The sequence below is a fragment of the Malania oleifera genome, chromosome 10 (genome assembly GCF_029873635.1).
Source record: "Malania oleifera isolate guangnan ecotype guangnan chromosome 10, ASM2987363v1, whole genome shotgun sequence".
Lineage (NCBI taxonomy): Eukaryota > Viridiplantae > Streptophyta > Magnoliopsida > Santalales > Ximeniaceae > Malania > Malania oleifera.
Window position 1 is genome coordinate 46,084,037 of NC_080426.1, and position 144,179 is coordinate 46,228,215.

Below are 144,179 nucleotides of genomic sequence, written 5' to 3' on the forward strand. Positions count from 1 at the left end.
GGCTTTTGAGTTAGGAATGCTGAGGAGCGTCAAATTGGGTGTTGTTGTGAACATCTCAGTAAGTCAGGTAAGGGGAATAAATTATAACAGTATTTTTATGTAAATTATGGGTTGAGAAATATGTGAAATGATAAATTATATTTTACTTGAAATTTATTTATAATATAAATATCAAATGAAATTTGTGTGGCATATGAATTATGTTGAAAAATGTTTAAACTAGGATAAATGAATTATCCTGTGGAATATGTGATATTGAATGTATTATGATATGAGAATTGAATTGTGGAAAAATGATGAAAATGAAATATGCAGGAAATGTATTTTCTGAGAAAATGGGGAAATGTGAAAAATAATAAATGTGTTGAGAATATTGGTTTTGAAATATGTATATTGCAATGTAAAATTCTACAATCTGAATATGAGGAATGTAAATATGTTAAACATGATGATAAGAAATATGGAAAAGGGAAATGTGAATATTGCATGTTAATTTTGCAATATGTATTCTAAATTGTGGAAAATGAAATGTGAAATTCCGCACAAGGAATACAGACATGTAATGGATGAAATGTCAATACCACATAATGATTGTTGGTATGTGGTAGTGAAACCCTGATGGATAGATATGGAAACCCTAATATTGGGTTATGATATTGAGAACACGGAACCGTTGCTAGTGGATCAGTGCAACCACATGGGCTCATGGAGCGTGTCGTGTGGTAGTAGGCTTAGTCGTATAGTAGAGTTGTTGTGCCTCCTGAGTCCGAATCAGAACATGAGATATGTGATGAAATTTGACTTAACCGGGTCGACCAACCGCGGTTAGGTCCAGCCTTTGGGTCGCACAATCCTGACCATGGGGGGAAGCATGACGTGGAGAAAAATCCTTAGGGTAGCCATGAGCTACAGACACGATAGTGTGGGTTATTGAGGAAACCCATGTGTTAAAAATGGAAATGGAAAAGAATTGGAAATGGAAATGAACATGAAAAGGGGAATATGAATGAAATGGGAAATGAATTGCGTGAGTGAATAAATAATTAAAGCAAAGTAAACCACAACGCCTGAGGGCTTACTGAGTAAGGTGAGTGCTCTGATAAGTATCAGTTGTAGCTGAACCTGAGCAAATCAGGTTAGGCTGCAAACGATATCAGGGTAGAGGGAAGCTGCTTGTATGGGCAAGTAAGTTTCCCTATTCTCAGGAACTTCGCGGGTAAATTTCGGTTATATTGAATGGTTTTGGAAATGAAAGTAAAAGCTTTTGAAAGCTTCTTCTATATATTTATACGATAGTAAATGTGGAATGGTATATTTTTATCAAAAAATTCTAACACTAGTATGCTTTTATGTTATGATATAATGAATCTTGCATTGCCTCACACTGTAGATAATTTATTTCGTCTTACTGAGATGTGTCTCACCTAATCATTTAAATATTTCAGGAAACTGAGATCGAGCCGGTGATAGAGCTCCCAGATAGAGTGGAGCTGGTACCTTGACTTATAGGGTAAGTGTGTAACTAGGGATGGATGATTCCTCTAGAGTTTTGTTATTTTGGGGATGTATGTTGATGTATTGACTTTTGGTTAGTTGACACTCTAGTATGTGTATTCACTGTGATGTATATATATTGTGACTTCCGTTGATAGGAATACTGGTATAACCGTTTTATCCGGTACCCACCCCAGGCCGGGTCGTGTTTAAATGGTATCAAAGTGGTGACGTGAATGATAGGTTATGTTTGTGAATATGTGAAAAAAAAATTGGTACGAAAAATCGGGGCATCACAATTTGGTATCAGAGCCTAGGTTTACTAGGTTCTGCAGACTTTAGTAAACAGTGAAATACAATACCAGAGTATAGGAATGGATATTGATGAGATATAAGATAAACGTTGCTAAAGGATGATATTAGAATTTAGGATTCTGTATTGCGACCTAGAAGCAAGGGTTTCGTAATTGTTTCTATGTTTTTTCTGAGGTGACGATTTTAGGAAAACCATGGATACTATTGCTGGGTCTTGTTTTGGGTGGTAGGTCTGAATTCTAAATGGGGACTGAAGATAATAAGATAGATGATTTTAGAAGGATGTTTTATAAGTTATGGTTTGATGAATATATTGATTGTATGATAATGATGGAATTCTAAGATTGACTGTTTCCTTTTCCGTATGGACCTTGGGAACAGTGATACGAATACTGGAGATGATGGAGCAGAACCTTTCAGTATGGGGGGCAGAGATTGGGACACAATATTGCGTAGTGTCACTCAGCAGGTAATGACTGAGATGGCTTGAGGTTCAGGGAAGCGGAGCTGCACAATCGAGTAGTTCATGCGGATGAGACCCCCTTCATTTGTTGGAGGAGCTGACCCACTGGTAGCAGAGAACTAGCTCCAAGACATAGAGGATATGCTGGTAGTGTTGCCATGTACGGATGAGCAGAAATTCTTATTTGCGGCGTTTAAGCTGACAAAGGAGGCAAAGTGCTGGTGGAGATTAGCGAGGTTGTTGGAAAAGCAGAGACCAGACCTTGCGGCGGTGACGTGAAGTTGCTTCAAGGAGATGTTTTTCAAGAGGTATTTTACTGCTACAGTTAGGAGTGTAAAGGCGGCAGAGTTTTTGCATCTGATGCAGGGACCGATGATAGTACAGTAGTATGCAGCGAGGTTTGTCGAGTTGTCTTAGTTTGCTCCATATCCGGTACCTGATGAGGAGAAGAAGGCGAGGAAATTTGAGGAGAGTCTGAGGTAGAATCTATTAAAGTAGGTTATAGGTTTTCGAGCTCAGACATTTGCAGAGGTGGTAGACAGAGCTGCCGTTATTGAGGGTGGCCTTCAGAGAGGCACAACAGCGCAGAATCAGGGGAAGAGGCCTGCGTCTTCAGATGTTCAGGCAGGGTCCAGTCGAGGACCATGGAGGAGGTAGGACAACAGTGGTGGATGGAGACAGATAGTGAGAGATCAGGCTGTATAGGGTAGTCAACGCCCCCCTCCTTGTCTTACATGTTATAAGAGGCACCCGAGTGAATGACGGCTCAAGGAGACGGTTTGCTATTGGTGTTATCAGTTGGGACATATGGCGAGAGATTGTCGAGCACTACTGGCGACAATGCCTGCTTCGAGACCATACAGAGGAGGTCATCAGGCACCTCGTGGTGATTAGCAAAGGAATATCGCCCCAGCACGAGTTTATGTGTTGACACCTAGAGATGCAAAGGCAACTGGAGACATCGTGATTGGAGTGACCCGAAGAATAATAGAATTTTAATAATAATAAAAGGGAGAGAAATAGAAACAGAAACAGAAGGAGGCCATAGATTTCGTCGACGAGTGCATAAGGAAATTCGTCGACAAATACCTGGTTTTGTCGATGAGAAAATACTGAGCAGGGTTTTTGGTTGCTTTGAATTTCATCGAAGAATATAGGGTTTCGTCGATGAATTTAATAAAGGACTCGTTGACGAATCTAGCCCTATAAATAGCTTAAAACCAAATTTTTATTCATTTCTCGCGTCGCTCTCTCTCTCCTCTCTCTCTTCTACGAATCCTATCACTTCTCTCTTCGATTCTGGCCTCGCCAGTCATTGGATCGAAGATTTGAGGCTACCACGATGCTCCTGATGAAGTTCTCTACAAGTCTGCCAGAGCAGATCGTGGGCGAAATGAAGTTGAATTTCATCCCAAATTTAGGGTAAGGTCTTTTAGCCTATTTTTGGACTCATGATAGTTATAAGAAATGATGTAGGCGGAAAAATACTGATATTCTGTTCTGGCAAATATTATTTTCAGGGTGTTTTGTAGGAGGCCCTGCGGGTGTTAGGCTAGTATCCTATAGGGGCTTTCCAGTAGTCAGGTAAGGGAAATATGTTATGCTAGGTATTTTTAAAATACTATACACTTTATTAAATGATGAAAATTATGTATTATAGTATTGTGTGGCTTGTGAATATGAATATAGTACGAAGATATGTTTTACGATATTTCAGTATTCTGATTTTACGATATTTCAGTACCATGATTTCGTGAACCTCAATACCATGATAATACAAATATCAGTATTATGATCATGCAGTTTCAATACTATGATTATGCAAATGTCAGTGTTATGATTATATAGTTCTCAGTATTACGTATGAACTACAGTTACATTTTATGTAGCATCATGGTTATTTCAGTATTTCAGAATCATGGTAAATCAGATAGATATGTATATAGAAATATATTATATGATATCAGACCCTGTTGGACTATGCAGCTACAGAGCATGATTCTGTTGCTACAAATATTACGTTACTTTTGAGTGCAACCACCTATTTAGATAATACGTGGTAAGGTCGATCACCTAGGCCCTTGAAGAGGTTAGGCTCCCCATCTAGATATGGGTTGAGGTGGGCAAATTGACCGATGGAGTATATTGATTTATTCCTGGTTGGCCAGCCAGGGTAAATCCCGCCTACGGGCCGCACAACCCTGTCATGAGGGGGTAAGTCATGACACACTGATATCCATAGGGAACAATTTCAGTTATTATTACGTATATATAGATTTGCAAAAATAGGGAACATACTTACTTATATTAGAAGTATTTTGAATAATATTCTCCGATACTGACATGTTAAACATTAGGGACAGGGGTGGTGGATTTTATCACTTATACTTTATTTATATATTCAGTTATACATGTTCATTTGAAAACAGATTTTCATGATATAGTAGCTCATTTGCCACACACTAGTAATAGCATATTTCGTCTTACTGAGTGTTGACTCACCCTAGTGTTGAATCATTTTTCAGGTGATCTAGGTAGGCGAGCAGACTAGGCTCACAAATAGAAGGGCTTCAGTAGTGCCCTTTTAGAGAGTGAGTATATTTTGGGGGTGTTTTTGTATATCCCAGCATGGTTAAGGGTATTTTGGGGAAACAGTGATATGTGTATATTTTTGGGAAACATGTAGCACTCTGGTATTGTATGGTATGGTATTGTATATATTTACATATGGATATGTTTATTCAGTTTCTACTTCTTGTTGCTTAGGTTTATGGTTGGGTTTACCCTAGTATGGTATCAAAGCATGTAAATTGTGGTAAAAAAAAAAAAAAAAAACCAGTTTATCAAGCAGGTCGTTACAGTGATAGGTACCATTTCAATTCTATCATTTAAAGCTACCGCATTTTTTGATTCAGTGGCGACCCATTCCTTCATCGCTCGGAAATTTGTAAAATTGTGTGGGTTTGAAGCTCAACGGTTAGGGGTTAGTTTATCAGTAGCTATGCCTACAGGGGCTATGAGGACACGTAATAAAGTACTTAGCAATTATCCAGTGTGTATTTAGGGAGGATTTTAATGGCTGATCTAGTTGTCTTAGATATGTATGGATGTGATATTGGGTATGGATTGGTTAGCCGCACACTATGCCAGTATAGATTGTCATCAGAAAGAGGGTGTGTTTAGACCTCCAGGGAGACAGGAGTACAGGTTTGTGGGATCTTGTGTGCATACCCCACCACAGTTGTTATCTACCATTTAGGCGAGGCGATTGATGTTAGATGGTTGTTAGGGTTTTGTGGCCTGTGTAAAGGTGGTACCAGAGGGTGTGTTGAGGATGGAGGATATCCCAATAGTAAGGGATTTTCTTGATGTTTTTCCTTAGGATTTGCGGGGACTTCCAACTGATCGTAAGGTGGAGTTTTCTATTTATTTAGTGCCGAGGACAACGCCGATTTCAAAAGCACCGTACAAAATGACACAGGCAGAATTAAAAGAATTGAAGGATTAGTTGCAAGAACTATTGGATAAGGTATTTATTCAGCCTAGCGTGTCGCCCTAGGGAGCGCCGGTATTATTTGTGAAAAAGAAAGATAGGTCGATGAGAATGTGCATCGACTACCATGAAATTAATAAAGTGACGGTCAAGAATAAATACCCGCTTCCCCACATCGACGATTTGTTTGATCAACTACAAGGGACACAAGTTTTCTTGAAGATAGATTTACAGTCTAGGTATCATCAAGTAAAATTTAGAGCAGAGGATGTTTCTAAGACGGCATTCAGGATTCGATATGGCCATTACGAATTCTTGGTTATGCCGTTTGGGTTGACAAATGCTCCTGCGGTGTTTATGGATTTGATGAACAGGATATTTCACTAGTATCTAGATCAGTTCATTGTGGTATTTATCGATGATATACTGGTGTATTCAAAGAGCCTAGAGGAGCACGAGGAACATTTGAGGATAGTACTTCAGGTACTGAGGGAAAGGAAATTGTTTGCGAAATTTAAGAACAGTGAATTCTAGTTAGAGTAGGTTACCTTCTTTGGACATGCGATCTCCAGGGGTGGTATCTCAGTAGACCCGTGTAATAACCTAAGAAATTAATCAGGGTCTCATCGACGAACACAGGGGACTCATTGACAAGAATACCTGAGGGCCTTGTTGACGAGGACACGTCTCGTCGATGAGAAGATACCAAGAGGGGGGTTTTGGCCGTCTGAAGTTCATCGGTGAGGGTTCAGATTTGTCGACGAACTTCTTCAGGGACTCGTCGACGAGATGACATGTCTCGTTGATGAATTCGAATCTATAAATAGCTAAAACCCAAATTTTCATGAGAAATATGAGCAGAAAATTTTCCTTTCTCTCTCTAAATGCCCCTCTCCCCTTCTCTCCTCATTCCCGGTTCCATTTTTTGTCAGATTGACGACCTAAGGCCACCACGATGCTCCTGGGGAGGTTCTCTTCAAGTCTTTCAGAGCGAATCATTAGTGGGACAGGTTTAAAATTCATCTCAATCTCAAGGTAAGACATTATATTCAATATTAGCATTTTCTATAGTTATAAGAAATGTAGTATATGAAGAAATATTGATGTTTTCTTCTAGGGGATGTTGTTTCAGGGTGTTGAGCGGGGAACCCTATGGGTATAATACCAGAGTACAGAAGGGGCTTTTCAAAAATTAGGTAAGGAAAATATGCTATACTAGGGCATTTTTAGAATGTTTATCAGCAGATTATGTATGTATATTTACAAGCATGATGATCAATTTATTTTCCAGAATATCATGAGTATTATTATTTCAATAAAATTACAGATATGAAGCATGAGATTTTGATTTATCAAATGTGTGGCATGAGTTTATTACAGTATAGTATGTTGATTATTCAATTTTACAGATATCCAGATATACAACTTATTAGCAGAAAATGAGACTTATAGTATTTCTCAGAATTACATGATTTCTAAACCATAACACTCAGACAGAGATTACAGTTATTACAGATAGATATTATGGACAGAAATTACAGATATTATAGACAGACATTAAAGATATTTCAGATTTATAGTGTTATGGTTGTTTTGAAATCATGTTAAAAACAGCAAGATAAATATATATATATTTATATATGTATATAGTATTACACGATATCAGATCCTTGTGGAAATTATAGATGGATATATACAGCAGAGCACAGTACTGTTGCTATTATAGATGGAGTGCAACCACATTACTCAGCTAGTATGTGGATTCCGTCTAACAGTACCAGGAGAGATTGTAGTCTCCCCAGCGAGATGGGTTGAGGTGGCCAGTTAGACAATGATAGATATGGAGATTGCCTAAAGAGATTGCAGTGGGCTAGATTGGCGGATGTTAAAGACAGATTGACTTGCCTGGTAGGCCAACTAGTGTAAGTCTAGCCTACGGGCTGCATAACCCTATCATGAGAGGTTATATCATGATATGTAGAATCTCAAGGTACAACAGAAGTTCCTATGTGCAGATATATCACATAGAAGCAGTTTATATTGTCATATTAGCAGTATATACAGATAGCAAACTCAAATACATAGTTATATTTTAAACTACATTATATATGTTTTGTATAGTTTATCAGTTTACTCATATTACAGTATCAACATTATTTTAGCATATTAAATGTGTAACTTAACCGCCACACACTAGTAATAGCATATTTCCTCTTACTGAGCGTCGTCTCATCCTAGTAACTTACTATTTTTCAGGAGATCCAGTTAGGCGAGCAAGTAGCCCTAGCTTGCAAGTAGAGATTATTTTGCACTACCACACTGGAAGGGTAGGTGTTTATAAGATACCAGTGTTTTGGGATAGTTTTCAGATTATGGTGATGTCATTGGGAATTTTGTATTAAAAATATGTATTTCAAAATATTGTAATTTTCTGGTATTGTATATAGCAGTTCCTAGTTTTTGTATATCACTGCTTAGGTATGTATGACATACAGAGTTTCTTTAGTGCTCCTTTGAGCCTGGGATTATTAGTAGTACTTTAGAGTATTTATGATTTACAGATAAAAAAAATGTGTGTTATATTAATAGCAAGTCGTTACAATTTGGTATCAGAGCCTAAGTTGTTAGGTTCTGTAGACTCTAGAATGCAGCGGATACATTACCAGAATATAGGAAAAAGGATTTGAGGTTTTGTTCTGCAGTTTAGATACATGGTTTTCGTGATGGTTTTTGTGTTTTTCCTGGGGTGACGATTTCAGGAAAGTCATAGTAAACTATCAATGAGTCGTGTGTCTAGGTTGCACGATTGGATTTTAGATCAAGAACAAATGAGATTGTTAATAGAGAGTCTGATATCTTAGTTGAATGGAATAAATTAGATCTGTACGGGAAATAGGATTCTGAAATGGTGTTTTATGTATTTTCAGGATGGATCCAGGGGGTAGTGGTACAAATGTTGGGGGTGACAGACCAAGACCCTCTAGTATGGTTTGTGGAGATATAGATATCGTATTACGTAGTGTCACTCAGCAGGTGATGACTGAGTTGGCTAGGAGCGGAGGAGAGCGTGGTTGCACGATCGAGCAATTTACACGGATGAAGCCTCCTTCTTTTGCTGAAGGAGTTGACCTGATCATAGTTGAGAATTGGGTTTAGGATGTTAAGGATATTTTAGTAGTGCTAATGTGTACAGACGAGCAAAAAGTGGCATTTGCGTCTTTTAAACTAACAGGAAAGGAAAAATGCTGGTGGAGATTAGCACGTTTGATTAAGGAGTAGAGGTCGGACCCAGTGCTAGTATCACGGAGTCGATTTAAGGATATATTTTTCGAGTGATATTTCCCTACTATCGTTCAAAGCGCGAAGGCAGCAGAATTCCTGCATTTGGCTCAGGGGTAGATGACCATATCTCAGTATTCCACACGATTTATTGAGTTGTCTCGTTTCACCCCACATTTGGCACCAGATGAGGAAAAGAAAGCAAAAAATTTTAAAGAAGGCCTGAGGCATAATTTGTTTGAGCAGGTCATCAGTTTTTGAGCTCAGACATTTGTAGAGGTGGTAGATAGAACTGCTGTTATTGAGAATGGTTTGCAGAGAGGTGCCATAACTCAGAGTCAGAGGAAAAGGTCCACGTCTCAGGATTTTCAAGTGAGTTCCAGTCAAGGGCCATAGAGAGGAGATCGATATGGAGGTGGTCAGGGACAGATGATGGGTCGCGGTGGACCTCAGGGTGGACAGGCTGTTCCTACCTGTCCTAGGTGTGGCTGTAGACATCCAGGTGAATGTAGGATGGGTAAGGATGTCTGCTACCGCTGTGGAAGACCTAGGCACAGATATTGGTCATGTCAGGGATTGCCAGCTTAAGCACCAGCTCCTAGACCATTCCGAGGTGGTTATCAGGCACCCCGTGGAGGCCAGTAGAGGAATACTATATCTGCGAGAGTGTACGCATTGACGCTGGGTGACGCTGATGCAACTAGAGACGTAGTTACAGGTACTCTTACTGCTTTTTCATATACAACTGTTGTTTTATTTGATACAAGTGCCACCCACTTTTTCATTTCCTCGATGTATGCTGAATTAATGGGGTATGAAGCACAGTTGTTGGATATTGGGTTGGTTGTAGCTACGTCGACTGGATCAGTGGTGAGATGTAAGAGGGTACTCAAGAGTTTTCCAGTGATTATTCAGGGCAAGATATTGCTAGCTGATTTGGTGATATTAGATATGCAGGGGTTTGATATAATCCTAGGTATGGATTGGTTGGCAATTAATCATGCTATTATTGACTGTCATTTGAAGGAAGTGATTTTTAGACATCCAGGTGAGCAAGAATACATGTTTCTTGGTTCACGTGTTCGTTCTCTACTATAGCTTGCGTCAGCTATTCAGGTGAGGAAATTGATTCAAGAAGGTTGCCAGGGATTTGTTGCTTACATAAAAGAGTTGCCAAAAGAAGAATTAAAGCAAGCTTGATATTCCTGTGGTCAAAGAATTCTCAGATGTATTTCCAGAAGAATTACCTGGTTTGCCGCCAGACCGTGAAGTTGAATTTACTGTGGATCTCCTACTAGCGTCGGCACTAGTATCCAAAGCATCTTACCAAATGGCCCCAATTAAGTTAAAAGAATTAAAAGATCAATTGCAAGAATTTCTGGATAAGGGATTTATCAGACCCAGTGTGTCGCCCTGAGGTGCACCAGTTATACTTATGAAAAAGAAAGATGGGACCATGAGGATGTGTATAAATTATAGAGAGATAAATAAACTAACAGTTAAGAATAAATATCCTCTTCCCAAGATCGATGACTTATTTGATCAGCTCTAGCGGACCCAGGTCTATTCTAAAATCGACCTGCGGTCAGGTTATCATCAGGAGAAAAGTGAGGGCAAAAGACATGCCTAAGACAGCTTTTCGGACGAGATATGGGCATTACGAGTTCCTAGTGATGCCATTTAGGTTGACCAATGCACCAGCCGTATTTATGGATTTAATGAATTGAGTGTTCCATCAGTATTTAGACCAGTTTGTGATTGTATTCATAGATGATATATTGGTATACTCGAGGAGTTTCGAGGAGCACGAGCATCATTTGAGGCTGGTATTGCAAACATTGAGAGAAAGGAAGTTGTATGCGAAGTTCAAGAAATGTGAATTTTGGCTCAGGTAGGTTTCTTTTCTCGGCCATGTGATCTCTCAGGCAGGTGTATCTGTTGACCCAAGTAAGATAGAGGTGGTAGTGAATTGGGTAAGGCCTGGAAATGTTTAAGAGGTTAGAAGCTTTCTAGGTTTAGCAGGTTATTATCGGCGATTTGTTGAGGGTTTCTCTAGTTTATCAGGTCCGCTGACGCGACTCACGAGGAAAAATGTGAAATTCGATTGGATTAATGACTGTAAGCAGAGCTTTCAGGAGTTGAAACAGAGGTTGGTTACCGCTTTAGTATTGGTGATTCCATCAGGGGAGGACAAGTTGATGATATATAGTGATGCGTCCCTGAAGGGTCTTAGGTGCATATTGATGTAGCACGACAAGGTTATTACATATGCTTCTGGACAGCTTAAAAAATATGAGAAGAATTATCTTGTGCATGAATTGGAGTTATCTACAGTGGTGTACGCCCTTAAGATCTGGAGGCAAAATCTATATGGTGGGAAGTGCGAAATTTTCATAGATTATAAAAGTTTGTATTTCTTTACCCATAAAGAGTTGAATATGAGATAAAGAAGGTGGCTAGAACTTATTAAAGATTATGACTGCACAATTAGTTACCACCTAGGGAAAGCGAATGTGGTAGTAGATGCTCTAAGCAGGAAGTCAATGGGTCCAGCACTGGCAACAATAGAGATTTAACTCCCTATCCTGATGGATTTAGAGAGACTTAGTATAGAGTTAGTAGAAGATAGTCCCCGAGCATTTGTTTCCAGCCTAGTTGTACAGCCTACACTATATGAGAAGATTAAGGCCACTCAGGGTGATGACGCAAAGTTATTAGAGGTAATAGCTAGGGTACAGGATGGTTAGGGAGAGGAGTTCAGTATTTCTGATGATGGAGCTCTGAGGTTTTGCACCAGAATTTGTGTGCCGACAGATGATGATATTAGAAGAATGATTTTAGAGGAAGCTCATAGATCGCTATACCCAGTTCATCTTGGTAGTACTAAAATATATAGGGATCCGCGAGAGTATTTCTGATGGAGTGGAATGAAAAGGGAAATAGCTGAATTTGTACTATAGTGTTTGATGTGCTAGCAGGTTAAGGCTGAACACTAGAGACCAGCAGAGCAGTTGCAGCCACTGTTCATCCCATAGTGGAAATGGGATCACGTCTCTATGGATTTCGTTACTAGGTTACAACTAGTACGATAGGGATTGAATGCAATTTGGGTGATTATTGATCGTTTGACGAAGACTAGCCGTTTCATCATGATTAAATTTGGCTATTCCATGGATAGACTGGAAAAAATATATGTACAAGAGATAGTTCACGTCCATGGTGTACCAGTATATATAGTCTTAGACCGGGATCTTCGATTTACTTCACGATTTTGGAAAAGTTTTTAGGAGGCTATAGGTACGCAGTTAGTATTCAACACCGCTTTCCATCCCCAGACAGATGGTCAGACTAAGAGGACGATCTAGACATTAGAAGATACGCTTCGGGCGTGCATACTAGATTTTGGGGGTAGCTGGACTCAGTTTTTGCAGCTAGTTGAATTTGCTTATAATAACAGTTATCTGGCTAGCATCGGCATAGCGACTTATAAGGCATTGTATGGTAGGAGGTGTCGTTCTCCTCTCTTCTGGGATGAAGTAGGCAAGAGGCGAGTTTTGGGCGCAGAGATTGTACAACAGGTGTATGATAAGGTCCGACTAATTAAAGAAAGAATTAGTACCACGTAGAGTCGATAGAAAAGCTATGCAAACACTTGCCGCCGGGAGTTAGAGTTTGGCATGGGAGATAGAGTATTCCTGAAGGTAGCTCCTCTGAGAGGGGTTATGAGGTTTGGGAAGAAGGGCAAGTTGAGCCCTAGGTATATTGGCCCTTTTGACATATTAGAGAGAGTGGGGTCAGTTGCCTACAGGCTAGCTTTACCGTCAACTTTATTTAAAATACACGACATATTTCATGTAACTATGCTGAGGAAATACGTCCCAGATCCATCCCACATAATTAGTTATGCAAAAATAAAGCTTAAGGATTCATTAGCTTATGAAGAAGTACCAGTTCAGATCTTGGATAGAAAGACACAAGAATTATGCACCAAAGAAATTCAGCTAGTAAAAGTTTTGTGAAGAAATCATGCTATAGAGGAAGCTTCTTGGGAGCTTGAGGAGCAAATGAGACAGAAATACCTATAGTTGTTCCAAGAGGTTTAGTGGTAATCAGGTAAAGTATAAGTAGTTAGGTAAAGTTTCTTTCGCAGGTACATGTATGAATTTAGTTAGTAGGTAGTCTTTTAGTTGTATATGTGTAATCTCCCAGAACTTAGAATGTAACCACGGTATTCCTCCGCCATAAGTGAGGGTAAATAATAAAATAAGTAGACCATTTTTCTTCAAAGAACAATATATGGTATAGATAGTGAATTTCGAGAACGAAATTTTATAAGGAGGGGAGAAAATAATAACCCAAGAAATTATTCAGGGTCTCGTCGATGAACACAGGGGATTCATCGATGAGAATACATAAGGGCCTCGTCGACAATGACATGTCTCGTCGACGAGAAGATATCGAGATGGGGGTTTTGGCCATCTGAAGTTCATCAACGAGGGTTCAGATTCGTCGATGAACTTCTTCAGAGACTCGTTGACGAGATGACGTGTCTCATTGATGAATACAGATCTATAAATAGCTAAAACCCAGATTTTCATGAGAAATTTGTGCAGAAAATTTCCCTTTCTCTCTCTAAATGCCCCTCTCCCCTTCTTTCATCGATCTCGGCTCCATTTCTTACTGGATCGATGATCTGAGGCCACCACGACGCTCCTAGGGAGGTTCTCTTCAAGTATGCCAGAGCGGATCGTTGGTGGGACTGGTTTAAAATTCATTCCAATCTCAGGGTAAGACATTATATTGAATATTAGCCTTTTCTATAGTTATAAAAAATGTAGTATACGAAGAAATATTGATGTTTTGTTCTGGAGGATGTTGTTTTCAGGGTGTTGAGTGGGGAACCCTACGGTTATAGAACCAGAGTACAAGAGGGGCTTTTCAGAAATTAGGTAAGAGAAATATGCTATGCTAAGGCATTTTTAGAATGTTTATTAGCAGATTTTGTATGTATATTTACAAGCATGATGATCAATTTATTTTTCAGAATATCATGAGTATTATTATTTCAGTAAAATTACAGATATGAAGCATAAGATTTTGATTAATCAAATGTGTGGCATGAGTTTATTACAGTATAGTATGTTGATTATTCAATTTTACATATATCTAGATATACAGCTTATTAGCAGAAAATGAGACTTATAGTATTTCTCATAATAACATGATTTCTAAACCATAACACTCAGACAGAGATTACAGTTATTACAAACAGATATTACAGATATTATAGATAGAAATTACAGATATTACAGACAGACATTACAGATATTTCAGATTTATAGTATTATGGTTGTTTTGAAATCATGTTAAAAACAGCAAGATAAATATATATATTTATATATGTATATAGTATTACACGATATCAGATCCTTGTGGAAATTACAGATGGACATATACAGCAAAGCACGGTACCGTTGCTATTATAGATAGAGTGCAACCACATTACTCAGCTAGTATGTGGATTCCGTCTAACAGTCCCAGGAGAGATTGTAGTCTCCCCAGTGAAGTGGGTTGAAGTGACCGGTTAGACGATGATAGATATGGAGATTGCCCGGAGAGATTGCAGTGGACTAGATTGGCGGATGTTAGAGACAGATTGATTTGTCTGGTAGGCCAACCAGAATAAGTCCAACCTACGGGCAGCACAACCCTATCATGAGGGGTTATATCATGATATACAAAATCCCAGGGTACTGTAGAAGTTTTTATGTACAGATATATCACACAACAGTAGCTTATATTATCATATTAGCAGTATGTACAGATAACAAACTCAGATACACAATTATATTTTAAACTACATTATATATGTTCTGTATAGTTTATCAGTTTACTCATATTACAATATCAGCATTATTTCAGTATATTAAATATGTAACTCATCCGCAACACACTAGTAATAACATATTTCTTCTTATTGAGCATCATCTCATCCTAGTGACTTACTATTTTTCAGGAGATCCAGCTAGGCAGGTAGCCTAGGCTCACGAGTATGGATTATTTTGCACTGCCACACTAGAAGGGTAGGTGTTTATATGATACCAGTGTTTTGGGGTAGTTTTCAGATTATGGTGACGTCGCTGGGCATTTTGTATTAAAAATATATATTTCAGAATATTGTAGTTTCTTGTATTGTATATAGTAGTTCTCGATTATTTTATATCGCTGCTTTGGTATGTCTGACATACAGAGTTTCTATAGTGCTCCTTTGAGCCTAGGGTTATCAGTAGTACTTCTGACAGTTAGTATTTATGATTTTCAGATGAAAAAAAATGTGTTATATTAATAACAGGTCATTATAACCCAAGTAAGATCGAGGTGGTAGTAGATTGGGTACGACCAAAGAATGTGTAGGAAATTAGAAGTTTTCTGGGATTAGCTAGATACTACCGTAGGTTCGTCGAGGGTTTCTCTAAATTGTCGGGTCCGTTGATGAGGTTAATGAGGAAAAGGGTAAAATTTGAATGGTCAGATGAATGCTAGCAGAGCTTCCAAGAGCTGAAGAAGCGACTCATCACTGCACTGGTGTTGACGATTCCTTCAGGTGAGGAAGGTTTTGTGATTTATAGTGATGCATCGCATAAAGGGCTTGGCTGTGTTCTGATGCAGCAAGGGAAAGTTATAACACATGCCTCACGTCAGTTGAAAGATTATAAGAAGAATTACCCTACCCATGATCTGGAGTTGGCTACAGTGGTACACGCACTAAAGATTTGGCGGCATTATATTTATGGAGGTGGGTGTGAAATTTTTACTGAGCATAAGAGTTTAGAAAACCTTTTCACGCAGAAAGAGTTGAATATGAGGCAGAGGAGATGGTTAGAGCTGATAAAAGATTATGATTGCACCATCAGTTACCACCTAGGGAAGGCAAATGTTGTGGTTGATGCCTTGAGTCGGAAATTAGTGGTTGCATTAGTATATGCAGTGGAGATTTAGCATTCGATTCAGATGGATCTGGAGAGATTGGGGTTAGAACTTGTAAAGGGTGAACATCAGACATTTATTGCCAATCTGGTGTTGTAACTGACTTTATAGGAAAGAATTAAAGCGGCACAGAGGAGTGATGCATAATTGGTAGAGCTGATAGAGAAAGTACATGATGGTTTGGAGGAAGATTTCAATATCTCAGATGATGGGGCCTTGAGGTTCCATACTAGGTTATGTGTACCTGCTGATCTTGAGATCAAGAAAGTGATTTTGGAGGAAGCGCACCAATCCTTGTGCATGGTACATCCTGGTAGCACTAATATGTACAAGGATCTTCGAGATTCGTTTTGGTGAAGCGGAATGAAAAGAGAAATTGCCGAGTTTGTAGCACAGTGTTTGATATACCTGCAGGTGAAAGTTGAGCATCAAAGATCAGCGGGGTCATTGTAGCCATTGTATATTCTTGAGTGGAAGTGGGAGCATATAGTGATGGATTTTGTCACTAGGTTACCGCCGGCGCTTCATGGACAGGACGCCATTTGGGTAGTGGTGGATTGACTTACGAAGACTGCCTATTTCCTACCTATCAGAGTTAACTACTCCTTAAATAGGTTGGCAGAGATATATATACGAGAGATAGTGAGAATGCATAACGTGCCTGTGTCCATAGTTTCAAACCAAGACCCACGGTTCAAATCCCATTTCTAGAGGAGTTTGCAAGAGGCCATGGGTTCACAATTGTCATTCGAAACTGCATTTCATCCTTAAATAGATGGACAGACGGAGAGAATGATATAGATATTGGAGGATATGCTACGTGCATTCGTGTTGGACTTTGGGGGTAGTTGGTTATGAAGTATACCATTAGTTGAGTTTGCGTATAATAACAATTATTAGGTCATCATTGGAATGGCACCATTTGAGGTATTTTATGGCAGGAGGTGCCGATCTCCATTATATTGGGATAATATTGGCGAGAGATGAATATTGGGGCTAGAGTTGATACAGCAGACTTAGGAAAAAGTTAGATTCATCAGAGATAGAATCAGTGCAACGCAAAGCCTGCAGAAGAGTTACGCTGATACTCATTAGTGAGAATTGGAGTTTGACACAGGGGATCAAGAGTGGCACCGTTGAAGGGTGTTATGAGATTTGGGAGGAAGGGTAAACTGAGCCCTAGATATATTAGGCCATTTGAGATTCTGGAGAGAGTGGGTCCAGTTGCTTACAGGTTGGCTCTGCCACCTGCTTTGTCTAGAATTCATGATGTATTTCACTTTTCGATGTTAAGAAAATACATCTCGGACCCCTCCCATGTGATCAGATATAAGGCATTGGAACTCAGTGATGCTTTGGCTTATGAAGAAGTGCTAGTGCAGATTTTAGATTGAAAAGAACAAAAGTTGCGTAAGGAAAGTATACCATTGGTAAAAGTTTTGTAGCACAACCGTGGATTGGAGGAAGCTTCTTGGGAGTTAAAGGAGCAAATGTGCCAGAGATATCCGCACCTGTTCGGTGAAAATTAGAGTTAAGGTATGTTATTTCATTTGTATAATGTAGGTTAGGTTGTATTTAGATTTTAATGGTTTTAGGAAGAATTTTATTTCAATGGTTGTAATCTCCTAGAACCCCTTTGTAATCACGATATTCCTCTGCCATAAGTGAGGGTAAATAATAAAATAAGTAGTCAACTTTCCTCAATGAATGGGGTATAGTACAGATAATAAATTTCGAGGATGAAATTTTATAAGGAGGGGAGAATGTAGAGACCCAGAGAATTATAGCAAATAAATAATAAAAGAAATGAGAGAAAAGGGGATTCAGCAGGGCCTCGTCGACGAGTGCAGAGTGCTTGTCGACGAACAGACTTATTGGGCTTGTCCACGTGGACGCATGTCTCATCGATGAGAACTTACTGAGGGTGGTTAAGGGAAGCCTGAATTTCGTCGATGAGGGTTACGAGTTCGTCGACGAACTTCCTTCATGGACTCGTCGAGGAGGTGACGTGTCTAGTCTACGAATTTGCGCCTTATAAAACCACCAACCTTGGGATTTCAATGAGAAAATTTCATTCAGCTGGTCTCTCTCTCTCTCTCTCTCTCTCTCTCTTTCTCTCTCTCTCTCAACTCATCCTTCTCCCCTTCTCTCTAGAATTTTGGCTTTTTTAAAGCCCAAATCGACGATCGAAAGGTACCATGCTACTCTTGGGAAGATTCTCTTCAAGTCTGCTGGAGTAGTTCATCGGTTAGGCCAACTTGGACACCATACGAAAACCAGGGTGAGTAAGAGATTTAAGGGTATTATGAGTTGTTTGGGGTATTTGAAATGTAGGTAGTATTATACTGAAATTGTTGTGGTAAATGAGGTGATTAATTTGGTAAAAATATGATTTTTAGGCTTTTAAGTTGGGAACGCTGAGGAGCGTCAAATTGGGTGTTGTTGTGAACATCTCAGTAAGTCAGGTAAGGGGAATAAATTATAGCAGTATTTTTACGCAAATTATGGGTTGAAAAATATGTGAAATGGTATATGATATTTTACCTGAAATTTATTTATAATATAAATATCTGATGAAATTTGTGTGGCATATAAATTATGTTGGAAAATTTTTAAACTAGGATAAATGAATTATCCTGTGGAATATGTGATATTGAAATATGTTATGATATGAGAACTAAATTGTGGAAAATGATGAAAGTGAAATATGCAGGAAATGTATTTTCTGAGAAAATGGGAAAATGTGAAAAATGATAAATGTGTTGAGAATACTAGTTTTGAAATGTGTATATTACAATGTAAAATTCTACAATCTGAATATAAGATATGTGAACATGTGAAACATGATGATAAGAAATATGGAAAAGGGAAATGTGAATATTGCATGTTAATTCTGCAATATGTATTCTAAATTGTGAAAATGAAATGTGGAATTTTGCAAGGGAATACAGACATGTAATGGATGAAATGTCAATACCACATAATGATTGTTGGTATATGGCAGTGAAACCCTGATGGATAGATATGGAAACCCTAATGTTGGGTTTTGATATTGAGAGCACGGTACCGTTGTTAGTGGAGCAGTGCAACCACACGGGCTCGTGAAGTGTGTGGTGTGGCACTAGGCTGAGTCGTATAGTAAATTTGTTGTGCCCCCTAAGTCCGAATCAGGGCTTTGGCTGGCCAGTCGTACTACAAACATGAGATATGTAATGAAATTTGACTTAACCGGGTCGGCCAGCTGTGGTTAGGTCCAGCCTTTGGGCCGCACAACCCTGACCATGGGGGGAAGCATGGTGTGAAGAAAAATCTTCAGGGTAGCCATGAGTTTCAGACATGGTAGTGTGGGCTACCAAGGAAACTCATGTACTAGAAATGGAAATGGAAAAGAAAAAGAATTGGAAATGGAAATGAACATAAAAAATGGAATATGAATGAAATGGGAAATGAATAGTGTGAGTTAATAAATAATTAAAGCGAAGTAAAACACGGTGTCTAAAGGTTTACTGAGTAAGGTGAGTGCTCTGATAAGTATTAGTTGTAACTGAACCCGAGTAAATCAGGCTAGGCTGCAAACGATATCAGGGTAGGGGAAAGCTACTTGTATGAGCGGGAAAGTTTTTGTTGGCCTTACAAGACTTAACATCCTGTTTTGATGCTAACAAACAAGAGAAACTTAACATATTTGGTTGAGTAATGATGTTTCAGGACTCACAAGGATCAAACATATAAATTCTAGAAGTTAATGATCCATTGCAAGCTTATACTTCAAAGAAGGATGATCATATGAAGCTTAAAACATGAATCTCAAAATGATATTTTAAAGCTTGAAGAATATGAGAGAGAGCTTGAAAGTATATCGAAGCTTGAATAAAAAAAAGAAGAAAAAAGAAAGCAAAGTAAAAGAAAGCTCAAAGTGTATTAAAGCTTGAAGACAAGGTGGAGCAAAAGCAAGCATGAAGACTTGAGAACTTAGAATGTCAAAGTCTTAAGAAGTTTTTATGTAAGTATTTCATTCGATTTCAATATGGATACAAACTATTAGGTAATTGCTTGGACCTAGATACCTTTTAAAATACTTGGAAAATATTTTTATAAGGTCAGAAGTTGTTTGAAAAAGGTTAAAATTGTTTTTGGAAAGAAAAGCAACAATCTCAGGATTTTCCAAATTCTGTTATTTTTTCTATATTTGAATGGATGAGCATTTTTATCTATCAAAAACTCCTTCTTTTAAAAAGTGGTCAACATGAAAGTTATGGAATTTTCTCTAAGATTTTTTTTTGATACTAAGAACGTCTAATTCGGAGTTATATAGAAAATGTTATGTGCCAAAATACTGAAGGGTGGTCGAAACTGTCAACACCTCAACAAACTGGCTGGTTAGCCAACTGACCAGAATGAACTGGTTTTGTTAGCCAATTGACCATTTTGACCTGTGTTCATTCAGCCGACTGACCATCTAACAAAATCAATTTTTGGCAGACAGAAAAGTCTTAGTTGCCTGTCTAGCCAGCTGACCCTGTATAAACACTTACCTAGTTGCCTGTCCAGCCAACTGACTGTACAGGAATCTAAATTTTGAACTTTAAAGGAAAAATTCTAAAAATTAGTTTTTTAAATCTAAACGTTATAAAAAACGTGAGGGACACTCCAAGCAACTTGGGAGATAAGGAAACTCACTCTATAAATACATGGTTTTGCAAATCAAATTATACCAAGCAATTGAAAATCAATTCTCAAAGCTAAAACTCTCATACTCTCAAAGCTCTCATGCTCTCATCTTTGCACATCTGAATTGCTGAGATTTTCTGAAAACAACTGATCAATCCTTTTGTCATGCCCCAAACCCGGTAATGGGACCCAGGGGAGAATTAGTAATCCAACTTGTCCCTGTATTATACAAAATACCAATGATACACCATAATGAATGAGGGTTCGACCCCGTGGGGTTCCCGTACACCCTATACACATTCACATATATGAAAAATAGACAGCAAAAACTGTTCTTTCTATACATACATGGTACCATATCAGAGTCTATACAAAAGGAGTCTAAGCTCCATAATACAAAACATAAACCAAACCCAGAATGACAACCTGATAAAGTCCTAGTACTTACACAAGTACTTCCTGTAGTACACCGACCAATACGCTCTCAACACAAGGACGCTAGTTCCGGTTACTCGAAGGACCTAAAAAACATGTACGTATGATAGGGGTGAGACACTTCTCAGTAAGACAGATCCATGTTATATCGGTGTGTGGCATATGAGTGTTATCATGACATAAAACATATATAGTTCAATACAATTCCAATATTTTTTCAAAAAAGTTCCAGTATAGTTCTTATCACACACAAACACACACACATAATCAAGTAACTGATGTCTTCACTCACACCCTTCGGCCCGAAGCCGGCCCGCATTACACAGTGTCCCCGACACATGGTGTAGCCCCAGGCTCCCATGGCATCGTACTAGTACAACTGGTGGATCCACACCCTTCGGCGATCAGCCAGTAAGGCTCATGCCCTCGGATATAGAGCCAGACACTCTTGCCTTATGGCAGGTGATATTTCACACCCTCGGATATAGAGCCGAACACTCTTTCACAACTTGGAACAATTCGGAACCCCGTTCCTATATCTCATTTCAGAAAATCACAACTCATGCATGTTCATATAAAAATTCAATCCACACCCATTTGGAAATCTAAAAATCATGATTTTCCAAAATACAGTTTAAACAAGTCAAAGCACGGTCATTTCCATAACACAATATATATATCACAATATATCCACGGTTTTCCAACGAAACTAAAGATGCAACCCAATGCCCCATTTTTCCCAAAACTGTAACATGAAAAACCCATAATTTTACCCATTAGATTCCCCCAAATGAGTAACCAAAACACACATAGGACCGTAAACCACAGTTCTACCGAATCCGATTTGAAAATAACCGACATAAACAAAATCCCCTTACCTTTCCCCAAACAGCCAAACCCGAACTCTATGGCTCCTAAACAGCGAACCGAGTTCCCAAAACCTATAAATCACAGTACAAAACATACTCACAATTCCATTCCCTACAGAACTACCAAAATGGAATAAAAAACTGAGCCTCACCTAGATTTTGGGTCAAAACTCGAAAACGCTCGAAATGAAGATCTGTTCCACAAATCTTGAAGAGAATCCTTCCTTGATTCTCGTAGTAACGTCGGATCGTCAATTCTAACAACGTACGATGAAGAAATCTAGAGAGAGCGAGAGAGAAGTTCGAGTTCTTGGAGAGAGAGAGAGAGAAAGAGAGGATTTTGATTACTTAGCTAAGAAGGAATGGAAAAAAATATTTATATCCCTTTGACTCAGCCAACCTCGTCGATGAGGCGATGTCTTCGTCGACGAGTCAATGAAGGGCGTTCGTTGACGAAGCGGTGGCCTCGTTGACGAGCCTGAGATTTCTAATTTTTCCAAAACCTCTCGGCTTCTCCTCATCAACGAGCCTCTGCATTTCATCGCCGAATAAAACAAGGGCCTTTGTCGATGAAATCTAGCTTCGTCAACGAAGCCTACTTAATTTATTGCTTTACCCTTCTCTTATTTATTTATTTCAGATCTCACGGATCGAGTTCTTACAACCTCCCCTCCTTACTAAAATTTCATCCTCGAAATTTGTAATCTCTCATTTATGAACTCATTTACACAACTGAACACACACTCGACTCTAGAAAGGACTGACGACTATTTACATCAAAGCCCCATCACAATACATACACGTCCTCACTTATGGCGGAGGAATACCGTGGTTACATACATAAACTGTCTCAAGAGTTCACAATAATACAAACTCCCAACGACTAACCACCTATCCCAAAACAAAAGTAGGGTAATACATATATATTCACTGATATTACTATCAAAACCACAACTTAGAACAACTGTGGATACTTCGAGCGTATCTCCACTTCCAATTCCCAAGAAGCTTCCTCAACTTTGTGATTCCACCACAATACCTTCACTAACGATATGTCCTTGGTACGTAACTTTTGAACTTTACGATCTAAAACCTAAATGGGTACCTCCTCGTATGTTAAAGTATCCCCAATTTCCAAGTTCTCGTAACTAATAACATGCAAAGGATCCGACACGTACCTCCTTAACATGGATACGTGAAACACATAATGGATTCTCGAGAGCGCTAGGGGTAGTGCTATCATGTAGGCTACCGAACCCACTTGCCCAAGATCCTCAAATGGTCCGATAAACCTTGGGCTCAACTTGCCCTTTTTTCTAAATCTCATCACCCCTTTCATCACAACAATCCTCAGAAATACCTTACCCTCCACCTCGAATTCCAACTCACGGTGGTGATCATCCGCATAACTCTTTTGCCAACTCTGAGCCGATTTAATCCTATCCCAGATCAAACCCACCTTCTCAGACGGCTGCTGCACGAGTTCAAGTCCTAACACCTGACGTTCACCAACCTCATCCCAATATAGAGGAGACCAACACCTCCGACCATACAGAGCCTCAAACGGTGCCATCGCGATACTGGTTTGGAAGCTATTATTATAGGCAAACTCTACAAGTGGCATAAACTGCATCCAACCACCACCGAAGTCTAACACATAAGCCCGTAACATATCCTCCAAGATCTGTATTATCCTCTTCGACTATCCATCAGTCTGGGGGTGGAACGCTGTACTGAAAGTAAGCTTCGTCCTCAATGCTTCCTGCAAGCTCTTCCAGAAACGAAAGGTAAACCTTGGGTCTTGATCTAACACAATGGACATCGGTCCCGTGCATTCTAACTATCTCATGCATGTATAAGTTTGCTAGCTTCCTCAAAGGGTAGCTAACCTTCATCGGTACAAAGTGAGCATATTTCGTCAACCTATCCACGATCACCCAAATGGAATTCTACCTGTGAAGCACTGGCGAAAATCCGGTCACAAAGCCCATGGAAATATGCTTCCATTTCCATTCCGGAATAGCTAAGGGTTGTAACGGTCCTGCCGACCTCTGATGTTCAGCTTTCACTTGTTGCCACGTCAGACATTGCTCCACGAACTGAGCAAACTACCTTTTCATACCACTTCACCAGAAGGTCTCGCACAAATCCCGATACATCTTCATGCTACGTGGATGTACCATATACAACGAACGATGTGCTTCCTCCACGATCATCCTTCTGATCTCATCGTCATTTGGAATACACAGCCTAGTCCCAAACTTCAACACACCTCCCTTGGAGATGTTAAAATTCGCAGCTAACCCCTACTATACTTTCTCCACAATCTCAGTCAACTTCGCATCACTAGCCTACACGGCCTTAATACGCTCAAACAAAGTCATTTGGATCACCAAACTAGCAATGAAAGCTTGATGATCACCAGACACCAACTCTATATCAAGGCTTTCCAGATCCCATTTGATATGATGCTGGGCTACCACTGCTGATACTTCCGCATGCTCCGACTTCCGACTCAACGCATCGGCTATCACATTAGCTTTCCCCGGGAGATAACTGATGGTGCAATCATAATATTTGATCAGATCAAGCCACCTTCGTTGCCTCATATTCAACTCCTTCTACGTGAAAAAGTACCTGAGGCTTTTGTGATCAGTGAAAATCTCACACTGAACACCGTACAAGTAGTGTCGCCAGATCTTCAGTGCATAAACTACAACAGCTAATTCTAGATCATGCGTAGGGTAATTCTTCTAGTATTCTTTGAGTTTACAAGAAGTATAAGCTATTACCTTACCCTACTACATAAGCACACATCCCAAACCCTTCAGAGACGCGTCGCTATAGATCACAAAGCTGCCATCCTCAAAAGGAATGGTCAAAACTGAAGCAGTAACCAATCGTTGTTTCAGCTCCTGGAAACATTGCTCGTAATCCTCTGTCCAGTCAAACTTCACCCCCTTTCTGGTCAATTGTGTCAAAGGCCCAGATAGCTTAGAGAATCCCTCCACGAACTGATGATAATAACCCACCAGTCCTAGGAAACTCCGAACCTCCTGCACATTCTTCGGTCTCTCCTAATTGACCACAACTTCGATCTTGCTAGGATCAACTGAGATACCGCCTTTAGATACCATATGGCCTAAAAATGAGACCTGATTCAACCAGAACTCACACTTCTTCAGCTTAGCATACAACTTCCTTTCCTGTAGAACTTGTAGCACTAACCTTAGATGGTTTTCATGCACTTCCGTACTCCTCGAGTATACCAGAATGTCATCGATGAACACCACTACGAACTGGTCCAGGTATTCATGGAAAACCCTGTTCATCAAATCCATGAACATAGGTGGATATTCGTTAACCGAAAAGGCATAACTAAGAACTCGTAGTGGCCGTATTTGGTTCAGAAAGCAGTCTTCACAACATTTTCAGATCGAACCCTCACCTGATGATACCCTGACCGTATGTTGATCTTCAAAAAGACCTGCGTCCCCTGTAGCTGGCCAAAGAGATCATCGATACGAGGCAACGAGTAACGATTCTTCACAATCACCTTGTTGATCTCATGGTAATCAATGCACATGAGCATCGACCCATCCTTCTTCTTCACAAACAAAACTAAAGCTCCCCAAGGCGAAACACTCGGTCGGATAAAGCCCTTGTCTAGTAATTCTTGCAACTGCTCCTTCAACTCCTAAAATTCTGTTGGAGCCATCCAATACGAAGCTTTAGAGATCAGTGCCTTGCTAGGAAACAACTCTATTGCAAACTCCACCTCATGATCCGAAGGTAAACCGGGTAAGTCTTCGGGAAACACATCCGAGAACTCGGTAACTACTCGAATATTCTTAAGCTTTAACTCATCCTGGAGCGGTTCCCTTATAGAAGCTAGGTACCCCTGACATTTGTCCAAGAGTAACCTCCTCACCTGTAATGCCAATAGAACCTATGGCGTCAAACGCACACACGATCCTACAAACTCGTACTCCTGCTCCCCAAGAGGTCTGAACACTACTACCTTTCCACGACAGTCGATCACAGCATAACTAGAGGATAACCAATCCATTCCTAGTATGACATCGAACCCAAACATGTCATATACCACAAGATTTGCCCGTAGCAGCCTTTCCTGAATTACCATTGGGTAGTTTTCTAACATCCTCCTACAGAACGATACACTCTCAAAATGGTGTAGTTACAGACAATTCTTCATTCATGACTCAGGTCTCAACCCCACACAGTTTTACAAAGTTAGCAGATATAAAGGAATAGGTTACACCCGAATCAAATAAAACCACAACTTTATTTAAAAGCAACATCATAGTACCTATCACCATATTCCCCGTATCTTCACCATCCGCTGAAGTAAGTGAGTATACCCTTACCGGAGCTATGTTCGCCTGATAAGTTCCCCGGGATACCTGATTACTTCCCCAATTTTGACTCAAAGCGGGCGTACCCCTCTTTGGTGCGTGACAATCCTGAGCCATATGACCTGACTGGCCACAGTTGTAGCAGTTACCCCCAAACGGCTGGCATTCACCGCTATGCCATCTGTGACACCTGATACAATGATCACCCGACTGACTTGCCTGAGAACTCTGACGCTCGGTATTCTTATGGTAACCCAAGCCCTTGTTCTTCTTCTTCCATGATCCCTGGCAGGAACCAGATTGAGAACTAGAAGGTACTAGCCTCTTCTTCAGTTCCTGATCCACCTCATCCTCTCGGATGCCGGTCTCGATCACAGTGGCCTTATCCACCAAAATCAAAAACTCACGGATATGAAGTATACCCACTAATCTACAGATGTCCTTCCTCAAGCCCTTCTCGAAACTCCGAGTCTTCTCATACTCGCTCGAGATCAAGCACGGTGCGAAACAGGATAGCTCTATATACAGAGTAGCATACCCCTGCACCATCATATCTCCTTGTATCAGAGTAGAGAACTCATCCGCCTTTGCATCACGTGTGGAGACCGAGAAGTATCTCTCAAAGAACACTTCCTTGAAATGGCTCCATGTCATCTCTATAGAATCGGCTCTCTGCTTCTCCAGAAGACTCATTACAGTCCACCATCGCCCCACCTCCCCAGACAGCTGCAAGGTAGTGTAGAGGACTCTCTACTTATCCGTGCAGTGTAGGACCTCTAGAATCCTCTCGGTTTTCTCGACCCAGTCCTCTGCTATCATTAGATCAGGTCTTCCTGGAAACGTTAGAGGGTGTCTACGTGTGAACCTCTCGATGGTACACCCCGTAGCAATAGGAGAGCGTTCGCATCTCCTAACACTCCGCCCAATCTCCCGCATAACCTGCCTCGTCAACCTTCGACGCATAGAAGGAGACTCATCTCTCGCAATCTCCTTGGAGCCACTTTCCAAGTTATTATCTTAGGGCTCCATTTTGAAAATACGATAGGAATCTATTAGCACTCCTACGTTACGTACAATTAACACAATCATTTACAACTAATCATGTTAACTACCATCTCACGGGTCCAGGTCTGTCCTATCACACCGACACGAAATTCATCAATGGTTTATCGTGATTTTACTGAAATCATCATTCTAGGAAAAACACATAACACCGCCAACGAGTCCCTGTCTAGCAACAAAACAACCCTTGATCTTCTCTCTTTCTTTCTCATCTCTCTCATTCTCTTTCATCTCTTTTAATTCAATCTTTTTTCTTTTTAGCACTTATCTATGCTCTTCTCTCTCTCTCTCTCTCTCTCTCTCTCTCTCTCTCTCTCTCTCGTACTCCTTCTCAATCTCACCTCCCTTTTTTTCCTCTAAACTTCATTTTATATTTCTCACTTTGCCTGTCAAGTGAAGGCTTCATGGCAGAGAGCTTCAAGCTTTTTGCCTCGTCTCTTAAATCTTAGTTGGATCCACTTGAAGGTATACCCAATCTATCTCTCTTTCTCCATTTCTCTCCTTTTATTGTTTTTCTCTTCTATTTTATTGGATTTCTTATGTTTTCTTACATGTTCCCACGAGCCAAACAATGGGATTGAGGGGCTTATTGACCTGGGTATTAACCTAGGTTAAGTTAAGGTTGAGTTTAGGCTTGGGTTAGGTTAGGATGAGGGTTAGGTTAGGCTGGGTGGTTTGGGTTAGGTTAGGTTAAGTTGGGCTCGGGTTGAGTTGGGTTAGATTAGGTTAGGTGGGGTTGAGCTTGGGTGGTCCTAGGTTAGTTCGAGTTAGGCTAGGCCTAATTGGGCCTTGGTCCAAGTCTTAGCTTTTAGGTTGAGTTGGTCCAAACCTAGTTAGGATTTAGATTAGGATAAGTGGGTTTTGGGGATTGGGATTAGTTTAGTTTATTTGGGCTAAGGCAGTTGGGCTCTAGTTAATAGGGTTTGGGCCTAAGAAAGTTAAGTTAGGATTGGGCTTGGATTGGGTAATTCGGCTTGAACTGGTATGGGCTTATTGGTTTAGGGGGGGTTTGGGCTTATGTTAACATTTAGGCTTGGGTTTAGTTACATGTCTTAGGCTAGGTTAAATTTGGGTTTGGCTTTGGATTGGGCTCGAGTCATTGTAGGCTGACCTAGGCCCATTTGGGCCTAAGGTTGGGGTTGAGGGTTAAGTCTAGGTTTGGGTCTGAGATTTAGATGGGTTATGGGCCTTAGGTTTAGGTGGGTTAGGTTGGGTTAAGGTAGGTTGGCCCAGGGCCAACGGGTAGCAGGGTTAGTTAACCTAAGAATTTGGGTCCTTTGATCCAAGTCCTGAGTTGTTTAACCTAAGTATTTAGGTTAGGATGACCTGGGTATTTGGGTCCTTTTAGGATATTTGGGTCAGATTGACCCAAATTTTCTAAGTATTTCATCAGATCTATTTAGGGTTCTTGTACGATCCTTGGGGGATTTTGAGTTTTGTTGGGGAATTTGAAGGGGGTTGTTGGTGTTTTTGGTTTCTAATTTTGGGATATGAAGGGCTCTAACCTAAGGGATTTTTTTTTGGGGGGGGGGGGGAGGTTAGCTAATGGGTTTCGAAGGAAGGGTTTTGGGTTCAAGCTAAGGGGACTTTGGGTTCTGATTTTGGGTGTAAACCATAGCAAAATTCAAAACAATTTGTGATTAAAATTGCATATTCTGCCAACTCAGTCAAACACAACCAAATACACAAAGCAGAACTAAGAGAATGGGGTACTTATCTCCTTTAACTCCTCTTCTTCCCTGCTTCTACACTGCCTTGACTTGGTTCTTCCTTTCTTAACCCACGTTCTGTCTTTTGCTCGCTGAGCTCCGAATCTTTCTTCTTATTTGATTTAACTTCTACTCAGCTTTCTTCTTTAGCTACTCCTTTTAATTTCTCCAACTCAACTCCTCCTTGATCTCTCTATTCTCACTTCATTGTTTTTCTTTTGCTCTATCGAGTGCTTCCTAATTTTTTCCCCTCCTTCCCTTTTCCTTCTTTGGAAATTTCTATTTATAGATAAGGAGAATAAAGGGAAGGGCCTTAATTGTCCCTTCATTTATTGAGAGGGGAGGTGGGGCCGAAAGAGAAAGTAGGCTCTGGGGAGCTTGCTCCATTTTAAGGGCTTTAAAGAGAGTTGGTGGGCAACAATTAAGATTTCTTGGAAAACCATGGGGGGCCTAGATTGAGTTAGCATTATTTATTTATTTATTTATTATAAATAAAATCCCCAAGTTGGATTCTCAATCCAACTGAGGCCCATGATGGGCCTAAAGTTAAAAACCAGCCCAATTGGGCTTAAAATTAGCAAAGACCCATAATGGGTCTAAATTTCTCAAGTGGGCCGAAAGTTAAAAACTAGTCCAATTGGGCTTTAAAATTAGCAAAGGCCCATAATGGGCTTGAATTTCTCAAAGCCCAACTCGGTTTTTTGTTAGGTTGCTACTAATCTAGGTTTGCTTTTTGTGTGTGTAGGTACAGGAACTCTAGAAGGCTAGCCCACGTGGAAGTTTTTTCCTTTTTTAAATAATATATATCATTTCTTGACCGTACTTTTATAAATGAAAAAAAAAATTATTGAAAAAAAAATAAAATTGAAATGCTCAGGGTGGTGAGGATATGTAAGCAAAATGGGGTGCCCCCCTCGAGAGTGACCGCTTACACAAAGAGCTTAGATGATACTTATATCTTTTCAAAACTCAAATTACAAAAACAACCTAATTATGTCTAAAATTAAAGTTGAAAAGGGTAAAAAAAAAAAAGTGTACGGATTTTACTATATAATGATTGGATCAAATAGGGTGTCTACAATGGTTAAAAATTAGAGCAAAAGACACTCACCTCTCTTGAGGTTTGACAAAAAAGACTAAGAGCTCTCATGAGGTTTCAAAAATGCCACAAACCTTCTTTGATGTTTCAAAAATGTCACAAACCTCCTTTGTGATTTAACAAAAAGACACAAACCTCCCCTAAAAAAACTTGTCTTTTTGTAAAATACAATGGGAGAATTGTGTCTTTTTTGCAAATTTCAGGGGAGGTCTTTGGAAGTCTTGAAATTTTAAGGGAGGTCTTTTGAATTTTTGAAACCTTAGGGAAAGATATTATCTTTTTATCAAATCTTAAGAAAGGTCAATGTCTTTTATCTTAAAAATTAAAAAAAAAATTAAATATTAAGAATGTGTTAAATTAAAATTGTATTTACTGATTTGATATATTTTTTATTTTTTTCTCACAATTTTCTTGATAACCAAACATTTCAAAGTAGAATCTTTCTTATATTCCTCTTCTTTTCTCAATATTTTTCAAATTTCAAACGGATATCAAGTGATTATCAAAAGAGTTGATCAAAGTTTTATTTAGAAAAGAAAATAAAAGAAACTAAAAATTATTTTACTTACAATTATTTTTATATCAAATACTATTAGAATTAAAAATTTATTTTAATACGATTAAAAATTCTTAAAATTAAACATTTATAATATTTAAAATTAAAATTTTATTTATTAATTTATTATATATATTTTTATTTTTTTTCACTTTTTTTGATAACTAAATAAAAAAAAAAATTTGATATTTTTCAAGTTACGAACAGAAACTACATGGTTGGAAATAAGAAAATAAAGAGTCCAAAAATATGTGTGTGTATATATTTTAAATTTATTTGTATAAAGATCTGCCCAATCAGATTCTGAGGTGAGTGAGTAAGCAACGGCGCAAGGCGTACAATGACAACTTCAACGGCGCAAGTTAGCGCCCTCAACCGTTGAAAAATCAAAGTCTTCTTTTTACCCCAGCTCCCAACTACCCGCCATTTCTCTCTCTCTCTCTCTCTCTCTCTCTCTCTCTCATTCTATCTGTGAGTTGTGACAGAGAAACTCCAACCTATGTTCGGCCACCGGAAACCTAGCTCCGGCATGCAGAGCGCATCAGAGCGTCCCATGCACTCGCCCAGCTCCGCCTACTCGGACTCTGCTACTTTCCAGAAGTCGTCTGGGAAGAATCCGGTAATGATCGCCGCCAAATCGGTGACAGGAGTTATTCGCGCGTGCTTCACTCCGCCGGAGGGAAAAATTTCGAGGAATTGGGCCAATTCTGATGAGTTCAAAGCACCTACTGGTAACCAAACTTCTTCAAAATCCAACTAACTTGCAAGCATTCAGGAGATTTAGTTTATTGTTTCAAGCAGTTGATTTTAGAATTTGCTTTAGAGGTTTGAAAATCTGAGATCGGAAGCTCATTTATTTAATGACTTTGCAGCCAAAATTTCTATTGCTATTGCTATCTTTACTGTCCTCAAGCTACTAACCTAAACTTGGTATCTTCCCCAATGCGTCGTGCCTTGACTTCTGTTGGTGTATCCCTAATTTCCCGTCTCTACAATATGGTAAATAGGAGCAGACAAAGCAAGTTTTGCACGAAGTAGTTGAGAAAGAAACCTTAATACGAGCCCAACTTGTCTCATGATTCCACTCACCAATTACTCCAGAAATTGAAGAGAGCTGAAGAGGAGATCTCCAAAACTTTACGAGAAAAGCAGTGAAAAAAGATTTTCAGGTTCAATATCTTTACTGCAAAGAACATGATTGCTTGGATTGCCGTTAACGCCCGCACTTCAATTGCCTCTCTTTAGGAGATAATCTATTTAGAGTTTCTATCCAGGCATTGTATTAGAGAAATATACTTTCCAGCTCAGACAAATATAAACTTTCCATTTTTTCAACTATCTCATGTATATATATATAGACCCTTGTAATCCTTATAATTAGTTTGAATCAATAGAGAAAAATTAATTTTTCTCCCAATTTTAACATGGTATCTGAGCAAAAAAACCTTTTTTCTTAACCTAGTTTTTTTAAATCTACCTTGCCACCGCATCCAACCGGCTTCACGCTGATCCTGTCGTCTCCGGCTTCTCTTCTCCGTTCCGGCATCGCTCTCTTCTCTCTCTCTCTCTCTCCTTTTTTTTTTTACGGCTGTCTTGCTGTCCCAACCGTCTGGTTCTTCTCCGCTCGGCCACAGGTTCTCCGTCATTCTGCTGTCTGTTTCCTGCAGGTCGTTTCTCCATCTCCGGCAGCTCGTACTCGTTTGTCTCTTCTTCTCCGGCAGTTCGTTCCGCGCTCTGGCGGAATCCCAGCTCTCAGCAGCATCCCTCAGTTTGTCCGGCATCGTCTCAGTCCCGATCTGTTTCTCCGGCATCCCTCCCAGTGCTCGCAGCATCTCTCGGCTGCTCTCTCCGGCGTCTCTCTGCTGCAACTCTCGGTATTCTCTTGTCTCACTCTGTCTCAGCACTCTCTCTTTCCGGCGTCTCTCTGCTGCAACTCTCGGCACTCTGCTCCGACACTCTCGTCATATCCTTGGGCAACCTCTCATTTGCGGCAACTTCCATACGCCAAAGGCTTAGTTTTTTCAATCTGAAAGCAGTTTAATTTGATTATGCTTTGTTTGTATCTGGAAAAGGAGAAATCTTAGTTGGATTGAACTGCATTCGATTACCAGTTCAATGGAGAAACGCCTGCAAGTTCGTGGCCGGTTCGATGAATTGTGTTCTAAATTTGTCGCACTTTAGGTGGTTATTTTGATGATTTCGTAGAATTAAGGAGTGCATCGTATTCTAGGAAATTTAGCATTATTACATTTTTTTGATTCAACAGTACTATGCAGCCCCCACCGCTGGTGCGGCAGTCCTGTCCATGCTAGGTCTCATGGTTGGTCCCAATCCCCATACAAGTTGTTGCTTGGAGACTCATATGCAATCTTAATTGTATTTGGAAGAAAAATACCCTCAGAAAGCCCCACTGTTAGTTGATCCTTAGTTAATCTGCAGGCTGCAAGTATAATCATTGTCTCAGTTTTGGCTTGCCTTAGTGGTCTCAACACTCCGACGGCACCTTCGGCTTCTCTGATTAAACTCAAAGATTATCAAATCGAAGGTTTATACTTTTTGGTCGTTGCAAAGCTCTGAGTTGACCGGACTCGGTGATTTTTTATATATTTGAACTATCTGACGTTATGGAAGCATCTGGTTCTTCAATGGCTGAAAATAATGTCACAGGTTCTTTAACCTCTTCTGAGATTGCTTTCCCTAGTCTCACCAGTGAACAATACCGTCAGCTCTTGGATCTTTTATCGCTCTTGAACTCCAATTCTGCCAATTTTGCTGGTAACCTTGCCTCTTTTCATTCTGCTTCTCTTTCTAACACTGAATGGATTGTTGATTCAGGTGCCTCCGATCGCATGACTTCCAATTTGTCTTCTTTTGATAATATTTAGCTTCTCAATCAGTCATGCCCCATTAAGCTTCCAAATGGTGACATTGTTTCTGTAACTCATACCGGTACTATGCAGTTTTCTCCAACGTTCTCTTTTTCTAATGTTCTTTATATGCCTTCATTTAAATTTAACTTATTATCCATCAGCAAACTTACCAAGGATCTCAATTGTGTTATATTTTTTCCCACCTTTTGTGTCTTTCAGGACCTATCAACGAGGAGGCTGATTGGAATGTGTGAAGTACGGGATGGGCTTTACCACTATAAACCTCCCTCCGCCTCAGTTTTCCACTCTCAACGTGTTTCTGACACTACTCTTTGGCATCAGCGTCTTGGTCACCCTTCTATATCATGTATTCCGAAAACCTTACATATTTCTTCTTCTCATCTGCCTTGTGATGTTTGTACTAGAGCAAAGCACACTCGTTTACCTTTTTCTTTAACTATAACTAAGAGCACATTTTGTTTTAATCGACTTTATTGTGATATATGTGGTGGTTATCCTACGACTTCACTTTTTGGTGCATATTATTTTTTAACAATCGTGGATGACTACTCGCGTAATACATGGGTCTATCTTATGCGCATGAAATCTGATACTTTCTCTTGCCTTACGAATTTTTGCACCATGGTTAAAAATCAATTCAATTGCACTGTTATGCACTTGTGTACTGATAATGGTAGAGAATTTCTATCCACTTCACTCCAAACTTTTTTCCATGATCAAGGTATTTTTCATGAGCGCACATGTGTGGATACACCTCAACAGAATGGTGTTGCCGATCGTAAACATTGCGATCTTCTTAATGTGGTTCGGTGTTTACATTTTCAAGCTAATCTTCTCATCTCTTTTTGGGTGAATGCATTCTCACAGCCACTTATTTAATGAACCGCACTCCTTCACCTAGCCTCAATCATAAGTCCCCTTATGAACTTCTTTTTCAAAAACCACCGTCCTATACACACTTGCGAGTGTTTGGGTGCTTGTGCTATGCCCAAACTGCTCGTCAACACCGCGATAAATTCTCTCCCCGTGCTTTTCAATGTGTTTTCTTAGGTTATCCTGCTCATCATAAGGCATATCGTGTCTATGATCTTGAAAACAGAAAAATTTTCATCTCCTGTGATGTCACTTTTGAAGAAAATGTTTTTCCCTATCATCTCATCTCTCCCACTCCTACATCTTCTCCAGTCCTTCCTCTTCCTATTCCTATTCCTGATATACATCCTTCCTACGTTTTACCTCCACCATCCACACCTAACCCTAACCCCTCATCTTTCCCTTCTTCTCCCTTGGTCTCCTCCCCGACACCTCCACCCTCACCCCCTGCGCCACCACCCCCTCCACCAACCTCTTTACGGCCCAAACGAGCTGTCACACATCCCTCTTACTTGATTGATTATATCTGCCTTATTTTACCAAAGTCCTCCACGGCTTCACAAGTTTCAAGATGTTCCTCAGGTACGGTTCATTGTCTCTCATCTTTTTTATCTTATCATCGTTTCTCTAATCAACATTTGGCTTTTCTTTCTGTCATGTTCCAACATCCCGAACCCACCTCATATTCTCAGGTTATGCTGCACCCACATTGGCGTGATGCCATGACTTCTGAAATCCAAGCTTTAGAAACCAATAATACATGGGTTCTTCGACAACTTCCATCTGGTAAAAAATCAATTGGCTGTAAATGGGTGTTCAAAATAAAACTTCGGGCCGATGGATCCATAGAGCGACACAAAGTTCGCTTGGTGGCGAAGGGCTATACTCAGGTAGAAGGTTTGGACTATCATGAAACTTTTGCTCCTATTGCTAAACTCGTTACTGTTAGGTGTGTTCTTGTAGTGGCTGTAACTCGGAATTGACATCTCTTTCAATTGGACGTCAACAACGCTTTTCTCCATGATGACCTCGATGAGGAGGTCTATATGCTCCCTCCACCGGGTTATTGCAAAAAGGGGGAGACTTGTATTTGTCGTCTTCAGAAATCCTTTTATGGTCTTAAGCAAGCCTCTCGCAATTGGTTCTCTAAATTATCTTATGTTTTACTTACTGCGGGTTTCACCCAATCTCAGGCCGACCATTTTCTTTTCACCCGTTCTCGGGGTCAGTCTTTTACTCTCATACTTGTTTATGTTGATGACATTCTCATTGCAGGTAATGATCTCTCCGATATTAGCATTTTCAAAGTCATGCTTGCTCAAAAATTTAAACTAAAGGATCTTGACAAATTGAAATATTTCCTTGGCCTCGAAGTTGCTCACTCTCCCACTGGCATATTTCTTAATCAATGCAAATATGCTCTTGACATCCTCACTGATAGCGGTCATCTTGGTACTCGTCCTGTCCACTTTCCTATGGAATAAAATCTCAAGCTCAATAATACTGATGGTGATCTTCTTTCCGATCCAAAGCTCATTTCAGTGATTCGTTGGACGTTTGATATATCTCACCATCACTCGTCCTGACATTGTGTTTTCGGTCAACATTCTCAGTCAATTTATGCACCAGCCTAGACGGCCACATTATGATGCTGCTGTACGTTTTTTTCGATACATTAAGACATCTCTAGGACAGGGCTTATTTTTTTCTACTGCCAACACTCTTCAAGTCTCAGCCTATTCTGATTTGGATTGGACTAGTTGTCCCCTCACTCGTCGCTTCACCACTAGTTTTTTCATTCAATTGGGCACTAGTCCGATTTCCTGGCGTACTAAGAAACAAATTACCGTGTCTCGCTCCTCCGCTGAAGCTGAGTACCGTGCACTGGCTTCCACTACATGTGAACTTACATGACTCAGAACTCTTTTAAATGATCTTGGAGTACCACATTCCCAGCCTATGCTCTTATATTGTGACAACCAAGCGGCTCTTCACATTGCCCAGAATCCAATTTTCCACGAACATACAAAACTTATAGAAATCAATTGTCACATTGTTCGTGAGAAGTTACAGGCTGACCTCCTTTTTACTAAGCATATTCCTACCCACAGTCAGCTTGCCGATATCTTCACCAAAGCTTTGGGTCGTGAACATTTCTAAGACTTATCACGCAAGTTGGGCACTACGGATCTTCATGCTCCAACTTGAGGGGGAGTATTAGAGAAATATACTTTCCATCTTAGACAAATATAAACTTTTCATTTTTTTAACTATCTCATGTATATATATGCTCTTGTAATCCTTGTAATTAGTGTGAATCAATAGAGAAAAATTAATTTTTCTCCCAATTTTAACACATTGAAATAATGCTTAGGGATGTAATTGTTAAACCAGATTAAAATGTGTCAGGACTCTTTTCCTTTAGAACATCCCAAGTAGAGGCTGTTGAGAACTTATCCTTTTTAGCAGGCAACTGATAACATGATCATCCTCACTAGAGGAAACATAACACCACAATAAGCACACTGAATGGCAACCAAACCATGTGATCAAGTCGGAGGCCAATGCTAATCAACAATATCAATTTTTGTAGAAACCTTAACATTCGCTAATAAATCCAAGCATTGATGACGCTTATTTATACATTGAGTCTAGAGAGGACCATGAGAGTGCATCTTGCCAAAGTGGACTGACCATTACCGACAACTGCATGAAGAGCAGTTTTGCTTCTCTTGATTTTGCTATCTACTCTGGTCTCAAGAGCAATCAGCTGGAACTTCTAAATCCCAGAAATCCTACTTCCAGCCAAATATGCCTACCCAAACCACCCACAAAGAGCTCACTTGAGTTAAAAAATCCCCAATGTTTCTAAGTGTACATGTCTTGTCCCAAATTTGAACTCTTGTAGTGCTCATGTCACCCTAGATTTATGATTCAAAGTGAACTCGAACTCTTTTTGTAACTCTAGCATCATTATCAGTACCTCTCTGTAACAAAACACTTTCAATCCACTGCATCGATGGCTGTTAGACAACCATGTTACATAAAAGCTTAAGCTATTAGGTTGGGGCCAAAAACGTGTATTAAGCCTTACACTCCTCTGCACGTGCAGCTCGACAACACACAATAAATAACAACGATTACATTGAATACAATAATTTTTAAACACCACACAATAAATGCGGGCAATGAGACTGAAAACCATGGCCTCTTGGACATGTTGACCACCACTTTACCTAAGAGCTTAAGTTGTTAGGTTGTGGGCCAGCAATGTATATCAGGCCTTAATAGTGACCTTTTTGGGAGAAAGAACATCTTGCACCACTGACGGGTGATGCTCAGTAATACTAGGATATTGACCTATAATCTCTAACAGCAAACAATAAATTTGTTTTAGCCCACCTATTAATTTGTTTTGCTCTACTCAATAAGATGATGACAATGCTTTCTAGTTAATTACTTTATATAAGAGGACATTGATGCATTTCCATGGGAAGAGCATCCAAACCAAACCATTATCTGCTAGAAGTTGGTCCAAAATCTTGGTTTATACCAGAGAAGATAATCTCTGTCTTTATACATTTGAGCTTTAAACCAGACAACAACAACAACAAACAAGGCCTTAAGTCCCGCTAGGTGGGGCGATAAGGATTCATATCATGGAGATTTGAAAAGTTTTACACTAGCTGTCAATTACCTAACGCAATCCTCCTCCTTTACTCGGGCTTGGGACTAGCTGCTCGTGAAAAGATTTAGAACATTGAGTGCATCATAGGCTGAGTAAGCTTCAAACCAGACATCAAATAAAAATTATATAGAATTGTTGGACTAGCTTTCAAAGAATCCAAACTCCCATTGGTGAGTACTATCAAATCATCAAGGAGCATGAATGTTATAACCAATCTTCTCACATCTACGATGCTATCTAAGGAGTTTTTCTTTAATAGAATTGTTAAGCTCTCAAGAATCCTAATTAAAAAGTAAAAACCTTCATTATGATGTGGAAATAAAAGTGAAACGGTATCACCTTGCCAAATAGGGATGCAATCAAGTTGAGCTGAACCGAGCTTTAACATGTTCAAGCTTTGCTTGTTTAATAAATGAGAATATAAATTGATTTCAAGCTAGGATCATGTTAAATAAATGAACTGAGCTCAGCCCTGTTCATGTTTAGATAATTTATTAATCGAGCTTAAAACGAGCATAAATGAGCCAAGTCTTATCTTGTTCAATTTTTATTGCTTATTAATAACCTTTAAAATTAAACCTTAAATTGCTAATTAATGTGAACAAGCAAATGTTTTAGTTCATTACAACCATTTGTGCAATATTTTGATTTGTTTCTTACTATCTTATGAGAAAAATTTTAAAGATAAATAAAAATATGTGATTAGTAATGATTACGGAGAAAATACTTATATATGTAAAGTAATGTCAATTTAAAATGAATTCAAAACAAAATATATAAATCAATGAGCCTCATAACATGCGCATTTGAGCTTTTATACAAAAATACTCATGAACTTAATTTCATTAATTAACTCAAAAGCCTTTTAAACAACCTTATTATTGAGTTTTTAAACTAGCTAACTTGTGAACTAGTTAAAAGAACTAGCTCGCAAGCTTTTTGCAAGCTGACTATCATCTAGCTCAAGCTCAACTCATTTATCTTCACCAAACGAGCCCGAATGAGCCATTTTCGAGTGAAGCACCAAGGAGCTTGCAAATGGAGTATTGCAGCCCTACCTATGCCCTCAGCACCAGAAATATAACCCATAAAAAAACATTTAAAGCAATAGAAAAAACTGGCAGGTTTTACTCCCCCTCAAATAAATAAATAAAAATTCCAGCATATGGAATAAAAAGGCTTCTTTGAATCAATCTTAGAAGAACATCTTGAAGATAGATATACTTTATGATTTTGATGATCCGTTCAGCCAGCAAAACATTCTCATAATTTCACTTAATTCTCCTTCTCTAATGAGAAAAATGAGAAAATAAGAAAGTAATAATTTTGATAAATGATATTAAAATGGCACACAGAAGAAAGAGAAGAAGAATGTGCTTAATCCTGCTTAATTTGATCAATTTTAGCAATATTAGAACTTTGTATCTAATAGATGATTCCCTGTATTTTGGGTGGAATATGAGTTTGATTCACATTCTGTGATTTTTTATGTGTTGTCCTGAAGAAAGTGCTGAAATTAGAACCTTTGGAGGCAATTTAAGTAGAACCATTAGATTAGGTTTAATATTGCACAGTTGGAATTTTTTTGTAGACTTTTAGGTGTATATTATCAAAATTCATTTAAAACCATTCCAGGCTGTGGCTTTGTAGTCACAGTTACTAATATTCCAAAGCTCCAATTCCAGGTGACTGTGGACAGCTTAATTGTTAATGGATTACATGAGTTTAAAAAGTAAAAAATTTATTTGTTCAATTATCAGTTGCGTCAGATGTTTCTGGGGCTAGCAGTCAAAGGAGTCGCAGTTCCAATCGAAGTATCTATGCCAGTTCATATAATTCAACACAGACAAGAGAGCCGGGCAGTGCGAAATTCACGATGGCAGAGATTAACAAGGCCACAAGGAACTTCTCCCCCTCTTTCAAGATTGGACAGGGTGGCTTTGGAACTGTCTACAAGGCAAGGCTTGATGATGGAACACAAGTAGCAGTTAAACGTGCTAAGAAGGTTGGCTAAGGTTTAGTTTGTTTTCTGGATGTGTTTGTAAGCCTCAAAACATAGAGTAGAAATTGGGGTTTTTATATTTTCTTGATGACCCATCATTGCAGATTGTGTATGATAAGCATTTGGGTGTGGAATTCCAAAGTGAGATCCGAACATTAGCACAAGTGGAGCATTTGAATTTGGTAAAGTTCTATGGTTACTTGGAGCATGAAGATGAAAGGATTGTTATTGTTGAGTATGTTCCCAATGGAACTCTCAGAGAACACTTGGACTGTGAGTTCTTCAATTTGACCCCATTTGCTTAGCTGTTATGCTTTATCTGTTCCTATCTCATGTGTGTTTGTGTGTTCGTGAACGCAATGTTCTTGACCTTCCTCTGGTCATGCTTTATAATCGAGGGACTAGTGCAGGCATGTATGGCAATGTTCTTGACCTTGCTGCACGGCTAGATATTGCAATAGATGTTGCTCATGCTGTCACTTATCTCCATATGTACACAGGTATGTGTTTGACACAGCACAAGTCACTTTGTTTTCATTGAAACAAATAATATTCAAGTTGCCATTTCTGACTTAATAACATCTTGATTCTTGATTGAGAGATCTAATGAATTATGATTAATTTTCCATGCAGATCATCCTATCATCCATAGAGACATTAAATCTTCCAACATTCTACTCACTGAAAACTTTCGAGCCAAGGTAGCTGACTTTGGTTTTGCTCGTCTAGGTGCCGACAGTGAATCCGGTGCTACCCATGTGTCTACCCAGGTAAAAGGAACTGCTGGTTATTTAGACCCAGAGTATTTGAGAACCTATCAACTCACTGAAAAGAGTGATGTTTATTCATTTGGTGTGTTACTTGTGGAGCTATTAACGGGAAGGCGACCTATTGAACCGAAACGGGAAATCAAGGAGCGTATAACTCCAAGATGGGTGCGATTATTTCTCCCACTCTTCTTTGTTAAATTAATTTCACTACTCTCTATCTTGTCTGTATGTGTGTGTGTGTGTGTGTGTGTCCATGTGTAATTTGTCCATATTAAATGCTACCAAAAAGTGAACATGCAATGCTATTTTAAGCTCAACCATTCCTTTGTCAATGGGCACATTCACTCTACAGCTTAACAAATCCGTCTTTAAACAACCCGAAGATATCTCATTTGCCAATGTTAAAAAGATGTTTTTCTCCCTAGTTTGACTTTGAATAACTCCAGGCAATGAAGAAATTTGGTGAAGGGGAAGCCAATGCAATCTTGGACCCAAGGCTGGAACTGACTGCAGCAAATAACTTAGCACTAGAAAAAGTTCTAGAACTAGCCTTACAATGTATGGCTCCACACAGACACAATCGGCCAAGTATGAGGAGGTGTGCAGAGGTCCTTTGGAGCATTCGCAAGGATTATAGAGATCAAATGGCTTCAGACTTCTGCTCATTGTCCTCCGGTTCCTTGAGGACTAGTTCAATAAAAGAAGAGAAAAAAATGATTGAATCAGATGCGGAGTGAGAGTTCCATACTCGCGAAGTAAAATTTGCGTCAGGGATGGAAACCAGTGAGCTGTTTTCTTCTTTTGAAGAAACAGGCAACCGACGAAGTTGAATATTTGAGTCCATCACGCAAGGAGGCAATAATTTCCCAAGAAAAAAAAAGACGTGAAAATGCTTCAAGGGATTATTTGTTGCAAGATCATAGAGGAATCTGCGGATGAAGTTTGCTTGTGTATAGGAAATTCAGTTAAGATGGGGAAGAGCTTTGCTTCCTCCTTATTCTTGTGTGTATCTCCTCCTTACCACCACAGATTTTTTTTTTTTTTTCCCTGTTTGAAAATTTGATGTTTTGGACGATTTCTATTAGCAAAGCCATGATATTCAGATTATGTATTTGGATTCTTCTCCAAGGTCATATTGTATTTTAGGTGCAGACATTCTATTGCCCACAATTCCAGAATTAATTCAACCCAAACCATATCACCCAAAAAGAAAAAAATCATTTGCTAATCATTTTGACCTTTTCTTTTTCTTTTTTCCTACTCTTTATATATATATATATATATATATATATATATATATATATATATATATATTGTATGCTTGTGATGTGTTTTCACAAGTTTGAAATCCCTAGTGATTCTCCTCTTTTTCTTTGTCCTGTGTTCCGCTCGCTTCACATTTGCTAGGGAAGTATCTCGCAGACCTCCTTGTAAGGGGATGCATTAGTTGAATATTTTCTCTAAGATGACAATTTTTTTTTTTTTTTTAATTTATTCATTTTACCTTTGTTTTCAAAATCACGTCAATATTGGAAAATAGGGGCTCAAATTAAAGCTTTGTTTTTTTTTTTGTTTCTTAGAATAGGGATCTTGTTTGCAATTAGAGGAGTGCCTGGTTGGCGCAATGCAGTGGTTGTCAGGACCGCCACATGGTAACTAGGGCAAACTGATGTCCCTTTTTATCTCTCTCAGGATTAACGAGCAGTCCTTACCAATTAATGGACAATATTGCCCCTAAACATAGAATAACAAAAGTCAAACTGAAGGGATGAATTAATGTGATTTTTTAAGAAGGGCAAAGTTGAATGTAACGACAAATATGGAATTTTGTAGAGGAATTGCATAGAAGTTGAATCTAGGGGTTGATTGAGAATTAAAAGTGAAATTATAGGAATGGAGTATGATGTAGGTGAGGGGCAGAGGGAGTGAAGATAGTATCACACATTTACAAAGGCTGCACTACTTGGCAAATTTAAAAGATTACCGCATACATGCCTTTTCTCTAACATATATTCCTCTCATCCAAGTTCCCACGTAGAGAGGCTCTACTACTTAGAAAGTTTAAAGCCCCTCATATGACAAGAGCACTAATTTAATGGATTATCTAGGTCCATTATAGTATTTGATATATCCTAAATATATCAAAGTCAAAACAGTCCATCAGCCACAAAGGAGCATTAAGGAGCAGCTGCAATCGGGGTCATTATTGCTCAAGGATAGCTGTTCTGAAGGGGTCAACCCCATGTAGGCTAGAGCGATCCACGCTCGTGCCATCGACAGCTGTCATCGGCCCCTTAAAGGCCAGAGCGATTCACGCCCGCACCATATCTGACCAATAAATTGTCTACACCCTTGGGTCAACTTTAGCCACTATAAGTAGGGACTCAGGCAAGAGGTCAATGTAAGTCATTCTTAACCCACTCTTACTGTTGCATTCAACCTCTTTGAAGCATTCCCTTTACATAGGCATCAGAGTAATCCCCTGGAGTACACCCCGAGTCCTCCAAGCCTGTTTTGTTTTCAGTTTTTTCAGGTCATCGGAAGTTAGAGAGCAGCCTTGCAAGTCATTGCTATTTTTATCCCACAACAGTTGACTCCATCTGTGGGAACTTGCTTCTGAGAGGTGTTCATCTCGCTCTCGACCTCCGACACCCGAATAATGACAATTACTCATGGCTCAAACTCCGGCCTTGCCGCTAGAAAAGAATCACCCTAGTCCATTCACTCCACACCCGTAGAACGTTCGAGGGTCACCAAAGAGGAATTTCTCACCTTCCAAAGGAGAATGGAAGCGTCCCAGAAGAAGATGGAGGATATGTTCAACCTACTCTTGCAACAAAAGAGTAAGGAAGAGCATATTCCCCGCCAACAACAGGTTAGCCCCAGCTCGCCTAAGAAAGTAGAGAAATTAAAAGAGAGTGGGGAAAAAACTGACCTCACTAAGAAGGTGGAAGACGCGAACAACATAGGAGTCAACGAGCAAAGATCGACCGAGTTAAAGGAGAGGATTAAAAAGATAGACCAAATTGAGAAGATGATGAAAGAGGGTCGAACCAACCCCTTATACGGGGAAACCTCTCTAAGATCCTCGGAGCCGCCATTCACCAAAGAAGTGATGGAGTTCCCGCTGCCCAACAAGTTCAAAATGCAGTCAATCATCTGGACACCTTCAAGGTGTTGATGCAATTGCATGGCACACCTGATGCCATCATGTGCCGGGCATTTGCAGCCACCCTTAAAGGTAGTGCTAGGGATTGGTACCGAACCCTACAACCTGGATCAATCGGCTCCTTCTTTGAGATGGAGTAGCTGTTCACTGGCCATTTCCTCAGTAGTTAGAGAATCATCAAAACATCGGCTCATCTGATGAGCATGGTTCAGGGAGAACGGGAGATACTAAAAAAATTCATGCACCGTTTCCTCACTGCGACCGTAGAGATCCGCAATTTGGACATGGGGGTGGCTTTGGCAGCTCTGACCACGACCCTTCAGTCGGGAAATTTCTTGTATTCATTGGGGAAGAAGCTGCCAGCTGACATAGGAGAATTGATGGCTAGAGCACAGAAGTATGTCAACCTGGAAGAGATGATGGATATAAGAGGAAATCGGATTGAGTTGAAAAGGAAGGGTAACATATAGATTGGCGAACCTTCTAGACCTGTGAAGAGGCAAGAGAGCAACACGCTACATGCTAGCTCTAAGGTGAGAGGGCACACTAGTAAGTTTCAAACTTATACTCCCTTAAACACACCACGAATCGATGTGTTGATGCACATAAGAAAGAAGGAGTATGTGTCATGGTCCGAACCTATGCGAACACCCTTATATAAACGGAACATGTCAAAGTTTTGTCAGTTCCATAGGGATCACAGGCACGATACCAAGGAATGTATTCAATTGAAGAATTAAACTGAGACCTTAATAAAGAAAAAAAAAAAGGTCACTTGTTGAGGTTTGTAAAGAAAGGGGACCGTCAAGGGGAAGCTCATAAGCAGAAAAGGCCAAATAGGGAGGAGAAAGAGGAACAAATTGTTGGGGAGATCGCAATGATCTTTGGCAGATCGGCTAGTGGTGGAGACAATGGAGGAGCTCGAAAGAGGTATGCTAAGCTAGTGCTCTTAATGGAGACAAAGGAGCCGAGTGGAAAAAGACAAAAAAAGGAAGACCTTATCACCTTTGATATCAAAGATGAAGAAGGAGTACAACAGCCTCATGATGATGCTCTAATAGTCTCCCTTCTAGTAGCTAACTACAAAGTGAGGCGCGTGTTGATAGACAAAGGGAGCTCGACCAATATAATATTCTGGTCGGTGCTCGAGGGAATGAAGATCGGTAGGGAACGCCTTAAATCAATCTCCACCCCCTTGGTCATATTTGGAGGAGATGTAGTACACCCCATGGGAACAATTACACTCCCAGTGACAATGGGAACAACCCCACAGCAAATCACCTCGTTGACGGATTTCCTGGTGGTTGATCGGCCATTAGTATACAACATCATACTAGGCCGCCCCTCACTCAATGTGGCTCGAGCCATAACATCTACGTAACATCTAAATATGAAATTCCCTACTCCGCATAGGATAGGGACGATCAAAGGAGATCAAGCAGTAGCTCAGAATTGCTACGTGATGGCGTTAAAAGGTAAGACCGAAGCAAGGGAAACCTTGACTATAGAAGACTTGGATGTGAGGGAAGAGTACCCACAAATTAGCACGTTGGATGATGACCTCACACGCATACCCATAAATGGTAATCAGGAGAAGTGTGTGCAGATCGGGAGTCGATTGTCTAACTCTTTAAAAGCATAACTGAGTAAGGAATCGAACGAGTTCACAGACGTGTTTGCCTGGTTGGCCAAACATATGCCAGGGATTGACCCTGCAATCATGGAACATAGGTTACAAGTAGACCCCAACCATAAGCCCATAAGCAGAAGAAGAGGAGCTTCACGTTGGAGCAGATCAAGGTAATAGACGAAGAAGTGACGAAACTAGCGCAGGCCAAATTCATCAAAGAGGTCAACTATCCAGAATGGCTAAGCAATGTGGTTCTGGTAAAGAAACCGAATGGAAAGTGGCAGGCGTGTATCAATTTCATGGACTTGAACAAGGCATGTCCAAAAGACAGCTTTCCTCTTCCTTGAATCGATTAGTTGGTGGACTCGATGTCTGGACATGAGCTCCTAAGCTTTATGGATGCGTATTCAGGATATAATCAAATCCTAATGCACCAAAGAGATGAGGAAAAAACATCCTTCATCATAGAAAGAGGACTCTATTGCAACCGATCAGTTGGTGGACTCGATGTCTGGACATGAGCTCCTAAGCTTTATGGATGCGTATTCAGGATATAATCAAATCCTAATGCACCAAAGAGATGAGGAAAAAATATCCTTCATCATAGAAAGAGGACTCTATTGCAACCGAATAATGCCCTTCAGGTTGAAGAATGCGGGGACAACGTATCAGAGGCTAATGAACAAGATATTCAAAGATCAGCTCGAAAAGACGATGGAGGCGTATGTAGATGATATGATGGTGAAAAGCTTGAAAGTGGGGGAGCACTGTAGGGATCTGAAGGAAACATTCGAACTGCTGCTTAGTTATCAAATGAAATTGAATTCGTCAAAATGCGTATTTGGTGTCTCTATAGGGAAGCTTTTAGGCTTCATGGTGATGCATAGAGGGATAGAAGCCAAACTTGACAATATAAGGGCGCTGCTAGAGATGAAGGCCCCTCGAACGAAGAAGGAGATCCAAGTCTTGACAGGAAGGATCGCCTCCCTCAGCAGGTGTGTCTCCTGTTCGGGGGATAAAGGTCTACCTTTCTTCAAGGTGGTGCGAAAGAAAGGAGGATTGAAATGGGGGGAGGAATAAAGTAAGGCCTTTGACCAGCTCAAGCAGTACCTTGGCTCCCCCCTCCACTGCTTACAAAGAAGAAAATAAGAGAAGACCTCTACCTATATGTGGCCTCGACTCCACATGTGGTCAGCTCAGTTTTGGTCAGTGAAGAAGAAAAGCAGCACAAACCCATATACTACACCAGAAAAGTGTTGAGCAGAGCTGAGATGTGTTGACTCTATGAGTCCAATCCTGTTTTGATAATGACAAATCACTTGGTATTTGATCTGTGCATTGAGATTGTGAATAGGAACAATATTTAGCATGCACGAAAGGATAGAAAGTCATGGAAAGACATGAAGACTAAAGTATATCCATCTTGGCAAAATCCATGGAAACAAAAGAGTTGAAGAATGAAGATGCAAGTGGAAAGTTCAAGATCGTCATAGGAATGGGTATTTAGAACTGAATGTATTTACATATTTCATATGATTTAATTTGAGGCTCAAATTATACCCTAGATTGACCTTAGGATTCATGCATCTCATGAACATCTTTAGGGGATATTTATGAACTTAGAGATTGTTTTTTGAAACCCCGAAAAATATTTTATAAAAGAGCAAAGAAAGAGAGCAAAACATATTTTTAAAACTAAAAAGAAAAATCCAGAAAATGCACTGTTCAGAAGACTGAACTCCTTGTTTAGTCGTCTGAAGTGTCAACTTCAGAAGATCGAAGTTAAGCTCAGTCGTCTGAAGAATTTCTTCAGAAGACCGAAGATTAAGTTCAGTTGTCTGAAGAATTATTGGAGAAACACAGAAACAGGCAGAAACACACTAGAAGAATGAACCCTAACTTCAGTCATCTGAGCCCGCAACTTCAGAAGACTGAATCCCAACTTCAGTCGCCTGACCCTATGTCTAGGTTCTATTTTTCGAAACGCTAAGGAACTTCAGTCGTCTGAACTCTAACCCTCAGTCATCTGAACTTACGGGACGATTAAAAATTTGATTTTTTAATGAGAGAACACGCGAGTTTTTTCTTCATCAAGTTGATCCAATGGTTAGAATCATCCCAAGGGCAAGGTTACCTATATAATCAACATCTAAACCCTAGCGCCCAATAAGAGAAAGAAGAGAAAGAACCTTTGATATACCATTGAGCATATTGTACGATTAGTACAACTTGGGAGAACACACTGCTGAGTTCTTGATTGGGATTTCAAATCTTATACTTCAAATCTGAGCTAAAGCTACATTGATCATCAAAAGGCTTTCTTGTGATTGTTGTGAAATCAACTTGGTATTGAGGTTTGGTAAATTGATTTGCTTGTTAATATTTATTCTCAAAGAACTTTTCATCTCAAAATCCATTATCGAATATAAGTTGAGTGATTAATCTTAAGTGTGCTTACATATAGATTGTTTTGACAAGATCACTACTTGAGAAAAGTTTTTTCCATTAGTTAAACGGTTTTGATTCAAGTGTGTAGTCAGTTAAAGACTCGATATTTTCGATATTACAAAACCACTTGATTAAATATCCATAGAGTTCATAACTATATATATTATTGAAGGATATTTTCTGAAAACTATTATATTAGGTTTTTGATCTTTGGAAATCATATCGTGTGTGTATATATATATATATATATATATATATATATATATATATATTTGCATAGTACAAAGATCATATTGTGGTTGAATATTTGGAAGACAACTTATTGATTTTGATCATTATAATATTCAAGACAAATCTTTTGATAAGATCACATTTGATATTCGTGCATCAAATAAGTTGAACTAGAATCCTAATTTCTCCAAAGCATTTACTTATATCATTATTTTGGGAGATTTGATAAAAGGGAAATTGGTTTAATCATATCATTCATATAACAGTTGTATCGTTACATACATATTGAGCTTCAAGTTTCATCATATTGATATGTGTTAGGATTTTCAATTGTACTCACTAGCTTTGTTAGAAGCAAATCTTGAGTTGTTTTATAGATTTGAAATTCTATATTATAATCATGGTTTGGGTTGTGAACCAGGTGAGGAGGAAGTTGTGCCTTTTGTAAGCAGCAGATGTAAGGGAAGCTTCGTCTCGGTTAAAGGAGTAGGGATTTAGTGGAATCCTTGAGTGGGTTGCTCAAGACGAGGACGTAGGCCAGGTTGGCTGAACCTCGTAAAAATTGTGTTTGCCTTCTCTCTTTCTTTACTCCTTTTATTTTCTGCAACGTATTTCATTATCTATCTTGCATGTACATGTTGAATAACCCCACTCGCACTTGACAATTAATTGGGTAAAAAGAATTCATTGATATGATAATTTAAATCAGTCTTAAACCCCTGCAATTAATTTGTTAAATATAAAAAGAGGGATTAAGTGTTAAATAATATTAAAGGTTTTTAAAAATACCCAATTCACCCCCTCTTGGGATTACTCCTAAATTAACAAGATGAATTGCAACACAGCAGAAAAAGCGGCCTTCTGCATTATCTGTGCTGCTCTAAATTTGAGACCATACTTTCAAGCGCACAAGATAATTGTGGTGACAAACTTACCACTGAGACAGATCCTCCAGCAGCCAGAGAGCTCGGGTAGAATGATGAGGTGATCAATTGAACTAGGGGAGTTCAACATACAATAACAGCCAAAGCCTGCCATCAAAGTTCAGGTATTAGCTGACTTCATGGCAGAATAACCCTATGAAACTACGGAGAACTCTAAGGTGTGGACCTTACACGTGGATGACTCGTCTGAAGCTGGTCGGAACAAAGTTTCGCAAGAAGCTGCTCAGCAAAAGCTGGTCAAAACAAAGTTCCCCAAGAAAGTTGCCGGCAAAAGCTGGTTAAAACAAAGTTCCCCTAAAAAGCTGCTCGGCAAAAACTGGTTGGAACAAAGTTCCCCTAAAAAGCTGCTCGGGGTAAATTCTCACATAACCGGTTCGGCGAAGACGAATGCGTCCCAACATTGGCTCGGATCAACCATTTTCCTCCAATCCGGCTCATCAAAGCTGGGTGCATCTTAATATCAGCTCAGATGAACCAAACATAGCCCGACATCAGCTCAGTTTAGCTGTTTCCCTCCAATCTAGCTCGGTATTGGCTTAGCATCGGTTCGAATTAGCCGCATTCCTCCAATCCGACTCGTCAAAGTTAAGTGCCTCTTATTATTGGCTCAGATTAGCCAAACTCAGCTTGGCATTGGCTCGGATCAGCAATCTCCCTTCACTTCGGATTGGTAAAAAAAAAAGATTGAACTTTTAAGAACAAGTTTCGAAAATTCGAAACTAAGGGGGGACAACTGATATACCCTAAATATATCAAAGTCAAAACAGTCCATTTGCCATAAAGGAGCATTAAGGAGTAGCTGCAATCGAGGCCATTATCGCTCAAGGATAGCTATTCTAAAGGGGTCAACCCCATGCAGGCTAGAGCGATCCACGCCCGTGCCATCCGACAACTGTCATCGGCCCCTTAAAGGCCAGAGCGATTCATGCTCGCACCATAACTGACCAATAAATTGTCATACACCCTTGGGTCAACTTTAGCCACTATAAGTAGGGACTCGGGCAGGAGGTCAAGGTAAGTCATTCTTAACCCACTCTTACTATTGCATTCAACCTTTTTGAAGCATTCCCCTTACTTAGGCATCAGAGTGATCCCCTGAAGTACACATCGGGTCCTCCAAGCCTATTTTGTTTTTAGTCTTTTTAGGTCATCGAAAGTCAGAGAGCAGTCTTGCAAGTCATCATCATTTTTATCCTGCAACAGTATTGATATTAGGTCCTTCAATGCGATCATATGTTAAATGCTAGTGACAATGCTAAAGGAATGTGCCTGTTTTTGGTACTATAATATGAAACCATAGTCGATAAAAATGTTTGACGAGTTAAGTTAGTTCTTAGGTAACCACTTGTAAGTATAGTAAAAAATTAGTCACGATTTTGACTAGTTTAACAAACCTTGTGCAAAAGGAGGGGAAGTTCTTGAAGAAATTTAGGTGACACTTATCAATGTTGCCTTGGAGGTGTGAAACCAAAATTATAGGATCAATCTAGTGGCTCTCATCATGGTGTCATGGAGGTGTCTACAATCCTTGGGAAAGTGAGCAAAGAATGATAAGTTAATATTGAAAGCTTAAAGGTATATGAATTTGGAGGAAATGATCTAAGCACGAAGTGAGCATAACAAGCCATGAAGGATGGCTAGTAATGAAGGAGTGGAGAGAGTAATTTAAAGGGTGACAAAGACGACATAGTAGACAGATCTATGATGGTCATCAAGGAGAAAGGTTGAGCTACTTTAGTCTAATGAATCAAGCACGCTCTTAAGTCCTTATGTAGGTTAAGAATATGGTCAGCTGCCTTGAGGTGACCACCCCAAATCAAGGTGTTATGGTGGGTTACTCCTATATGAATTCTCTCTTTTTTCTTCCCATGCTTGGTCAATACACATATGCTTCATAATAAATCCCTCATTCAAGGAGAGGATTTATTTGGAATAAATATAAGGCTTTTCCCTCATTCGAAGAGAGGATTTATTTGCAATAAATAAAGTGTCATTGAAAGAGAGGAGAAAACAAAAGAGTTCATTTGCCTATTGATTAAAGGAAGAGTTAATTTGCCTCTATGAGTTGAGGGATTGGAGTTAATTTGCTTCCTTAATATGAGAGGAAGTTATTTTCTAGGAGTGAATTTAGGTTGTTTTTGGGTTTTTCTAGTGTGTGATAGAGCATGATATCTTATATGCTCTTGTATTTTGACTCCTCCCCAATAATGAATTTATTCTGTCATATGCCAAACCATGTAAATTTTGTTTTTATTTTCACATTCCTCTTGCTAGCTATTTAATTATTTTTTCAATTATCGTATTTCTAGTTGTAATAGAAGGATAAATCAACGTTTAGTTGTTTCCATAGAGGCCATATACATGACACCAATGAATGCATCCACTTAAAAATTGACATAAAGGCCTTTATTTGCGTAAGCACCTTTAAAGGTTTGTGAAAAACGAGACTAGGGGAATTGACAGTAGGAGCAATATGATTGAAATTTTTTTTGAAGATAAGTTGTTAATAAGGGGTTGCAATCATATTTGTTAAGTAAACCAATAGAGGTGAGAGCACTTGACTAGAAAAACTATATATATAATAAGTTTTCTGTCAAAATGTTTAAAGTAGGGTAAGAGATCTCTTTTTTAGAGGAAGAGTTTGGAGGAATTTGGGTTGCACATGAAGTCGTGCTAGTAATTAATAAGTTTGATTGATCATTTGCTAATTCATAGCATAAAGATTATTGGTTGAAATTAGTAGAAGCTTTGCTAACATTCTCTTTTTTTTTTTTTCTATGACGGGGAGGATAAATATTAGGAGAGATCGATGTAGGACTTTTGAGTTTCTCATTGTGCTGTTTTAAGGGATAGGTAGTACAACTAGTGGTTTTATCACCCTACCTATGACTATTAGAATAAAATCTAGACATGTGACTAAAATAGTTGTCTTCTTGATGGTAGAGCCATCCTCAATTTATGATATGATATATTGGATCGAACTAGCCTAAATCCTATGAAGGCAATCACCTTAATCTATAAGTCTTATGGAAGGTCCCCTCTAGCCAAGAGATTGAAGAAGTCAAAGGAGATCAAATGGCCCCTTACTAATGCTTTATGTTCACCTTGAAAGGGAAAGGTTAAGGTTGGAGAGACCTTAGTGATGAAAGATTTAGATGCAAGGGATGATTTAACAATGTGAAAGGGTTCACCATTTAGGAGTTGGATTACATTGACCTTAGGAAAACGAGCTTAACAAGAAAGCATTACTAGTAGTCATAAGGGGCTTTCTACAATAACTACTTAATAATTACTTTGATATCTTTGAATACATGATTGATTTGATATCTTGGGGCATATCTTTTTATTAATCACACATCGACTTGTTAATTGAGCTACAAGCTTGTGGAGGATATTTGTAGTTAATAAGGTAGAAGCAGTTTATGTAGAGGTAAAAAGGTATGCTAAAGGTAGGATTTATTTGAGAGAGAAAGTATTTGGAGTGGTTGGCTAATTTGGTAACAAACAAAAACAAAGACAAACAAAATCAAACAAAGAAACAAAGAAAGAACATGCATAGATTTCTAGTACCTCAACTGCACATGCCCAAAGGGTAGTTTTCACCCTTTTGGCATTTTTTTTGGATATAATTAGATTTAGGACAAAAGACACATACCTTTCCTGAGATTTGACTAAAAGATACCCACCTCCCCCGAGGTTTCAGAAATCCCAAGAACCTCCTCTAAAGTTATATAAATTCCACAAGCCTCCCCCAAGGTTTGTTAAGAGGGTATAAACCTCCCCTTAGATCTTACAAAATACGAACCTTTCGAGGGATATAAGTGTTGCAAAAATCAAATGTTAGAGGAGGTCTATAGGTTTTTTTAAAATTTTAGGGGAGATCCTTAAAATTTTTGAAACCTCAAGGGAGGTGAGTGACTTCTTATTTTATCAAATATTTAGGGGGAGAGGGGGTAGTTGACAATGTTCTTATCGAAGATTAGTTAACAATATCTTCATTCTTCAAGGTAGAGGCATGTGTATATGGATAACTTATTCATGAAAAGTAATATGCTGAGCATACGTACAGTTGGCCTAAGAGAGACTTTTTACGTGCTAAGGAGATCAACTTGAACTCGATCAATCGTGCCTTTGGGATTTCTTCCATCTAGAAATTATTATCCTATATTTGATTCATATAATAATTATTCTTTGGAATAAAATTGATTACAAAGAGAAACTTGGGAATCAAAGGAATAGGTATTCCTTATATATTCCTTATTATTTGATGTACCATAGTATAAGTGTGACGCCCCGATTTTAATGCCATTTTTTTTCATTCTCGTCTCCAATAAATAATAAATATTAATCAAACATCTGTCATGTCAAAAACCTCTGATATCATTCTAACATAACCCGACCCGAAATGGGTACCAGGTAAACAATTTATCTCATACAAACAAACCTAACAGTGGAAGTCAATATTTACAAATCATCCAGAATATAAATAACCATAGATCTTTACATCCTTATATATATATATATATCCCAAAAATTCAAAACGTACCCTAGATTACACAAACATATCCCCAACACAAAATACTTACCCCGTCTACCAGGGTACCAGCTCCCTTCTATCTCGGAGCTCTATCTATTGGTTTGTCACAATTTCCTGAAATGTTTAGATATTTGGGTGAGACACCTCTCAGTAAAACGGAATAAATTATTCATAGTGTGTGACAGTATGAGTTTAGTTATATCATAATATATTCATTTAAGTGATTACATCATTTAAGAAAATATACCGATATGTACTCATAATCATATAGATATAAAATATAATTTCATAAGTTATGTTACCATTTCTTATACTTACACATATGCAACCAATATTTATCTGCGAAAGTTCTCGAGGATAGGGGAGATTACACACCCATATATGTAGTGTTCCTTAGCTTTGATATTGTTTGTAACCTTACCCAATTAACTCGGGTGCGGCTACAACTAATACTTATCAGGGCGCTCACCTTACTTAGTAAACTCTCAGGCGAAGAGTTTTACTTTACCCTAATTATTTATGCAATTAAACTCACATTCTTTCATTTCTCATTTTCATTTCACAAACTAGCTCATGAGTGTCCACTAGTAACTTATACACTTTCTGTCTGTAACTCATGGCTATCCTGAGGATATTCACATCATCATACTCCGCCCCATGATTGGGTTATGCGGCCCGAAGGTTAGACCTAATCACGGTTGGCCTACCTTGTTCGAACAAAACAAAGAAACTATTTGTCTGTAGTATGATTGGCTTACCCACTCCTAGTATGAAAGTTAGGTGGCAAAACTACCCTTCTCACTAGCTCAATCGACTGCCATGCCACACTCTCCACAAGACCGTATGGTTGCACTAACACCTCGCTAGCAACGGTACCATGCTCTCTAACCAACAATTGTCCATTAGGGTTCTCATTTCATAATTCAGTATTCACATTTCAATATTTACATTTCAGTATGTTGGTACATTTCATCATATCAAAAATATTCTCACCATTTTCTATGTCATTTTCATTATTTCAGTATACATTTCATCTCATATTAGTATAAAACTCAATTCATTATTTCTATATAAAACATTTCTGTACCAACATATCTTTCTATCACATATATCATTCTTTCAATAAAAGCACATTTGTATCTCATATTTTTATCATATCACTGTAAAAATATGTTTGTATAACATATTTCATCATTTCTCAGTAAAAATATATCTATGTTTCACATTTCATCAATTCTGTATATAAACCTCGTATCATCATACTTATATATACGCAAATATTACTGGGTTTCCATTTCTTCATATCTGTACAAAATATTTCGATATAACCATATCATAATCTCATTTCTCAGTACAATTCACATATTTCAATTTCAATCACATTCCCAGTATTAAACAATCATTTCATATTTCCTCATGCCATACAATTTTTCACCTAATATTCATAATATAATAACCACCGTGAACATATCATATTTTCATTTTCACATATTTACTCAACTAGTAACTTTCAAAAATAGCTGTTATAATTTATTCCCCTTGTCTGACTTACTGAGAGGTCTGCTAAAATCCCTAAATCCATGCCCCATGGCGTTCGAAGTTCAAAACCTTGAAATTCACATTTTTCCAGTTCAAACAACATCAACCCTAGAATTATTATCATTAAAACATATCCAGGCCCAAACACTCCATTAAATCAATTAAATACCAACATTTAATATCCTTACCTCAACTTTGGAGTGCTGCTGGAATGCCTAAATTGAAAATCTGCTCCGATTAAACTGCTAATGATTGCTCCTAAGATCCCGTGATAGCTTCTGATCATCAATTCGGGCTATAATCGGAGCGAAATCAGAGAGAGAAGGGAGAGGGTGTCGTAGGGTTCTGAGAGAGAGAGAGAGAGAGAGAGAGAGAGAGAGAGAGAGAGAGAGAGAGAGAGAGAGAGAGAGAGAGAGAGAGAGATTTGTTTGTTTAAAACAAATGAAGCTCGCAACCCCCTTTAAAATCAACACTGCAGACAAAACCGTCAACGGTTTTCTGCACCCCTCACAAAACTGTCGACGGTTTGGGTCGTTAACCTGCCCTTTTTACCGTTTTACCTGTAACCGACCCGAAGTAAATACAAAACCATCGACGATTTTTTCTGGTCTCCCACCAAACCGTTGACGGTTTAGTCTACACCAAACCAAAAACCTTCGTTTCTTTTACTTTCTCATTAAATCAATTTTTTGGGTCTCCACAATAAGAAAGGAATGTACATTTCAATGGTAAAATTTAGTAAGAGTTATTATCTGAATATAACCTTTCATGGAATCATAAGAAGTTTCACTTTGTTACTTGGTTTATGGCTGTAAATATAAATTTTTTTTGTATAACTAATTGTAACTAACTACTACAACTAAACTATTTCTAGGAATGAATATTTCGCATATCAAATGTAACCTTAGAATTTATGATGACTAGCTAGTAGAGAGCGACCGGGCCTAACACGAAGCGTAGTAACACACAACAAAATTGTAGGAAGATTATAAAAAAGGGCATACCATTTATCAAGACCATCCAGCGCACAAGAGATCTGAGTAATGTTAGACAAACTATTCATTCTTTATAATGTTTTTGATTCACTACTATAAACATTCAATTAGTAGTCATCAATGGAGTAAAATTAGAAAGTTTTTCAAAACAATAAAGCAAGAGCTTGCAAATTAATTAATGATGTAGCATGTATAACACACACATTAATGGTCATATATGCCACACTGCCAGTCAGAATTTTGAGTAGAAATTTAGCGTATGAGTTCCTTAGTTCTGATCAGTTGAAAATTTACAGTAGGAGAAGCATTAATCCTTCATGTAAATCAATGTATTTTAAGATGGAAGGGTGGTCTACCATCTTCCAGTGCATGGAGTCCACTGGTGGGGTATCGCATTAAGTTGGAAGAGCTATCCAAGACCCACACACGCCCATGGCTGTGCCAGAAGCCATGTGCATGCTTGAAGCTGTGCCCAACATCTTTGCCATTGGACCCTGACACAAAGGATTATTGTCAGCATCGCTGCTAATGCTTGTATGCGTTGGCAAGGCTTACTATTGGATGACGATGGCCTCCCCATATACTTTTATGCATGGCTCGTTTAGAATTAGATGAAAGCCGAGGTTTAGGGATGAAAATAAGAAGAAGATATATATTTTATTTTATTTTCGTTTCATACCAAATACCATAATTAAAAAAATGAAACTCTGTGCTAAAAGTCAAATACTACATATGTATAAATTAAATTTCTTTCAATTGATTTGGTATATATTAGATATTTTTTTTTAATAATTAAATATAAAAAGGTAAATTTTGTTTATTTTTTTTACTAATAATTATTTTTAAGCTTAGAATGAGTCTAGTTGAATGGATTAGTTTCAAAATGCGTCTCGTCAGTTTCATTCTTGATTAATGGCTCTCCATCAACCACATTAAAGTTATAAATCATTATTTTTCTCCATGGGCTTGATAAGGATTTCTAATCCTAAATGGGAGTTTTATTTTATTTTATGTGCTTTTAAAATTTGAATAAATTGTGGTCATCCATATTTGGAATTGGATTGGAGTCCGCTAAAACTTATAAATAAAGGGAGGGTTTGTATGAAGGGTAAAATGACTTAAAAGCTTATGTTATTTGGAGTTAAGAGGGTTGATATATAAGGATATTTTAGGATTTTCGTGCAATAAGTGCAGAATATATTTGTAACAAGTGTTGAAATCATAAATCAATTTGAGTTGATATTATAGTATAATTTTTTTATAAATTATGTGGACGCTAACACAATGTCAAACTATATAAATTTTTTCTTTTCTTGTGTTTTCTACCTATTTGTTGTTGTTGTTGGAGAGCATGTGCACATAAAGAAAAGATTAGACCCTCTAGAAGGATCAATGTGGTCCTCCCATTAGACCCTCTCATCCAATGAAAATATACCAAAAAGTGGGTCTTATGAGATTATACGTGAACCCTACTATGTAATACTTACTGTTTGGCGTGCTTTCATTAGACGAGTGGATCTGATGGGAGGACCACGTTGGTCCTCCTAGAGGGCCTAATTTTTTTTTTTTTTGTGCAAATAGGCATGATACCAAGGCAATTCACAATAATGTTGTAAATTGGGTGAGAGGGCTAGTTTCACAATGATATCATTCAATTGGGTTAGAGGAGATGTGCAGGGTTGGTATTATTTGTATTTTTAATTTTTAATTTTTAAGCAGCTAGTTTATAGCAACACATTTGTTTACATTGTCAATTTTTCTATTTTTACAGTCAAATATTCTCAACTAGTTTTATAGAAAAAAAAAATTAAAAATTAGATTTTTTTCCCAATTGTTTTGACAATCTATTCCAAATAATTTAATAACTATTTATTGTATGAATACATCAAGATATATAACTCAAATATATATAAAAGAAAGGTATATTACATGAAAATCAAAGAATAATCAAATAATATTATAACATTTACAACATTAATTATTAGTTTAAATAACATATGCACTTACACAGAGAATTATACAAGGGACATGTCCCTCCATATATATTGTCCATGAGAAAATATGTATTACAAGCATATCGAATATTTCATGATAATGTCAAACAAAATCTGAGTTATCATATACATAAATAATAAATTCTACAAATGCAGTAGTATTTAGTATTTTTAATATCATACTTTTTTATAATTTCCCCAAACTTAATATATTATTTTTCATATAGGAAACTGCTAGTAACAAACGGGCCCATTATCATGGATTTACACATAAATAATAATTATGAATTCTTGAAAGTTTTTAATCAAATGAAGAACTAAGAAAGTATAATCATTATATTTTATGTGTAAGTGCGCGCCAACACACATTTGTTAATGAAGTTGCAAAAGATTTTTCATTTGTTTCTGAATAATTAAGACATATAAATCAAAAACAAAAAAAAATCATTTAAGAATCAATATATAATAAAATATGATGAAAAAGTATTCCATCACTAGTTCTAGGAGATTTAGTCAATTCTCCTAGTTTTTTATGACATTATTTATAATTTAAATAGCATATGCACACACCCGCAAAGAAAATATGTACAGCAAATATACCCAAAATTTAATAGAACTTTTACTTTTAAGCAACAATAAGTTTATGGATGGATTCTATAGGATTCTGTATTAGTTTAAAAGATATAAGCTAGACTCATTGAAAACTAGCGTCCAAATCTCATACAAAACACAATGGAGTCCAAATTCAACAGGCATCTGAATTCCCATTATTCCATAAACCATTCAATTTCAAATTACTTAAAAAGCCTAACTACTGTGGCACGCACGTGCGCGCACACACACTATGGGACACGTTAAGAAGCTCTGTGAAAATGAATGATGATTGACTACCTAAATTTGATACAATCTTTTATCAAAACAGAATTGCAGCTTCCATTATTGATCAATCCAATCGATACAAACAAAATGTACACATGTAATGTGAAACTGCCATAAAAGGCTACAATTTCACATGAAACAAACAATCAATAATCACCTTGTCCTACTCTACTCCCTCGTTATCTTTTGGTCACATCCTGCTTCCCTTCTTTTCCTACCATTTGTACAGAGATAGTAATCGAAAAAATAAATCACCAGCCAAGGATACTGTTCCACTTTAAGTTGATGAACTGAAAGTAACTTATATGGTCCCTTCACCAGGAAAAGAAACTGCTTTGGTTGACCAAGAACATTTCGGTGTCAGCCGCTTTGGAAACTTATTACTCTCCAGGTGTTTGAATCTGATAAAAAAAATAATAAATCCATCTTTATTCACCTCTTGAGAATGAATCCTGCCGAGTTAACTCGTAGTTTCCATCTGTGGGTCTTTGAGAATCCTCACCATCAGTTATATTTGCCTTTGAACAAAGGAAGAGGAATGAAGCCGTGTATATGCTGACGTGCCATACACTGCAAACGTTGTACACATCAAATATAAATGTGTGTGTGTGTGTGTGTGTGTGTGAGAGAGAGAGAGAGAGAGAGAGAGAGAGAGAGAATTCCATGAATCCAGTACCTGTGCCAAATCCAGTAGCTTTCACTGGTTTCCAGTGTCCAGCTTATTGCAGCCATGGTTAATGCAGTGAAACCAGCAAGAACAAAAGGCCAGCGGAAACGTCTTATGAGTGTCTTAATAAAATTATGGAGCCACCCTCTAACAATTTGCCATCTGCAATCCAGCAATACACACTTAGCCTTCTTGCACAATAAACTAAAATTAATTCTCATAAACACTCATTTCCTTTCTTTTTTCCCTCAGTTTGGACCCCCCGGCATATACCTCCATTATGTGAAAACTAGCCATTTGGCTCACACAATGTGCATGAAATATATGTTTGTTTGTTTTTTTTTTCTAGAAAAATAAAATTAACTGATTTCTGTCTTTTTTTATTTTATTTTAAATTTTAATTAACTTTTCTGAATTCTCTCTAGCCAACAATGAATTATTGTAACTTTTTTTTATCAGAAAACAGAAAATTTATTAAAAAAAGGTGTCATGGAGACGCCATGCAAGTACAAAAGAAACAACAGAAAAATAAAAACATATGCCACTGAAGAGTACCAAGAAAATCAAGGGTTACAAAGGAGTCCCTCCCGGCCCAAAATCGTAGCTAAAGATCAAAGCTATCCAACAGTCCATAACAGCCTAAATGGGATAAATAATTCCTTCAAAGGTTCTCCTACTCCTTTCTCCCCACACTACCCAGAAAATAGCAAGGGAAAGAGATTTCCTTTCTTCCTTGTTTGATCTGATCCCTTTCCAAGCCCACAGTTCACCTTCCACTGTAGCTGCAGTGACCCACTTCTGTTTGACCATGGAGATGGCTAAGTTCCACAATTTCTTGGTCCATGAACAATGCAGAAGGATGTAATTAACCATTTCCTCCTGCTCTAGGCATAAAAAACATCTAATCTACTGGCAAGAGAGACTTTTTTTCTGTAAGATTGTCCAGAGTAAGGATCCTTCTAAGGGTAGTTTCCCGTGTGGAAAAGCAACCCTATTAGGGGTTGCTGTTTTCCAAATAAGTTTCCAAGGGAAGTTGGTCCTGCTCTCAGCCAGGGAGCTAAGGTGTTTGTAGAATGATCTGACCATGAAGTTCCCATCCTTGCTCAAAATCCATTGGGGCTCAATGGAATTAGCCTGACATTGGAACTTATATAGACAGCTGAAAAATAATTGTAAGAGCATCAAACTCCCATTTAAAAGCACTCCTATTCATGGGAATATCCCATAAAATCCCAAATAGTAAACTCCACGTGTTGGCTAATGGGGGCATCTTCGTCACAAGCAATTGCTAGAAAAAACAGCAGAGGCCCAAAAACTCCTGGACGACATTGCCAGGACAAAAAAACAAACAAGCCCTTTGAGAATTTGCAAAAACAAAACTTGGGTTGTCCACAGACACCGCTGATCTGTAGTCCCCTTAAATCCCATTGCCAGCAGTCCTCTTATTGCACTGGTTGAAGGCTGACAGCTCCAACACCATGCGATGGCGTTTGATGCTTTGTTAAGCCTTGTTTCGTAGTTTGATTTGTGACAACATGGTTCTAGTCCCTTTATAGACCAATATATCATTATCAAATTCTAGGTCATGGATTTTAGTCCAAAGATCCAATATTTTTAATTGCTCACTCACTGGACTAGTTAATGATCTTTTGAGACTGTCTGCGGTAGCTGAGTTTGTTGTGGCTATGATATTGTTATGTCCAAGTGTTTGTGAGTCCTGATAGTTTACTTGGTTTGTTGTTGGTCTTGTTTTTGTGCATTGATGGAGTCCATAAATCCAAAACTATAATACCATCATCATTGTCCCAGATTACAATTGAAGAGTTGAATAGAATAATTATGCTTAGTTGTCTACAGCTATCAAAAACTATTTAACAGGCTTAGGCAAGTCAAAACACTTGTCTCAATCAGGACCCATCGAGGCGATGATGACAAAAGAAAGAAGTATAGTTCAGCAAGATGAGTATGCATTTCGATGAATGCAAGGAGATTAGAAACAATGTCAAACTCTTATATTCCAAGTAACATAACCCAAATGTACAATATAACCAGAGCACTCTCTGCTACAACCGAATTTTTTTTTTTGGGGGGGGGTTGCGCTTAGTGCCATAGACCAATTCAAAGAGAACTCAGCTTCATGCAGCCCATAACAGTCGATATCAGCAAGATGTGAAAACAGAGGGAGCAGATGATAGTATTTTGGGTTCTAGCAGATTTAAAATTGGAGTTTGATCCGGTCTAATCCAGACTCTCTGGGTAGTGTAGAGTTGTTGTCCTTTGCTGATGTTAATTTTACCATATTTCATACCTTACCACTGAGTTCAGGTGTCCTCAACTCTAGTTTCAAGAAGTTTGCATTTGGCACAACAGGGTAGTTCTAGCTTTCAACTTAGTAGTATTAAAAGCTTCCAAAATGGTTCGAGTTACCATGGAGGAAGAGAAAAATGTGGTAAAGGCATCCAATAAGTGTACTTATTGTGGATGAGGGAATCATACGATTGAGCAGTGTTGTGATATTTATGGTAAGCCCAAATATTGCCAATGCAGCCACCACAAATTCCAACAATACAGGTTCTACTCTTGAAGAGCAGCTTACTATATTTGTCTTTGAGGAGAAGTTCCGACAGTATCAGGCATCCTAGCAAGCTTCTCTTCCCGTTACATCTCCTGCTCAAATAGGTAACCTTACAGCTTGTTTTCATCCAATCCCTACCATAAGTCCCTGGGTCATAGATTCAGCCTCTATTGACCATATGCAGGTATAGCAAACTTCTTTTCCGCCCTGCAGTATTCTCAAAACTCACCTCATGTTACACTTATGTTTGTTCGCAAGATTACAAAATCACAGAATTGTTTCATAAAATTTTTCCGTTATTCTGTTGTTAATTCAGAATTTGAAGATGACAAAGACAATTGGTGGACACGAGGCTAGTGGACTATACTTTTGAGTCACTATCTCCTCCTACATTACTTCATATCCATTTTTGCCTTGGTTATCCTTACTTGATTCCTATTTTGAGTTATGTGTCTAGTCTTTAGTATGTTTTGCGAATTAAGAAAAGCTTCCATGTGGGCTGCTAGCCCTTTCATGTCAGTTCATTCTGATGGTTGGGGCCTAGTCATGGTGCGTCAGTCAAATATTTTGTTACTTTCGTCGATTATTTCTCAAGATTAATTTGGCTTTATTTAATATATTTTCTGCCTCTTGTTCTGAAATAAACTCATTTCGATTTACATTCCCTGATACTATATAGTGATAATGCTAAAGAGTATTTTAGTATCCAATTCACTACCCATATGATTATAAATCCGGTGATTCATTAGTCATCTTGGCCCCACACTCCACAACAAATGAAGAGGCATAAGAGGAAAAACAGACATATCCTCAAAATCATTCGTACCTTGCTGTTTCACATGAATATCCCCAAAGTGTTTTGGAGTGATGTCGTGCTAAGTGTTTTCTCCTTTATCAACAGAATATCATACTTAGTGATAAAATACCAAACTCTAGTATATTCCCACTTCGTTGTTCTCACTACCTCCTCATATATATTGGGGTGTGTCGAAGAGTGGGTAATTTGAATCCTTGAGAAATCAAATGTATATTTTGGCAAGTCATGTACTCAAAAGGGATATCATTGTCAAAATCTTACTTTGCATAGCTTGCTCGCACCTGCTATACTTTATTTGGATCTATACCACACTATTCTAATTCCTTAAACCTTGCTAACCTTGATGAGTCATCTTCTCTACCTAGTTTTCTAGATTCTAGTCTTTGCCCACTCATACTCCTAAGTCTTCCTGAGTTTGTCTTTCTCGCTGCCTGGATCATCCTTATATGCAGGTGTAAACACGATAATGACACAAGGGAAGAGAGCTTCCTCCAGATCATAAGAGTACACCTGTGGCTTCCTCATCTTATGATCCAGTTTTCCATGATATTGGCCTTCTTATTATAGTCTAGAAAGGTGAGTGCACATGTACCAAGCAACAAATACTATGATTTCTTGTGACCCTCATATTACTGTTTTGCTGCTACTCAATTGTTTCCTTCCCAAGTCTATGACCGAAGCCTAATCTCCTCCGGGATGGAGAGCTATAATGGTTGCACGGATGTATGCTTCACTGACTAATACGTGGAATTGGTGCCTTTCCTGTTCATAAGTCTGTGGTTGGATCTCACTAGGTCTATACTATGAAAGCCAATCCTTAAGGATCTGTGGCTTGCCTGAAAGCCTGCCTCGTTGCCAAACAATATGCTTAGGTGTATGGTTTGGACTTTCATACATTGCCTCTAGTCATCGAACATAGATTGATCTCTACTCATCAAACTTACATTGATCTATATTTTTATCTCCTTAGGTGCCAACAATCATCAGCCTTGGAATAAGTTAGACATGAAGAATCCCTTCTTGCATGGTGATCTATAAGAGGAGGTCTATATGAAAAACTACCAAGATACGTCACTCGGGGGGAGTCAGCATTTGATTGTTGTTTGAAAAAATTCCTCATGTGATTGAAGCAATCTCTTAAAGCAAGGTTTGGTAGGTTTAGCGCAATAGTGCTTGAGTCTCGCCTTCAAAGCCATGTGGTAGATCTTCTGTGCATTTTGTCACCAACTTACCATCTACTACTAGTAGGATTTTGCTCATGTACATAGATGACATTGCTATTACAAAAAAACAACAACAACAACAACAACAAAACCAAGCCTTAAGTCCCACTAGGTGGGGTCGGCTATATAAATTCTTTTCCGGCAATTTATGCGATCATGGACCAATTCTTTTGAAAAATTCAGGGCTATTAAATATTTACTCACTATCTCATTCCAAGTTATTTTAGGTCTATCCCTACCCCTTTTACTATCCCCCATAGCAACTAACTCACTTTTCCTCACTAGCGCACTATGTGGCCTACATTCAAGTGCCCAAACCATCTGAACCGTCCCTCCCTTATCTTATCTTCTATACGAGTTACACCTAACTTACTGCGAACATGTTCATTTCTCAATTTATCTTTCAGTGTTATACCACTCATCCATCTAAGTATTCTCATCTCAACAACTTTCACTTTTTGGATATTTCGTTTCTTCGTTGCCAAACATTCTGATCCATATAGCATAATTGGTCTCATAATCATCCTATAAAACTTCCCTTTTAATTTTAAGGATATTCTAAGATTACAAAGTACACTTGAAGCACTTCTCCATTTTACTCAATCTGCTTTAACTCTATGCATTACATCATCTTCAATTTCTCCTTCAGCTTGCATAATAAATCCATGATATCGAAACCTACAAGTGCTATTTATTTCATCATCATCAAGTTTAACTTTGCTCCAATATTCCTCCTACCATTACTGAAATTATATTTCATATATTCTGTCTTCTTTCTACTTATCTTAAAGCCTTTAGATTCCAAAGCTTTTCTCCACAATTCTAACTTAGCCTCTACTCCGTCCTTAGTTTCATCAATTAATACAATATTATCTACAAACAACATACACCATGGAACCTCATTTTGAATGCTCTTTGTAGTCACCCGACCCCGAAAAAAAAAAAAAAAATATATTTTGGAGAAGATATTTTGAAAAGAGATATTTTGAGATATTTATATATAAATATCTTGGAGAAGATATTTATTTAGATTACTTAAGGGTTAAGTTAGGATTTATTCTATAAATTCTCTTATTCTTTCTCATTCTCTTTCTCTCTCTCTCTCTCTCTCTCTCTCTCTCTCTCTCTAAGATCCTTTGCCGTTCGTCGTCCGTTTCCAAAAAAGGAGGGTACTGCGTGGATCAAAAGAGGAAACTCTACACTTTTAGTTGATCGGATCGTCGTTTCGAAGAGATTCGGGTTTTCCCAAGAATCGAGGTAGGAATCTGATCCTAATTTTGATTGGATATTTGGATAGCAGTAGAAAACATAGTAAGGTTATGTTCTATGGTTTTCGGTTTTCGGGATCTCGGGTTGTTGTTTTGGACCGTTTTCGTACGAAGTTTCATTTCGAATATAAGGTAAGGGTAACTTGATTACAACAACTATTTTGGAAAACTAAACCGCTAAAAAACTAGTTTATGTTATTATGTATGATTTAAATGCTTATTTGTGAAATTCTACCAAGTAGAAATGCCGGTTTGACGATTTTATGGTTTTTGGTAAAAACGAGGATTTCGACGTGTGATCTCCAAATTTTACAAATCTTGTTTATTTGTGTTTATACTATAGTAGGAGAGGCTCGATTCCTTTATTTATTTAGTTAAACTATGTATATTGAATTTCTATCATTTAGCGGGTTTTTGTATCAAACTTGTGTGATATATGTTGAAATGGAAATGAATGTATTTTCTATACTACTGATATATAATATGGGAATGAAATTCCAATTTGTTATACTGACAATGTGATAAACAGAGGCTGGTGATACACCGAGCCGCATCAGTAAACAAAGAGGGGTAAACTGAGTGGAAAGACATCGGTTTGAACCCGCTGGGATTATTTCTATACTATTGATATAGGGTTGAAAAATACTTTCTTTGCAGAGTTGAAATAAACTACTATTATATGATACGGCGCGATATCGTAACTAGATGTACACGTGCTACCACACGTACTAAACAATGTGGGTACCAAGATGGTCGGCTAGCAGGGTGAAACCATTGGCTGATATTGGGCCAATGGAGGCAGTCGGATCGTATGTAGGTACTCGGCAGTGTCTGCACGAACAGGGCATTGGACAAGTATCAATGCACAACCCGAGCCACGGGGTAAAACTGGTTATAGGGATATTTTGCTGTTGGTCATCTGATAAATCATTAAATGGTCGAAAGACAGATGTGAGAATTTTGTAATATGAATAATGATATAACTGATGCATTACTGTATTGAAAATATTTGATTTATATTCCAGATGTTGAATGAAAATATGCATGTATGCAGTCACACACTGTTGTAACTCCTTCTTCCTTACTGAGAGGTGTCTCGCCCTATCTTACAACCTTTGTTTTCAGGTCCATCCGTGCGTCGGTCCTAGTAGATAAAGGGACTAGGGTGGTTATTTTGGTTAGCTTACGTAAGCATCTAAATTTTGTACTAAACTTGATGAAAGTCCTTTTTGGAGGGTTGTAATATGACGATAACTCTAAATCCGAATGTATGTAAATTATGGATGTATTAGTGAACTCTGGTATAAGGCTAGTAGTAATCCCAATGGATGTTTATGTTTTTCCGTGACATTTACATCATGATTATGTATGATTTACACCCGTATGTCCCTGTTTAGGGTGGGTTGTTTCCATATCTTGAACAGGTATAGGTATTTGATGTATGTGAGTGACACCTGAGTCCGTGTAAAGGGCCGGGTCGTTACACTCTTAGTCAGTTGGTCCATCGCTAAAGCTAAAAGATAAGGGCTCAAAGCAAATCCTTGATGTACACTATTGAACATAGTGTATAGTTTTAGTCCCACATCGGAATGTTAGGATAACCTCACTCTCTTGTATAGCTATATATATACATCTCAAAGTTGTAAGCAATATACACCAAGTGATATTCACTTTCTCTTATATAGTTCTCTCTCTTTTACTTTCTTCTTGGTATCAGAGCAAGGTTGGGTTCCTTGTTTAAAGTTTGGGTTCTCAATTGAGTCGTATGCTCTGCACTCGCCACGTATGTGGAGTTTGTGCATCAGAAAGCTTTATTGATAGTAGGTTGAGTCATATGCTTTCTACTTGCCACTTTAGTGGATCTTGTACATAAGAAAACTCATTCTACTATTTTCCCGGTACCTTCCGGCGGCTTTTCCGGTGACTTTCCAACAGCTTTTCCGACAACTTCCAGCATTTTTCTAGCTACTTTTCCGACAGCTTTTCAGCTACTTTCCCGACAACTGGCGGTTTTCCCAGAAGATTTTCGACGACTTTTCCGATAACTTTCCGGCGACTTTTCCAACGACTTGCTTTGCTTTGCTGCGTTGATACTTTTGCTACCTATTTCTCTTCTTTACAATGGCTACTAAGGATGATGATATGCCTACCAAGGACAGTACATCCACCTCTTCGTCTCTGAACCTTCCACGCCCTGACTTATCTCTGGCTCAGATTGCTCCTATTCAAAAGGTCACCAGCATTCTTCTGAATGGCAGCAACTTTCATGTATAGTCACAGTCCCTTCGCTTATATCGTGGGGCCCGTGGCAAGGCTGACTAGTTGTTAAGAATGGAGTTTCACCCTGCTTATACAGATCCGGCTTACCGACAGTGGTCCATTGACAACTGTGTCATCCTGGGTTAGATATTTGCTTCTATGGAAGACCGCCTCTACAAGATGTTCATGTTTCATGATACTGTTCATAGAATTTGGTCTGCCTTGACCAAAATGTTCGCCCACACAAGGTGTGAGGCTCGAATTTTTGAGCTTTATCGGGAGCTCCACCAGGCGACCCAGGCTTCTTTGGGTTTATCTGTGACAGACTTCTTCGTCTATCTCCAATCTTGGAGGGAGGAGCTCGCCCAGTATGAGCCTCTTTCTGAGTTTCCTACCAAGGCAGCAACTATTGAGGCAAAGCGCCAAGATCGTCGTCATACTTATCAGATCTTGATGGTTTTAAAACCTGAGTTCGAATCACTTCAAACTCAGATTTTGAACACGTCCCCAGTGCCCTCCTTGTACGAGGCATTTGTAATGATTGATGGTGATGACCAATGACGATGTCTTCTCCACGGATTTACTTCTTTTAGTGTGTCCGAGCAGGTTACCCTTGCAACCCCTACTGGTGTTAGGTTTGTTGACCGCAAGAGCTGCAGGAGCGTTACTCCAAATAAGCCTCTCATGGTCATAGTCATGGTCGTGGCAAAGGTCGGGGACCTTCTAACATTGGAGCTGTTGCAGAATCTCTCCCTGCACCTCCGGTTTCTCTTAATCCTACACCTACGGCTGCTTCAGATTTCTCTCAACTCCAGGCTCAACTTACTCAACTTCCGTCTTAGATTAGCCTCCTTGCCTCTGCTGCACCGACTGCATCCTCCTCTACAGCCACCTTTGCTGCAGGTAACCCTACTGCCCTTTTAAGTAAGTTTGGCATGCCAGATGGCACACTCATTTGGATACTGGACTCAGGGGCGAACAAGCATTTGATTGGTGAGGCATCTCTCATTACATCCTCTATCCCTTCGTTGGTTCGTGATGTCCGCATTGCCGATGGTACCTCTCGTTCCATTCATACCCAAGGCACTGCCTGTTTATCCTCGACTATCTTTATTCCCTATTTATTATATTCTACAATTTTCCTATAACTTGTTATCTGTTAACCAGATTGCCAAACAATATAACTGTGATGTGGTTTTCTTACCCAACTCTTGTTACTTACAGGACCTGAGTTCGAGGAAGATTTTTAGCACGGGCTTTGAAAGGGATGGGTTCTGCTACTTTGGCGATCCGCCTTCCTGTCCTGCATCCTTTTCTGGCTTTCAGGCATTTGTTTTGCCTTTTGATGTTTCCGCTTTGTTCTCTTTAAAAACCTTGGATTTGTGGCATGCCAGTTTGGGACACGCAAATTTTAAATATTTGTGTTGGTTGTTTCCAGAATTTAATAAAGCTTGCAAGAATTTTAATTTTCAATGTGCTACTTGCGAATTATCTAAGCATGTTTGTTCATCTTATCTGTCTCGTATGCACCGTTCTCTTGCAGCTTTTGATATTGTTCATAGTGGTGTCTAGGGTCCCTCCCCTATCTCCTCACTCACACAACATCGATATTATGTTACCTTTATTGATGATTACTCCCGTTGTACCCGGGTCTACCTCATGAAAATAAATCTGAAGTTTGCACTCATTTTCAGGCTTTCCTGTGAATGATTAAGACTCAATACAATACCGTGGTTCGTATCTTGAGGTCTGACAATGGCCATGAGTACCTCGGTAATGAGTTTCGTGCTGAGTTGTGTCAATAGGGTATTCTCCAACAGCTAACATGTCCCTACACTCCTAAACAGAATGGTGTGGCTGAATGCAAAAATTGCCACATCATGGCTATTGTCCGTTGTCTTCTTCGGGGAATGCCCGTCCCCAAGTCTTATTGGCCTCACGCCGTTCTCACTGTAGCCTATCATCACAATCATACCCCAAATTGTGCATTGCAAAATTCTGCTCCACTTCATCTTTTGTATCCTGAAAGGTCCCTTTTCTCCCTTCTTCCTAGAGTATTTGGATGCAACTACTTTGTTCATGACCGAAGTCTTTCTCGGACCAAGCTTGATGATAAAGCCATCCAGTGCATTTTTCTAGGGTATTCCTCTATGTTTAAGGGATATCGCTGTTATGATCCTGTTGGTCGGCACACTTATCACTCTCTCGATGTCAGGTTCCATGAGTCTACCCCATTCTACATTGACTCCTCTCCTTCCATATCTCCGCTAGTGCCATCTCCACTTCCTCGACCTGAGCCTATCTTTCTCCCATCTGTAGTAGTGCCCTCTTCTCCAGTGTCATCATCATTTTCTGAGCCTCCTACCTCTGTCCCCACTGGGCAGGACCATATCTCTCTCATTCCACAAGTTTACACTCGCCGATCGTGCCCTTCAGAGCCTCTGCCAACATCTTCACTGAGCTCAGGTATGTCTTCTATAGCCCCTGATCCCCCTACTCCCTCCTCACGGTATCCTTCTCGAACCCATCAAGCTCCTGATAGACTTTCTTTAGCCTATTCTACCGACCACCCTATCTCTCAGTATCTTTCTTATCAAGATATTTCCTCGAGTTATCAAGCCTTTTTGGGATAGGTTGATGTTATTATCATACCTTGCTCAGTTCATAAGGCCCTCCAGGACCCCAAATGGGTTGCCGCTATGCGTACTGAGATGGAAGCTCTACATCAGTAGAATACTTGGGATCTTGTTCTCCTTCCTTCCGGTGCACGCACGGTGGGCTATAAATGGGTGTTCACATTTAAGCACCTTGCAGGTGGTACTATTGACAGGTATAAAGCCCGCTTGGTGGCTAAGGGTTTTACGCAGATTCTAGGTCAGCATTTTCATGCTACATTTGCTCCTGTGGCGAAGCTCACTACTGTTCGCCTCCTGATCTCTTTGGCGGCTTCTTTCACTTGGCCTTTATATCAGCTTGATGTCAAGAATGCCTTCTTGAATGGTGATCTTACTGATACTATTTACATGGATCCCCCTCCTGGTTTTTCTACTCAGGGGGAGTATTCTGGCAAGGTGTGTAAATTGCGCAAGTCCTTATATGGGCTTAACCAATCACCTCGTGCATGGTTTAAAAGATTCAGTGATGTGGTTCTCTCTATGGGATTTATTTAGTGCCAGTCAAACCACACTTTCTTTATTAGGCGTCTCTCCCATGGTCCTTGCACCATTATCTCTGTCTATGTGGATGATATTATTGTTACAGGTAATGACTTGTCTGGAATTACTCATATTAGAAAGGACTTGGGAGACACCTTTGACATCAAGAATCTAGAGGACCCCTTAAGTATTTCTTGGGCATTGAGATAGCATGCTCCCGCAAGGGCTTTTCCCCCTCTCAACGAAAATATGCCCTAGATCTCCTTATGGACACTGGTATGTTGGGATGTCAGCCTGCTTCTATGCCCCTAGATCCAAATATCTTCCTTTTTGCATAGTATGGTGATCTATTGACAGACCCTTAGGTGTATCAGAGACTTGTTGGTCGCCTCATCTATTTGACCAACACTCGACCTGATTTGGCCTATGCAGTGAGCCTAGTAAGTCAGTTCATGCATTCTCCCCGGACTTCACATCTTGATGCCGTCTATCACATCTTACAGTATGTGAAGACCTCACCTAGACCAGTTGTTCTATTCATCTAGAATGCAACCAGGTCTTTCCGTGTTTACTGATGCTGACTATGCTAGGTCCAAGACTGACAGACGATCTACCTCAGGTATTTGTACTTTCAAGGGTGATCATCTTCTTTCTTGGAAGAGTAAAAAGCAGGCAGTGGTTTCACGTTATTCTGCTAAGGCTAAGTACCGGGCTATGGCACAAGGTACCTGTGAGATCCTATGGCTACGCTCTCTGAGATTGGCTTTCCTGTGATAGACTCTTCTTTGTTGTTTTGTGACAACAAGTCTACTATATCTCTCTCTTCTGATTCAGTTCTGCATGAGAGGACCAAGCATATTGAGGTGGATATTCACTTCATCGGGGAAAAAGTTTGTTCTGGGATTATCTCTCCCCACTTTATCTCCTCCAAAAACCATGTTGCTGATGTCTTCACCAAGTCTGTTGGCCCAGGTGTATTACAGACTACTATCTCCAAGCTTGGACTTGTCAACATCTTCGTTTTAGCTTGAGGGGGAGTATTGAACATAGTGTATAGTTTTAGTCCCACATCGGAATGTTAGGATAACCTCACTCTCTTGTATAACTATATACATACATCTCAAAGTTGTAAACAATATACACCAAGTGATATTCACTTTCTCTTATATAGTTCTCTCTCTTTTACTTTCTTCTACCTATGGTGATTGAAAATTCTCTAGTTTCTCCATCTATAGTTCTTACACTAGTCATTACTCCATCGTACATATCCTTAATGACATCAATATACCTACCACATACACCTTTTTTTCTAAAACCCGCCATAGAACTTCCCTAGGTACCCTATCATATATTTTCTCTAAGTCATTAAATACCATATGCAAGTCCCTTTTCTTTTCCCTAAACTTTTTCATTAATCTTTTTAAAAGATATATAGATTTTGTGGTAGATCTCCCAGGCATAAAACCAAAATGATTTTCTGAGACCTTCGTTTCAATCCTTAATCTTTGTTCAACTACCCTTTCCCACAGTTTCATCATATGACTCATAAGTTTAATTCCACGATAGTTATACAATTTTGAATATCTTCTTTATTTTTTTATATAAGTATTAAAGTGTTTTTCTTCCATTTATCTAGCATTTTCTTAGTTTTTATAGTTGTGTTAAATAAACTAGTTAACCATATAATTTCGTTATCACCTAAACATTTTCAAACTTCAATTGGGAGGTTATCCGTTCCTATAACTTTTCCATTTTTCATCTTTTTTAATGCAAACTTAACTTCGTTAACTCTAATTTTTCAAAAAAATCTCATGTTTTTTTGTGTTTTCCTCATTTGTCAATTCTAAGTTTAAGCCTTCTATTTGGTTTTTATTAAACAACTTACTAAAGTAACTTCGTCATTTATCTTTTATGTCTTCGTCCTTAACTAACACAATATCATCCTCACTTTTTATACACTTTACATTTTTTAAGTCCTTACTCTTCCTTTCTCTAGTGTTAGCAAGTTTACATATATCTCTTTCTCCTTCTTTTGTATCTAATCTATCATACGAACCATTAAATGATCCGTGTTTAGCTTCACTAACGGCCTTTTTTGCATCTTTTCTCGCCTCTTTGTACTTTTCAAAGTTATTCATGTTTCAACATTTTTGCCATGTTTTATACCAAATTCTTTTTGTCTTTACGGCTTTTTGGACATCTTGATCCCACCAACTTTCTTTGCTATTCAAGAATCTTCCACTTGATTCACCTAAAATCTCTTTTGCTATCTCTCTTTTGCTATCTTTTTAATAGAACTAGCTAATCTATTCCAAAGAGTATTTGTATCTATTTCATCCTCTATGGTCCAATCCCCACCTTTGATCATTTTATCTTTAAATTTTATTATATTTTCTCCCTTTAGGTTCAACCACCTAGTTTTCTTACAATGATTTATTTTATCATTTTTCTTCCATTTGTTAATACATATATCTAACACTAAGACTCTATGTTGTGTGGTTAGACTTTCACCTAGAATAACTTTACAATCCTTGTATGATAAATAATCTACCCTCCTAGTCAAAAAAAAATCTACTTGACTTCTATTTTGGTCCATTTTTAAAGGTTATTAAGTATTCTTCTCTCTTCCTAAAGCAAGTATTTATTGTAATAAAATCATATGACATAGCGAATTCTAAGGTCATCTCCCCAGGCTCATTTTTGTCTCCATGTCCATGTCCTCTATGTATCCTCTCATAACCTTTATTATCTCTTCCAACGTGTCCATTCAGATCTCTTCCTATGAATATTTTCTCATTCCCTAGTATGCCTTGTATAATACTATCCATATCTTCTCAAAATTGTCTTTTAATATATTCTGCTAAGCTTACTTAAGGAGCATAAGCACTAATGTTATTTATTATCTCTTAGCCTAATACCATATTGATTTTTATAATTCTATCCCCTACTCTATTTACATCAACAACGCTATCTTTTAAGTTTTTGTCTACAATAATTCCTATTTCATTCTTATGTTTTTCTTTTCCAATGTACCAAAGATTAAATCCTGATTTATCGATTTCTCTACCTTTCTTCCCCACCCACTTAGTTTCTTGAAGACAATTTATATTAATTTTTCTTTCAATGTCCATAATTTTCATGCTTTTACCTGTAAGTGTGTCTATATTCCAAGTTGCCTAATTGAATCCTAGTTTTCTGAACTAACTTCTTTACCTACCCATGTCCAAAATGATGCAAGAACCCTTGCATATTTGACACCGTACCTGGGTGCTGACACGGCGCGATGCTTCGGGGCAACAACCTAGCCCACCCTTGCCCACTTTTCGCTACACCTGGGTGGTACAAGTGCAACACGTCGCCCATAGGGGGCGCCTCAACAAATATTCCGTAAGGATTCATATAATAGTGACCCGACAAATTTTACGTTGACTATTAGCTACCTAACACAACCCTCCTCCTTTACCTGGGCTTGAGACCAGCTGTGTGTGAAAAAATTAGGACATTAAGCGCATCAAAAACAAAGTTTGACATTGTTATTACAAAGTATATAGAAAATTTCAGACTAAGATTTGAAAGTTGGAACCATTACTAATTATTTTGATCATTTAGCATGTGTTATTGCTATATAAGGTCTCAATTAGTAAGGGTATTGTGGCCATTGTTATGTACATGATATGTATTATAAATAGATGGAGAAACTTATTGTTGTGATTAGGTTTTCCAATTTACCAAATACTTCAACATGGTATTAGAGCAAGATCCAACCTAAACCCTAAGTGCATAGCCACCGCCAAACAAAACATTAAACCTCATAATCCTACGCAAACTCACCACTGTAGGAGGATCATCTGGACCACTAGATGCTAGAGTGTCCAAGAGTTGCTAAAAAACACTGTAGTGGTCGTAAAATTCTTGGGTGCTGCTGCCAATGCCTTCATGTTTTCCAAAACCAGCCCTATAACTAGCCACACCTGTAAAATTTTATAACTAGAGGAGCCCTTGCATGCCACCACGTGCCCAACTCCATGTGCCAGCGTGTGAGTGTTTTAAGCATTCATTTTGCTTTGATTTCTTCCAAATGTCTTAAATACTTCAATACATCATATTATCAAGTTTTTGGTCATGTACTTACATCAAAGATCCAACCTTTTTTGGTTGTTCACTCATAGAACTTTGTTAATGGTTGTTTGGTACCATTAAGGCTGTGTGTTGGTTTCCTTGGGTTTGTTTGTTAAATTTTGAGTGTTGGGATGGAGTCCATGAATCCCAAAAGCATGTTTTCTTCATCATTGCTGCAGATAAAAACTGAGAAGTTGGATGAAAAAGAATTATGTGCAATGGTCTAAGGCTGTCAAGATATTTTGATGAGCTTAGGTAAATCTAAACACCTTTTTTCGATCTAGGCATAGTGACGACAAAAAAAAGGAAGCATGGATTCTGCGTTGATGTATTCTATTGTGGAACTCAATGGAATCCAAATTGACGAATGTGCATCAAGTATGCAAGGAGATTTAGGACTATGCCAAGCTCTTATATTCCAATAACATTAGATGTATGTACGATCTATCCTTGGAGTATTTTGGGGTACAACAAGGAGGTAGGAGTGTTACAAAGTACTTTGTGAAGATGAAGTGCATCCATGAGGATCTTAACATCTTGCAATCCATAACCGCCAATGTCCGTGAGATGCAATAGCAGAGGAAGTAGATGACAATTCTTTGGGTCTAGTAGGTGAGAAACCTAGGGTTGCCATCCTTTATTCTCACGCCCTTCATTGTCCCTCCAATACGCATTCCTGAACTAGTGCTTTTGGCGTTTCAATGTCTACCTCCCTGTAGACTACTTTCATTAGTGATTTTGGTCTTTCATCCAACAATCACAGAAGCTCAGTTTTTTTTTTTTTTTTTTTGAAGGGGGGGGGGGGGGGCGGGGGGCGGAGGGGACACAACGGAGCAGTGTTGGGATCTTAACCACCGTGCATTGCCAATGCAGCCACCACAAATTCCACACTTTTGGGCTTGAGCAGGAAGGAGCATATTGTATCTGTCTGTGTAAGAGTATTCCAAGTTCCAATATCAAGCATCCCAACAAGCTTCTTTTCCCATTGCACCTCTTGCTTAGAAAGGTAACCCCACAACTTGCTATTGTTCAATATTTCTCACACTAATTCTTGGATTATAAATTCAATTGTTACTGATTATATGATGGTATAACTAATTTATTTTCCATCTTGCAATATTTTGAAAGCCGGACTCGTGTTACCCTTGCTAATGGGTCTATCACTATTAAGAAAATAAGGACGATAAATCCCACTTCCTCTATTTCTATTTCTTTTGTTTTGTATAATGTTAAGTTCCCTTCAATCTGATGCCAATTAGCAAAATCATAATAACCATGAATTGTTTAGTAACATTCTTTTATGGTTTTGTTGTCATTCAGGATATGAAGACGAGGAAGATGATTGGTAGAGAATGTGAAGCTAGTGAACTTTACTACTTTGTTGCTATCTCCTCCTCTCGTTTGCATTGATGCTATTACACACTTTTGTCCTCCATCAATAAAATATAAAAAATAAAAAATAAAAAAAAACTAGTTCCTACTCTAAGTTCTACGTCTAGCCTTGAGTGTGTGCCTTGCTAGTTGGGAAAGTATCATCATGTTCCATTGGCTTCCTAAGTCAATAAATGGGAAATATATCCTTTCATATTAGTCCATTTTCTCATGTTTGGGATCCTAATTGAGTTGTTTCAAAGTTGGATTTTTGATACTTTGTAACTTTTGTTGATGATTATTCAAGGAAATATTGGCTTTATTCAATAAAGGATCATTCTAAGTTGTTTCATATCTTTTGTGCCTTTTTTTCAGAAATAAAGGTCATTTTGGTTTGCCTACTTAGATGCTTTGTAGTGATGATGCTAAGGAATATGTTAATACCCAATTCACTACCTATATGACTAAGTTTAGTATCTTTGATGAGTCTATTGTACCCACAATCCACAATAAAATGGAGTTGTAGAGAGGAAAAATATGCAAATACTAAGTCATTCATAACCTACTTTATTACAAGAACGTTCCTAAAGTGTTTTGGAGTGATGTCGTACCTACTACCATTCTCTTATCAATAGAATGGCATCCTTTGTTATTGGTGTAAAATTCCCTACCATGTTCTCTTGTTGAGTGCTCCTTTATTCTCTTTACCTCCACGTAAATTTGGGTGCATATCCTTTGTTCATTAGTTAAGCCCTAAGGTGGATAAGTTGGATCCTCGTGCTATAAAATGTGTTTTTCTCTAGGCTACTCATGAACTCAAAAGGTATATCAATTTTATAGTCCTACATTGTTATTTATTTGTCTCTACCAATATTAACTTCTTTGAGTCTACACCATACTAGTTTGAGTCATCAAGTGCTTCTAACCCTTAATGTGTCCCTTCCTCTACCCAATCATCTTGCCTACATCTTCATCTAGTTTGAGTCCTTCTTGTAGCCTTGACCATCCTAATTTGCAAGTGTACACACGGCAGTGGCTCAAAGGAGGAGAGTCCTTGTAGCCTCAACCATCCTAATTTGCAAATGTATGCACGATGGTGGCTCGAAGTCATTCACACCTTATTTATTATATGAATGTTCCTAAAGTGTTTTGGAGTGATGTCGTACTTTCTGCCATTCTCTTATCAATAGAATGACATCCTTTGTTCTTGGTGTAAAATTCCCTATCACGTTCTCTTGCTGAATGCTACTTTATTCTCTTTACCTCCTTGTAAATTTAGGTGCATATCCTTTATTCATCAGTTAACCCCTATGGTAGATAAGTTGGATCCTTGTGCTATAAAACGTATTTTTCTAGGCTACTCATGAGCTCAAAACAGATATCACCATAAGAGTCCTATATTGTTGTTTATTTGTCTCTACCCACATTAACTTCTTTGAGTTTACAATATTCTATTTTGACTCCTTGAGCGCTTCTGACCTTGATGAGTCCCTTCCTTTGCCCAATCATCTGCCTACATCCTCATCTAGTTTAGGTACTTGTAGCCTCGAACATCCTAAGTTGCAAGTGTATGCATGATGGTGGCACAAAGGAGGAGGGTTCCCTCTAGCTTACTACTATACCATTGGTTTGCATGTTCAATGATCCCATTTCCCAAGATGTTGGCCTTCCCATTGCTGTCCAGAAAGGTAAACGCACATGTAAACAACATTCCATCTATGATTTCGTTTGCTGTAATTTCTTGCCACCCACATATTATTATTTTGTTAGTACTCTATCTTATGTTTCCTTTCCTAAATTTGTTTTTGAAGCCTTAGTATCATAGTCCCACATCGGATGTGCACTAGGGATATTTTAGACTTATAAGGATGGTTTGGGCTCCAACGATGTGAGACACCTTTTATAGGACAAGCCCATGAGACTAGTGGGCCAAAGCGGACAGTACCTCACCGGAGGTAGGCCCAAAACTATTACATTTGGTATTAGATTCATCCTGGTTGTACTATCATGTGGGTGGATCCTACATAGAGGCGCAAGCCACTTTGACGAGGGTGTCAGAGATTGGATAGGAGAGCATGTCATAGTCCCACATAGGATGTGTACTAGGGAGATCTTGGGCTTATAAGGATGATTTGGGTTCCAACCATGTGAAGTGCCTTTTATAGGACAAACTAGTGAAGCCAATGGATCAAAGCGGACAATACCTCACTGGAGTTGGACCCAAGACCATTACATTTGGTATCAGAGCCACCTTAGGGGTACTATCATATGGGTGGAGAAAATGTCATGATCCCACATTAGATGTGTGCAAGGGAGATCTTGAACTTATAAGGATGGTTTGGGATCCAACTATGTGAGGCGCCGTTTATAGGACAAACTCATGAGGCTAGTAGGCCAAAGCACACAATACCTCACCTAAGTTGGGCCCAAGATCGTTACACTTAGCCTATTTTGGATGGAGGACTACAATGATTGAAGAGATGCGTGCAGTACAAAATAATGATACTTGGTGATCAGTACCACTTCCTCTTGATCTACGGTTGGTTGTTGCTGGGTTAGGGTGCATACCAACAATCTTGATGTAGCTCATTTGAAGGGCCCACCTTGTTGCTAAGGGATATACTCAAGTGTATAGTTTGGATTACTCAAACACATTTTTCCTAGTCATAAAATTTGTCTCAATTTGTTTTTTCATCTCATTGGGCACCTGTCACTAGTAGGGGTGGCAAAACGGGTCAACTAGTTGCGTTTGGGTTGACCCGTTTACAAATGGGTGAGTAAATCACAAACCCAAACTTGCCCAATTAATAAATGGGTTATAAATGGGTACCTGTTAAGAAATATAAATAATTTAAACCTTTTTCTTTAAAATTTCACCAAATATAAGTTAAATCTTCTCTTTAAAAAAACAACACTCATTTATTCTTTTCTCATTAATATATTAACATTTGTAAGTTAATAACACTTATTTATTTTTAATTGACTCCTGAATTCTGACGTTTGGCAAAAAGACAATAACCTCCCTTGAGGTTTCAAAAATTCCAAGGACCTCCCCTAAGGTTTCAAGAATTTCAAGGACCTCCCCTGAAGTTTTCCAAAAAGACACAAGCCTCTCTTTGCATTTTGTAAAAAACATAAGTTTTTTTAGAGGAGGTTTGTGTCTTTTTCGCAAACCTCAAGGTATATGGCATTTTTGAAACCTCAAGGGAGGTCTATGGCATTTGTGAAACCTTAGGGGAGGTCTCTGTCTTTTTTCCAAACCTCGGGGGAGGTAAGTGTCTTTTGCCCTTTAATTTATCTTTCACTTTAAATATATATATTTTTTAAAAAAGTGATTTGAAATTTAAAAAATAGTACTTACAGCCTATTTATCATTTTTTCTTTCTAAATATTTAAAAAAATACAATTATACAACTTGTATCTTATCTCTATTTGTTTAAAAAATACATAGTACATCATACATGCATCAAATATCATAATTTATACGAATAAAGATAATTTTAAAAAAATTTATGAAAAGCTAAATAGGTGACCCGATGGGTACTCGACCCAAATCCAGCTAACCCATTTATTAATTGGGTTGGGTTAAGGTTGACCTGTTTTTTAATAGGTCAATTTTTCTTAGGCCCAAACTCATTTTAAACAGGCAGGTAACAGGTCACTTGTTGGGTCACAACCCATTTTATCACCCCTAGTCACTAGCACCAGCATCAACTAGATGGGAAGAATGCCTTCCATAGTGACCTTCAAGAGGAAGTCTATATGGAGCAATCGCCTGGATTTACTGATCAGGCAAGTTCAAGCTTAGTGTTTTGACTCAAGAAATCATTGCATTGTATGGTCTAAAACAGTCTCTAGAGCGTGGTTTGGACAATTTGATGATGTAATACTTGATTTTAGGGTTGCAAACAAGTTTAGCCAAGCTGAGCCAAGCTTTGCCTTGCTCAAGCTTGTTCATCAAATTTTTAACCGAGCTCAAGCTCAAAGTGAGCTCAAATTGAGCTCTAATATACTTTGCTCAAGCTTGTTTATTATGTAAATGAACCAGCTCACAAGCCCTTACTGATCTGAGCCATTGAGATCTTCACTAATGGCTTGATTCTTTTAGAACCTCTCATTTTGTAAGACAAGAGGTTTAGTTAGGGAAGAAGGTGAAAAGGGGCTCCTACTAATATTACCTTAAGAGTTTTTTTGCCCCACTAAACTAAACTACTGGCTTGAGCATTAGCCTTATCACTATATTCAAGTTATGGAGTTTGAACTAAATAATATTATGCACAAATAGTCCCTTTTGAACTAAATAATATTACGCACAAATAGTCCCTACTTTTAAGCCCACTACAGCTTATCAAGCCAAATTTGACCTTACTAACCAAGCCTATAATGATTATAATTCAAGTTTATTAAATGAGCCCAAATCAAACCTATAATCAAGTTGTTCACAAGCCAAAGCGAGTCAAGCCCATTTATGTTCAAGGTTGACTCATTTATTAAACGGCTGCAAAATTGGGCTTGGGAATCACTCGTTTATATGATGAACGAGTCTAAACGAACTCTTATCAAGCCGAACTTTCAAGCTGCTCGTGAGTGGCTTGGTTTGTCCGCAACCCTAATTGAGCTCAAACTTCAATCGTGTCCAACAAGATTCTACTTGTATATGTAAACTATATTGTGATTATTGGTGATGATGATCTAGGTATCTGATGATCAAAGTATCCAACACCTAAAGCATTTTATATAAACCAAAGACGTAGACCACTTAAATACTTCTTGCTTATTGAAGTATTCACATATCAGATATGAGTCGTTTTGTCACAAAGGAAATATATTCTTCACCTTTTGGATAAGATTGGAGTATTAAAATCCAAACCAATCAATAGACTTGATATTAGTGCCAGATATAGGTGATTTGCTCGCCAACCCTGGACAGTATTGTAGACTTGTTGAATAGTTGAACTATCTCATAGTTACTGGTGTATCTTTCGCAACAACTACTATGAGCTAGTTTCTTGATTCTCCAAGAAGTCACTAGAATGCAGCAATTTCAACCTTCACATACCTCAATGTGCACTTGGGAGATGTCTCATATATCAGGAGAGGCCGCACTTCCATTTAGAAATATATAGATCCAGATTAGGCTAGGTTCATTTTGAAATAGATGATCCATAATAGGATATTGTATTTTTTCTAGTGGAAACTTGGTATCCCAGAAAAGTAAGAAACAAGCTTTGATAACTAGGTCAGGTGTTGAGTCAGAGTGTCACGCTATTGCTTCCAATACATTTGAACTTTTTTGGTTAAAGAACATATTGGAAGAATTTGGTTCTCCATATTCTTGATCCATGTAGTTGATATGTGATACTACCGCTGCTATTCGTATTGCCTCCAACCCACTTCCATGAGCACAAAAAACACACTGAAGTTGATTGTCACTTTGCTCAAAAGAAACTTGCTCAAAAACTCATTACAACCACTCATGGTGAAGTCTAAATTCCAACTTGCGGATTTATTCACGAAAGCCTTGGGGGTGCTTGTGTTAAATTCATTTGCAACAAGCTAGGAGCATATGATATCTATGCTCCAGCTTGAGGAGGAGTGCTACTAGATATTTTTGTCATTTAGCATGTGTTATTCCTATATTAGTAGTCGTGAGTTAGTAATGATATTGTGGTCATTGCTATGTAATTGATAATATTATAAATAGCGGAGTGACCTACCATTGTCATTCGATCTTCCAATTTACAAAATCTTCAACAAGAACTATTGAAATACTTCTAAGGCATCGTAATATACAAATATTATATAGGGCCGTCTTCCCATAAAGTATGGTCTAAATATTTTATACGAGACTAGGTTGTGTTGTTGGGATGCAAAAACACATAAGGATCTTAATCGAAAATTAATGCTAGGTGTGGGTGATTTGTTGCCTAATTCTAGACGATACTAGAGATTCATTGGGAAGTTAAATTACCTCCGTCACATGACTAGACATATCTTTTTCACCAAGTGAATTAAGCTCAATTCTTCCTAAGTCATTGAGATGCTATTATTTGTATCTTACCATACCTCATAATAAGATTAGGATCACACTCATGTTCAAGGACACACATGCAGATTTTTTCGGACATCCCTCCTAAATATCTACAACTAGATATTGTGTGTTTGTTGGTGGCAATGTTTTAAAAGGCAAGGGCATAAGGCAACACAATTTAACCATTAGAAGGCAAGGGGGGTAAGCCTTAAGACATTAAGGTGCAAGGCTTTTGAGAATTTATTTAAATAAAAATATACATGTAAATTAATATATTTTAAAACTAAAAATAAAATGTAAAAAAAATCATATATAATTTGTAAACTATTTGTTGTCCATTCAAAAATAATACTAACTTGAATTCATTAAGTAAATCATGCCAAGAGAAAACTATAACCTTAGAAAGTTCATATTATTTTCAACATCTAAGGTGCAGCTTTCAATATTGTAGAAAGGTTGAGGTTTAAGAGAGTTTAAGAAATCAACTCATATTACAAAATTTCTTTCATATAAACGAAATTTAAGGGTCTATTTAGTTTTGAAAAACAATTTTTATTTTGAACTTTATTTTTTCAAAAATTACAAAAAAAGTTAGCCAAATTTTCATTTTTACAACATTTGCATGAGATAAATGAACAATAATAAACAACTTTGACACTGTTTGCTTGTGAAGATAGTTTCTTTCCATTTCTAATTTTTCAATAATTAAAAAAAATGCCACCTTATTTTCCAAATTTATATAAAAAAATTTCAAAAACATCTTTTTATTATTTTTCTAAATTTCTAACTCTTACTTTGTGTATGAGAGTATGAAATTCAGGTCTTGGACTTTAATGTGAATTGACTACGTATAGAGTTTCTTCTATATCCACACAAATTCAAATTCAAACCCCAAAATCCATGATCCCAAATATTACCATATATAATTTTTCGAAAATTGGAAAACAAGTGAAACTTTTTATTTTTTTTTAAATCTATAAATAAAAAATAATAATAATTTGTTTTGTGCACTTAAACAAACTCTTTATTTTCTACCTTTTTAGTATGAATCTTGAAAAACTAAAAAATAAGCTAAACTTTTTATAATTCTTTGGAAAATTGAAGAATGGAAAATGAAAAATATTTCCGATAACTAAACTGGCCCTAAAATTTTCTAGACGAGACTATCTTGAGATTGACACACCCAAAATGCATAAGCCTCAACTAACAGGGTGCAAAAGGCGAGATTTTTGTATAAATGTGTAAGCTTCAATGTGTAATGTGTTGACCACTTTAGTATTTGGTATTTTAGATTAAGTCTCAAGGAAATCTTGGCTTGCCTTACCTAAAGACAAGCCACAATTGAGCTTTTTAAAACATGAATCAGTGGTAATCAGATATCTGGACAAGTAAAAAACAAATTGCAATGGATCAATCATATGCCGAGTCAGGGTTTACGGTCATGGGCCACACTTTACGTGAAATGGTATGGCTAAGGAATATGTTGGAAGAACTTGGTTTTTTCCACATTCCCAACTTATGAAGTGGACATGTGACAATAAAGCTACTATTCATATTGACCCTAATCCAATCTTCCATGAGAGAATGGAACACATTGAAATTGATTGTCATTTTGTTTAGGAGAAACTTGTGCAGAAGCTCATTGCAACCAGTAAAGTGTAGTCCGAATACCGGCTAGTTGATTGTTCATTAAAGCTTTGGGGATGCTTGGGTTAAATCCATTTGTAAACTTTAACAAGCTAGGAGTATATGATATCTATGCTCCACCTTGAGGCAGCAGTTATTCGTAAGTTAGGCATCAGTAAGGGTAAGACAATCATTGAAATATAGATGAAGTATATTACAAATAGAGACCTATGCTGTGACTAGGTTTTCCAATTTACTAAACACTCCTAGCAGAATTTTAACTTAATAAATGACAAGAAGAAAAAGGAAGGGTTAAGTGACATATAAAATCTACTGAGTGCAGCTCACATGTCACCATTTAGACACAAGTGCCTATAACTTATTTTCAAGATGACCGAGCACATCTGGGAAAGAAATCAAAAAGTGATCATTCAAGGAGCAATTTTCCAAAAAAGTTCTTGTCATTGTATTGGCAAATGTATTCAACACGACCAGATATCCAATAGTAATTTTATATATTCTTTGCATGTTCAGAAAATATTTGTGACGTAGCAGAATAAAAACTTACCTGTCATGCATATTTAAACAAAATTCCATCGCAAACGAAAAGGACCTATATGCGGTAGTGAACTCTATCATCCATCCAATAAGAAGACCTAAAGCCCCAATAGCTATTACAAGAACAATATTGGCAGACCTGCAGAGTTTTAACAGATTTAAAAGCCCATCATGTTTCCTTAGAAAAGGTCTGACAGCCAATCACATTTCCTTAAAAAAAAGTTTGTGCTTCAAGCATGCATAAATTATGCCAACCAGTTTAATGTACCTTGTTGCCCCAGTTACAGCCATTAGAGCAGTGAGAATTGATACACCAGTGTGCATTGTCCTCTTAGAAAATTCATCAATAGCAGCTAGGTAGACAAAAGTGCTCACCACAGCCATGAAAGACAGCCAAAAATCCAAGAACTGAAACCATTTTCCAAAAAAACCATTAACAAAAATAACACACACACAAGAAGAAAGAGAGGGGAGGGAATGAAGGAGGGGAAGACAGGAGGTTACATCTTTTGATTCAATGAAATGCAACAAGCACTGCGATTTACACAACTTAGAATTCAATTTTTATTTTTATTTTTTTATAAAATATTCCCTCTGATGATCCTGAAATAAGGACTCAATTCAAATAATCTTTTAAAGAATTTGGGGCTTTTGATGGTTACGGCATTTTTCATCTCAGGAGGTTCACGTATCCTACCGTCCAGTCGACTTCTACTATCTTTTGTCATGCCAATAAAAACAACAACATTCCCTTAATGAGCATTGTGTCTTCCTGCTGCCGTTAAATACATGGGGTTCCATATCAAAAACATGGGGAACAGCTTTTGAAGCCTACAATATTCTTTGTGCATAGATGTTAGAGGTGCATTCATCCAAGCTCAATTTCACTCTGTTTTGCTCAAGTTTATCTTCTTTTGGCAGGAAACCCATAGTTCCACATTAAAAGCATGGAGAAACAACTAATACCTGTAAGGCATGAAAAGTTAATGCACACCAGGTGCCTACATCACATGCATGATACAATCCACTTGAAATTCCACTAGAAGTAAATAATATCCACTCTGCAAATGCCTGCGCAAAAAAAACCAATGCCCTCCTCAGAATAGAAATACCAAATCAAGTACTTAACTATGTCAGATATGAAATACATCAAATCCAGCATTGAACTCAATAATTAGAGTAAAATACTAAACAACGATTACGGATGATATAACTGAACTCTCCCTAGGTTTCTGAAACACCATTGCCCTCCCCAATTGTCCAGGTAATAAATATAAAATTGAAGTTACATTATTTCTCTCATTCATCAAAGTTTTTATATAATATTCAAAGCAAGGGCACATTGGGCCATGGAAGACTAGCTTTAGCAACAGAAGTTGCTATGTGATTGCTAACATCATAGGGAGCTGGTGCAAGAAAACAACCAACACAATTTCAATTCAAATTCAAACCCAACAAATAAAATTAGTGCATAGGCCTTCGATGGGTCCTGATATGGCAGTATGACCACAGCAGGCTATTTGGAATGTGTAATGCATGCACGCTTACTAGAGAGAACTTGTTTAGCCCCTAACAATAGGGCTGTGGCAATATAATTTTCTGCCTTCTATAGGCTTACAATGATGGGAGAACAAAAATAATATAATTTTAGAATCCTAATTAAACTCAAGTACTACTTTCCTAAATAATATTAATCTAGAATCTAAATATATTTTTTACTAATAAAAATAATCTTAACAAAATTAAGAAAATTACAGTAAAACTATAAAAAAATATATTGATATGCTTGCTTGCCCACTCGTTAGTGATAATCAAAATTTACAATGGGAGACAGTGTGTACTATTATTACAAGCATTAGGGTAGTTCTCTTAATTAATTTTGAAACTCTGACTGGATGGGTATGTGCCTGTCTGGTTTTCTGCTTTTTCTTTTTTTAAGGGGTGGTGGAGTGGAGGATGATTTCCTTTGTTCCTCTGAAGATTCAAAAGCAAATGGGAAAATGGATTAATCATGAAGTCATACAAATGTTTTGTGGTGGTTTTTTTTACAATCCATGGAAATCAAAAGCAATTCATGCATAAACATCAAGATTTCTAGCTCATAGGACTTTCTCTGTCCCCAAACTGATACAAAGAAAACATATTCTTGACATTCTTCTAGAACTTAATAGAGATGAAGAGAGAAGAAAAATGAATAGCTAACAATCAACAATCTTAACTACACTGACAACAATCATGTGATATTTTTCCCAATCCAATAAAAGTGAAAGCATAATCTACTTTTTACAAGAGATATTTATCCTATCAAGAAAATTACAAAGATATTTTCAAAAAGGAACAAATATATATAAGCCTGTTAGCAGAAAACTAAACAGAAAAAAGACCTAAATATGAAAAAACAAGAAAAATTATTAATGTGGCAAACTATTAAAAGTAAGGTTTAAATTATTAAAGGACTTAAAACTTCTTCAAATCGGGCTCTCTTCTGTCATAAAAGTGATTTCTCAATTTAAAGGCATGTCCTTAAAAGTTCAAAAGACAACTTCCTTTCTCTTGATAATCCTTTGTAAGGTTGTCGTGTGATTAAAATTTTTATGCGATTAATATCCCGAAGGATTAAAAGATCAAATTTTTATATTCAAACTTCTTGTAAGTTTGCAAACTTCATTCCAAATTTAACATAAATAATTTATATTCTAGTTATTCACCATGCAAATTATTTTCTACATTTGGATACGTGGAGGCCATAGATATGGAGATAAAAATGAGCCCAATGATAGAATTTTACTTTTTGACATGTCATATGATCTTGTTACAATGAATATCTGATTTAAGAAAAGAGAACTAACAACCTTCAAGAGCGGACACAATAAAAGCCAAAAGGATTTTTCACAACTAGGAAGGGGGATTGTTTATCATGCAAGGATTGTAAAGTTATCCTCGGTGAAAGTTTGACTACAGTACAAAAGTTTGAGTATCAAATATATGTATTAAAAAATGGAGGAGAGAGAGCAACATAAATCAATGCGATAGGACTAGGTGGTAGAATCTGAAGGGAGAAAATATACTAAAATTTGAAAAAAAAAAATTATCAAAGAGGGTGATTGGATAATAAGGGAAAGATAGATACGAACACTCGGAGGAATAGAATAACTAGCTCTATTAAAAAGATAGCAAAAGGGATTTTAAGTGAATCCAAAGAAGATTGTCGAGTAGTAAAGAAAGTTATGGGATCAAGATGTCCAAAAAGCCTTAAAGACAGAGAATTTTAAAACATGTCAAAATTTTAGAAACATAGAAAACCTTGAAAAGTGTACAGAGGCAAGAAAGGAGGGCAAAAAAACCCCTACTCCATAATCCATCAATTTACATGACTCGAGCCCATCTCTCCTTTTTTTCTCATTGGAAAAACGGAAGGAAAGGGAATCTTCAAAAGATAGATTTGAATGGTTAACTTGTTTTGCCACTTGCATAAAAACAAGAAAATAGTTCAAATACATGTACTAGTATTTGGTGCATTGATGGTGAAAAATTATATCCATGAACTAAAAATATTAATACCGGGTTAGGGATAAAAGAATTATCCTATTTTTCATGTGGAAAAAACCAAGAAAATACATTTCCTTTTCAGTTTAGAATACTTCATTTAAATTTGAAATTAGAAAAGGGAATTAAAATAGAAGGTAAGATTAGGAAAAAGGAATAGAGATCTTATTTTGTGTGTGTGAGTGTGTGAGAGACTGAGAGAGAGGAAAAATTTAGTAAAGAATAACTTGAAATTTGCAGAGGAGAAAAATTATTAACACAATTAATATGGATCCATACTATTATCTTAATGAGTAGAGAAAGCATGTCAAGAAATAAGCATAACCAAGTGTGCGTTAAAAATTAAAGCTTCTAAAACTCTAGAAAGTTGGAACTGGATATTGGAATTCAAAGACACCACACTAACGCCTTGTAGCACATGGTATATAGACTTCCATTCACTGCCTGAAAGTTAATTGTGTTCCAACCAATACCAAGGGATATAAATATTACCTTCTGCCGAAGAGCCCAGAAAGCAGGAAGTATAGCTGCAGCATTTGATGCAATAAGAGAAATTGACTGCCACATGTGCCCTACATTAATTTTCAGCCAGTAAATTATGCATAGAACCATTATACAGCACAATAGCAACTCCTGGAACTAGGATGAAAATGTATATATATTTTGAAAAACACCAAGAATAGAAGAACCACCACCACAAAGCACAACTCCAAATGATATGCATCCTACAAGCTACTTGCCTTATGCACTTTAGCAGATGATAAGGAGATATAGGTGCATCAAGTATTCCGACTCCAGTCCTCAAGGGTGTGTTTGTTTCCCAGGGTAAGGTTTTGCAAGATTGGACTGAACTGGATGCTATAGGACAAAAGTCTGTCATCCATAAGGGGCAGGATAAGAACATGAGTAGAATTTTCTTTTTGGCTTTTATGCCTGCAAGATGCCTTTGCCTGAGATGGCTGGCAGGAGGAACTGAACAGCTCTAGCCCATGTGGTGGGCTAAAAAGTGCTTAGCCAAGCCAAGTCATTCTTAGCCCATGAAACAAATGCACCCGAGAGAGGCCACATTCGACACATATATTAGATCAAACTTCATGCCTTCTCATCCATTTATTTTCTCACTGCACTTTATGACATTCGCAAGACTTTAAGAACATCAAAGTTTGTAATTGAGCCATCAGCTTAAAGATTTTTTTTTAAAAATAAATAAATAACATTAGCCACATTCAGTAAACCACAAACAGTTACAAGTCTTGAGATTTTCCTAGAAAATCATTCCATATGAAAAAAAGAAAAAGTTTAGCCATTTTGCAGCTAGCACAATTCTGCAATTTTCCAGTTGATTCTCAATGTCCTACCTGAAAGTACTAATCATCTAGTTTAACCATTTGGGTCATTGACAAGCAATTGGCTGCAAGTTACCTTATACAAGAGTAAAGAAGAATTAGCTTAATTATGATTGCAATCTCGGACTTCCTATCTAAAGTGCTAATCTTGTTTAAGCATTTGAGCCATTGACATACAAATATTTGCAGGTCACCTCATACAAGAGGAAAGAAAAATTAACTTAATTATGATAACAATTTTGGATATAATAGCAGAAAATTTAGCAGGGACAACCTGTACAGCTGCCTTTCTTACCTCGACGTGATACAATTTCAACACTACAGTCGAAGCCCCCATGGTCTCGGTCACAGAAGCAGTAGCTGAAAGAAAATACAAAATTGAGGAAAATAAGGGAAGGAAAGAAATGTAGTTTGAAATTTTTACAACTTCACGTCAAAATTATTCTAATTTCAATGTCCCTAGGTCTTGGCTGATAAGAACAGCCCTTTTTTTTTCTTTCTAAATTTGTACTTTACATGGACTAGCATATCAAGCAATTAAATAAATAAATGACAGAAGAAAGATCATTGAGGAAAGGAGAAAAATGAGGAGGCTAAATAAAAAACCTGTATAATGTTAGACCACTTGAATCCATGGCAGATCGACACATCCCATGAGAAGAGCATTTTTTTGGGCATCTCTCAAGTGAAACAGACATGGTAGTTTGATCTTTAGAAGAGCTACCAGAGGAATTTAGATGCCTTAATCCAAAACCCCAAGTTCCTTCACTAACGTAAAAGATGTAAAAATCAACTGCTACTTCACTTGAATTATACAACTTGAAAAACATGGAACCTCTACTGCCGCTTGTCTTATTTGCATAGAAATAGTCCCAGCTATTAACAGACGGTAATCCACCTAATCTGGCGTATATCTCATATTTTATTTTTGCATTTGATGTTAAACGGATGTGAAAATTTCCTCCAGCAGCTCCACGAGGAATGTCCAGAAGAAAATAAGTCCAAGCATCATCTAGTTTTCCCACAAATGAGGAATTGCTTAAAAGGGGTTCAAGAGGGAAATTGGCAGAATCAACGGACACCTTTCCACCAATTGGCAAATAATAAGATTCAAATGGAACATTTGGATCTTTCCTGAGAAATGTCTGCAAACAACCACTCTCACGTTAAAAAATAAGCTGTTCCAGAAAATAAGCTTCTTCCAGCACAAAGAAAGAGAATAAAGCTGTTCACCAACTTGATTTAAACCAAGGAACTTACACAGAACAGAATTCAAAATCAACAATTATATTACAGAATGAGCATACATGTTATTTACTCTTTAATTTCTGCATTCCAGACTATTTCATGATTTAAAGTTTAAAATTTGAAAAAAACAATGACTCTCTCATCCATGGTAAAGAGGTCCTAATTGGAACTCCAAGAACCACTCATGAAAACTCTCCCATCAACGCAAAAAAAAGCGAGCAACAAATAATCAGCTTTTCACACTAAGCTTCATATATACTTCTTTATCACCAATTCACCATTAACAAGGAAGTTAAGCAAAGCAATTATCTCTTCACACTAAGCCTCATAACCGTTTTTGGTCAGCAACACACAGAAAAATATAGAAGTGGATGTCATATTGATGCAGAATCAGTACATAAATACTGTGGCAAGTCAAGACACAATTAAGAAAGTAAAAGACATGGATAACACATGGTAGTCATTAATCATACCTGAAGCATGTATTTTTCCCATGTACAGTTCAATCCAGCCTTTCCCCCAGGACATTCAAGCATTTGCCATTCCATGGAATAGCAAACTTTTGCACTAGTATCTTGACTTCCTCCAATTTCATTTGACAGATTAACAGGTAAAATAGTAATGTACCAGCGACCAACCTTTGGGGAACTAATAACCAAAGGAGATTTGTTTATGTCACCTGAATAATCATGCAAAGTAGCAAGAGGCATTGCACCATGTCGAACAAAACACATCAACTTGACTTCACTATTATTCCCATTTTTATTTGCCTGTCTTTCATTCAATGTAACATTTGTTGCCATAATGGTCAATTGTTCCACCATACCCACCACATCCAAGGAGTAGACTTTTGGTTCAACCCCCAGGCAAGAATTCAGAAGAGAATGTCTGCAAGAAACTAAATTTTCCACTGATCCACTATACAGTTGACCATCAGACAGATTTCTTGTGAAATTTTTATTTTCGTACAGAACACATGAAAGTGGTTCAACTGTTTGGTTGCAGTACTGGCCCCACATTGTTGGAGTTGCACATCCTTCGACACTAATGTTGGCACTGAAATAGTATGCGAGGCCTCGAGAAATCTGGAATGACAGAATCGGTAAATTTCAATTTTCAAACAGCTGTAGAAATTCATGAATGTCCAACATCAGTGCATCATAAGGAATCAATAAAGTGAGAATAGATCACATGGAAAAAGCCATATGAGACATCTTTTTATTTTAGGCTCTGTAAAAGTCAAACATCCTTCTTTTTGCCCATTTTTATCAAGAACTAAATGAACTCTCAAATTTATTAGAAAATGCAAAATAGAAGTTAAGCACATAAATGCAATTGGATGAGGTGTATATATCATTATGATGTCTGAGATAATGCACTATTAATATGAAACTGAACCAGTAGAAGAATAGCAAACTTGAGACTAGTTTGTTAAAAAAGGTTATACTCAAAATGTTGATGTGAGGCACATTCCAGATTGATTCCACTGAAATTTTGGAATTAAGGCTTTGAAATTCATTTTGTTAATGAGGGTTGGAAGCTTATTAAGAGCAGTCTCATCATAGAAATGGGGGAAGAAGTGCTACACACTTTACCATGGTGCAGAGCTAAGTGATTGATTTGAATAGAACTGCGATTATTTTCACTTTTGCTGAACAACTACAAAGTTTTTTTTCTCCTTTTTGCAAGTAATTATGATTTTATTTTGCTCCAAAAACTAGAGCAACTGGAGTTTTCAAATCAAACTCAGGGTCTACTGTTATGTTGTGCCAAATCTTTTCAGCAGATTAATAACAAAATAATCTTTCTCCATTCTCCAATCTCTTTCAAGTAGTCTTCAGCAAAAAAAAAATTTTAAACTGCCAATTGAAATTTTCTTCATTGATGTTCTCCTCACATTTCATTAGTATAATTATCGAGTTTCTCGCATGAATAAACAAAAGGAAACTGCTGCTCCAATGAGGTTCTATGACTTACCCATGCTAAATGAAGTTGTTCTACTCCCTTCATTTTGATGACAAGTTGATAACAATAACCGTGTGATCATCTCCAACCTTTATTAACTAATCTACAGCATTACTTATTCCAATCCTGAATTTGAAACTATTTTGTAGACTAGGTTTTCCTTGCACATTTTGCAAGTTCCGTACATGCATTTCTTGCATGGGGCAAGGCAAAGAAAAGCGAACTGCTGTTCCAATGAAGTATTTTCTTTCATTTAGCAAATAAAATTTGTCTGGAGTTAAATCAAGGCATGCATGTCATAAGAGGCAAATTTGTGAGATGAACAGAAGATTTGAAAATGGAAGGATATTTCAAGACAATAAACTAGGGAAAACATCTTCATATATCAGTGTAAATAAAGCATACCATTTTTGACTGTGTCCTCATAGGTCCAATGCCATTGAAAAGACCAAAATACCAGACTCCTGGAGATATCTGAAGAACAACCTTGTAAGTTGGACTCTGCAAACTGTTGTTAAGCAGAGAATTAAGATGAAAAGGAAAATAAGCAAAACCATTCATAAAATATCTTATGCGCTAAATTGCGTAACCATTTGATAGAAAACTTTGCAAAACATATGTAAGATGGAAATATTAAGTATGATGTGAACTGTTGCATAATATCATGAAACACTTGCACTCGAAGTCAAAGTGAGTATATTATTTAAAAATTGCATAATATTAAGTATGCATGCTTTTAAATAAACCTGCTCATTTGTTAACTTCACAGTGATGTTTTTCTGCATGGGATAGCACTTCTCCAGATTTTGATGACCTTCCATTCCTCCAAAAGATCCATTAGAGAGAGGATGTAAATCTGCACCCATATAAATAACTCTGTTAGTGCTCACATTCATCAGTCACTAAACTAAGAAGAATAAGAATGACTGAAGCAAAACTCCTAAACAATCCAAATCAAAAGCAGCAGGTTAGATGTTCTAACCTGCTTAACCAAAAATAAATAATTAACTAAATAGAAAGCCCACCCTTGAAAACATCATAATTGGAAGGTAGGCACACCCATAAAATACTGAAATGAAAGCATATTAGTAGTGGCTAAAAACACACTACCAGCAAAACTTAGTACGATGAACAGAACTTTTAAGGATTTTGATGTCAATTTGATGAAAGGAAGATAAATTTAGAGGTGTCCTGATCTATTTTATAAGGTTAATTGGTTATTAAATGATTCTACAAGCATGCAATGGTTATCATTAGATATTACAGAAAATATTGCCAAGAATAATAGTGAAAGTTGGGGGGAGGGGGTGTGGTGAGATGGTTTACATTGAATTTCATTTAAGTAACACTTACCTAAACTTTTAAAAAAGGTATTTGAGATATCTGGCAAAGGAGGGCTACCATCTCGGAAACATATCATTGGCAACATGCTTTTGGGAACTTTGGTTATGCCTTTATCATCCTGCAAACAATTTGCAACTCATCATGATGCAAGTTTCTTTATGCATCAACTAAAGGAAAACTTTAATTTCAAGTTCGGGTTAACGCAACATATGTTACATATTATTTTTGACGAGAAACGCAATAGACAGAACTTTATTTTTCAACAAAACAAACCAAATTCATGAAACAGCTATCAAGCAATTGGAATTGGATAGTGTATTAAACACTTGGGGAACACTTACGAGATCTACATCCGACTTTAATGCAATAGACATTGAAGAAAACTGTCGTGGCAAATCAACTGCGACAAGGCAGAAAAACAAAAATGGTTAAAATGTTGCATGAATTTGGGAATAGATACCTAATTTCAAGTTTTTTTTTGTCTCAAAAATAAATAATAAAATAATAAATAATGTAAGAGTTGATATCTTAAAAGAACTTCATCATCATACAAACAAATTTAAATAGGAGTTAAAAGATTATAAGCATCATGTTAGAGAGAGAAGCTCTCCCTTCTCTCTAGAAGGCGCATGGCGTGAATGCTAGGGCTGGGTTCACTCTTGATGCTACGATTTCTCTACAATCTTGGTGGTTGTGATCGGATCTGCATTGATTAAGCTTATTGAAGGGTTCTGGTCTGCTTGCTGATTGTTCGTTCAGCATCTCTTGTTGGATCTAGGCGGTGTAGATTTGATTTTCAGATTTCCCGCTCATGGTGGTATTTTGAAATTCTGAACCTCTGGACATCTATGGGGCATCGGGGTTTTGCTAGGGTTATAGATAACCCTAATCAGAAAGAAGGAATGAGTGAGGAGGCCGAATATGCACTGACGTATATTGTAGCTAAAGGGGGTGACCGGAATGTATGGAGTAAGAAGAGCCATGCGGAAATAATGACTGAGTTTGGAACTCTGTCGCAAATGGCGATGCAGAAGGCTCTCGAAGGCACGAACCAGTTGAAATCATGAGCAGAGCTCTTGGAGTCTCTTAGAGCTCAAATGGGTATGCAAGAAGGTCAGGGTTCTGGATCTGGTAAAGATGGTGCTGAGGTGAATGCTCCGACGGGGTTGCAGGTGACTCCGGGGGTAGATGGTAACCAGTGTGAGCTTACCCCCTCAACTCACCTTGACATTCTCCAGAAACAAGTGGATCCTGGGATGCGTTTTGTCTCAGATCCTGAGTTGTTTGGGTGTGACTATAGCATGCAACAGAAAAACAAAAAACAAAGTCCCGATGGTTTTGAACAAGAAAATTTTAGAGGGACTGGGGATAATGGAGAGCAACTCATCTACAAAGAAGATGGAAGAATCTGGCACTAAGGTTGGGGGAAAGATCTTAAGGGGAGATGAGAAGCCCTTAGTGTCAGAAACTCTTGGTTCTGATGATTCGGCTGAGGAGGATGAAGCTATGTTAGGTCCTGCTCCTGTAAGGGGTGGATTACAGAGAGGAAACACTGATGGGAACCAGCAAACAACCCATGAAGAGAGGACAATCATTCGAAACAATAAGAAGGTGGCCTGGTCTGATCTTTTTGCTAACAACCGGAATCCTCAATGTTGTGCTCCGATTCCTACCTTTAAATCTGACGGAACTGGGGCTCGATTACAAAGCTCCGATTTAACAGATCCTGAAAGTTCATACCTCAAATGCCTTGTGGGGTATTTTTCTGGGAAGTTCCCTGGCAAATCAGCTCTAAACGCTGTTGTGAGCTCTTGGAAGGTGAAGGTTACCTACATTAGCCAGAAGGAAGGTTGGATAGTTTTCAAATTTCTGAAGGAGGATGACCTTGCAGAGGTTCTGGAAAATGGACCCTATACGAAATATGGTAGGAGTTTGAACCTGAAAAAAATGCCCAAGTGCTTCCAATTTGATCCTGTACAGAGGACCTCTCTACCTGTATGGGTTAAAATTAAAGAACCTTCCAATTGAGATGTGGACACCAGCTGCTTTGGGAAGAATCTGTTCAGAATTAGGGAGGCCTATGTATGCAGATAAATTAACTTCTCTGAGTGCAAGAGTGTCATTTGCAAGAGTTCTTGTAGAGATTGATGTAGCAAAGGAGGTTAAGTATTGTGTTAAAGTCTGGCTTCCGGATGAGGAGGAAATGATTCAGGAAGTGGCTTATGAGAATCTGCCAAGATACTGCTCCTACTGTAAGGTGATTGGCCATACGGTGAATTTTTGTAGCTCTAAGAAGGAGAAGGAGGAGCCTTCTGGAGTAAAGAAAGCGTATGTTGTAAAAGGAACTCTACTTAACAGGGAGGGTGGCAGCAATATGAATGGGAACCAGAGAGATGTGGAACAAACAAAGCCCAAGGAAAATAAGACAGTTCAAGATAAGAGGGGTGAGGAAGGTGTTCAGACTCTGGGGACATGCTGTCGGGACATGCTGTCGTCCTTCGATTCCTGAAGTAGAATCACGAGAAGGGGGGCAACAGGACAAGGAACAGGGATCTGTAAGTGCAATGACAGACAGTCAGAAACAGATTCAGGAAGGTGAGACGAGTAACAGGAGCAACGAAGCCGAAACTGAAGTCAGTTTCCAATCACAACCTGATACTGGTAGGGAATATGTGGTTAGGCTGGGAGAAGATAGCAATACAGTGGTACATATATTGAACTCTGAAGTGGGAAAGGAAAATGTAGAGGAGGAGCCCCCTGGTGCAGATAAAGATATGAGGGTGAAAGAGGGGATAAATTATCAGACTATGACAGAAGGAAAGGAAGCTGTTGGTAGCAGTGTTCAGAGTCAAGGAGCTGTATGTGCTTAACCAGCTGTTGGGGGTGATAGCACTGAAAAAGGGAAAATAGTTAACCCTGTTGCTCAAACAGCTAAAATGAACAATGAGAGCTTCAATCAGGTGAAGAATAAGAAGAACACAAAGAAAGGAGGCATCCAAATTCAACAAATGAGGAAAAGGGGGTCAGGCCCCCATTCTTCAAAATGAAGATTGTATCATTAAACATCATGGGATTTAATAACCCCCTGAAACAAAATGGGGTGCTAGACCTCATCAAAAGAAATAAGATTGATATATGCTGTTTATTGGAAACAAAGCTCTCTCTCTCTCTAAACTTGAAGGTTTGATGAATACTAAATTCAGAAGATGGAAGCAGATCAATAACTTTGATTATCACAGGGCTGGAAGGATAATTGTGTTCTGGGACTCACAGAAGGTACAGCTTCAGGCCACTGGTATGAATGCTCAGGTTATCCACTGCTGTGTGAAATGCTTAATTACTTCTAATCATTTTGCTTTAAGCTTTGTGTATGGATTTAATTCTACTGTTGCTAGGAGATCTTTGTGGCAGGACTTAGTACAGTTTAATCAAAACTCTGAGCCTTGGCTAGTCATGGGAGATTTTAACTGTGTATGCTCCATGGAAGAAAAGAGGAACGGCAACCCCCCAACAGATTATGAGGTAAAAGACATTAATGGCTGTTTTAGAGAGGCTGGCCTTTCAGATTTGAACTCTTCGGGTAATTTCCTGACGTTCATGCTGACGTTCAGTTGCCTGGGCTTATTTCAGACCATTCAGCATGTATTGTAACTCTTTTTGATGAAAATGAATCTGGCAGAAGGCCATTTAAATTTTTTAAAATGTGGGTGAACCGCCACAGCTTCCAGGAGGTGGTCAAAGCTAGTTGGAATTGCAGATATATGGGGTATTGTCAGTTCAGACTGGTAAAAAAACTGCAGGCTCTCGAGGCTCCTCTGAGGACTCTCAACTCCCTACATTTCTCCCATATTTCATCAAGAGCTGATAAGGCAGTGCTGGAGCTTACTGAACTACAACAGATGCTACATGACTCACCAGAGGATGAGAACATACAAAGGAAGCTAGCCATAAAGAAGGGAGAAGCTACAAAATTAAATGATGCAAACAGAATGTTCTTAGCACAACTAGCTAGATCGAGATACCTAAAGGACAGTGATAAAGGCACCTCCTTCTTCCATGCGTTGATGAAAAGACATGCTAGTAGGAATCAAATTGAATCAGTTAAAAGAAGCAGTGGGGAAATCTAGACCTCGCATCAACAAGTTGTGGAGGAATTTCTGAACTACTACAAGGAGCTATTGGGGAAGGAGTTGATTACCTGCCCTGTTGACCCCCAGGTGATTGCCAATGGGAAGACCTTGAGTATCTCACAAGGTGACCAAATGACTACTCCAATCTCTGATGAGGAAGTTAAAGCTGCTCTTTTCAGCATTGGAGACATGAAATCCCCAGGTCCAGATGGTTATACAGCTTGCTTTTTCAAAAAAGCTTGGAGCACAGTAGGAAGGGAAGTCACCCTTGCAGTCAAAGAGTTTTTCACTACAGGAAAACTTCTGAAACAGCTAAATCATACGATTATTGCTCTAATCCAAAATCATCTCATGCTGCCACTGTACAGAATTATAGACCAATAGCTTGTTGTAATGTAATCTACAAGATAATTACAAAGATCCTTGCAGGAAGAATTAAGCCTTGTCTAGAGGAGATTGTGAACCCTGCTCAGTCTGCGTTTGTTAAACAAAGAAGCATGGTAGAGAATATATACCTTGTACAGGAATTGGTGAGAAAATATGCCAGAAAAAGGGTATCTCCGAGGTGCATGTTAAAAATTGATCTTAAAAAAGCATATGACTCAGTATCCTGGAAGTTCTTGAAGGAAATGCTAGTGAACCTAAATTTCCCATCAGTGGTGGTTACGTGGATCATGCAATGTGTTACTACACCCTCATACTCTCTGTCCATCAATGGTGGGATTCATGGTTTCCTTGAGGGAAGAAAGGGACTTAGACAAGGGGATCCCCTCTCCCCCCTCCTCTTTGAAATCTGTATGGAATACCTCCCCAGATTGTTGAAAGCTCTTGAGAGAATCCCAGAATTCAAGTTTCATCCAAGATGTGGGCATCTGAATATAACTCATCTAGCATTTGCAGATGACTTAATCATGTTCTCAAAAGGGAATACTAAATTGGTTTGTCTCTTATTGAACTGCTTAAAAGAGTTTCTCCTTGTGCTCAGGGCTGTATGCAAATATTTTGAAATCTAACATTCTGTTTGCTGGAGTAAAGGAGCAAGAGCTGAGGGAAATCAGAGAGATCACTGAATTTCAGATTGGGGACTTCCCATTCAGGTATCTTGGTATTCCCCTTGCAGCATCGAGGCTAAATAAGATGCACTATGATCCATTAATCAACAGGATCTCCTCTCTATTGAATGGCTGGCCTAGCCACACTATGTCCTATGCAGGTAGATTGGAGTTGATTAATTCAGTGATCCAAGGAGTGGAGTGCTTCTGGCTGGCAATTTTTCCTATGCAGAAATCTGTGGCTAATCATGTAGTCAGATTGTGTAGAACCTTTCTATAGGGAGGTAGGAAAAAACGACCGGTTACTTGGAAGGAAGTGTGTTTGCCAAAAAATGAGGGAGGTTTGGGCATTTTTGATTTGTTGACTTGGAACAAAGCATTACTGACTCGGGCACTTTGGAATATTCAAAATAAAAAGGACTCGTTATGGTCCAAATGGGTTCATCGTATTTATGTGAAAGGGAATAGTTTATGGGAAGCTACAGCAAGACACGATGACTCCCCTTTATTTAAAAAGTTGATTGAACTAAAGAATCAAATTATTCAAAATTGTGGAGATCAGAGGGCTGCAGAAGAGCCTATGATCCAGTGGGTGGAGGATGGCCATATCGGCTCTGCTCAGATCTACAACTTCTGGAGAAACAAAGGGAACTTGGTTCCTTGGCACAAGGAGGTCTGGAAGTGTGGCAGTACCCCGAAGTATACCTTCATTCTCTGGATGGCAATCAAAGGCAAGCTGCTTACAAATGATAAACTGCACGGGCAGGAGGAGAATCTGGAATGCTGTCTCTGTAATGAAGAGCTAGAAACAAATAAACACTTACTCTTTAAGTGTCGGTTCACTAAAGAAGTCTAGAACATGATTCGAGATTGGCTGGGTCTCACAAGAGAAATGACCACAGTGAAGGCAGCCCTGAAATGGATGCATAAGGAAGCTAAAGGCACCGGTATTCAATCAATTGGTAAGAAAATCAGCCTTGCTACTACAGTGTACTTTCTCTGGAACTTTCAAAACAAAAAAAGATTTGAAGGAAAGATTATATCTTCTGTGGAGCTGGTGAAAGTAATACAAAGGCATACCTATAGAGAGGTGTATGACAAGTTTGACATGTTTTCACATGCTTGAGGTGGTCTGTTCTCTTTCAGGTGTTCTGTATCTCTGATAGTTTTGATGTAACATTGTTTCTTGATTAAGGGGGGCCATTTGGTCTTGCCTTTTGCTTGTAGTGCATTGCAATTTAAATTGGGGGCCTGTCCTCCCCATTGGTTCTTGGGTATGCCCAGTGTATATTGTAATTATACTTTTGATCAATACATTTACCTTTACTGATAAAAAAAAACAGTTAAAATAGGAGCAAAAGAGGCATTATCCATAATACATAAAGTGTATCTATGCGGAGTAGCTTATTATGCAGTGTTGATATGGGATAATTTGGTCACTACCACCCACCAGGCTCAATGACTGGTTGAAGAGTTTCACATGGCTAATCCCTTAACTAGTAATGATTGTTGATGAATGTAATGATAAATCGATTATAATTGTCAATAACTCTATAATGAATGTACCAAATACAAGTGAATACAATTCAATTGAATTTTCCTAACTAACATGATCCCCTGTCTATATAAACCCAAGCTATGGTCATCTCAGAAAGAGAGCTCTCACACTTCCTATAATTGCACAATGTGATCAAATTGGCTGGCATAGGCAAGAGATAGGTCCCTAGAGGGGCACCTGACCCTTCCAAATGTCATTTTCTTTTGTGAATACAAGAAAACTCAAGTAACTAATAGGTGCTCTAATAGGCATGCGTTTCAAATGCCCAAACCATCTAAGCTGCCCCCTCCTTATCTTGTCTTCGACTGGTGCTATGCCTAAATTATTGTGTATATGCTCGTTTCTTATTGTATCTTTTAATGTTATACCGCTCATCCACCTTAACATCCGCATTTCAGCAACTTTTATTTTTTGTACATGTTGTTTCTTAGTTGCCCAATATTCAGAACCATAAAGTATAGCTGGCCTTATAGCGGTCCTATAAACTTTCCTTTTAATTTTAAGGGTATTCTATTGATCACATAACACACCTGATGCACTCCTCCATTTTACCCAACCTGTTTTAATTCTATATACTATATCTTCTTCAATTTTCCCTTCCGCTTACATAAAAGATCCAAGATAACTAAATCTATTAGTGCTATGAATTTCTTGATTATCAAGTTTAATCTTCTCTCCACTACTACTCCTTATATTTTTGAAATTACATTTCAAATATTCTTTCTTATTCTTACTTCTCCTAAAACCTTTAGACTCTAACGCGGTTCTCCAAAGTTAGCTTAGATCCCACTCTGCTCTACTATCATCAATCAACACAATATCATCTACAAACAATATACACTAAAGGATCTCATTTTGGATATTCCAAGTAAATTCATCAATCACTAAAGTAAAAAGATAAGAACTCAAAGTAGAACCTTAATGTACACCTATTGTGATTGGAAAATCTCTAGATTCCCCTCCCACAGTCCTAACACTAGTCACTACTCTATCATACATATCCTTAATGACCTCTGCATATCTACTACATAATCCCTTCTTTTCTAAGACCACCAACCTAGGTACTCTATCATATGCTTTCTCTAGGTCAATAAAACTCATATGCAAGTCCCTCTTCTTTTCCCTAAACTTTTCCATTAAGCTTCTTAAAAGATAATTAGCTTATGTTGTTGATCTCCCAGGCATAAAACCAAATTTATTTTCTCAAATCCTTGTTTCTAGTCTTATTCTATGTTCAATTACCCTTTTCCATAATCTCATTGTATGACTCATAATCTTAATTTTACGATAGTTATTACAGTTTTAAATATCATCTTTGTCTTAATATAAAGGTTTTAACGTACTTTTCCTCCATTCCTCTAACATTTTCTTAGTTTTTATAATAATGTTGAATAGATTAGTTAACCATATATTTCCTTTATCCCCTAAACATTTCCAAACTTCAATTGGAATTTTATCTAATCTTATAGAGTCTCCACTTTTCATCTTTTGTAACACCATCCTAACTTTAAGGACTCTAATTTTACGAATAAATCTCCAATTTTTAGTCTTCTCCTCATTTGTCATTTCCAAGTTCAATCTTTCATTTTGGCTTTCATTAAACAACTTATTAAAGTATGTTCGCCACCTCTCTTTTATGTCTTCTTCTCTAGCTAAGACATTATCATTCTCACCCTTAAAATATTTTACATCACCTAAATCTTTGCATTTTCTTTCCCTAGCTCTAGAAAGTTTATAAATGTCTTTTTCTCCTTCTTTTGTATCTAGTCTAGTCTATTTAATATCATAAGCTCTATGTTTAGCTACACTAACAATCTTTCTTGCATTTTTTCTTGTCTCTTTATATTTTTCAAGATTTTCTATATTTCTACAATTTTGTATATTTTATACCAGTTTCTTTGTCTTAACGGCTTTTTGGACTTTTTCATCCCACCACCAACTTTCTTTACTACCCCAGTATTTACCTTTGGATTCACCGAAAATATCTTTTGCTATCCTTATGATAGAGTTTGCCATTTTATTCCAAGTAGAATTTGCATCTATCTTACCCCCTAGTGTCCAATCACACTCTTTGATCATTTTATCTTTGAATTTTACTATATTATTTCCCTTCAAGCTCCACCACCTAGTCCTCTTGTGTTGATTTATGTTACTCTTTCTCTTCCATTTTTTATTATGTATATCCAATACAAGGACTCTATGTTGTGTAGTCAAACTTTCACCTAGGATAATTTTACAATCCTTACAAGATAGACAAGTCCCCTTTCTAGTTAAGAAGAAATCTATTTGGCTTTTATTAAGTTTACTCTTGAAAGTTATTAAGTGTTTTTCACTTTTTATGAAGCAAGTATTCAATATAACCAAATCATAAGATATGGTAAAATCTAATATTGCATCACCGACCTCATTTTTATCGCCATATCCATGGCCTCCATGCATCCATTTAAGGCCTATACTATCTTTTCCAATGTGTCCACTTAAATCAACTCCCAAGAATGCCTTTTCAAATGTTTGTATCCCTTGGAAAATATTATCCATATTTTCCCAAATTTGTCTTTTAAGATTTTCTGCTAAGCCTATTTGGGTAGCATACACATTAATGGCATTTATTATCTCCAAACCTAGACCTATCCTAATTTTAATTATACTTTATCCTATTCTTTTAACATGTACTACATTATCTTTTAGGTCTTTGTCTACAATAATTCCCAACCCGTTGTGTCAAAGCCTCCTTATTTTTCAATTTCTCTAACTTTCTCCCCTGCCCATTTTGTCTCTTGAAGGTAGATTAAGTTAATTTTCCTTCTAAACACTATTTTCACTATTTCCATACTTTTTTCTCATAAGTGTCCCTACATTCCAAGTTGATAGTCTAATCCTAGTTTCTTGCGTTAACTTCTTAATCTGCTCCCTTTTACACTGACCGAGCATATTCCCTTGATCTAAGAATTCATGACGATAAGATCTGACAAAATTTTATGTTGACTGTCAACTATCTAACACAACCCTGCTCCTTTATCTAGACATGGGACAAATTGTGTGTACAAAGATAATTTGTGTTTTACATAGGCTAAGTACAAGTTTGAGTTTCTTTTTAATGCAAAATTATTTCACAGACAATTTTCTAAATCACACCCTACAACCAGTAGAAACCACACAAATAACACAAAGCATTAAAAAATCTAAACCATACAATTTTGTTAATAATAATCATAATAAGAAAAGAAATAACATGAGAGGAGAAGAATCACCGATGGCTGAAACTAAAAGGCAATGAATTTAAATCTAAAGCATACTATTTTGGATTGTCAAACAAGGCTAGATGGAAATTTTTTTTTTTTTAAAGTGTGCATCAATACTTTCAAAAAAATTTTGTATAATCCACGAGTTGCAAAAGGTGTTAAGTGGTTAACCTACACAACTAAAAACACAAAACTTAATCTACTAGCCAACAATGAAAAACAATATAAGAAAAATAAAATAAAATAAAACAGATCAAAGAGGGAGAAGATCTCATGAGCTGCCAAAAAAGAAGTTAACACAGAAATGATAACTATGAATAAAATAAATGCTTCAATTAAAAATCCTAAAAAACTTTTGCAAGAATCCAATTCAAAACCTGGATCTCAAGTAGAAGAGTCGTTGGGCTAACGTACGAAACCCTTGGGGTCAATTTCAGGTGCCCCAATATACTGCCCATGACAGCCTGTTGCGAAATACAGCAGGCAGCAACCTTTGACACAGAAAAAATTTAATGCCAATAGCAGGGGGAAAAAATTCCACGCCAAAATTAATGGATTGAAAAATATGAAAAGCAATAAGAGATTGCAAGAATTTTTCAATGATTCGGGATGGAGTTGAGGAATTGCTGCTACAGATGCTTGTCCGTGATGCTCGCTGAACTGATGACAGCTTGCTGTGAAATACAGCAGGAGGTAACCTTTGATGCCAGAAAATTTAATGCCAACAGAAGGGAAAAAAAAAATACCACACCAAAATCAATCGATTGAATATGGAAAGCAACGAGGGATTTCAAGAATCTTCAATCGGAATTCAAGATTTGGTGATGAAGTTGAGGAAATGCTGCTGCAGATGTTTGCCGATGATGCTCGCTGAATAGATGACAGCCTGCTGTATTTTACAGCAGGAAGTAACCTTTGATTCGGGAAAATTTAATGCCAACGGTGAAAAATTTCCGCACCAAAATCAATCGATCAAAAAATATGGAAAGCAATGAGGGATTGCAAGAATTTTTTCAATCACAATTCAAGATTCAGCAGTGGAGTCAACTGCGATGCTCACTGAACTGATTGAAGAAGATAGAGAGAGAGGGAGAGAAAGAAAGAGGGTTGAGGAGTCCCCCAAAAATCTTGCTTTCTTCTGCACTCACGGTTCAAGAATTCCAAAATTTTCGAGAACTCCAAGCATTCAAGAAGAACCCAGAAAAATCAAGAAACTTGAAGATGATGAACGAGAAAAACCAGCTGCTTAGATCAATTCTCTGAAAAAAAAAAAAAAAAGACTATGTAACTTTCAAACAAGATCATAATAAGGTGCTACTTGAAGAATTTAATAGTCCTAGTTTCCATGGTCTTCTCTTTTTCTTGCTTTTTTCATCGTTGAAGAATTAGATTGCAGAAATCCTGATTGCAGAATATCAGAGAATTCAGAAACAGAGATAGAGGACAGGAACGGAAATTCAGACACAGATATACTGTTTCTCCTTTGGATATCCAAAGCATTTACTACTATCCTTATCACTTGATATCCAAAAACATCCAGTGGACTCCAACAATATAAGTAATGTGAGGTAGGGCAAGTATTAGAATTCAGAAATGCTGCGAGAATTAGGGGAGAGAACTAAAAGAAGAGAAGTGAAGAGGAAGAAGAAGATGAAAGAAGAAAGAAGAAGCAGCAGCCAATTGATTTGCTAACCTTTGACCAATATCATCTACTTTGGAATTCAATAAAATTATGCCATCGTCTCTTAAATCATAAATGCCTTGCTCCCCATTATGGTTGCAGGTAAGCACCCTTCCAAACATGCATAATGAAGTTCGAAATTGCTTCAATTTATTCAAGGAAGATGATCCAGGATGATGAAAAACCTAAAATTATGCCAAGGAGCAATTAGTCTATGAAAAACGATTTTGTCAACTTTAGCACACATTTGATAAGCTTAGCACAATTTTCAATCAGCGTGCTTTGAATCAGTTAGATCACCACTTCACCTAAAAGCTTAAGTTGTTAAGCCGTGGGCCAATAATGCAAACCAAGTTTTAACACTCCCCCGCACATGCAGCCCGACAGCTCAGAAGAGATAAATACAAGATAAATAACACCCAATTCAGGAAATACAATAATTTTTTAATCATCACATAATAAACACGACCATCAAGACTAGAACCTAGAACCTGGTAACTAGCTCTGATACCATGTTAGAATTCCACTTTACCTAAAAGCTTAAGCTATTAGGTTGTGGGCCAACAATGTAAATCAAGTTTTAACACTCCCCTGTACATGCATCCTGATAGCATGTGGATAGACAAACATACGATAGATAAAACCCATTAGAAGGAATACAATAATTTTTCATTTAAACGCAGGCAACAAGACTAGAACCCAAGAGACCTTCTAGTAACCAGCTTTGATACCATGTTAGAATACCACTTTAGCTAAAAGCATAAGCTATTAGCAAGTTGTGGGCCAACAAGGTATATCAAGGTTTAACATAATCAATTAGCCTAGTGCATGGTTTTTAACCCATGGTATTTAAATTAATTAGCCTAGTGCACTATTTTCAGCCCACTGCATTTAAATTAATTAGCCCAGTGGTTGGTTTTAACTCCGCCTGTGATGCACTTAATGTCCTAATTTTTTCACACACAGCCGGTCCCAAGCCCAGGTAAAGGAGGAGGGTTACGTTAGGTAGCTGAAAGTCAGCGTTAAATTTGTTAAGATCACAATGATATGAATTCTTACCGAATATTTGCTGGGGCGTCCCCTACGAGCGACGCATTGCACTTGAACCACCCGGGTGTAGCAAAAAGTGGGAGTGAGTGGGCTAGGTCGTCGCCTCGAAGCGACGCACCGTGTTGGCACCCAACTACGGTGTCAAATATGCAAGGATTCCTGCATCATTCTAGACGTGGGCAGGTAAAAACGTTAGTTCAGAAAACTAGGATTAGATTAGCAACTTGGAATATAGGGACACTTACGAGTAAAAGCATGGAAATTGTGGATACAATGATCAGAAGAAGAATTAATATAATTTGCCTTTAAGAAACTAAGTGAGTAGGGGAGAAATCTAGAGAAATTGATAAATCAAGATTTAAACTTTGGTACACTGGAAAAGAAAAACATAAGAATGGAGTAGGCATTATTATAGACAAAAACTTAAAAGATAGCGTTGTGGATATAACTAGAGTAGGATATAGAATTATAAAAATCAAGATGGTGTTAGGACATGAGATAATAAACATTATTAGTGCTTATGCTCCTCAAGTCGGCTTAGCAGAAAATCTTAAGAGACAATTTTGGGAAGATATGGATAGTATTATACAAGGCATACTAGGGACTAAGAAAATATTTATAGGAGGAGATCTAAATGGGCACGTTGGAAGAGATAATAAAAATTATGAGAGGATACATAGAGGATATGGACATGGAGACAAAAATGAGTCTGGGGAGATGATTTTAGACTTCGCTATGTCATATGATTTTTGTATAATGGATACTTGCTTTAAGAAGAAAGAAGAACACTTAATAACCTTTAAAAGTGGACAAAATAAAAGTCAAATAGATTTTTTTTAACTAAGAGGGTAGATCGTTTATCATGCAAGGATTGTAAAGTTATTCCAGGTGAAAGCCTAACCACACAACATAGAATCTTGGTGTTAGATATATGTATTAAAATATGGAAGAAAAATGATAAAATAAGCCAGTGTAAGAGAACTAGAAGGTGCAACCTAAAAGGAGAAAATATAATAAAATTTAAAGATAAAATTATCAAAGATGGGGATTGGACCATAGAGGATAGGATAGATACAAATACTCTTTGGAATAGATTAGCTAGCTCTATTAAAAAGATAGTAAAAGAGGTTTTAGGTAAATCAAGGGGAAGATTCTTGAATAGCAAAGAGAGTTGGTGGTGGGATAAAGATGTACAAAAAAATCATAAAGACAAAAAGAATTTGGTATAAAACGTGGCAAAAATGTAGAAACGGAGATAACTTTGAAAAATAAAAGGAGGTAAGAAAAGATGCAAAAAAGACCATTAGTGAAGCTAAATATAGATCATTAAATAGTTTGTACGATAGATTAGGTACAAAAAAAGGGGAAAGAGATATATTTAAAATTGCTAAAGCTAGAGAAAGGAAGAGTAAGGACTTAGGAAATGTAAAATGTATAAAAAGTGCGGATGATATTGTCTTGGTTAAGGACGAAGACATTAAAGAAAGATGGCGAAGTTACTTTAGTAAGTTGTTTAATGAAAACCAAGTAAAAGGCTTAAACTTAGAATTGTCAAATGAGGACAAGGCTAAAAATAGGAGATTTATTCACAAAATTAGTGCTAACAAAGTTAAGTTTGCACTTAAAAAGATGAAAAATGGGAAAGTTATGGGACCAGATAACATCCCAATTGAAGTTTGGAAATGTTTAGGTGATAACGGAATTATATGGTTAACTAATTTATTTAATACAATTGTAAAAACTAAGAAAATTCCAGATGAATGTAGGAAAAGTACTTTAATACCTATATACAAAAATAAAGGAGATACTCAAAATTGTAATAACTATCATGGAATTAAACTTATGAGTCATACGATAAAACTATGGGAAAGGGTAGTTGAACAAAGATTAAGGTTAGAAACAAAGGTCTCAGAAAATCAATTTTGTTTTATTCATGGGAGATCTACCACAGAAGCTATTTATCTTTTAAGAAGATTAATGGAAAAATTTAGGGAAAAGAAGAGGGACTTGCATATCATATTTATTGACCTTGAGAAAGCATATGATAGGATACCTAGGGAAGTCCTATGGTGGGTTTTAGAAAAAAAAAAAAAAGTGTATGTAGTAGGTATACCGATGCCACTAAGGATATGTACGATGGAGTAATGACTAGTGTAAGGACTATAGATGGATAAACTAGAGAATTTCCAATCACCATAGGTGTACATCAAGGATTTTCTTTGAGTCCTTATCTTTTTGCTTTAGTGATGGATCAATTGACTAAGAGTATTCAAAAAGAGGTTCCATGGTGTATGTTGTTTGCAGATGATATTGTATTAATTGACGAAACCAGGGACGGAGTAGAGGCTGAGTTAGAATTATGGCGAGAAGCTTTGGAATCTAGAGGCTTTAAGATAAGTAGAAATAAGACAGAATATATGAAATGTAATTTTAGTAATGATAGGAGGAATATTGGAGACAAAATTAAACTTGATGATGAAGAAATAAATAACACTTATAGATTTTGATATCTTGAATCTTTATGCAAGCTAAAGGAGAAATTGAAAATGATGTAATGCATTGAGTTAAAGCAGGTTGGGTAAAATGAAGAAGTGCTTCAAGTGTACTCTGTGATCGTAGAATACCTAAAAGGGAAGTTTATAGGACAGCTATAAAACCAGCTATGCTATATGGATTGAAATGTTGGGCACGAAGAAACATGATATCCAAAAAGTAAAAGTTGCCGAGATGAGAATGCTTAGATGGATTAGTGGGATAACAGTGAAAGATAAATTAAAGAATGAACATATTCGTGGTAAGTTAGGTGTAGCTCTTATAAAAATGAGATAAGGGAGGGACGACTCAGATGGTATGGACACTTGCAACGTAGGCCACATAGGGCACCTGCGAGGAAGAGTGACTTAGTTACTGTGGGCGGCAGTAGAAGGGGTAGAGGTAGACCTAAAATAACTTGGGAGGAAATAATGAGTAAGGATTTAATCTCCTTGAATCTATCAAAAGAAATGGTTCATGATTGCATAAATTGGCGAAAAAGGATTCATATAGCCGACCCCACCTAGTGGCACTAAGGCTTGGTTTTGTTGTTGTTGTTGTTGTTGTTGTAGCCCAGTGATTGGTTCTCAACCCAATGCATTTAAATTAATTAGCCCAGTGCATTTAAACTAGTTAGCTTGGCCACAGGTTTCAGCCCACTGCATTTAAATTAATAAATCAGTTTGTGATTTTTTAGCCTTGTACATTCAAAATTAACGAGCCCGACTAACCAAATCAGCAAGGTCAGCTCAGAATTGACATGCAACCAATGTCAGTCGACAATCAGCAAGGTTGCCAAGCAACTGAAACGTCAGCTTGGTCGGCCCAGCATTTACAACATCAGCAATGTCAGCCCGAGAAGTAACACATCAGCCTAGCCATTCACAGGCCAACTGAGTCAGCCCAACATTTCCATTGTGCTACTTGGGAAAATGCCAGCTGAACCATTCAGTTCACACACAGTTACAAATAACATAAACAACAATATTCAAGATGGTCTCCATTGTCAACTCAGCCTCAGCCCAACCTCAAATCAACTTGGCCTAAAGTCAACTCGAATTGAACTCAAGTTAGCTTGGCTTCATTAGCTAAACATGTAGGCCCACGTGCAGCACATTGTTAAGTCCAACATCAAAGCCTGATCTAAGTGTGAAAGGGATTGGTGAAGACCTAGTCTCAAGAATCTCAACTTCCTACTCTGGACTTAAGGGTAAAAGGAAGTGGCAAAGATCTATTCTCATTTATCACTCCCAATCTGAGGGTTGCATCCTGATTTAAGGGTAAAAGAGGGGTCGATGAACACATATTCTAAACTTCCTAAACCCAACCTAATAGTAAAAGTAACCGATGAAAATCCATTCTCAGTTCTTACTTCCAAATGGTGGGTATCCAGACTTAAGGGTAAAAGGGGTTAGTAAAGACTTATTCTCTACTTTCTACTACCAACCTAAGCAAAAATCCAGTTTGCAGTTCCTACACCCATGCTACTTACATATCCAACCTCCAGCTGCACATGGAAGGGGAAGGAGGGTAATTGATAAGGGATATAACATGGCTAATCCCCTTAGTTAGTCATGATTATTGATGAACATAACAACAAATCAACCATAAATTCAAAATGTCAGTAACAGACATACATGGAAAGCAATGGCTGAAAAAATACAAATAAATGCAAATGACTACAATTGAATTGAATTCTTGTAACTGAAATGACCACCCATATATGAGAGCTCATGCACTCCTTTTAATTGCAAACATATTGACTTGTCTTAGGCACTGGTGAGGTCCCTCAGTGGGCCAGGCCTCCCAGGTGGATTGCAGGAAATTGCTAAGCTGCTGATGATGCAAGGGCTGAGGCCCCAAGCCACATCAAAATTTTACTGCATCAAATACAATAAAAATTCTAACCGTAGGAGATACAAAGTTGACTATAAATGTTTTATAAAGCACATAGCAGAGTAATTTAAAATTCCAGCTCAAGTACCGTATGAAATCCCGACCTGATCTGTCCAAAATTATTGGAAAGATTGGACCAGGACAACATAAGTACTAAGACTGTAGTTTGAGATACAAATTTGTGTATGAAACGTATCTTTATGTCGATTTATAGTTCTGTTTTTGCAGAGAAATTAAGGCAGTAGTTTCAGATACAATAAGGTCAGTGAAATGCTGTGTTGCAAGATTATGTGAACAATTTTATTCGAAATCATTTTCATGTTAAACACTTGAGCTCATGCCTGACAGCAAATGGGATGTTAATCCAATTGCCTTTTTAACTATCATGATTTTGTAAACATGTTTTGAACAACTTCCAAAGTGCACCCAATTGTCATACAGTTGATTCACTGACTTCTCATGGGTAACATCTTATGCAACACAAGCAAAAGTTATTTTTATTTTCTAATTTGTTTGTATTTATTTTTTTATACAGGATGTTTTTATTAGGGTAATATCTTCACAATTCTAGGATATTATGATTTAGGAATTAAGAGGCAACATTTTAGGGCATCATTATTTAAGGCACTACTATTTTAGTTTATTAAGGTTTCCTAGTAACGTTAGTTTTTTTTAGGGAGCTAGTATTTTAGTTTATTAAATTTTCTTTAGTTTCTAATCTTCCAAGCATTGTAAGCCTACAAATATGTCCTTATGTATTAGTGGGAAAGGCAAGGCATTTTAACCCTTAAGAAGCAAGGCATAAGCCTTAAGTCGTTGAGGTGTAACTCTTTTGAGAATTTTATTTTTTAGATAAAAACATATAATAAATTACATATATTTTCAAATTAAGAAAAATTAAGGAAATTACAAATCAAATGTTAAAAAAATATAATATAATATTAATCTGTAAAATTGTTTGTTGGCCATTCAAAAATGCTAACTTGAATTCATTAAATAAATATGCCAAGATATAGCTACGTCTTCGCAACGTTCAAGTTACTTTCAAATTTCAGATGCAACTCTACTATTTTGGAAAGGATGAGTTTCAAAAGTTTTAGGTACCAACTCATATCACAACATTCCTTCCATATAAGCACGCGGTTAAAATTTTTTGATAAAATCCGACTTGAAATTCATGCAGCCAAAATGCATAAGCCTAAACCAAAAAAGGCACAAAAGGCATACTTTTTGTACAAATATGTAAGCCTTGGTGTGTAATGCTTTGGCCTTTCAGGGATTTGGTATTTTAGACTAAGCTGCAAGGCATAGGCAAGCCTCAATTGAGCCTTCTAAAACATTGATAAACTGTATGGGAGTTCAGTGAAAATGCATAGGCAAGCCTCAATTGAGCCTTTTAAAACATTGATAAACTATATGGGAGTTCAATGAAAATGCATTATTCATAAGAAAAGAGAAACAGAGAATTCAATTTACATTTCAAAAAATAAATAAATAAATAAATAAACAAAACAACCAAGAATATTCTATCATAATAAAACGCATAAATAAGATTCTATCATAATAAACTGCATAAGTCCCAAAAAAGCATGAATTCAACATCGCTTCCCACAGCAGATCAATTCAAAGATCCTGGCAAGCAATTGACATCAACGACTCAAATAAACTTTGAAGGCAAGTAGGCAACGCTTACATAAAGTACACAACAAAAGATATAGAAGTATATTTAAATTCTAAGCTGATGCCAACAAATTAAATAGGAAATAAATACTCACATCGACAGTCTATATCCAATTTTTTAAAATAAAACTAAAAAATCCTCGGAGATTTATAACTTCCACCATGACGCACGAAGCTGGACAGCCCAAAATTTTTTAAAATAAGAAGTTCTTTAAAAAGAAACATAAATTAATAGATTAAATGGTCAAAAGGGTCGATGATAATTAGCTCAAACACACCTCTGATGTAGCGCCATGCATAGGGTTCGAGCTTGGTTTCAGGGTAACTGAAGGTGGAAAGAGTGAAGGAGTCGTACACACCCAGGCCGTCGGCTGACCCACAGCGCCCACAGAAATCCGAGCAGAGCATGAAAAGGCAGAGATTCACATACGAATCACGAAAAAAGGCCCTCTTCGCCATGTTTGTTGATTCTGAACCAGCAGAATAAAGAAGGGAAAGGTCTCCTGGAATTCTCTTCAATACAAATCAGTGATTAATATAAAGATATTCTTCAATTTTATAAATGGGTTTAGCTCCAGAATATCAAAGTCAATGGCTTCGAGTTGACGACTGCTGTTGGACGAGAGGCATGATGGAGAAGCCACACTCTGCTGACGAATGACGATCCTTTAGCACGCGCTGCGATCATTTTGGCTCACAGGATTGATTGAATGTTTGTAAATATTATCCATGTGCAAAAAAAGGGCAAAAAATCTTCGGACTTTTTTTCTTCTAGACTCTCTATCAGTGCAAAAAATTCGTATTAAAAATTGGAATGTAATAAATATATATATATATATATATATATTTATAATGGTCTTTGTAGTTTATTTTTTGTTAATAAATTAGCATTGTAATATTATATATTTCAAAATTTTAAACAGGTAAAATATAAGTGTTAAGAAATCATTATTTAATAGAGGCTTTGGCGCCTTTGTTATTACTAATACCTTCTATTTTAGGGTGAAGAATGGATACTGTGATAAAAAAAGAAATAATAATTTTTTATTGGCTTTTGCAAATTTTGTATTAAAAGACAAAAAAAAAAAGTGAATTCACTTTTAACAACTAATTATATATAGGTACTTATCACTTATATGATTATACCATGTTATGCATAAAAAGAATAGCATGTGTTTAATAAAAAAATGAATATAGGGTTGGTAGAATTCTAAAACTATAGAACCAACTGATTTCATTGGGAATAACATCTAGAATAGCGATCCCAACAGTTTATTTGTTAATAAAAATTTAAGCAACATCTATATTAAAAAGTTTATCACTATCTTTCACTTTAAAGAGATTGACTTTGACTTGCATTGAAATAGTAAATTTATCTAGAATCATATTAAGAAAATAAAATTATACTAATATATTAAAGAAGTTTTTGAACTCTAAATTTTAATATTTTATATCTAAATTTTGTTTTAAATATATTTATCTTTAATGTTATTGTAATGACTCAAACCTGAGTGAGTTCCTACACATAAATTTTTCAGCGGTCGCACATAAATTTAAATTATTTTTTTATTATCAAAACACTAATTAGTTTTATTACAAATATATGTCTCAACTATTAAAATGAAATTTTCTAAAATTCTAAAATATACAAATATATTCTAAATTGTATTATACTAAAGTTTTATTCTACTCTACTCTTTCTATTCCTACCCATGCACTTGTTACGCCAGATTTCTGGTATACTCTTCAAAATTATTTGAAATGTAAAATAACGATTGGGAAGAGACGATGCTCAATAAGTAAATAAAATTATTATTAGTGTGTGGCTAAATGAACTTTTATAATTTTGAAAAATAATATTTAATGTTATAATTCTAAAACTACTTTTAAAATAAATATAAATTTAAAAATTTCTACATAAAACTTTTATCATCAATTACAACAGTAAAATTTTATAACTATATCTGTAATTGCTAAATTAAACTTTTAACTTTAAAATTGTAACTATAATATTTAATTATATATATACTGTTGACATTATAGGTCACACCTAATTTTGATAATGATAAATACTGATATTTGATGATTGTCAAGTGTTTGTGCATGCTTAAATGAATATTTTGACACTTGAAGCAACTAGAAGACCCTGAAGACTTTTAATTTGTAATTGTCAAATTAATGTTTGTAATATGGGTTTGTAATAGTAACTTAGGATGTGGTCTGTATTTATCTTACCTGCACATCATGCATATTGGATATATGGTAAACTCAAAATGATCATAGAATGACTATAAGGACCGAATGACTTTAGGGCACCCTTCGGTCGACTCAGGTTTTTGGGCATACTTGAAAAGACCCTAGGTTCCTACACTTATTGCACATTGTCCCCACGATCACATATTTTATCTAAGAAATTAATTTAAATAAAATTAGGTAAAATTGTAAAAATATGTGGAAGATCAGGCAACCGAACCCTAGGAGTTCAAAACTCTTCAGGAGCCCGAACTGCTGGAAAGTTAGCAGTTTGACCAGGCTCTCGAGCGACCGAACCTAGACCGTGTAAAGCGGTTCGGGAGACCGAACGAGTCAACATGTTGACTTGGTTTTCGGGCACCCGAACCTATTTTGAACGTATCTTCCTCGTGCACCCAAGACTTTGTCATAGCACTTTTCAACTACTTGGGCGACCGAACGATTACGTTCAAAAGACGAGTCAGGCGACCGAAGTGCCTAGTTCGGTTAACCGAACTGTGAGCCGGGCACCCGATGTCACGAAACTTGGCTACTGACTTTGATTAGGACTGCTGAACCTTTATCCGGGTGACTGAACTTATTTGAATAACTTTTTGAATTGTATCTGATCACGCGACCGAACCAAGGTTCACCCACCCGAACCTCGCCCGGTTAAAATTAGTTTAACCATGGTAAAACAGGGTTATTTCTGGCTAATTGGATTTTAATCTTTTGGGACCTTTTTAATTATTCCCATCATATCTCAAACGGTTATATTTTTACCCCTGGCTATAAATATGAGTCCATTTGCAAGATTAAAAACAGATTAGCAAAGTGATTAGCCAAAATATCCTCTCTTTTGAAAATACATCTTTTGGTCAAATACTCTCAAATTTTCATTCCTTTGATATATTCCAAGATTGTAAGAGTTCTTCTTGTGTGATTGTGATTGTTATACTTTGCTAGAAACTGTCACGACCTGCTTATTTTCCACTTTTTTTTTTATATAATAAAATCATTATCGTACATTCCAGCTCAGCAGATCACAATCCACCTGGACCCATGGGTACCAGGGATATACCAAAACACAAAACGGAAGCCTACGCAGTAGGAAATATACTTTCATATCCATCTCAATACCATATATCACAATAACCATAGTTACTACAATCATTGTATCTTAGTATATACATCCCAAAAATCACATCTAGGGACATTTTCCACAAAATCTCACTGTCCTTACAAAACTTACCCTTCACAGAGGGCAAATAGATAGCTCTAGATCAGCGGGGCTTTTCCCGCTCTCCTATCTGAGGCTCTTGAAAAGTTTGTAAAATTTAGGAGCGAGACACCTCTTAGTAAGGGAAATAAACTAATACAAGTGTGTGACAACATAAGTATTCCGTGTTCTACATATATCATACATAACCTGTTTAGTAACTATTTATGAAATCTGGGAAAACATATATATATCATCAAAACATGGCAGAACATACTGCGTTTTCATAATCATATTTCATCTCATAAAATATAATAACATAAAACATTCTTGATAAGTTAGCTGGTTGTTGTCATGTATTACCCCCACATGACTAGGTTGTGTGGCCCCAAGGCGGGACCTGACAATGGTTGGCCGACCACTACCAAGTTAAATATCCAGTTTGTAAGTCCGATGGGTCCCCCTGACCTGGTCCGTACACCAGGGGCAATAACAGCACACTTCTTAAAAATAACCACATCGACCATCCAATCTCACACCACTCCATACAGCGGCATTAACACAGATATCATGATCACGAAGACCATGGACACATGGCAATGGTACCGTGCAAGTGCTAGCCTAAACCAGGCCAACCAGGTTCTGATATCATATAACATATACTGAAACCGTGATACATAGATATCTCATATCATCAATTATCAAATCAATCATATCATTTTGCACATATACATATATCAGGAAAATCATCGACCCGTACGCCGGTATTACACATTTTATCATAGCTCGGTTCGTACGCCGACAAATCATAGTACAGCCCGTACGCTGGCAAATCACGTCCACATAGCACGGCCCGTACGCCGACAAATCATAACACAGCCCGTACGCTGGCAAATCACATCAACATAGCACGGCCCGTACGCCGACAAATCATAGCACAGCCCATACGCTGGCAAACCACATCCACATAGCACGAGTCATACGCCGGAAAATCATAGCACAGCTTGTACGCTGGGAAATAACAGTCACATAGCATGGCCCGTACACCGGCAATACATTTAAAATCTCGACCCGTACGCTGGTTTTCCATCATAAAAATCCATATCATGAACACATTCCAGAAACAGTATCTCATAACATTTTATACTCATGCCACACTAACAGATTTTCATATATTCAACATACGATCATTTTCACAATATTTTCCAAATATAAATCATATATATATATATATATATTTCCTGAAACCAAATGCTATATATATATATATATATATATGTGTGTGTGTGTGTGTGTGTGTGTGTGTGTGTGTGTGTGTACATGCATTTTCTCAAAACAAAACTAGCTTAGTTTATCCTCTTACCTAATTCCTGAAAAGCCCCTAAGAAAATCTTCCCTGCACCCGCAGGGTTCCCGACTCAATACCCTTAAAATGACATTCATCATAACTAAAGTTTAGTATTTCTAAGCGTATAACACTTTCTACAACTGTCACAACTCCAAATATTGAGTAGAAAGTCTTACCCTAGATTTGGGATGGTTTCCACCTTACTTTCACCAACGATCCGCTCTGGAAGATTTGGAGAGAACACTTCCCCAAGAGCGTCGTGGTGACTTCGGATTGTCGATCTGGCGAAGATCTGGCCCGAAATCGACAAAAGAGAGAGAGAGAGAGGATTGAAGAGGAGAGAGAGAGATGATAAATTTCTTATTCTTGAAGTTAAATCCGGATTTTCCCATATTTATAGGACAGGGGATTTCGTCGACGAGCCACGTCATTCGTCAACGAATCCTTCATTAATTTCGTTGAAGAAATTCAGTCCTTCGTCGATGAAATTCAGTCGGCTCAAACCTCTCTCAATATTTCTTCATCGACAAAATTCAATCTTCGTCGATGAATTCTCTTCAGCCTTTGTCGACGAATCCCTTGTATTCGTCGATGAAACCCTGAGGACGAAATTTACTATTCACATAATTTATCATCCTTTAAGCAAAATGGTCTACTTATTTTATTACCTGTCCTCACTTATGGCGGAGGAATACTGTAGTTACATTCCGAGTCCTGGGAGATTACATATAAACAAAAGAAAAATCCTCCCAAAACTAAAATGTCACACTAATTAAACCATTACATATACCTGCAAAAGAAACTACCTAACTACTTACATTTATTCTAATCAACCTTCTTGGAATAAATGTTGATACCTCTGCTTCATCTACTCCTCGGACTCCCAAGAAGCCTCTTCTATTTAACATGATTCCTCCACAAAACTTTTACCTGAGGAATCTTCTTGTTACGTAACTCCTGTATTTTCCTATCCAGAATCTGTACCGGTACTTTCTCATACACCAGTGAATCACTAAGCTCTAATTCATCATAACTGATGATATGAGAAGGATCTGAAACGTATTTTGTTAACATAGCAACATGGAATATGTCGTGGATCCTGGACAATACAGGTAGTAAAGCTAGCATGTACGCTACCGATCCCACTTTATATAGAATCTCAAATGGACCGATAAACCTAGGACTAAGTTTACCCTTCTTCCCAAATTGCATAACCCCCTTCATCGGAGCTATCTTCAAACACATGATTGCCCACATCAAATTCAAGATTCCTGTGGCGATTATCAGCGTAACTTTTTTGTTGACTCTGAGCTGCATTGATCCTGTCCCTGATAAGCTGAACTTTATCACGTGGTTGCTACACAAGCTCTGGCCCCACTACTTGCTGCTCACCCACTTCATCCTAAAACAAAGGAGAACGGCATCTCCTACCGTATAGAGCCTCAAAAGGTGCCATGCCAATGTTGGACTGGTAAATGTTATTATACGCAAACTCTACCAGTGGCATGAACTGAGTCCAACTACCACCAAAGTCTAATGCACACGCTCGGAGCATGTCCTCTAATATATGTATCGTCCTTTCAGTCTGCCTGTCTGACTGAGGATGGAATGTCGTACTAAACGATAACTGAGACCCCAGAGCCACCTGTAAACTCCTCCAAAATTGGGACATGAATCGCGGGTCTCGATCTAACACAATAGATACAGACACCCCATGAGAATGAATTATCTCTTGAATGTAAATCATCGCTAAACGGTTGAGGGAGTAGCTGATCTTGATAGGTATAAAGTGGGCGGTCTTCGTCAAATGGTCAACAATCACCTAGATGGCATTCTGGCCATGTAATGCTGTTGGCAGTCCTGACACGAAGTCCATAGATATATGATCCCATTTCCACTCCGGGATAAATAACGGTTGCAATTGCCCTGCCGGCCTCTAGTGCTCAGCCTTTACCTGCTGGCACATCAAACACTGTGCTACATATTCGACGATCTCTCTCTTTATATCACTCCACCAGTACGACTCCAATAGATCTCTATACATCTTCATATTACCGGGATAAACTGTATACAAAGATCTATGAGCCTCTTCTAAAACAGTCTTCCTGATTTCAGTATTAGCAGGAACGCATAATCTGATACGGAACCGCAAAGCTCCGTCATCTACAATACTGAACTCCTCCCCCTGCCCACTCTGTACTCTGTCTATCATCTTTACTAACTCTGTATCTTCCTTCTGAGTAACTTTAATTCTTTCCTACAGAGTAGACTGTATTACTAGGCTGTCAATACATATTGGAAGATCACTCTCTACCAACTTTATGCCGAGTCTCTCTAGATCCATCATGATCGGATACTGGATCTCTATAGTCGTCAACACTGGTTCCTTGAATTTCTTACTTAACGCATCAGCTACCACGTTTGCTTTCCCTAGGTGATAACTGATGGTACAATCAAAATCCTTAATCAGCTCCAACCACCTTCTTTGCCTCATATTCAGTTCCTTCTGCGTGAAGAAATACTTGAAGCTCTTGTGGTCAGAGAAGATCTCACACTACTCGTCGTATAGGTAATGCCTCCAAATTTTCAATGCGTGTACCACTGCAGCCAATTCAAAATCATGTGTCGGGTAGTTCTTTTCATATTCTTTCAACTGCCTAGATGCATACGCCACTACCCTGTCATGCTGCATCAATACATAGCCAAGTCCCTTTAAGGACGCATCACTGTAAATGGCATACCCCTCACCCTCTGATGGGATAACTAATACTGGTGCTATGACTAATCTCTGCTTTAGCTCCTTAAAACTCTGTTCACAGTTATCGTCCCACTCAAATTTGACATTCTTCCTCGTTAGTCGTGTCAAGGGTCCTGACAAAGTTAAGAATCCCTCAACGAAACATCAGTAATGACCAGCTAGCCCCAAGAAACTCCTAATCTCCTAGACATTTCTTAGTCTAACCCAATTCACTACCGCCTCAATCTTGCTAGGATCCATAGAAATACTGTCTCCAGATGCAATATGCCCCAAAAATACGACCTTCTCAAGCCAGAATTCACATTTACTGAACTTGGCCTACAACTTCTTTTCCCGAAGTGTCTGCAAAACCTGCCTTAAGTGTGTCTCGTGCTCCTCATAACTCCTCGAATTAACCAATACATCATCAATAAACATAACAACAAACTGGTCTAGGTATTGGTGGAAGACTCTATTCATCAAGTCCATAAATACCGCAGGAGCATTCGTCAAACCAAACGGCATAACAAGAAACTCGTAATACCCGTACTTGATCCTAAAAGCCATCTTCGAGACGTCTTCTGCTTTCACTTTCACCTGATGGTAGCCGGATCTGAGGTCAATCTTTGAATACACCCATGCACCCTGGAGTTGATCAAACAAATCATCAATATGGGGTAGAGGATACTTGTTCTTGATCGTCACTTTATTAATCTCTCTATAGTCTATACACATCCTCATAGTCCCGTCTTTCTTTTTCACAAATAAAATTGGAGCTCCCCATGGAAATACACTGGCTCATATGAAGCCTTATCAAGCAGATCTTGCAACTGGTTCTTCAATTCTGCCAATTCTACTGGCGCTATTCGATAAGGCACTTTAGAGATCAGCGCTGTACCGGGAGGCAGATCAATAGAGAAATCTACCTCACGGGTGGGTGGTAAGCCTGGTAACTCGTCTAAAAAAACATTTGTATACTCCTTTACTATAGGTGTGCTAGCAAGTTTCAATTCATTCCCTAACATCTCTTTCACCAAGACCACAAACCCCTGACAACCGCTCAGCAGTAGTCTTCTGGCCTGAATAGCTGAAACTAGTTGAGGCAAAGATTGCACTCGCGACCCTACGAACTTGAATTCTGCTTTCCTCGGAGATCTGAATATCACTTCTCGTGCTCGGCAATCTATGCTGGCAAAATTAGCTACTAGCCAATCCATGCCAAAAATAACATCAAACCCGTGCATGTCTAACACTATCAGATCAGCAGACAAGGTCTTTCCTTGAATATCAAATGGACAACCTCGGAGCACCTTACTACACCTCACTACCGACCCAGTCGGTGTAGATACCAACAATTCAACATCTAATGATTGTGTTTCAGCCCCACATAATTTAACACATCCCGAAGACATGAACGAGTGCGTAGCTCTTGAATTAAATAATGCAATAACTTTAAAAGAAAGCATAATCACCATACCTGTCACCACGTCTCCTGACGTCTCAGCCTCACTTGGCGTCAGAGCTGTATTCCTCTGCTGGCCCCCACGTGGCGCTTGATAACCTCCCTGGTATGGTCTAGGAGCTGGAACTACATCTGGTGGGGTAGGACAGTCTCGTACCATATGCCCCAGTCTACCACAGGGATAGCACACTGGAACTGCATCTGGTGGGGTAGGACAGTCTCACAAAATGCCACAATCTACCACAGTGATAGCACACCACACCACCAGCTCGACACTCCCCTCAGTGCCTTCTACCACAAGTCTGACAGACTAGAGGACCCTGCCATGTCTGCACCTCGCGTCCTCCCATCTCCTGTCTCCATCCTCTACCATGGTTTCCTCTCCTCCATTGACCCGGTCTATGACCTTGTTGGTAGCCCGTAGATGCAGATCTCTTCCTTTGTCCCTACTCCTCTACATCAAGATGCTCACCAATCTCTGCCAAAGCCGCCCTGTCGACTAACTTAGCAAATTCCTGGATCCGCAGCACCACTACCTGCTTGAATATATTCCGCCTCAAGCCTCTCTCAAACTGCCTCGTTTTCCTTACCTTATCAGGAACAATGTATGAGGCGAAACGAGAGAGCTCGATAAAACGTGCTGCGTACTTCTGAACAGATAGTTGTCCCTGCTTCAGACTTAGGAACCCTTCTACCTTAGTCTCCCTGATAGTAGCCGGAAAACACCTATCAAAGAATAGATCTTTAAACCGGTCCCATGTCATGCATATTAGAGTCACCCTCTGCTGCTCCAATAGTCTCACCGCAGTCCACCACCTCTCGGCCTCTCTCGTCAGTCTATAGGTGGCGAAAAGGACCCTCTGTTCCTCAATACACTGCAACATAGCCAAGTTTTTTTCGGTCTCCTGCATCCAGTTCTCAGCGGCTACAGGATCAACTCCACCTGAGAATTTCGAAGGATTCATCTTCGTAAACTTCTCTATGGTGCACCCATGGCCTGCAGAAGGACCACTCTACTCCCTCGAGCTCCTAACGATCTCAGCCATAACCTGCTAAGCCATGCTACATAGTACCACGTCAGAGTCGGTCCCAACAGCACTCGAAGGCCCTACTCCATCACTGCCACTCGCATGGATACTATTTCCTCTTGGATCCATCCTAGAAACAACAAACACAACTTAGAAATCCTATCCTCTCCACTATCTCAACATTTCTAACTCATTTCTAATCCCCCATCCAACATTCTAGGAACACAACCCGATAATAGCTTACTATGGTTTTCCTGAAATCATCACCCCAGGAAAAATACAGAAACTACCATAGAAGTCCTGCTTCCAGACTTTAAAACAAACCTCAAATCATTTCCTGAGCTCTGGTATTATTTCTGCTGCACTCTAAAGTCTACAGAACCTAACAACCTAGGCTCTGATACCAAGCTGTCACTACCTGCTTATTTTCCACTTTTTTTTATATATAATAAAATCATCATTGTACATTCCAGCTCAGCAGATCACAATCCACCTGGACCCGTGGGTACCAGGGATATACCAAAACTCAAAAAGGAAGCCTACGCAGTAGGAAATATACTTTCATATGCATCTCAATACCATATATCACAATAACAATAGTTACTACAATCACTGTATCTTAGTATATACATCCCAAAAATCATATCTAGGGACATTTTCCACAAAATCTCACTGTCCCTACAAAACTTACCCTTCACAGAGGGCAAATAGATAGCTCTAGATTAGCGGGGCTTTTCCCGCTCTCCTATCTGGGGCTCTTGAAAAGTTTGTAAAATTTAGGGGCGAAACACCTCTCAGTAAGGGAAATAAACTAATACCAGTGTGTGGCAACATGAGTATTCCATGTTCTACATATATCATACATAACCTGTTTAGTAACTGTTTATGAAATCTGGGAAAACATACATATATTATCAAAACATGACAGAACATACTGCATTTTCATAATCATATTTCATCTCATAAAATATAATAACATAAAACATTCTTGATAGGTTAGCTGGCTGTTGTCATGTATTACCCCCACATGACTAGGTTGTGTGGCCCCAAGGTGGGACCTGACAATGGTTGGCCGACCACTACCAAGTTAAATATCCAGTCTGTAAGTCCGATGGGTCCCCCTGACCTGGTCCGTACACCAGGGGCGATAACAGCACACTTCTTAAAAATAACCACATCGACCATCCAATCTCACACCACTCCGTACAGTGGCGTTAACATAGATATCATGATCACGAAGACCATGGACACATAGCAATGGTACCGTGCAAGTGCTAGCCTAAACCAGGCCAACCAGGTTCCTTTATTATATAACATATACTGAAATCGTGATACATAGATATCTCATATCATCAATTATCAAATTAATCATATCATTTTGCACATATACATATATCAGGAAAATCATCGGCCCGTACGCCGGTATTACACATTTTATCATAGCTCGGTCCGTGCGCCGACAAATCATAGCACAGCCCGTACGCTGGCAAATCACATCCACATAGCACAGCCCGTACACGGACAAATCATAGCACAGCCCATACGCTGGCAAATCACATTAACATAGCATGGCCCGTACGCCAGAATATCATAGCACAGCTCGTACGTTGGCAAACCACATCCACATAGCACGACTCGTACGCCGGCAAATCATAGCACAGCTTGTACGCTGGCAAATCACAGTCACATAGCACGGCCCGTACGCTGACAATACATTTAAAAATCTCGGCCCGTACGCCGATTTTCCATCATAAAAATTCATATCATGAACATGTTCCAGAAACAATATCTCATAACATTTTATACTTATGCCACACTAACAGATTTTCACATATTCAACATACGATCATTTTCACAATATTTTCCAAATATAAATCATATATATATATTTCCTGAAACCAGATGCTATATATATATATATATATATATATATATATATGCATGCATTTTCTAAAAAAAAAACTAGCTTAGTTTATCCCCTTACCTGATTCCTGAAAAGCCCCTAAGAAAATCTTCCCTGCACCCACAGGGTTCCCGACTCAATACCTTGAAAACGACATTCACCAGAACTAAAGTTCAGTATTTCTAACCGTATAACACTTTCTACAACTGTCATAACTCCAAATATTGAGTAGAAAGTCTTATCCTGGATTTGGGATGGTTTCCACCTTACTTTCACCAACGATCCGCTTTAGCAGATTTGGAGAGAAGTTCCCTATGAGCATCGTGGTGACTTCGGATTGTCGATCTGGCGAAGATCTGGCCCAAAATTGACAAAAGAAAGAGAGAGGACCAAAGAGGAGAGAGAGAGATGATAAATTTCTTAATCTTGAAGTTAAATCCGGACTTTCCCATATTTATAGGATAGGGGATTTTGTCAATGAGCCACGTCATTCGTCGAAAAATTCTTTATTAATTTCATCGATGAAATGTAGTCCTTCGTCAATGAAATTTAGTCGGCTCAAACCTCTCTCGGTATTTCTTCGTCGATGAAATTCAGTCTTCATCGACGAATTCTCTTCAGCCTTTGTCGACGAATCCCTTGTATTTGTCAACGAAGCCCTGATGATCCATTAACCGTTATTCCATCCAAAGTTAAATGTCATCGACTACCTCCTTCTGTTTTCGGTCTCCATTTCCTTTTCTCTTTATTATTTAAACTCCATTTTTTTCTTCCGGTCGTTACAGAAACTCTCAATTGTTTGTGTGATTGAGATAATTTTTCTGGGGAGTTTAGCTTAGGTTTATCCCATAGATTTGCATATTATAAATCTTGTGTGGGGATAAACTAAGTAAGCTTAAGATATTTTCATCTTTGTTGTAAGTGTCTAGTAACTTGATTTTTGTTGTGCAAAGATTTTTCAAACAAGCAAACATTTTCAAACTAATTTTTTGCATATTACTTTAAAGGAAACTTTCTTAAACTAGTTTGATTATATGATTTGTATACTTGGAATATTGATGTGTTATTGAAATACCTTGTTTATATTCCAAGATATTGCTTGTATTGAACACTCTTGAACATTTTACTGATTATATTGCAAAACTAGCATCACTGAGTTTACACTATATCCATGTTATTGATGTGTATGTGAACGTACGTATTTGGGTACATATCTGCTTTACATGAAAGCACTATTTCTGTACCATCTATTTGAGAGAATACTGTTGTATTTCCAGGCAAGCCTAAGGGGGTGGTAATCTAGCCCAGTAAGGATTGTGTAGGTTGAGGTCAGCCCTGTGTTAATTGACCTAGTTTGTATAGGTTGAGGTCAGCCCTAAGCTAATTGACCTGGTTTGTATAAGTGCCGCTGACTCGTTTAAGTGAGCAAGTATAGTGGTAAAACTTGTGCTTGTTAGCCAAGGCGGGGACTTAGGCAATTGACTGAACCTCGATAACATTTCTGCGTGTCACCTTTACCTTACTGTTCTCTGGTGCATGTGTGTTTGATTAAACTGCTCTATATACTTTCCAATATACATTTTCATTACTTGCACTAGATTGACCATAGGGTTGTGAATATACTAGTGTTAGATTATTTACCTAGGGATCAAATTTTAAAAATATCAATTCACCTCCCCTCTTGGGATCACGACAAAGCTAACACATACATATATATATACTTTTTCTTATACGCTTCATTTAGATCATTATTTAGACACAATAATGATCATGTTCATATAAACATATATTTTTTCTTCAAATCATTAATAACACTGTACACGTAATTGTATATACATATATTGTAAAAATCACCCTTAGGTCTCTTAGCCGTAAGTCATATTTTTGTTAGACGTAAGTCACGTTTTCGTTAGTCGTAAGTTATGTTTACCCCCATGACTGGGTTGTGTGGTCCAAAGACTAGATTTAACTCGCTGACCGGCCAAACTAAATCAACGTACATCATCATTAAATGAGATTTTCCCTATTAAACCATGTCCGACCCAGGTGTGCACTCGAGAAATTCACTATCATATAAAATCACTATGTAAACAGTGTGGGTGCACTCTAATCTGTTTAAACTTTAAACTGCGGTACCAAGCATTCGTAATTTTCTGTATCGTCTGAATCATAAGGGGTTTTGAAAACATCTAATTATATAATTTATACAATTAAAATAATATCATGAAAATCTCATTTTTACTCATATTTTCGTGAAATACGCAACGTAAAAATCAACTCGTGTCATCTTTATTCATATTTTCATGAAATATACAACGTAAAAATAAACTCATGCCACACAATTTTCGTATTAAAAATATTTTTTTGAATAGAAATTAATGCTGTAAAATACCCGAAAGGTTTAGAACATTTCTTAACTCAAAAACAAATGCAAGCATATTAAAGATAAAACTGGTATATTTAAATATGCGTAAAAATAAATTTGGGAGAATTTTATGAAAAATAACTAACATAATCAAAATTTACTTATAAATAAATTCGGGTCTAAATTTTAAATAAAAATATAACATAATCAAATTTACTTACCTCTTACTTAACTTTGTGATACGATCACAATGAATATCTCTAAAAAATGAGATTGGAAAGAGTGAGTGAGTGAGAATTTTAATTATAACAAAAATTCTTCCTTCATGACTAATTATTTCACTCACTAATCTTTTTCTTCTTTTGAAATTTTTTTGTAAAAAATGAAGGTTGAGAGTTTCCTATTTATAGAAAAAATTTGGGAAAGAAAATGGAATTTGTAAAAGTGTGAGGAGAGGGGTGAAATTATAATTTTTTTAAAAAAATAAATGAATGGACAAGGAATGAGCATGAGATGAACTTGGGATGTGAGGTATGAGATGAGAATGAGGGTACATGTGGGGAAAATGAGAGTGTTTGCTGACACTCATATTTAATTAATTTTTAATTAATTAATTTTTGAAATTATTATTATTATCATTGTTATTCTTTTTAAGTTATGTTTTAGTATTTTTTTTTTATGAAAAATAATTAATATTCGAATTTCGAAAACTTATGTGGGCCCTACACAACTTCGAGACCCAAGTGGGTTATATGTAACTTCAATAGTCCTCATATAGTTTTATGAGCCCTGCATAGCTTTGGGGCTCATATGAACCCCACACGTCTTCGAGACTCATGTGGGCCCCACACTGTATTGTGGGCCCTGCATAGGATACCTATATTATTATTATTATTATTATTATTATTATTATTATTATTATTATTTTATCATATATATGTCAGTCAAAATATTATTTTATATATATGTACTTATTTACGTGTACAAGCAGTGTCTACCCTATTTATCCTATGAAATTCCATTTTGACCAAACCGACCTCCATGGAGCGACTGAGCTGCAATGGTCTTTAAGCACTCTCTAAGACAAGGTTTTTCTTAGATATCAAACATAGAATCAAGAATCCTATAGAGGCGCTTGTCCGTGGTGAGTGTGCTGTTGTTCTTGGGTAATTCTTGTGTTTCCTTGGTGGATTGGAGGTTGGATCTGCAGTGAATGGAAGTGATTTTGTGTTTATCAACTGCCGAGTGATTTCTTTATGGCTTTCCTTCCTTTGGAATGCGAAGAAGGTGGTCCGTGAATGTTTCCCGCCCAAAGAAATTTGACAATGGCTGACTCAGTTTCTTCAAAGGAGAAGGATGTTGCAATAAATCCCTCGTCCCCTGACAAGGTGCAGATTGATATGAAGCATAAGGTTAAAGATGCTTTATATCTCATTGAATTAAAAGGGGGTGACAAGGAAACTTGGAATCGGAGAGATGACGAGGAAAATTTGGAAGAATATGACAGACTGATGAAAGAAATGAAATTGAAATTGGTACAAACAAATGCTAATTTCTCCCCGGATAGTGTCATGGATCTTGTTCAAAAACACTTAGGGCTTTCTGCATGTAGACATATGGGCCTGGATGGGGCTGGGACCAGTGCTACTAAACCCCCGATGGTTTTAAACGAGAGAATCATGGAAGTCTTGGGTCTGGTAGATAAGACTGCTGGAGGAAAACCCAACGATCCCTCGTCCTTTTCCTATGCCAAGAAGAGGCTGTGGGGTGATGAAGAGGAGGTGTCGAGCCCTGAGAAATTGCATCCTGAGCAGATTCATTCTGCAGATCCTGAGTTGGAAGGAAGGAAGGAAAGATTGATTTCACGAAATAATAGGAAAGTCCCCTGGTCTGAACTCTTTGCGAATAACAGAACTCTGGAATCTTGTACTCCCATACCAGCGTTCCCTTTTGATGGTCTGGGGGCAAGGTTGATGGCTTCTGATCTCTCAAGACCTAAAGACTCATATTTGAAATGCCTGGTTGGATATTTTGTGGGTAAATACCCAAGGAATGCTGCTGTTGAGGCCATCGTAAGATCTTGGAAGGCCAAGGTCACCTTCATTAGGCATGTTGATAATTGGATTGCATTTAAGTTCCAAAATGAAGAAGAGATGGACAGTATTCTGCAAAACGCTCCTTTCATCATTCGGGGCAGAACCTTGTTCATTAAAAGGATGCCGAGAAATTTTGAATTTGGACCTGAGCACAGGACTATCCTGCCTATGTGGGTTCAGTTGCGAAACCTCCCCGTTGAAATGTGGAACCCCCGTGCTCTAGGCAGAATTTGTTCTGAATTGGGTAAACCCTTGTGTGCAAATAAACTTACTATGCTATAGGCTAGAGTGTCATTTGCAAGAGTGCTGGTAGAAGTGGATGTGGCCAAGGAGATCAAGAACTCTATTAAAGTATTTCTACATGATGATGAGGAACTCAATCAAACTGTCATTTATGAGAACCTCCCTAGATACTGTACCTTCTGTAGTATGTGGGGCATACAAAAAAGATGTGTGAAATTAAAAAAGCTAGGAATGGATCGGGTAAACAGGTAACTTATAAGGTCAAAGAAGGAGATTCAACTAAGCTGGCCCCCTCTGGTGTTAATGGGGTGGGTCCTGGCTCTGATTTTCTAGGGTCCTCAGCTGTGTCTGCTCAGGCAACTGCTGCTACCCCCTCTGAGATCATCAGGGAAGTTGGAAAAGGTAAATTAGTGTTGAAGATGCCTGGGTCATCCAAAAATGGTGGCTTGTCTCCGAGTGTTGATCCTTTAGTTTTATGTCAAGGTTTGGGGGATTCACAGATGTATGATTTAATTATGGCGAGGCAGTCCAATGTTGATCCTCAAGTGGGTTTGACTAATGTATTGTTTCCTGAGCTCCTTGTGGGGGAATGCTCCAGTGCTCCCCATAATCACTGTCTGGAATTGGGGTTAATTCTCAACGAAGCCACCCCTTGCTCCCATAGGGGCAACTCTGATGTACATCTTTGTGTTGATCTGAAGAAAGATAATGTGCCTGTGAATATTAGGGATAGCCCCTTTGTACTGGAGATCTCTATGCAGCAGAATGATGTTGTGCTGCCAGAATGTCGTGAAGTTGTACGTACTTTGCAAGCTATTGGAGTTACCAAGAGAAACATTCCTCCAAGGAAATCTAAACAACTCCTTAAGGACTCCAATGATGGTTTTTCTATGGTGAAGAGCAGGAAAGTAACAAAGAGAGTGGGTGCAGCATTTCAACCTCACAGGAGGGGGGATCCCCCCCCCCCCATTATGGCCAATGAAGATTGCCTCATGGAATATCAGGGGTTTAAATCGACCCTTGAAACAAAATGGGATCGTGGATCTCATTAGAAGAAATAAGCTAGATATGCTTGGAATCCTGGAAACAAAATTGTCTTTGGATAAATTAAACTCAATAATGCAGAGGAAGTTTAGTTCTTGGGAACTATTCAACAATTTTGAACTACATGATGCTGGGAGAATCCTCATCCTCTGGGATTCTAAAAAAGTTTTAACTCAGGTTCATCACTCTAGTGCTCAGGCTGTTCACTGCACTGTAAAATGCCTGGTTACTTCAAATGTTTTCTTATGCAACTTTATATATGGTTTCAATTCCCTAGTTGCTAGAAGAACCTTGTGGCTGGACCTGGTACAAACTAGTTTGTCCTCTTCCCTGCCTTGGATGTTGCTTGGTGATTTCAACTATGTATTAAACCCTGAGGAAAGAAAGAATGGGGCTCCAGTTTTTGTCTATGAAACAAAGGATATGAATGATTGCTTCAATGAAGCAGGCCTCTCTGACATGAACTCTTCGGGTTGCTTACTTACTTGGTCTAATGGGAATGTCTAGAGTAAATTAGACAGAGCGGTGGTTAACCAAAGGTGGCTTGATGCTGAATGGATCTCCAATGCAATCTTCCTGTTTCCAGGTATATTGTCTGATCATTCAATGTGCATAGCTAACCTTTTCACTGTCTAGGACCTGGGCAGAGCTCCATTTAAATACTTCAATATGTGGTCAACTCATCTTGAGTTCAAGAAAATAGTAAATGAAGTCTGGGAATTTGAATATGTGGGCAAGCTCCAATTTTGTTTCTGCAGGAAGCTCCAGGCTCTGAAATACCCTCTAAAACTTCTGAATTCCTCCAACTTTTTGCATATATCTTCCAGAGCTGAGATTGCTAGCTCTGAAGTTAAAGAACTCCAACAACTCTTACACGACAACCCCTCTTGTCAGAACCTGCAGGAGGACCTGAAATCGAAGAAATTAAAAGCCTTGAGGCTGGAGGAAGCTAACGGACTCTTTCTTGCTCAATTGTCCAAAAACAAATATCTGAAATTTTGTGACAGGGGTACCTCTTTCTTTCATAGCCTGTTGGGTAGGAACAGATCAAGGAACCACATAGCTTCTATCACTCTATAGAATGTCGAATTATCTGAGTCATATGATCAAGTGGCTCAAGAGTTTGTCAGCTATTACAAACAGCTACTGGGAACTGCTGGATGTAACTCTATGGTGAATGCTCAGATATTGGCTAGAGGCCCTGTACTGAATGAAGAGATAAGGAGTACTATGATGACCCCCATCTCAGATCAAGAAATCAAGTCTGCACTATTCAAGACTAGAGATAACAAGGCCCCTGGACCTGATGGGTTTTCAGCTGGGTTTTTCAAAAGTGCATGGAACATAATTGGCAATGACTTCACCCTTACTGTGAAGGAAAATTTCAGGAATGGCAGATTGCTAAAGTGGAGTAATCATATGGCTATTGCTCTAATACCTAAATCCAACCATGCCACTTCAGTTAATGATTTCAGACCGATTGCCTGCTGTAATGTGATCTACAAAGTCATATCCAAGATTATTGCTGAAAGAATCAAACCAGTCCTGGAAGATTTAATTAATCTTGCACAAGCTGCGTTTATTAAGCAAAGGAGTATGGTTGAAAATATATATATATATATATATATATATGGTACAAGAACTAGTTAGAGGCTATGCAAGAAGGAGAATATCCCCTAGATGTTTGTTGAAAATTGATCTCAAAAAGGCTTATGGTTTAGTTGCTTGGCCTTTCCTCAAGGAGATGCTTATTCATTTAAGATTCCCAACTGAGATGATTTCATGGATTATGGAATGTGTCACTACTACCTCCTTTTCCATTTCCCTTAATGGTAGATTTTTTGGCTTCTTTAAAGGCAGTAAAGTTCTGAGATAGGGTGACCCCCTCTCCCCCTTACTCTTTGTAATATGTGTTGAATATCTTTCAAGACTGCTAAAATTTGTGGAGAGTAAGTCTGATTTTAAATTCCATCCCATGTGTGAAGCTCTTAGGCTTTCTCATTTGGTGTTTGCAGATGACTTAATGATGTTCTCAAGGGGTGACTTACCTTCTGTGAGGCACCTAATGAATGCTTAAATGAATTCTTGAACTGCTCTGGCCTGGAAGTAAATCTGCTGAAATCAGAGTTGTATCATGCTGGTATTAGGCAAGAAGAGCTGGGAAATATATATTTAATTTATCTAGTATGAAGTTGGGTGCCTTTCCCTTCAGGTATTTGGGTATCCCCCTACTTTCTTCCATACTGAATGCTACTTATTACTCTCCACTTATTAACAGAATTGCTGGAATGTTCAAAGGGTGGCCGTCCCATACCCTCTCCTATGCTGGGAAGTTGGAAATCATTAACTCCATAATTCAAGGGGTGGAATGCTTCTGGTTGGCCATCTTCCCCGTCCCCCTTAATGTTTTGAACCAAATTGTTAAATTGTGCAAAGTATTTTTGTGGGGTGGCAGGAGGAAACCTTTGGTGGCTTAGAGAGATATATGTCTCCCTAAAACTGAGGGGGGTCTGGGTGTGTTTGATCTCAATATATAGAATATTGCTTTGCTGTCTAAAGCACTTTGGAATATCCACTCCAAAAAGGACTCAGTCTGGACAAAGTGGATCCATCATACGTATTTAACTGATTCAAGCATCTGGAGCATCTCTGCAGCGAAGAATGACTCCCCCTTATTCAAGAAACTGTTAACTATTAGAGATCAGCTGGTGGTGAACTGTGGTGGTATTGATGCTGCTGTTGTTATGCTGAGTAAGTGGGAGAACAGAGGCAAACTTAACTATGAATTCTGGAGAGCTAAAGGGCATAAAATGCCTGGACTAGGGAGGTTTGGTACGGGGGCATTCTCCCTAAACACTCAATCTGCCTTTGGCTGGGTTTGAAAGCAAAGCTCCTTACCTGTGACAAGCTGACAAATGAAGGAATTGATCGGTTATGCACCTTCTGCAACACTGATCCTGAATCCTTGGGTCACTTATTTTTCAAATGCAAATTCACTGCTGAAGTCTGTAATGGTATTAGAAGCTGGCTTGGTATTACTAGAGCCATAACAACCATTAGAGCTGCTGCAAAATGGCTTCATAAGGAGGCCAAAGGGAATGGTCTTATTGCTGCAGGGCAGAAGATTGGATTTGCTGTATGTGTGTATTTTATTTGGTATTTCCGCAATAGAGGCAAGTTTGAGAACCACTCCATTTCCACTATGGAGCTGATCCATGTGATACACAGATATGTATATAGTGCTACGTATGAAAATTTTGATCTATATACTGTCAAGATGTAATATTTTGCTTGTCCCTTTTGGAAGATCGAGATTTATGAATTTTTGTTGATTTGGCCATAATGGCCCCTGGGTATGCCCAGGTTTGATGTAATTTGCGATTTGATCCCTCGTGTGTGTTTGGTTGGATCTCTATGGCCTGGGGATGCCCAGTGTACGTGTAAATACTTACTTTGATCAATATACTTTTACCCTTTGATAAAAAAAAAAAAAAAGAATCCTATAGAAAAGCACATCTGTATTGATATAATCTTAATGACCATTATTATTATTATTATTATTATTATTATTATTATGCTTTAATCGTATATATATTTTTGGGGTTATTATATCCTCTATTTCTTATAAAAATTTCGTCATCGAAATTTATTGATTTAAATTGAGTACTGTATTTGCGCTCTTGGTTTGAAAGATTTGTCTAAGTCTTATTATAGGACTAATTTAGTAGAATATTTGTCTTTAAGACTAAAGTGAGAATTGTTGGTCTAATAGGGGTTGAAGTGGAAGAACTCAAAAAAATATGGAAAAGGATTGAACAAATATTATATATATATTATACATATCTCATAAATTACAAAAAAATAACATACAATAATATTTGGCCCTTCTCCCCCATGTGTGTGCTCAAGTTAGAGTTTTGGCTCAACGTCAACATCTATTGAAGTGCTAGCGGTGTCACCACTATTTGCTGGGTTCTTTCTTACCGGAGTTGACCTCTTGTAATGTCGCTGGCTTGGGTCGAAAAAAGGGAGAGAATGCCCGTTTGTTCGATAATGGAGGAAGAGTTGTCCTCCCCCCCTTGTGGCCTTCGGTGGGGATGCTCATAACGAGCCATCAGTGGCCCGTACATGAGTCTCAACGCGTATTGGATCTCTTGGCAATGGTGGAGTAAACCAGCATTATCAGAAACCCTTAGTGTGGTGATTGCGACATTGCCATTGTAAGGGGTATGACTCATTAGTGTGATATTAGTTGTAAGCTTCAAAGACGAAATATTGCCGATAAGGATGAGGGTATAAGTAGTTGAGAAAATAGTGGGGGCACTGCTCGGGGCGGTAGTGGCGAATTAGGTAAGATGGATAATTAGTGGGGCAGTAGTTGAAATGGTGGCTTCTTCAACTGATCCTCGCTTACGCCTACGATTCTCAAACTAAAAGCGTACATTTTTCAGTTTGATTGGACCATGTCGTCAGAGTTGTGGTGCAAGCAAGATAGCCCGCTCCACAGAAGGGAGTTCCCCTTGTCTACTACAGAAGGCCTCCTTTAAAATCTCCAGTTGGTACTTGCTGGGTTTCCACCTTTGGATTGGCGATGTAGTGTTGCTCTCAGCAACTTAGGAAATTGGGTGATTTGACAAAATTTTTAGTTAAATGAAATGAGTAATGAAACAACTAAGAGAAAAATTGGGAAGAGCTAATCTCTGTAAAACGAAATGTGGTTGTTCAAGATGGTAGGAAGTTGTGATGCTTAGAGTTCGAGGAGGGCAGATCCTTTTTATAGGGGAATGGCCGCGTGTCGTGTAAATCGAGAGAGAGCGATCTGTGTCACGAGAATCAATAGAGAGCGACGCATGTCGCGAATATTGAGCACGCGACGCGTTTTGCGAAAATTGAGGGAGAGCTACGTGCGTCGCGAGAATGAAGAGAGAGTGACGCGTGCCAAAAGTGATGCATTTTTAGCAAAAATCGAGGGAGAGAAATGTGTGTCACAAAATTCGAGGGAGAGCGGCACGTGTTGCGAATGACGCATTTTGCAAAAATCGAGGGAGAGAGATGTGTGTCGTGGAAATCAAGAAAGAGCGACGCATGCCGCGAAAATCGAGCGAGCGACGTGTATCGCAAAATTTGCGAACTCAAGATTCTGTTTATTTTTCTACATCTTTATTAATGTTTTAACTATAATTAATCTCATCCTTATGTTGCCACTTGGGTGGGTGGCCTAGTGGTAAGGAACTGGCCGTGTATCCATGTGATCGCAGGTTCGAGTCCCAACTATGCCTAAGTGGTCTCATGCCTTGGCCTTACTTTAGGGATAAGTGAGCTACAATAGATGATTCCCATCCATGAGGCTATTATTTATTTATTAATTAATTAATTATTTATTATTATTAAGTTACTTCGAGTCACATATGTACATTTTTGTATAAGGATCTCTACTCTAATATATATTACTGTGGACAACCCTAGTCAGGGCTGGTTAATCTCCTTAACTATCTTGGAAGAAGAAGTCTACAATAATTGAATGATGAACTTGAATTTATTTATTTATTATTTGAATTTAAATATAATATAGTACATTTAAATTGTATTAAGTTTCTTATAAACTAATATAAAATTAACATTAAAGATTTCGTCAAATCTATATTCCTAAATCAAGTTTGAATATTTTGATGAGAACTGAATATGCAATGTAAAAATACATATTCATATCCAACTTGCACACGCAAAATTTTTTTGGGCAAAGTCATATGTCATAATAGACTGTTTGTTTATATCTACTTGTATTTATAGTACCTCCAAACCCAGTAGTGTCTAATGTGTTACTTCTTATATTTTTAGTGAAAAAAATAACAACGAAAAATAAATAAATCTCGAATATTATTATATTACTATGTTTATATATTTTATCATGAATATGAAAATTTAAATTATTAATGCATCTGATTTAGAAATTAATTATGGATCATCAATATGTGTACGTGTTTCTACAAACATAAATAACATACTTAAATTAATTAATTTGTCTTCAATAATACCACCATTTTTTCTTAGAAAATATATGATTGTTACCTGTCTTTGGGAGCCTTCACGTTAATCTCATTTCCTCTAATGTTACTATCTTTAGGATCCATTATTAAATAATGATCAAATGTTATTTTAAAATCATAAATCTATTGTTAACGTATAATAATATAACAGACTAAAAGAAATATTCTAAACTACCCAATTCTACCCAAATCATGTTTTATGCCTAAACTCTAGTAAAATCAATATGTTAGAGTATGCAGGACCTATATCCTATTCTCTAATATCAATTGTAATGACCTGAACCCGAGTGAGTTCTTACATATAAATTTTTCAACAGACACACATAAGTAAATAAGATTATTATTTGTGTGTGACCAAAATGAACTTTTGTAATTTTGAAAAATGATATTTAATACTATAACTTCAAAATCGCTTTTAAAATAAATATAAATTTAAAATTTTTACATAAAACTTTTACCATCAACTACAACAGTAAAATTTTATAACCATATACTGTAATTGCTAAATTAAACTTTTAACTTTAAAACTGTAACTATAATATTTAATTATATATATATATATATATATATGTAATGCCCCAACCTGGGTCTACCAGGGAGCACCGCATCTCTCCTCCTCCACCTGGACAAGACAACAAGGCGCGAGCCTTATCGGACTAATGACTGACCCCACAAACCAACACGTATCTTTTTCAGTGTGTTTTGTCCTCACTTACATACTTCCTGAGAAAACTTCCCAGGTGGTCACTCATCCCAAGATTGCCCCAAGCCAAGCACGCTTAACTATGGAGTTCTTATGGGAAAGCTCCCGAAAAAAAAAGGTGCACCTTGTTGTTATGGGTAGTAACATCTAATCTTTTAAACATTTTCATCCATGGGGTATGAAATTCTCCCCCACTTATAGAACGCAACGTCCTCTTTGTGAACCCATATTTCCAAACCTAGGCGATGTGAATTTTATCACACTTCCGACTAGGTGTTGGCTCCGATACCATTTGTAACGCCCCGAACCCTTAAACCTGGGTCCGACGCATTATACCTGGGTCTGTCAGGGAGCACCGCATCTCTCCTCCTCCACCTGGATTAGACAACAGGGGGCGGGCCTTATCGGACTAATGACTGACCCCACAAACCAACACGTGTCATTTTCAGTGTGTTTTGTCCTCACTCACACACTTCCTGAGAAAACTTCCTAGGTGGTCACTCATCCCAAAACTGTTCCAAACCAAGCAGGCTTAACTATGGAGTTCTATGAGAAAGCTCCCGAAAAGAAAGGTGCACCTTGTTGATATGGGTAGTAACATCTAATCTTTTAAACATATTCATCCATGGGGTATGACATTCTCCCTCACTTATAGAACGCAACGTTCTCTTTGTGAACCCATATTTCCAAACCTAGGCGATGTGAATCTTATCACACTTCCAACTAGGTGTTGGCTCTGATACCATTTGTAAAGCCCCGAACCCTTAAACCTGGGTCCGGCGCATTATACCTGGGTCTGTCAGGGAGCACTGCATCTCTCCTCCTCCACCTGGATCAGATAACAAGGGGCGGGCCTTATCGAACTAATGACTGACCCCACAAACCAACACGTGTCATTTTCAGTGTATTTTGTCCTCACTCACACACTTCCTGAGAAAACTTCCTAGGTGGTCACTCATCCCAAGATTGCTCCAAACCAAGCAGGCTTAACTATGAAGTTCTTATGAGAAAGCTTCCGAAAAGAAAGGTGCACCTTATTGATATGGGTAGTAACATCTAATCTTTTAAACCTTTTCATCCATGGGGTATCATAATATATATATATATATATATATATATATATATATATTCCTTATACGTTTCCTTTTGATCATCATTTAAACACAAGAATGACCATGTTCATATAAACATATATTTTTCCTTCAAATCATCGATAGCATTGTACACGTAATTGTATATATATATATATATATATATATATATATATATTGTAAAAACCACTTTTAGGCCTGTTAGCCATAATTCATATTTCTATTAGCCGTAAGTTATGTTTCTGTTAGCCGTAAGTCATGTTTACCCCCAGACTGGGTTGTGCAGTCCGAAGACTAGACTTAACTGGCTAGCTGGCCGACCAAACTAAATCAACGTACATCATCATTAAATGAGATTTTCCCTATTAAACCATAGTCTGACCCAGGTGTGCACTCAAGAGAAATCTACTACCATATAAAACCACTATGTAAACAGTATATGTGCATTTTAATCCGTTTAAACTTTAAGCTGCGGTGTCGAGCATTCGTAATTTTCTATATCGTCTGAACCATAAGGGATTTTGAAAACATCTTATTATATAATTTATACAATTAAAATAATATCATTAAAATATCATTTTTACTCATATTTTCGTGAAATATGTAATGCAAAAATCAACTCATGTCATCTTTACTTATATTTTCGTGAAATATGCAACATAAAAATAAACTCATGCCACACAATTTTCGTGTTAAAAATATTTTCTTGAATAGAAATTAATGCTATAAAATACCCAAGGGGTTTAGAACATTTCTTAACTAAAAAATAATCGCAAATATATTAAAGATAAAACTAGTATAATTAAATATGCGTAAAAATAAAATCGGGAGAATTTTATGAAAATAACTAACATAATTAAAATTTACTTACAAATAAATTCGGGTATAAATTTTAAATAAAAATATAACATAATCAAATTTACTTATCTCTTACTTAACCTTGTGAGACGATCACAATGAATATCTCTAAAAAATGAGATCGGAAAGAGTGAGTGAGTGAGAATTTTAATTATAACAAAGATTCTCCCTCCACCACTAATTCTTTCACTCACTAAACCTTCTCTTCTTTCGGAATTTTTTTTTTTTTTTGTAAAAACTGAAGGTTGAGAGCTTTCTATTTATAGGAAAATTTTGGAAAAGAAAATACAATTTGTAAAAGTGTGGGGAGATGGGTAAAATTATAATTTTTTTTAAAATAAAGGAATGGGCAAGGAATGAGCATGAGATGTGCATAAGATGGGCTTGAGATGGGAGGTATGGAATGGGGATGGGGATACATGTGGGGAAAATGGGAGTGCTTGCCGATACTCTCATTTAATTAATTTTTAATTAATTTACTTAATTAATTAATTACATAATTTTTTTGAAATTATTATTATTATTATCATTATTATTATTTTTAAGTTATGTTTTAGTATTTTTTTTTTATAAAAAAGAATTAATATTCGAATTTTGAAAACTTATGTGGGCCTCACATGGTCGTGTGGACCCACACAACTTCGAGACCCAAGTGGGTGATACGTAATTTCAATAGTTCTCATACAGTTTTATGAATCCTACACAGTTTCGGAACTCATATGGACTCCACACTACTTTGGAACTCATGTGGGCCCCACACAGTCTTGTGGGCCCCTCACAAGATACCTAAATTATTATTATTATTATTATAAATTATGTTAGTTAAAATATTATATATATATATATATATGTACTTATTTACGTGTAAAAACAGTATCTACCCTATTTATCCTATAATTTCATTTTGACTAGGCCGAGACCTCTAGGGAGCAACTAAACCGCAATGGTTTCTAAGCACTCGTTAAGACAAGATCTTTCTTAGGCATCAAACATGGAATCAAGGATCCTATAGAAAAGCACCTCTGTATTGATATAATCTTAATGACAATTTTTATTATTTTATTATTATTATTATTATGTTTTAATCGTATATATATTTTTGGGGTCATTACAATTATTGGTTAATTTTAATTTTATTTATATTTTATATTAAGCCTCATTTATTCCTCATATCACAAAACTCGTGTTGTGCTTCCATCTTCCTTTCTCATTTGATCCCTACATGTACAAAGCATTATCAAGTTACAATTCAAATCTTATCTCTATTAATTAAAATTTTTGCTGTGAATAGGTGCCTATCTAGTGTGGGTTCTCTAGACTAGCATGGTAGTGGATTGAATCCTGGTAAAAAAGCAATGTTCTTAGCTTATCCATGGATATTATATAACCATAAAAACATAACTTGAAGAGACAAAATTAACAAGAATAAAAAATAAAAAATAAACACAAACAATAAAATTTTGAGGGGAATTATTGTTGTTAGGGAATTATCATTGACAAGGACAATGACAAGTTTTGATTGAAAGAGCTCTAGCAATAGAAAAAGAGAATTACCAAAAGTAAGAGCAACCCTTCATTTTTTTTTTTTTTTTTGTCGTCTATTTGATTAAAGATCAAGCACCTTCTAAGGGATAGTAATGATGAGATTGAGATTGTGAATGTATGGTGGATGGATCATTATGCTAATCCCTTCAAAGATGCCAAAATAGGGATAGAATTGCACAATGATATCTTGTGGAATAAGAGGCTTAGATAAACTCGTAGAATTCATAGAAATTGTAGAAGGAAGAAGAAAGATAGGGTGTTGAAAGGACTTAGATTAGAAGGGGGAAAATAGGAGATGGGAGAGGATAGATTAAGTTAGAAGGAAACAAAGAGATAAAGAGAAAAGAGGATAAAAGGAAAAAGGGTCTATTCTAACAATGGCTATTGTATTATGTGTGTTTGAATTGATTTGGATATTTATTACAAAATAGTTGTACCCTTATTTATACTCCTTTGCAATGAAACCTACATAAATTAGAAAGTTACCAATCATAAACTCAAGCCATAAATCTTAATCATAAATTCAGTTCATTTCTAAACATTAAACGTCTAATCATAAATTAGGATCATTTTTAAATATGAAACACCCAATTATTATAGTTGATATTTATGCTTGCCCAATGGTTATCTGTATTGTCGCTTGATGATTGGGTGAGCTCCATCGTATAGGTGGCAGCCACTTGGGATCACCTCATCGTCATATGATGGTCGCGTGACCTTTGTCCACTAGTGCCTTCTCATCTACTCGCTTGATGATTGGGCGATCATTATTACCTTACTAGTCTCTATCCCTGGGTGGCTACTTGATATTCCTAGGTCGCCTAGGCGACAAATAACTCTCCTCACCCTAGCAATTTCTAGTTGCAACTACAGGTGATTCCCCTAGTTAGGCAACTATCACCATTTTATAAGGGAGTGCACAAAGAAAGTACAAACACCCTCAAATGCCCTTGGTCCATTAACCGTCGTGTTCATCCTTCTCTTTTGGCATTCTCCCATCAATTACTTGATGCTCTCTATCAATGAGTTATTTATAACCTCATTACTATGAAGTGGACAGCAAATGAACAATGAAAAAGGGACTATTTGGGGAACCATATACCAATCTTAAAAGAGTCGCAAAAAAAGTGACAAGAGAATGTAAGGGGAAATTTGCTACTACCATTAGAGATAGAAATCATATAACAAATGTCTAAAAAATGTTTCATTTTTTATATAAATAATTATTTTTTCATTTTTATAAGTTAATTAAATTCATTTTCCCCTCTAACATTTATTCACTATTATAATATGAATTACAAGAAAATATAATGAATTTTAAGCAAAAAAAAATAAAATATTAACCTATTATGATGTTTGGCAAAAGACATGGACTAGTTAAGTTTCAAAATTTATTCAAATCTTCCTTAAGGTAAGGTAAAAAGACATTGATCTCTTTTAAGGTTTCGAAAAACTCATGGACCTTGTTGAGATTTGGTAAAAAGACGTTGATTTTCTTTGGTTTTTGGCAAAAAGATAAGCCTGGGAGGGGTATAAGTGCGTCTCAAAGATCAATTTGAAGTTTGGTCTATATGATTTTTAAACTCGAAGGAGGTTCAAGCATTAATAATTATCAAACCTCAGGGAGGTTTGAGGAATTTTTTAAACCTTAAGGGATATTTAGTATCTTTTTTCCAAACCTTGGAGGAGGTAAATGTCTTTTGTTCATTAATTTTTATTAAAATTTAAAATTTATCGAAATATTTTATAATATTAAAAAAAGCACCAAGAAAAAAAAGAGATAATTGCAATTATATATTAATATTAATTAGTTATAACATATTTATGTAAATTGAAATTAGTTATAGACTATTTAATATTTGCTATCCACCCCGAGTATTTGACCTTTTAGATGAATCCTACACTTAAGAGCTTCTTTGCCTCTTCTTTGATTGCCTTAGCTTAGTCTTGTACAAAGATCCTCCTTTTTCTTTTTTTGCCGAACTTGATTGTAGGTTAGTTCCACATTTAAACAATGCATGTGAGATTATCTTTTGTATCAATGTCTAGCATATTGTTTTCCATCCATAGAAATACATCTCCATGCTCCTTTCACAGTTGAATTAGTGACTCTTTTAATTTGGGAGCTAATTTTTCCCAACTTTGCTTCTTTCTCTGGTTATTCCTCATAAGGGAAGACTAACTCTAGCTCTTCCATAGGGGATCCCTTTTATGGTTTTCACTATCTCAAATTCCTAGATCTTCCACCACCAAATTCTCCATACCTCAAGCTTTTCCTTTAAAGGCTATTATATGACACCACCATGCTGCGACCTAATTCCCTAGCACTTGACCCACCCCATGGTTCGTTGAAAATTTGATAAGGAGATGGTATGTGGAGGTGATCACTTGAATTGCATTTAAGTTTGACCTTACTTGTAACGACCTACTAATAAAATAAAATCTTTTCCCCTATTTTAATACCAAACATTAACCTAAACAGCGGAAAGCCACATACATAAACATAACCACATAAATTACAATACCCGAGCATCTAAATATCCCATAAATTATACATATATCACTGTTCTCCTCAAAACTATTCCCTACTGACGTCAGGGCATACAAAAATACTACCCAAAAATACTACTCACCTTTAACAGGGCAGACTAACAGCCCCTCTACCTGCGAGCCTGATCCGCTCACCTAACTGGTTCACTTGAAAAATAATTCAACATTGGGGTGAGACGCGCTCAGTAAGACGAAACATGCTATTACTAGTGTGTGGCTACTGAGTTATATTTCTATTTAAATAATCTGATTTAAAAATAGTATCATGGATGACTGAAATTGTAAATGCTAGTATAAATAACATATATTAAAACTACATAAATTTACTTATCATAATATTACTACTATTTCTGGAAATCTACTTATACTTG

At 37.7% G+C, this 144,179-nt stretch overlaps 2 protein-coding genes across 7 annotated transcripts; one reads left to right on the plus strand and one right to left on the minus strand.

The window, feature by feature from the left end:
- The first annotated feature begins 31,181 nt into the window (after nt 1-31,181).
- On the plus strand, nt 31,182-42,202 carry LOC131166877 (calmodulin-binding receptor-like cytoplasmic kinase 2). Of its 3 annotated transcripts, none has more exons than XM_058125490.1 (7): nt 31,231-31,539; nt 33,898-34,045; nt 40,021-40,265; nt 40,367-40,535; nt 40,673-40,762; nt 40,896-41,197; nt 41,479-42,202. In XM_058125490.1, the coding sequence occupies exons 1-7, from the start codon at nt 31,519-31,521 to the stop codon at nt 41,767-41,769; spliced, it is 1,266 nt and encodes a 421-aa protein (XP_057981473.1). In that variant the 5' UTR covers nt 31,231-31,518; the 3' UTR covers nt 41,770-42,202. The 3 variants fall into 3 exon arrangements, with proteins under 3 accessions (XP_057981472.1, XP_057981473.1, XP_057981474.1); XM_058125491.1 differs by lacking the exon at nt 33,898-34,045 and having other exon boundaries at nt 31,236-31,539; nt 40,896-41,032; nt 41,132-41,197; XM_058125489.1 differs by lacking the exon at nt 33,898-34,045 and having other exon boundaries at nt 31,182-31,539.
- Nucleotides 42,203-59,427: 17,225 nt separating this feature from the next.
- On the minus strand, nt 59,428-114,140 carry LOC131166878 (uncharacterized). Of its 4 annotated transcripts, XM_058125493.1 has the most exons (15): nt 113,616-114,022; nt 94,858-94,916; nt 94,526-94,634; nt 93,919-94,028; nt 93,578-93,646; nt 91,681-92,292; nt 90,566-91,104; nt 90,255-90,319; nt 89,106-89,185; nt 86,034-86,138; nt 85,336-85,475; nt 85,078-85,206; nt 60,075-60,227; nt 59,901-59,968; nt 59,428-59,799 (listed from the first exon to the last, which is right to left on the minus strand). In XM_058125493.1, the coding sequence occupies exons 1-15, from the start codon at nt 113,794-113,796 to the stop codon at nt 59,759-59,761; spliced, it is 2,460 nt and encodes an 819-aa protein (XP_057981476.1). In that variant the 5' UTR covers nt 113,797-114,022; the 3' UTR covers nt 59,428-59,758. The 4 variants fall into 4 exon arrangements, with proteins under 4 accessions (XP_057981476.1, XP_057981475.1, XP_057981478.1 ...); XM_058125492.1 differs by having other exon boundaries at nt 59,428-59,968; nt 113,616-114,140; XM_058125495.1 differs by lacking the exons at nt 94,526-94,634; nt 94,858-94,916; nt 113,616-114,022 and having other exon boundaries at nt 93,578-93,680; nt 93,919-94,029.
- Nucleotides 114,141-144,179: the final 30,039 nt, after the last annotated feature.

Bases quoted from the DNA above. Each gene is read 5' to 3' on its own strand.
- LOC131166877 (XM_058125489.1), top strand. From the start codon at position 31,308: ATGTTCGGCCACCGGAAACCTAGCTCCGGCATGCAGAGCGCATCAGAG. The intron at 31,540-40,020 runs GTAACCAAACTT...TTCAATTATCAG, and splicing joins TGAGTTCAAAGCACCTACTG to TTGCGTCAGATGTTTCTGGG. The intron at 40,266-40,366 runs GTTGGCTAAGGT...CCATCATTGCAG, and splicing joins CAGTTAAACGTGCTAAGAAG to ATTGTGTATGATAAGCATTT.
- LOC131166878 (XM_058125492.1), bottom strand. From the start codon at position 113,796: ATGGCGAAGAGGGCCTTTTTTCGTGATTCGTATGTGAATCTCTGCCTT. The intron at 94,029-94,525 runs GTAAGTGTTACT...ATATGGGTGCAG, and splicing joins TACCTTTTTTAAAAGTTTAG to ATTTACATCCTCTCTCTAAT. The intron at 59,969-60,074 runs GTACTGGATTCA...CAACGTTTGCAG, and splicing joins AGCTACTGGATTTGGCACAG to TGTATGGCACGTCAGCATAT.